Source organism: Phaenicophaeus curvirostris, chromosome 18 (genome assembly GCF_032191515.1).
Source record: "Phaenicophaeus curvirostris isolate KB17595 chromosome 18, BPBGC_Pcur_1.0, whole genome shotgun sequence".
NCBI classification, from domain to species: domain Eukaryota; kingdom Metazoa; phylum Chordata; class Aves; order Cuculiformes; family Cuculidae; genus Phaenicophaeus; species Phaenicophaeus curvirostris.
In genome coordinates this window covers 3597753-3741931 of record NC_091409.1, presented here as the reverse complement: position 1 = coordinate 3741931, position 144179 = coordinate 3597753, and the positions used below count along the sequence as shown (strand labels likewise).

General features: G+C 42.3%; 4 protein-coding genes and 1 long non-coding RNA gene across 7 annotated transcripts; 2 read left to right on the top strand and 3 right to left on the bottom strand.

Moving 5' to 3' along the window:
* The first annotated feature begins 1100 nt into the window (after positions 1-1100).
* LOC138728476 (uncharacterized) lies at positions 1101-3373 on the top strand. Its single transcript, XR_011338712.1, has 3 exons — positions 1101-1157; positions 1335-1501; positions 2730-3373. It is a non-coding gene; the product is annotated as an uncharacterized lncRNA (long non-coding RNA).
* Positions 3374-6594: 3221 nt separating this feature from the next.
* On the bottom strand, positions 6595-21856 carry RBM38 (RNA binding motif protein 38). The gene is made up of 4 exons (XM_069871923.1): positions 21649-21856; positions 20827-20950; positions 20102-20156; positions 6595-8004 (listed from the first exon to the last, which is right to left on the bottom strand). Exons 1-4 carry the CDS (start codon positions 21814-21816, stop codon positions 7704-7706), a joined length of 648 nt encoding a protein of 215 aa, XP_069728024.1. The 5' UTR covers positions 21817-21856; the 3' UTR covers positions 6595-7703.
* Positions 21857-35805: 13949 nt separating this feature from the next.
* RAE1 (ribonucleic acid export 1) lies at positions 35806-45103 on the bottom strand. 2 transcript variants are annotated; one of them, XM_069871918.1, is made up of 12 exons: positions 45045-45103; positions 44465-44561; positions 44223-44327; positions 43038-43130; positions 42052-42138; positions 41757-41843; positions 41440-41511; positions 40799-40906; positions 40355-40461; positions 40195-40270; positions 39451-39645; positions 35806-37915 (listed from the first exon to the last, which is right to left on the bottom strand). In XM_069871918.1, exons 2-12 carry the CDS (start codon positions 44552-44554, stop codon positions 37829-37831), a joined length of 1107 nt encoding a protein of 368 aa, XP_069728019.1. In that variant the 5' UTR covers positions 44555-44561; positions 45045-45103; the 3' UTR covers positions 35806-37828. The 2 variants fall into 2 exon arrangements, with proteins under 2 accessions (XP_069728019.1, XP_069728018.1); XM_069871917.1 differs by lacking the exon at positions 45045-45103 and having other exon boundaries at positions 35806-36909; positions 37830-37915.
* Positions 45104-46943: 1840 nt separating this feature from the next.
* Positions 46944-59993, bottom strand: SPO11 (SPO11 initiator of meiotic double strand breaks). 2 transcript variants are annotated; one of them, XM_069871798.1, is made up of 13 exons: positions 59878-59993; positions 57197-57310; positions 54280-54368; positions 53570-53636; positions 53249-53357; positions 52547-52633; positions 50599-50635; positions 50267-50376; positions 49258-49357; positions 48719-48756; positions 48139-48215; positions 47840-47951; positions 46944-47198 (listed from the first exon to the last, which is right to left on the bottom strand). In XM_069871798.1, the coding sequence occupies exons 1-13, from the start codon at positions 59973-59975 to the stop codon at positions 47079-47081; spliced, it is 1158 nt and encodes a 385-aa protein (XP_069727899.1). In that variant the 5' UTR covers positions 59976-59993; the 3' UTR covers positions 46944-47078. The 2 variants fall into 2 exon arrangements, with proteins under 2 accessions (XP_069727899.1, XP_069727901.1); XM_069871800.1 differs by lacking the exons at positions 53570-53636; positions 54280-54368.
* Positions 59994-85055: 25062 nt separating this feature from the next.
* Positions 85056-129119, top strand: BMP7 (bone morphogenetic protein 7). Its single transcript, XM_069871635.1, has 7 exons — positions 85056-85515; positions 109441-109633; positions 119990-120138; positions 123394-123591; positions 124246-124322; positions 124921-125031; positions 126266-129119. Exons 1-7 carry the CDS (start codon positions 85083-85085, stop codon positions 126413-126415), a joined length of 1311 nt encoding a protein of 436 aa, XP_069727736.1. The 5' UTR covers positions 85056-85082; the 3' UTR covers positions 126416-129119.
* Positions 129120-144179: the final 15060 nt, after the last annotated feature.

The following is a 144179-nucleotide window of genomic DNA, read 5'->3' as shown; positions in this document are numbered from 1 at the left end:
AAGGGTAGAAGAAAACAGGGCTCTATCAGAGCCAAATTCCATCCTAGGTCTCAATCAGGGGAGTGCCAGGTTTTGCTGTACACTGAATTTCCCGACATCGCCCTGCCATGGGCTGGCCAAGGACAGACCTTGGCTTGGACCTTCACTGCCTCCAATTTCTAAACTTTGGATCATCCTAAACAGGGTGATTTATCAGATGAAAGATGTTGCCTGCTCTAACCACCCTTCCCCGTGGTTATGCCTCCGCGAGCATTGGGTGCAGAGGCAAGGTGAGCTGGCCACGGTGCGTGCCCTGTGGTTGCCAGCACCAGCAGCTCCCTCTGGTTCCTGGGGACAGGCAAGGGGGTACTGGGTTTGAGGGACACTGCAGATAAAAACTCCTCATTACTGAGGTGAGAGCAACTCTGGAAACACTCAAACGGGCAACGCCAACCCCCCGCGGCTGCTAGGCTGGAGTTCTGGTGAGTTATCACCCTCGGCCTCTTGGCTGCTGGGGCTGGAGATTACAGAGCTGCTCCTTATCAGCCGCCAGCCCCGCACCCAGCCCCGCACCCGCGGGGCTCCTCTTTCGGTCTTACTCACCGGAGAAATGAGTAAGCCTGTTGTAACCGTCATGCTGTGATGCTCTCGGGCAGTGGGCTTAGGCTGCTCTTGGTTGGGTTGGCCTTTTTTTTCTTTTTTAAAGTGTCTCAGCACAGAAACCCGTAGCAACCAGGACACATTGCAGACACCCGTGGGAGCCAGGGCAGTGCAAACGACACGTTGTGGAGCTCAGTGCCTTGTACGTGTAGAGTGTGTCTAATGGGGATGGGAAGAGGAAAGGCTGCATGTGTCTGTGCTTGCGTTTGCAAGCAAGGGAGAGGGAAATCCAGGGTCCTCCCTGTGCTGACACTATGGCAATGCCTTACCGGCACAAAGAACCCCATAGCTGCCCCCAAACCTGTGCACAAAGCTCTTGGTTCAGTCTCTGAACCCAGACCCAACTCCTGTGTGTGCCCAGCCATCCGTTCATCCTTCTGTCTGAGCAGGTCTCGGCCCCTGCAGCCTCCTCTCAGGACATTCTGCACAACCATTTCTGGCAGTTTAGATGGCAGCTACAAGAAAATATTCATGCACTCTTCAGCTTTACGGGGCGCATGACCCAGACAATGCCAATGGTATAAATATTTGTATTCATTTTCTTACTTTTTCTGCAGTCTCTGTCTCAGCTGGCAGCTGCTCTGGGGCTCAGGCTGTTCCCCTGCCCGCAGGGAAAGGGGACAGGGCAGGCAGCTGGCAGTATGTGGCAGAATTTACCCAACTCGATGGGATATTTTTTTTTTTTTCCATTCAAGCCTTTGCGGAGCTGCTGCCAGGACTGGAGCTTTCATCCAGCCTGCAGATGCCCTAAATATTTGTGTTCTGGACTGAGACTGAAGAAGTTCTCATGGCCAGCTGATTGAAGAGAGCCTACAGGACTGTAGAAAGAAAGACACCTACAAGTAAAGTGCCTGAGCAGCAGGTAAGAGGATGGGGAACACTGCTGGGTGCTGCCCAGCCCAGGGCTCCCTACAGCGGGAGCCCAGGATGACCCCAGGCCATACATGCACATCTCCCAGCCATGGTTTTTGCTCCATCACCTATGGTCTTAGCACCTATAAACCAGTCCTATCTCCATTAAATCAGTTATATTATATTGCTACTATGTTAAGCTCTTATTTTAAATTAACTTCTAACCTAAACTTCATCTGGCATTTTCAGCAGTCAGGATTTATGAAACAAAACTTAAATATCAGTAGAAATAAGGCACTTATTCTTTCACACACAGAGATAGAAAATGTGTTTGTTCATGCATACATATTTCCAATCAGATTTATATTTTCTATAAACATGTGAATATTTCTATACATATAAAATTAATTAAAAACAGGAAATCAAATTAGCTTACCTTGCTAAACTGGCATGAAGTAAAAACCAGCACACACTGTTGAAACAGGATTGATTGTGGGATTTGGAGGGTTTTCCTTCTCCCAGTGACTCATTCTGCTATGTTTAGGTCTAAAACCTACTAATTTTAAAGCCTGCTCACAGAAAACTAATGCTATGATTGATTGATTGATTGATTGATTGATTGATTGACTGATTGATTAATTGATTGATTGTTTTCACTTTCATTTTGTAAAGCTCCAGCTTTGCTTAATGTGCTAGCATGTAAGCAGCTTGTCTAAACACAACCAGCTGATGCTACTGGAGAAAGCAAATGGCTCTCAGTATCTGCATACACACACTGACCCCCCAAAGTGTTTATGTAGAGGTCGAGATTAAATGGGAACCACTCAAGCATGTTTAGTCTGATTCTAAAAGATCTTGTGAGTGTTGAACATGTAATAAGATGCTTAGTGCTATTTTCAAAACAAGTCATGTTCCCGGCTGAGGGCTGGTTCATCAGTGACCTGCCGTGCCTTTAGCGCCCAGGTTCACCCTAAAACACTGTAGCACTTTCAGAACAACAGTCTCTGACTTTTCCATCTGTGATGGCTCCATCTCCAGCCCCTCCATCAGCACCACCTGCCTCCCAAGCACAGGCACACAGCTAATAAATCTGAGCCTTTAATTGCCCTCCCACACAGCATGGCTTTATCTGATCCATTGCCCCCCTCCCTGTGCCTTACCACACCTCTGTGTTTCCAAGTTTGTGCTGCTGGTGTCATGTAAAAGGATAAAACTGACTTATTTGGCTTCGGTTTTAGGTACGGATCTCCCCGATCGCATGTTGCACGACCCCACACAGTGGGTATGACATGGTGAGCCAGCTCTGGCTGGGGCTGGGGGCAGTGGGTGGGCAGATTTACAAGCCCTCTGCTAATATCTCATCTAAGTGTCCACTTCTATGATTATTTATGTAGCTAAAACTACACAAAAATTAGGACCGGGGGGAACCAAAACATAAATCCCATTGCTAAAGACATCAATAAAGGTGGAGAGGGCTGCTGCCCGTGGGTGCCGTGCTGGAACCACTGGAGATGGATTAGCCCCCATCACCATTTACAGCTAGTTGCCATTCAGGTCAGACATTGAACCGGTGTCTTCGGTACCCAAGGGAGATATAGTTATAACCATCTCCCTTCTATGAGTTTGGGAAGTTTTCCACAGCTCTCTGGGAGAGAGGCCCGTGGCGCTGGCGCAGCGGTATCAGCAGCCACAGGTCTATCAGGCTGAGCAGAAGCTTTTCCAGGAACTATCTAGTGAAACACATGACGATGCCCCGGCTGAAGGGTGATACGTGATGGGTCGGGCTCCCGGCGAGTCAGTTGACTTTGTTATTCAAACTATTTTAGTGATGTTTTTTAATCCCAGGCTTAAGTTTTTCTTTTTTTGCTTCCCCCCCCCAGCCTTTCTTTTTTTCTCTCTGAACAAGAGAATCTCTACACTGGCAGGATTCAGAGAGGCACAAAGGAGGGAAAAACAAGTTTCAGCCAGAAGAGGGGGGAGAGAGAAAAAAAAAAAAAAAAAAGGATGCTGTTAGCACTCTCTGTATGTGAGGGGGGTAAAAGCATTTTGCTGTGAAGTTTATTTTAAAGGGTAAGTGCCAACTGCAGCGCAGTTACTATGCAAATAAATCCTGCACTTGGCCTTTCCCTCTCAACCGCAAAGTTTAGGTGCTGGGGCTCGTTAGCTGCAGGAGCAGGGCTGCAGGGGTTGCCAGGGCCCTGGTGCCCCCCATAACCCCCAGTGTCCCCCGTGCTTTCCACCCTCCCTTCCCAGGGATGGCCACCGGCTGGGGAAGCCACTGCAAAGCCTCGACGGGAACCCGTGGAACTCCCCAGGTGTCCTGGCCAGAGCAGATGCAGGCTCAGTGCCCCCGCGCCTCTTATCGTGAGTGGGTTTGGACACCCACTGGCAGCAGAGCCCTTGGCTGTGTCTCCATGCCAAAGGACACCCCAGGGTGAGGTGGTGCCTGGGAAAGGCAGAAATCTCACCCGAGCAAACCTTTTCCTGCAGCAAGCAGGTCAGGAGGGTTTGGCACCAGACATGGTGCTCTGCAGGCAGCCTGGGATGCGGGACTGTCTCTTGGCTCAGTGCTGCGGAGGGAGAAGGTAAGCGATGCCAGGCTGTGGGGGGAGCAGGTAGGTGATGCCAGGCTGCAGCTGGGCTCATCCAGGCAATGCCCACAGCCCCGGCACTGGTGTTTCTGGTGATGCTTCCCTACAGCAGCAGAGGGGCTGCACGTACTCCACTCCACACAAGCCAAAGCTCACCCTGACAGCCGTGGTGTGACAGTTTCCTATGAAAAAAGATTTGAATGCTTGATGCAAATGGCTGGGCATGCGGGCACAGCTGCTGGGAGGTGGCCTAGACCTAGTCAGCGGCCAGCACGGCCGCAGAGATGTGCCCAGGACAAGGTCCAGACCCCACGGCCGCTCCCACCCTCAGAACCTGTACCACACAGACGGTGCTGACTGGGCTGCCTCGCAAAACCATCCAGCCCTCGCTGCTCCTCCCTGCAGCTGCACCAAAGCTCTCACAGCGGCACCACAGCTCTCCCATCTGTGCCCCCCCCGAGGCTTCCATCTGCCCAGTGCAGAGCTGAGCTGCCCGGGCCAAGCTGCCTTCATTCCAGTGCAACTTAAGGCACACAGTGCGGGTGAAAGGGGATGCTCCATCAAGCAATGCAAGGTAAATAAATCAATAAATAAATATGCTCTCTAACCCAGCCACCTGTCGGGCTCTTCCTACTTTTCCCACCTAGCACCAGGCCAAGAAAGCACTTGGGCTCCTTTTTGGGTGGCTGCAGGCTTCCCTCGCCACCTGCCACCACCGCCCCACTGCCACTCGGGAAGCTGGATGGTCGATTTCAATATTATCCTGCCTGAACATAATCTCACAGTTCGGTTTTCGCAAGCAGGAATGAGACAGGTTGGGCTGTTGTTTTGTTGTGGTTATTTCTCAAAACGAGCCTACAGCAAAAGTGAGTGCAGTCCAGGAATGGCATCTGATAGCGGTGGGCTGGGCACTGGGCGAAGGAGGCGTGATGCTTAGTGCTGCCTGCACCCTCGCTTCCCGGCAGATCTGGCCACCTTTCAGGAAATTGCAGTTAGATGAAAGGAAAATCACTCCTTTCACTTTAAAATGCACCACACACGCATATATATTTTTTAAATGACAAATGAAGCTTTGGAGGCCTTGCTCTTCCTATTGACCTGAGGAGACACAGGTCCTCAGTGAAGACAAAAGCCAATGTCCAGCAGTGCTGGAGCCAGGCAGGAGCACTGCCTGATGATGGGCACAACACAGCTCCTGGCACCATCATCCACCTCCAAAATCCTCCCCTCCCTCCTCCTCCTCAGACAGACTCATGACAGGGAAAAAAGATTGCTGAATAATCTTCAGTCCCGATAGTACTTCAAGGGCAGGTTTCTCAAGCCAGGCTGTGCTCCTCGCCAGTGCCGTGCTGGATGTGGCGCTTGGCTCTTAGTTCTCTGGCAGCCCCACAGCTGTATTCAGAAACTAATTACTTAAAAAGGAAATAAATGTCACCCACATGGTTGCAAGCAAAACCCTGGGCAGGATGAAGAGCCCCACCAGAATCTGCGTTCTCACGCAATAGGAGCAAGGGAGCAATGAGCTGTTTCCATTCATTGAGATGGGCTGTTTACTCTGATGCCTACTGATGACATTACACATGCCCGCTGTGTGCCTTTAAGTTCACCAGGGCAGCTGATCAGACACAGTGCTGAACTGCCTCTGCTTCCATCCCACAGCACACTCTTCCCCCAGGATGGCTTTAGGCATCATCACCTTCTGAACAGCAAGAGGCTCTGGTGCCAAAGACACAGGGACCTCCTGGCACCAGTTCTGCTGCAACATTCACAGAGATAAAACTACATAACTAGCACGTTCAAATAGAATAATTTCATTTCCTTTTAAAAGCTGATATTTACAGTTTGCAATAGCTAAAATCCAAGAACCACGTTTCTAAAGCAAGTCAATGAGGGAAAGTTTAATGTGGCTGAGTAATATAAATGAGGCTCAGGGGGGTGAGCACCCTGCCCATGCCCTGCTGGATCAGAGATCCCTTAACTGGAACAGGGCTTTAGCAAACAACTTGCTTTTGGATGGGTTCAATTTTGTTAAAAAAACCCAAACAAACAAAAAAAACCCACAAAAACTTATTCTAACCAAATAACAGAAGGAAAGTGATACCCTGAGGATTCTGGGGCAAGATCTGATCTCAGCTGTCCTGGTTTCCCCTGGAGCTGCACCAGGACGGCAGCACTTTACTCTCTCTGCTCCACACAGAGCAAGGGAGCAAGCACCTGGTGCTGGGCACGAGTGTTGGGGACCACACAGCTCTGGCACGACGCTCCAGGAGCTCAGAAAACCCCAAGGTCCCAGGAGCAACGTGTGATGTGGGACACGCAGCAATGGTGTGTGGGACACACCGCAAGGGACAGCTGTGCCCACGCAAACGGAGGCTCTTGCCAGGCTCTGCTGCATCACAAGGCATGCTCCTCATCCACCCCGGCATGTTCGCAGGCGAAGGCCCAGCATAGCCAGATCAGGTCAATTTAAAGGTACTCCAACCAAGCAAACATGGTACCATACAGTATCAAATAATTTTAAAAGTTAAAATAGTTTATTGCTGTTCTTTGTAGAAATGCACTTAACTTACATCATCAGTTCTCCTCCTTTATTTGGCTGTTGGATTATAGGCATAAAAAGGTTACGTTTACTCATTTGTTCAATGACACAACACCTTTTTCTCTTTTGCTCCACTCACGATATTCTCCTAAGCTTCAGTGGCCAACAGCCCCAAATCTCTTTTACATAAATACTGTAAATGTCTCCATAGGTTGCAGCATTGTAACAAAAAAATCTACCAGAGTAGACAAAATGTTCTGTATTCTTGGTTGTTTTTTTGCATTTAAAAATATACCTAAATTTGAGATAATCTTAACAGAGTAACAATTACAATAAGAAAATAGTACAGTGCGTTGACTAAAGGAATATTCTGCTCTCCTTCAAGCCAATATTCCCTTTTGCATGTTGAAGTGATTCTGCAATTACTTAAGAACTTTTACCTACATACAATAATTTAGTAAAATGAGAATTAAACAAGGCAGATACTTACTACTATTCTTCTGTCTGCAATTCACAGCTCATGCGAATAAAATCGCAATAAATATTAAAAAATAGTTTTTCTTTTTTCTTTTGTTTTTTTTTTTCTTCTGTAAGGCATCTCTGAGTATTACAAAGTTTTTGTACAACCAAAAAATAAGATTGCTTCTTTCCACGTTCTCCAAGTACCTCTGTACCTCAATAGTAATTAAGAGGATTGCAGGCTTGATGAGGAGGGGAGGGCTGATGGGGTAGTGCCGGAGAGACGACCACGGGTGATGGAAGCAGACCGTGATTGTGTGCAAGAATCTGTAGTTTTTCTGTGAAATATTTCCGTCACTTTTAGAGCATCTTCAAGACAGTATCTGTTCAGATTGAGAAAAACAACTTACCAGAAGTTTATTTTCACGAGCACAGTCAGACTGCAAAGGTTTGGGTTCGCCCTTAACACTATAAATAGCTTCAGTATCGATATGCACCTACGTAAAGGGAATAACGAGTGGGGTAGGGGTTTTTTTTGTTTTCTTTTTGTTGCTTTTCTTGTCCTAGTTGTATCCTTCCACTGTGAAAGATTGTCCTAGGTGTCGAGGGCATGGGCAGGGTCCTCACTGCATGCGGTCGGGCTGCAGCTGTTGGGGCTGGTACTGCACGAAGGCGGTGGCGGGCGCTGCGGGGTTGCTGGCGGTGATGGGAGGCTGGACCGCGCCCGTGTAGCCGTATCCCACAAAGCCGGCAGCGGGGGAGGCAGCGTAGGGGTACTGATCGTAGGCAGCTGTGGTGTACTGGGAATAGGCTTGGCTGGCAGCCGTGTAGTCGATGTAGGGAGAGGTGATGGACTGCACAGGGGTAGGGATCACCACGCTGGGCTGGATGATAGCTTGGGGGTAAACATAGTGAGGCGCGAGTCTGTGGAGGCAAAGGGAGAGAGTCAGCGAGGGGCTGGGCTCCCTCCAGCCTGCAGATCCTCCCTCCTTCCCCCCCAAACTCATGTGCATCAGCCACAGAAACAGTGCTGCCCAGCAGTGCTGCCGCTCAGGGTGGAGGCATGAAAACCAAACCCCCCCTAGACCCCAAGGGTAGCAGTAGTGCAAGGTGAAGCGTTGACTGCAAGAACGGACACACACTCCGGTCTCCATGCCTTGTATGGCCCACTGCCCAAAATAACCTCCATGGACAACAGCAACATACCCCTTGCCTGACTGCATCTCCATTTCTCCCTACCCACCGCTTGCCCTGCCTGCCCCTGCAGCCCCACCAGCTCTCATATCCTCCAGGTCCACCTGCCCCTGCTCCCCAAACCCTGGTGAAGTCCTCCTGAGGACCCCCAGCCCCCAGAATATTGGGTCGCTCCACTGCTCATCCTTTCAGGTAGCATCCCACCAGGGATGACCACTGTCTCCAGGCAGAGCCGAGGGCCTTCCAGCTGTTATCAGTTACTACACATTTAAACCAGTGTTTCCATAACACTTAATGTTTAGGGCAATGCTACAGGGTGTTTGTTGTAAAACATAAGATATTGGTTTTTTTCCCTTCAGCAACCATGCTAGCAGCGCCCAGCCCTGCAGCAATGCTCGCCTGCCCATGAGCTTTTACATCCAGGCTCTGCAGCAGCCAGTCCCAGCATTTCTTCTGCCCTCTCAATGCAAAAAAAAGTGCTGCTTTTCACCAAACAGCTTGCCCCTGCCCCGAGGTAGCCGTGCTGCTGAAAGGAATTTAACAATGCTACAGTCAATTAAAGCCCGCAGACCAAATGATCGTGGAGATGATTAATGCAGGATTGGCCACTAATTTGCTAGAAGCTGCTAATGAGTAGGAAAGCAAAAAAAAAAAAAAAAGGCATCAAAATTAAAGACCTATATTTTCCAGATGGCCCACAAAAAGTCAGGCCTCAAACAAAAGCAAAAAAGCCACACAAATCTGAAGGTCTAAGTCCATCCATCCTTGGGCCAGACAAAAATGAGCGCTTGCACGTGCAATTGCAGGGTGCCAACAGTATCTGCCTGCACAGCCCTCGGCAGGAGAGCTCCACTGTGTGCAGGCTTCTCAGATGTGGGGCTTATTTAAAAAACTGGGGTGGTGCAGACCCAGCACCAGCAAACAGGATGTGACCACTGTAAGATCAGAGCCACATGCACCAAAAACTGCACCCTGTGGGAAAGGTCCCTCTGTCCAGTCACTTGTTGAACCATGTAAGGTGACAGCATGAATCAAAGGCCAACCTCTAGAGAGCTCCTTCTGCCCTGCCCCCAAACCAAACTAACTCTGGCAGACAAAAAAAAAAAACCAAGGTAAAACCCTTCAAAGAACTTATGGAGATTCAAATATTTTGGGGCATTTTGTGTGGATGTGTGTGACAGCACATTTTCAAACACAACTACTTCTCCAAGCCTCCCACAGGCTTTTCACAAGAAGCAGGCTTGTACATGCCTAAACGCTCTCTAAAGCTGAGCTCAGCTGCTCAGGAAGGAGATATCTTGCTCGCTCATCCATCTGATCTCCAGGGTCGGAAATTCCAGTAGATTCACCAGGCTGCCCAGCAGTGGGACTTGGTGTTCTAGCGCTTCCCGGGGACTTGCAGCCAGCGATTGGAGGCTTCTGCTGGATGGGGTGCTAGCTGCTCTCATTCCACTGAGTGACCATCCTAGATCTCAGCTACCACATGCAATGTACTGGGGTCCCCCCCTTGGGTCAGCCATCCCCCCTATGCAGTAGTTAATGAGGCTGTTCCCATTTGCTCTACAACCAGCACTGGATGGTTTAACATGCTCTTCAGGCAGGAGAAAGGCTTCTTGCAAACAAGTGCTTATCCAAACTGAGTTTTCTCTCCTTTTCCCACTCACACACGCACTCATTTTTCTTGAGGCAATTTGCATGATGAGAGAATGTTTGTTCTCCTCCATGAGAAGAGGCTCTGCACAGCAACACTGCCTCCACAGTCAAGGTCCTTAGATATAACGAGGCCCCCCCCAGAGGAGCGCTACCAAGGAGGAGGAAGATGGATGGTGGAAAGCAGCAGCTCTGCCTTTGGCTGATTCAGTGCAGGACCATCTCCAGAGGCCACAGCCAGACCCAGTACAGTGCAGAGGGAGACACCTCACAACCCTTTGGTCCGTAAATGCACCATACCCAATATCACCCTGTGACTAACAAGAATGAGATGGCAGAAATTCACTTTTGGGTTAGTTCCAATTTAAACTGAGGCTGGCAGGGCAGAATCAGAGCTAGAGCTTATGGGTCAGTTCAGACCAAGAGCTTTTACTGTCATACACTCACATCAGCCAGCAGCAGCAGCCACCTCTTCCAAGGAGCTGGGCCCAGTCCCAACCCAGAAGTTCCTCACGTTTGGCCATTGGAGAGTTGTTGTTTCAAATAACGAAGAAGTGCAATAATGTTCTCTTGGCCAGCCTGGGTCTGGAGAAAGGCTCCGTAGAGGCACCCCCAGGCATCGCCCATGCAATCCTTGGGAGCAAATAGGCAGAACCCAGACAGTTCTTGCTCTACCCAGTCATAAATCAGCCCATTTCCCAGATTGCTGATGGATGCTCTGGCTTCCTGTTGCTTCTCCCTACATGTGTTCCACTACCTGCTTGATAAAGTTAAACACACACACACACCCCAAACACGGCAAAAAACCCAAATGCACAATCCTCATGCTCAGGACTCGCTGAAAAACACCCACCAGCAGGAGCAGAGGAGAGGCCTGCGCTTTTTCCGCATACAGGCTTCCAGCCTGCACCTGCAAAAGGACCAGCAGGATGGTTCAATAGCCTCCAAGCAATCCAGTACGAGCATCATCCTGTTTGAGCAGCTCTGCAGGTGACCCTCGATGTCCCTTGCTGCCACCCAACTGCTCTTCGGAGCCAGCACAGCCCACGCAGAGGACATGGCCATGTGGTTAGCCACTGGGGAGAGAGCATGCTCCCAACTCCTTCCCCAGAAACTCCACGTGTTGGTTTTCCTTTCATGTACACAGGTCCTCCATCGCAGCTCCCACGGTGTGCTCCAGGGAGACGACAAATCCATGACATCCTGCACTACCTTTTTCCTTAGCAAGGAAAAATTCTAGCTCTTCAATGCTACTTCGAATAAAAAGCACCATTAGCTAAGAAGACAATAAGTATTCCGGTACTCCACTTTAAGGAAATACATGCCAGTCCAATACATACACAAGCACACATCACACACCATAGTTCACTGCACTGGAAAAATCACATTCAGCAACTCCAGGAGCTCCTTCTATGTAAAAGGAAAGGTTCTTTCAGTCTGTGGGGTTTTAATAATTTAGGCAGAAATTTCAATCCAGGTATTATTCAGCTCAGACTTCTGAATTAGGTGGACAAATGGCAACTCATCGATCAAAACAAAACACACAATCCAAGGTAAGGTCACTTTGATGACTTGCAGCTACAAACAAAACCAAACCAGTGCACCACGATGAAGTTCTCTGCTGGCTCCATTTAGCACCCACAGATTTTAAAATACACAAACACACAATTTAAAAACACAAACATACACTTTTCTTTTCCCCCGGGGAAAAAAAAAAAAAAAAAAAGATCTTTTGGAATTCTTTTGCTAAAAATCATCCAACTCTAATCTGAATTTCCACAGAATGAGTCACATCTGTGTTTTAAGATGCCTTTCCCTTCCTTCCCCCAACGATGGGCCCTGCCAGCCAGAAGAGAACTTCATCTAGAATACAAAATGTGATTATAAAACATCAACCAAGTGATCAGCCACCGCCACCACACATCAAAGTCATCATGTGAACAGCAGATGTACAAGATGCTTATGGCGTAATGATTAATTGCGGGCAAAGGCCACAAAACGTAACAAGCATGGTCAAACCTAAGTCTAGAGCCAGTGATGCCTCAGGAAGGACTCAGGAGGTTCGTCGTGGTACAGGAGGGCAGCTGGGACCACCACACTAGCCCACGTTCCTAACCCCGTGGCACAACACCACGCTGCCCCAGCAGCCAAAATTGAAAGACACAGAACAAAAGAGATGGTTACAGAGCCATTGGCAGAGGAGACGCAGACTGGGCTTCTGCTTTTGCCGTGCAAAATGCAAAGGACAGAACAAGAGCAGCACATTTCTGGTGCGGTCCTGGGTGGAGATGTTTGAATGCAACAGGTGAGGCTTGCGGCTGCCAGCGCCCTTGGGTCCTGGGAGGTGCTGCCTACTCAAAGAGTAGATTTCTTACAACCTGCCATGGCTCAGTTCTCCTCCCCGCAGCAGCAGGGCTGCCAGGGGCGAGCTGCAGGGCAGGGGTGGCTGGCGAGCAGCTGCAGCTCCAAAGGCAGCTGGGAAGGAGACCAGCCAGACGGCCACATGTCCCACTCTCCTTCCCAACAGCAAGGGAGGGGAATGAGCTAACGAGGCCCACTCCCTCATCAGCAGTGCTCTCTGGCAGAGGTCATCCCAGAACTATTCTATATATTTGATTATTTTCGGTCCGATTCACACCTATATAATGTGTTTTATCTCCACCTTCTCACCTCCAGAGCTTTCTACACATAAGCCAGGAGCAGCTTCTGCAAGCTGCACAGGTCAAGGAGAACAGTGTGTCAGGAGCTCTCAACCTCCTTGAGCTCTGCCAAACTCACTGAGAGCTGGTTTTTCTGCTTCTGGAGAGATGGGAGACAACTGTAACCCTCTGTCTCTGTCAAGTGAGGGACAGCATCACACAGACTCTTGGGAAGCAAGGAGAGGCACGGGGCTGTTGGCATCTTCACAGAGATCAGCACACAAATGCCATCACTGCAACCAGCCTTTTATTCCTTGAATAATAAAAGAAACAGAGTCCTTTGTGTCTGCCAGTGAAGGCACAAGTTCTGGCATTTGACCCCAGGAATTTGGCTTCCATTTCCACTAGAGTTGACACGTTAGCTGCTACAAGGACACCCACGCTGCCACAAGACGTGACAGCAGGCGGATTCTAGGATCATTCCTAAGGGACATTCCCAAGCTAGCAAGCACTTGCCTTGTGGAGTCACTTTAGGCCAACCTGTGGGGAATGGATGCAGACTAGGTGACACGTGTCATACGGGCCCCCAGGCTGCAGAAACAGGAGAAATTCAGTCCCTGCCCTTAAATCCAGATACAACGATGAGGGGCTACAGCCTGGAGCATCGCCGAGGCAGCCCTTGCCTGCCAAAAAGGCCTCTTGCTCCACAAGGAGATCGGGGGTTATCCACAAACTCTTTGGTGCAGATCAGGACATTCATCGTGCCCCGACCATTCCACCACCCATCAGTTTTCACCAACACGGGCTGGGCCTCTAACACTGACTCGACAAACTTCCAAATCCTGACATGTTCCTTCTAAAGCTGGTTTAAATACGCAGTGAAACATCAGTGGCTTCTGCCTGATCAGCCAGCTTGAAGTAAGAAAGGATGAACTCTGCAGCTCCAGTGCTAGTCCAGTACTTATCTTTGCTGACGCAAACACAAAATGGCAAACAAACCAATCCAATTTCGGCTTATCTTGCAACTAATTTGCCTGTCAGTCTTCTACTCATCCTCCTCTGGGGAGATCTTCACAGAAGCCTGTGCAAACAGGTGCACAATTGGGTTTCCTGCGTCCTGCTGGGATCAGACATGACCCCACCGGTGGCAATCACCAAGGAATAACTTGCTATAACAGATAGCTCTGGGCTGGAACCAGGACAAGAGGAAAAGTAAGTATCTTGCATGATTCAGTGATAACCTCTGCTGGTTGCTGAGCCCACCAAAACCACTGCTCAAGAAACACAAATGCCAATGTAAGGGCACAAGAGCAATCCATGATTTCAATTTATTTTCGTTTTGGCAGGACAGATAAAATGTAAGGAACGAGAGGCAGTGGCAGACAACCTCTCACAGCCCAGCAGTGTCCTGATTTTACAGTGTTAGCACACCTCGACTTCACAATGCAACAAACTCAGGGCCTGAAGCAGAGGAAGGTGGATCCTATAAAGCACAAGTAAAAACAAATGCCATCTACACCTTCCCTGATAGCTGGTGTAGAGGTATGAGGGGAAAAAATCCAGAAGAAATTTAAAAAAAGAAAATTGTAAACAACAGACAAGAGTACATCTTCTCACAAAGACCTAATCCTTTCTCTCAGGTTAACCAAGAGTCCGAGATTAACATTCTGAGCTCCAACATGAGTTAGCTGGGCTTAACAATTTACACCTTTATCTTCAGCATCTTGTTTCCCCCACACCCAAAGGAAAAGTGAAAAAAAAAAATCCCAAACAAAGGTACATTAGGCCAAACCAAAAATAGTTTTGGAGAAGCAGGCTGAAAAACACTCAGGTAGCAGGAGATAACATCTGCCTGAAACCAGAGACTTCTGGCACCAAGGAAAAAGCCACATGGAAGTTTATCCACAACTAGTCAGCTAACCAGAGAAGGGAAAACCCCTCCCCTTTCGAGTTACCAGCACAGCCAAAACAGACAGAAGAAAGAGAAAATGCCTCACATCAGTGCACAATGGGAGCCTGATTCCTTCAGCACCACTGTAAGGAGCCCAGGAGGGTATCAGATTCATCCTGTCCACACAGGAGGAAAAAGAGAAGCTCTTGCATATTAAGTCAGGAACTCACAGGAATTTTGCCTTTAACTAAGCCTTCCAATTTTCTTCTGCAATACGAATAATGAACCAAAGGCTGCAGGAACATCTCCAGAGTCTTCTCAAGTACCTGACAAGTTTTTGCATAATATATATTAAACTGACTACTATCAACTGGTTCCATTTTTTCAACATGCTTACTTTGTTTACACGTGATCCCTTCCACTGACTTTTAATTAAAATCATCCACACATTTGATTTACCAAAACCCCTTTCTTTGCTAGATGAAGTATTTTGAAGTGGAATGCTATAGCTATGGAAGAAGCAGTGATCTATTTTTGATAAAAGAAAACCTACACTGATAAAACAAGTAACTTCTCAGCCAGTAAAAAAATTCCATTTCAAGAGTTCCAGTGATGCCTGCTGCCAGTTGTGCCTTTGTTGTTCTAAAGCATCTAAGACATCCCTCTCCACACCCTCCCACAAGCCAGAATCCCAACAGGAGCTGCGAGCCTGCCCCAGCACAGCTCTCCCAGCCTCCACTACTCTGCCCAGAGCAGAACCAGCAGTAGCTCAGCTATGACACAGGAGAGCTGAAACGCTTAGAGTTGGCAACAGGGAAATTGCAGGGGACAGCATGATCCTGTTTGCAGGATTTAGAGACCAAGAAATAGGAGACTGGGTTTTAACTTCGAGGTCCAGGACTTTTCATCTTTTGTGATCATAGAGTATATTTAGCTCTGGTATGTAGCTTGCTCCCATCTGTGGGGAACAAGTTCTTCATGGAAATCATATTTAGAAGTGACCTAGTGTCCTTGCTACCAAATTATCAGCACAACAACTGTCTAGGTCTCTTGCTGGTGTTCTCAGCTCAGAGGCAGGCCAGTCAGAGCTGCATTTATCATTCCAGTTACTGGGCAAGTGCTTAATACTACAGAGTTGGGGACCGGTAAGCCAACAGCTACGCAAAGGAAAGACGAGATCAAGTAGAAGCTGGACTGCTCTGAAAATTCAGAAGCGTGCACGAATCTGCCACCCTGGGACTAAGCAGCACCCACCGGATCAGAATAGGAGAATTCTACATCTGCCGCTCCCCAGCTCTGGCAACCAGGGGAAAGGACTTGGGTTTCTGCTGCTAAAGTGGCTGCTCTCAGGCTGCTGAGGATGACGAGCAAACCCAGTGAAGGCAATGGAATTATGCAGAGGACAACACAATTCGAGTCATGTGCTGTACCGAAAAAGCTCAGCCATGCTCTCCATCCCACCCAGGCCTGTGTCCTGCCTGCACTGGAATGGCACACGGCATCCTTTGCCCAGAGCCTGTCCCCTGCAAAAGGCCCAGTACCCTCTTTAGCTCCGCACACCACTTACACCATCAACTGCAAGGTCAATATATCCGATCACACTCTCCTTTTGCCTTGTCCTACAGGCCTAAGCCAGATACAAAACACAAGCGAGTTGTGCCCAAAACTAAAACAAACCATGTACCAACCCCTTTAGTCCAATATCACCATTTGCCACCTTGAAGTAGACGCTCAAGAAAAGTCACAAAACCATCTGATCTGCTTAAAAAAATACATCTGCTTTTAGAAATGAAAAAAGGGACCTCTTTCTGACTGCCAGGCATTTGGTCCAAGTAGCAGTGACACGCCCAAGAACCAGCAGCTGAAGCCATTTGAAAAATGGATTTTAATGTTTTTCGGGAAATCCTCACCTCCCCAAAGCTTTCACGTCATTGGCACACGATGAACAACAGGTGCCGGGTGCACCAGCTCCACAGGAGCTGCAGAGCGGGCTGAGGACCTGTGACGAGGCAGCTTTCTGATAAGTGCAGGGATAGGAAGTGGGAGCACAGGATGCCAGCTGACAGAGGCTGAGCAGAGCCAGGCCAGCGCGCACCGTTTCATAAGCGTAACCACAGAAAAGATGAAAGTTTATTTCCTTTCATTTTTAACCCAACAGAGAAGTTTTAAGGATAAACAGCTGCAAGAGAGGGTGGGCTGACACAAAGAGGGACTTTCTTCACTTCCTAACTGCAGCAGCATCAGTGCATGACATTTCAAACTTAAAGAGCTTTAACTCCTCCCGACGCTGCCCAAGACCAAACGTGGGCCAGAGTCAGGGGGCCACCAAAATAAGCAGCTACACAAGGACGGGAAGCAGGATCTCTGAAGCAGCAACATTCAATGTGCCCATACAGAAAGAGCTGGATCCAGATACAAGAGACAGTTATATGTTTCCAAGAGCTCAGTCACTTAGTCACTCGTAGATCTCCCACACAGATAGCTCCTTTGCTGAGGCACAGCCTCAGGAATGCATCTGCCATATGCTGCTCCCATCCAGATCAGCAAGCACGACTGCAAAGAGGAGAACCAGGGAATTCCCATTTCCAGCACAGGTTCAAGCCTGTCTCAAGTACTGGAGTCCCAGAGGAGAGGACCAAGACGGGGGCCCCAAGCAGCTCTCCCAAGTCACTAGTTACTCCTAGTGAAGCGGTCTGCACAGTTGCTCCTAGCAGCTTCCAAGAAGTCCCATGTGGTTCTCAAAATCTCTTAAAAGGAACACTTCTGCAGTAAAAGACAGCTCCATTTGGAGAGAGAGGGTGTCCCCCTTCTCCGATCACGTAAGGGCAGCTGCACGGACAGGCACTGCCAGCTGCCTCCAAGCAAAGAGCAGTCTGTAAGCTTCAGGCTAAGCCCCCAGACCTCATGCTGCTTCCCTAAACTCAGAAGCCAGATCTCCGAATCACCCAACACAGATGCATCCTTTGCCCTGTGTTACTGTTAAGATCTCTGCTTATAACAATCCAGAGACTCCGTGCTCTCTGCTGCAGAAGTACCTGCCCTGCCAGGACAGCAGAAGGAAGGAGAGGTTCTTCATGGTTTCTCTTTCTGTTCCGCATACCCCAGGCAATATTTACAGCTGCATTTGGCTGCCTGGGGTGTGATGGGTGAAAGCCTTCAGTTTATAAATAAATCACTGATGTTTGGGTAATTTTCATAGTTTCCATTCATTTCAGGTTTCATGAAAACCTGCATTTTGTGGCTTCCTAGCTGGAACACGACTGAATGGCTTTCTCTTATTTAACTGCCTACCAGTTAATGGGTTGTTCATTCATTTCTTCCTTGCCAAATCCAGCTTGCACACCTAGTACCCAGTGTCCAATAACAATCATTAGGAAACCGCATGCTAATCCCTGGGCACAAATGCTTTGCAGAGACAGGAACTGCAGGAAGGAGAACTGGGCAACATCTTACGTTGTGGGCAAAGCACACAAGCCACTGAGCTTCACTGGGGGAAAGTCGGGATCCACTCCACATGGTCCAGAGCAAGTGGACAACAGCAATTTGATGAAGCTTCCAAAACCAGACCCTTCATCAATCCTCAAATCCCAGAGGGCCACAGAAATTGTGAGTTCAAGGGAGCGCAAGACTCGAGTCTGGTAGGCTCTTAATTTTGTTGGTCTGCTGATGGGACAAAGAGGGGAACAGCAGCCAAGCTCCACTGCTTGACTGAGAACCTGATGCTTTGCTCAGAAGCCACAGAGCACCTCCAGCTGTGATGCTCAGGTAAACATCTCCACATTTTGCCAAACCCACATTTTCAGTGATTCTGCTCTAGCAAGGATTGAACGCAGCAGAATTCTTATTTACTGATGCTTGCAAATACTGATACATAATCCCCTCTCTCCATCCCTCCAGTCTCCTGGTTCCTGTCCCTTGGTAACTGATAAATAATTTATAGTGCTCCCTCCTATATGTGCTAACTGCAGCTCTGCTGGTTTAATGATGAAACCAAAGCCCAAGAACCGGAACAGTAACTGCCGAGGTCACAAGGAACACACAGTCAGTTGATCTCCCACTTCTCTGTATGCGAAACCGAAAGCAAATTGTTCAAAAGAAAAACTACGTTTTCCAGAGCTACAGGCCTGTGGCTTCTGGGTAGGAACAGGGCACACGGGAACAGCAGATTATCTGCAGGAGGAACAGGCGTGCGCCAGCCCTCCTGCCAACACGAGGAGTTTAACATGCTTCACCATTTCGTTCTTTTCTGTTAGCAGGCACGGAAAAAACTCTTAGCAGGCTGGTCTTGTAGTCAACTTCTCTTGTACACTCCTGTGCAGTTTGGAAAGCCTCTACAGTTCACATCTCAAAAGCACCACTGCTGCCTGCTTCGGGGGCTAAGAAAGCTATTGTAGCTTCCATGCAAGGAAAGCTGTTAAAAAGCAGCATCTTGCCTATGTAGGCTACTGTGGCTCTTCACCAGAAAAAAGAAAAGACTCTTCATTTCGTGACAGCTGTTCTTCGAGTCTTTCCAAGAGAGTTGTAACCACTTATAAAAACTGGCATGTTTGAACTGTACACAGCACCCGTATGCTGGGTGTGCACTATTGTGGCAACACAGTCTCTTACATCCATAAATTCATTGGAATGAGATTACCCAGGCAACTGCAGCCAGGAGGGCAGAGAAGCAAAAGTTTCTGGTTTGTTATTAGCAGAGTTTTTTCTTTAAAAAAAAAAAAATCCCTAAAAAACATGGGTAAGAGCAGGAAAGAGATGAAGTATTTCTGTTGACAAAGGCCAAAATCCTATCTATTTATATTAGAGTGACACACAAAACAACACAGCAGTGCTCAAAAGCTTTAAAAAATGCACCTACTTTCTTAATGCTCTTAGAAAATAATAATAAAAAACCCCTATCAATATTCACGTTCTGAAACGGTGTAAAAAAAGAACTGCATCAATCATTAAACAGTTAAATGAAGGCAGTATGACAGTCACTATTGTTCTCATGAAGCACACTTGTCTTTTGCAGAGCAGCTGCCAGATCCTATTAGATGTATAAAAAGGGGACTTTTCTAACCGAGTAGGGATGGTATAAGCTATTGAAAACAGCAGACAAAAGCCCACTTTTGCAGACTATTCAAGCCTTGTATAACATCTGTCTAAAATCAATTTTTGACCTAATGTTACTTTCATTAAGTAACAGACTTTGTTTCCAACGCAATTTGTTTTCTAGGATAAAACTGTATCTTAAGCGTTATTACATGGGAAACAGCACAGAGGAGGCAGAAGATCTTATTTGAGAAACATGAGAACAGAATTTGGTTAATTGTTTTGACACCTTAAGTACTATAATGGAGAAACTATTTTCCATTTATTTGAAATCTTATGAATCCTTGAAATTGGCAAAGCAACAAGCAATCCATTGGGTTTATTATGACTACGATTTACTGAGGATAAAGGAGGATCTATGGGAATTACATTAAAGCTGACAAATGCACAAAACTTCCAAGATCTTCACCAGAAACAAAGTACCCTGAACATTAGCAACAGCTGTTGAAACTGTCCACTCTTGACGGCTGACTTTTTTTTCACACATTTTAAATAATGAGGAAGTAGATTCACAAATTTCATTTCAAATAGACCGTTGAGAAACATTTCTACTTACCCAAAGGGTCTCTGAATAAAAGCTGGATGTAGCTGCTGCACACCTATAGTAAAACCTATAAAAGCATTCAGAAAAAAGATGTATTAATCAACAGCATCCAGTGTAACATTCAAGTCATAACGTACATGGATAATTACACCCTAGATCACACATACATGCATTTAATCTGCCACGTGCGTGAGCAAATTCAGATGCCCATCTAGAAGCAAGTTAATTTTAATACATATATTTGATATGCACAAGGACCAGATGAGAATTCAGATTAAAGAACAGTGTGAAAGCACTCTGAGAGACAATGGGGTGTAATGCCTTTTTTTTTCAACTGGATACTGTGGTTGTTAAACCAAAGAGCAGAAATGATGAAATGGATTTTACTGCTGATATCGATGTAACAAGGAGGATACCAGGACCAGCCACGGAAGAAAACCGCTTTGACTCAGTTATATAGCTTAGGTGCATAACAAGTACGAGTAAGAAGATATATCCCACCTCTAGTGGGAGGTGTCCCTGCCCATGGCAGGGGGGTTGGAAGGGGCTTTAAGGTCCCTTCCCACCTAAACCATTCTCTGATACGGAGAAGAGGTGACAAGCATCCTCAGCCAACAATCACAACGACGAGGGACAAACACGCAGCATCAGATCAGATGAATCCAGCCTGCATAACTTGTTTCCTCGTCTTACAAGTTATTCTAATAGGGAGATACGGGATCTCCCAAACGCCTCACCAGTTTGAATACTCCTCGGTTTTGCTCCCAAATACGCCAGGTTCACGTTTGCTTTCCTGCCATCGATGATGGGGTTGGGGTCTTTGCAGGCTCTCTCAGCCGCGGCTCTGTCTGCCATGGTCACCTGGAATGAAGCAGAGCCTTGTTTGGAGCAACAGCGCTTTGTAAACACTCCAGCAACAGGCACTAAAAGCGGAGTTTATTTATTGTTCTATTTTGAACCCGGAGCTGAACTCCTCTCCGCGCAGGGCTCCCAGGGACTCGATAAAGACGGGGGCTCCCCCCTCGCCGAGTTACTCCCTTGGGCTCACGCCAGAGCTTTTCCCTCTTTCCACCTCCTCTCCCGTGCTCTTCCCAGGAGTCGGAGGACTTTTGATCCCCCGCATCAGCCTTTTTCCTGCACCGGGAACAGGCTCCAGAGCTCCGGGACCGGGGGCACCGCAGGCAGCCCCCTTCCCCGGGCCGGGGGGGTGCGGGTATGGGGGGGTGCGGGGGTAAGAAAGGATGCGGAGAAGGGGGTGGAGGGGGAAAAGGGATGCGGGGAAGAGGGGGGATGCAGGAAAGGGGGGAGGGATGCGCCGAAGACGGGAGGAGGGAGGGGGGGAAAGAGGGGATGTGGGAAAGAGGAAGGGGAGCAAGGGGCGTAGGGAGGGGGGGATGCAGGGAAGAGGGAGGGGGCGGAAAAAGATGCGAAGGGGGGGTGGGGGGAAGAGGAGGAGGGGATGGGGGCAAAAGAGAGGATGTGGGAAAGAAGAGGGGGGACAAGGGGTGCGGGGAAGGGGGGGGGGTGCGGGGAAGGGGGGGACGCGGAGCGGCGCTTACAAAGCCGTATCCCCGGGATTTGCCGGTCTGCCGGTCGGTGATGACCACCGCCTCCTCGATGTCCCCGAAGACCTCGAAGTACTTCCTGAGGGAGGAGTCGGTGGTGTGGTAGGGCAGCCCCCCGACGAAGATCTTGGTGAAGGTGGTGTCCTTCTGCACGGTGTGCATGGTGCCGGCCCCCACCCCCCCAAACCCCAACCCCAACCCCAACCCCGGGCCCCCGCGGCGGCCCAAGCGGCGGCTCCCGGCGCCCCTACAGCCGGCTCATGGCCGGGCTTTGTCCGGCCCTCCCGCCGGTGCCGAGTAGCGGCCGCCCCGCCGCCGCCGCCGCCTTTGTAGCGCCCGCCCCGCCCCCCCCGGCCCGGCCCCGCCCCCCCGGCCCGCCCCCCCGGCCCCGGGGGCACCGTGCGCCCTGCGGGACCCCGGGGAAACGGGGAACCCCGCGGGCATCTCGACCCCGCTGAGCCCCGCGGACCCCCAGCAAACGGGGACCCCCCCGGGCACCGGGACCCCGATGTGCCATGCGGGCCGCCGGGGAAACGGGGAACCCCGCGGGCATCCCGCCCCCGCTGAGCCCCGCGGGACCCCGGCAAACGGGGTACCCTGCAGGCATCGGGACCCCGGGGAAACGGGGAACCCTGCGGGCATCCCGACCCGCTGTGCCATGCGGACCCCCGGCGGATTGGGGTCCCCTGCGGGCATCCTGAGCCCCGCGGGCCCCCGGCAAACGGGGTCCCCTACGGGCACCAGGGCCCCGATGTGCCCTGCGGGACCCCGGGGAAACAGGGAGCCCCGCGGACCTCGAGCAAACGGGGTCCCCTACGGGCACCGGGACCCCCGGGGAATCGGGGTCCCCCACGAGCATCCCGACCCCCTGTGCCATACAGACCCCCAGGGAATTGGGGTCCCCCGCGAGCATCCCGACCCGCTGTGCCAAGCAGACCCCCGGCGGATTGGGGTCCCCTGCAGGCATCCTGAGCCCCGCGGACCCCCGGCAAACGGGGTCCCCTACGGGCACCGGGACCGAGCTGCGCCATGCGGACCCCCAGGGAAATGGGGTCCCCTGCGGGCACCGGGACCCCCGGGGATACGGGATCCCCCGCGAGCATCCCGACCCCCTGTGCCATGCAGACCCCAGGGAGTTGGGGTCCCCCGCGAGCATCCTGACCCCGCTGAGCCCCGCAGACCCCCAGAAAACGGGGTCCCCTACGGGCATCGGGACCCCGATGTGCCCTGCGGACCCCCAGCAGCAAACAGAGTACCCTACGGGCACCGGGGAAACGGGGGTCCCCCTCGAGCATCCCGACCCCGGGGAGGGGTCCCCAGCCCCCTCTCCAGGCGGTTCCCGGGGAGCAGCTGCGGGTCCCACCGGGGGGGGGGGGGGGGGGGGGCTCGGGGGCTGCTCCCGCCGGGCCCGCCAAAGAAAACCGCCTCGAAAGGGAGTTTTCCTCACTCCTCCTCCCCTCTTTTCAATTACACAATAATCGCAACGGCGAGGGTTTGATCCCTGGCGGGCTGGGACACGGGGGGGGTGAAGCCAGGGGACAGTCCGCCAGCCCTCGTGGCACCTTAGGAGGGCGAGCGAGGGGGGGTCTTGGACCGAGGCGAGGAGGAGGAAGAGCCAGGGGTGTAAACAGCGAAGAGAGGTCCAGAAGTATCTGCCTTGAGCAGGTATCTAAGCTTCCTACGTGCCACTGGACACACGGAGCCTGCCTCTGCGTTATTCCCATTTCCAGTGATGGTTGTTCCCATTTCCAGTGATGGTCAGCGACTGGTTCCTCTGCGCCGTCCCCCTTTTGCGCTGTGTTCCCTCTCAGCACGGGCAGCTCCTGGAAGGGAGGATGTGGGGTGCCCCTGCCTTTCATCTGACCTGCAGTTTTCTGCTCCAGCCCGGGAAAGCCGTGATTTAAAGTTGGGAGTATAGTTACTGCAGTGCACCGTCATATTCAATTCACACGACTCTCTGTCTGTAACGGCATGAAAACAAGAGCTGAAAAGCTGCACAGTGCCTCAAAATCCACATTCCAATGGTGAAGTCCTTGCAATGCTTTTATTCCTCCCAACCAACACGGGTTAGAGCGCGAGGTGTGGGAGTTTCCATCCTCCAGAACCTCAAGAACCATCCCTGTGCTTTAGGTTTATCTTGCCTCTACAGGGTCATCATTTGGCAGAGAGAGATTTTTTTGCCACATAATCAATGCAGAGATAACATGTTAGCAAAAAAAGAAAAGCCATTGAAGTTCTAAATCACCATCTCCTTTGGCTTCTGTACAGCAGGTTCAGACTCTACAGGCATCTTTCAAGAGGAAGGAATGTGTTAATGCCTGCACTCCATAGTTATTCATTAATATTTTTGTTGCATTGCTTCCATAGTTCTAAGCACCTTATGCTACATAGAAGAAAAGAAAAAAAAACAAGGAAAGTCATTAAGCAATCCAGACTTCAAGACTAGGATGTGTTTCCATTGATTACTATGGAAGAAAGATGGAGCTGGGCCAGCAGCACCCAACGTCACTGCAACATTAAGAGCCTTCTGCAAAAGGGACACTCATGGGGGAGCCCTTTGTGTTTTCAGCAGTGACGTGTGGATGTGCAGCCACGAGCTGCCCCTGCTCCATCCCAACAGCAAGCCCAGAAAACACCTTTGGGGTCGGAATAGAGCCAGGGCCTCTCCAGCACTGAGTCATAGCCGCCTGTCTGCATGACTTCCACCACAAACTGCACATCAGCTGCTTCCTGGGCTGCCTGAGCTAATGACAACCCAGTTGGCATTCAGTCACTGTCCTTTTACAGAGCTTCATTCTGCTCCAAATGATGGCAAAGATTCAAATCATCCAAACAGACTCCGGCTCCTCTGCAAGGCTCATAGAATTTGCAAAATCGACCAGAAGCATCTCAGTTCTCGATGTTTACAATGGTCGGGGGCAGAAAAACCATCATATACTATTTTCCTCTTCAAATGCTAGCCCCACGCCTCTCAAAGGAGGAATCCCAATTCCTCTTCTTTCCTAGAGGCCAGAGCAGGAGTTCTTTTACAGTACACAAAAGAAATTAGGGCTAAACCTGTCTCTAGTGAGCAGTGCAAACCCCAGAGCACCGCTGGCGTGGCTGGGGGAGTGTGCATTTGTTTTGCCACACCCTGGAAAACCGGACGGGAAATGAAATCTCCTGTCTCATGGTACAGCTATTATAAGCACAGGGTCTAATGAGCTGTTACCACAAACACAGCGGGAAAGAGAAGAGAAAGCAAGTAAGGGCAATTTTATGAGTGACTTTTTTTTTTTTTTAAATAACTTTTTTCCCTTGTTCTTGGGGTAAGCAGTCATCCTTCCCAAGACACCAACAGATTAAATCCAGCCACCAGATCAAAACTGCAAGACCTTGGCTGAGCTAGTTTGCCAACACCTTCCTGTGCTTTTTTTATGATGATAAGAGTACCTGAGAAGAGTATGTTTCAAGTTTGTCTGGTCAAAGAGAGCTCCTGCAGAGACAAGCGTATCTTGAAGTATGAAGCTGCCTTGAGGAACGCTGGACAACGCTTAGCGCGAACCTGAGAGCAGAGTGCAAGCAAAGAGGGGAACGCAGGTCTGATACATGCTACTGTAGTTATTGTAGTTATTGTAATATTTAGTTATCTGTATTTATTAAGACATAGCGCTACAGTAGCCCATCAATGAGGAGGCTTGGAGAAAAGTCACCTTTAGCAGCAGTGTGCAACCATCCACATTCTTAACATATAGGATTTGTATTGCAAACCAAAAGCATCCTTTCTCATAGAGATCGGGGAGATTATTTTACGGTAATTCAACATAGTTAACTTACTTTTTTTTTTTACTTACATGTTAATATATCCCTCAAGGCTTCTGCAAAACCGATACACAAAGGCTCCTTCTCATGGACTTCAGCAGCATTATCCAAGATGTGAAATGGAGCAACTGTAGGTCACCAAAGCAAGCTTGCTGGATTGTACTGAAAATCTTAGAGAAGGTGGCACTGCAAGACCAGCCAGGTACAGAACCACATAGAAGCAGTCCCTGTCTAAGGGAAGAAAAATAGGTTATGGTAGAGGAAGTTGTAACTCTGGGGGCACAAGAACAGGACAGAGGAAAGAGGGAAGAGTAGCACATTTACTGCAGGGGAAAAGCTAGCCCTGTTCCTTGTCCTCTGCAAAGTCTCCAGCTCTTTTCTGTTCTTATCCCTCCTTTGGCAGGAAGGGGTAGAATGGATGTTGGTGAAGCTCTGTGGTGCTCTCCATGTATACTTACTTGAGCTTTTCCCTCGGTGCCTTTGGGAAAATCATATTGAGACATCCCAGGTCTGGCCTGAAAGTCACTGAAGAACCTCATTTCTAACGGAGCTTTATTTTTAAAATGGAGCAGGGCTACTGTGGAGCTCTGACCTTTTTCAGTTTCAGCTGCTGCTTAGCCAAGACTTCATTGCTGGAGGGCAGTGCCCTTGGGTTTTGTCATGGATACCCGCTTACTGGTTATTGCAACAACAGTAGATGAAACATCCCTATTAGAAGCTCTGCAGTTAAATATGTTATCTGGAAAGCAAGGGACTTACTGTGGGAACTGTTTGGTTTGTTAGTTTTACTAATGCTGAGCCTGGATGCCGGCCACCAGCTAGGCTGTGAACAGCAGTGCAGCAGGGAGATCTTGAGGGAAGCTACGTTCAGTGGCATTTGGTTTAGGTTATAGCAGAAAATTCTGCATCTGGTCCACTTGTCTCAGATTTTCTGCTTTGGTGCCCTAAACACCCTATGACCCCACTGATTAACTCAGAGCTGCTACTGCAGTAAGAATTAAAAAATAAAAATTCTTCCTCTTCAGGCCACTTGTAAGAAAATAATTGAATAGAGGATATTCCTAATTAAGACTCCTTTTTGAATAGGCTTTTGCTGCAGCTGAAGTCTTCCAATAAGGACTATTTCCTCTCCTGAAATATTTCCGACCTGGGGATGATGAGTGAGCTCTATTCCCTTTGCTGGCTGCGCTGGTTACATAGAAGCAAGACCATCACCTCTGGCGGGGACTGAATGATCTGTATTAATGATGCAAGTAATCTGCAGTAAATGAACATAATACCACACCACACAAATACGGACATTGGTAACTCTGAGACTGAGAGAAGAAACAAATGGGACACCTGACTGGACCACAAACACCTTTCAGAGAGAGAGTGGTGAGAGGAAGAGTCATTACAAGACTAGTTCTACTTCTCCAAATGTTCCTGCCCTCCCATGTGATAACCCTTTGCAAAATGCAAGTTGTGTGTCTGTGCAAATTAAGGGCAAACTGAATCATGATAATGCTAACAAGAGTCCCTGAAAATAAAACAGTCTAGGGAGAGAAACTGCAGAGCTCCTAACTGCTTGGAGGAAGGCAGAGCAGCAAGGCAATCCATGGATCTAAGTCTGGATTAAAATACAGGCATAAGAGGAGTAATGGCAAATGAAACTGAGAGGCTGTGCTGTCACATCACTCATACATGTGCAACTAGCAGCAGGGAGAACTTCTATATTCAGGAATGTTGTGCTTTGTTCTTTATATACGGTACATATCCAGAGCTTGCTCTTTCTTTCCCCTCTTCCTCTGGTCTCGCGCTTCCCTAGGAATCGAAATCCACTGGATTGTAAACAGCTTTCAATTACTACTGCTGGGTGGTGCCACTGCCAGAGCTTTCTTTGCTGTCTACCAAGAGACGTGCTGGGGCAGTAAGACTCCCTGCAGCTCACACCACCACCGTTTCGTGTGGCTTTCTCAGAAGCTACGCTCAGCAGCAGAGGAGCTTGGCAATTTTTCTTCCGTGTGCCTCACAGCACGTCGCAAGGGAAGAACGAACCACCCAGAAATACTTTGAACCAGGAAGGACTGAGTCTGGTTCCTCTGCTCTTGGGGAATTTCTCTTCCATCATCTATAATGTGTTTATCACAGGTAGCCTCCTGGGAGCTGTGTGTGTAAATGGCCCGGTCAATCAGAATATACCCACTCTCAGACCGTGCCAGAGCTGGAATGAGCACGCACTGAGGATGCGGTAGATGTGGCCGGGCCTGCCAGCGGGGGATTGTTACGGCCTGACAGCGGGGAGCGGGGCTGGCTTTCTGAGCAATGAAAATACGGCCCTTGATTAGGATGGTGACTTGTTTTCTGGCATTGTTGGCATCTGTACCACATAGTTTTGTCATTATCAGTCCTGTGATGTCTTGGCCCAGAGCAGGGGTAACCCTTTCCCTTCCTGTGACCTTGGGGCATTCTGCTCTCGGGCCCGTTAGTGAATAAACTGGTGAGGAGCGCTGGGATGTTCATACTGCAACTAAACTATGCGACAAATCTATGAAACCCTTTACTAGCTGATTTCCGTTTCTTCTTTACTTTGTAGGAGAAGACAGGAAAAAGGATGATGAAGGTTAGAAACAGAAAAGGAACAGGAGGAAAGCAACCAACTCATGTCTGTTTCAAGACCATAAGTTTCTATCCAGATTTTCCACCACAACTCCTCCGTTGGTATTAAGCAGCGGTGAACAGAAGCTGTAAGATAGAGAGGTCCATTCTCCTGCTATTGACAGCATTAGCTGATGTCAGAACAATAAATATGTGGGTCAAAACACTGCCCTTTTCCTCAATCCCTTTGGTGATGCCCTAGAGGAAGATTCTGCAGGAACAGGCTCAGGTATCCCCAAAGCTGAAGGGCAGGGCATGGGGAGAAGGGAGAGAAAGATAAAGAGACAAAACTGCCAGTGATCATCTGCCAAACACAACCTCCAATAAAGATGCTGTTCCTCTCCTGAATATCTGCACAGAAGTTGTGGCTTTTTTTAACAGAAATATTGTCCCAGCTCTCTCAAGCTGAGATTCAATTATTGACCAAAAGGGTTTTCCTCCCTGAAAAAGTTTTTTAGAAAAAACATTCCATTTGAGTCAAACTGCAAAGCTTACATCTCAAAATAGTTCAAGAACTGCTCCCACCATCTCGGTTTTATATTGCGCTTTGGGAAAATATTAATTGTAACTTTATACTTTTGTCGGTATTTTAAAAACTATAAACTACATTTTAAACTGAGCAAGAAATTATTTTATGTTCTTTAAAAGAAGAGATTAGAAAATTTCAGGCATTTTGAAACAGCATTAATAATTTATTTTTATTTTTTGTTCCAATTTTTTTTTGCGGAGCTGTTATGTTAAAATTAAATGCTATTTTTTGATTTTAAAAAAGAAAACACCAGAAGGTTCCTAACAGTCTCTGCCTAACCTGCTAGGACCACATCCCATGACCTTTTCATGGGATTGCATGTGACCCTGGTAGCACAAACTGAGCAGGAACTGCCCATCCACAAGGGAATGGTCAGGACACAGAAGAACATTAAACAAGGATGTGCAACACAGTTGTCTGGACAAGAGAGACAATCTTAACAGCTAAGGAAAAGTGAATTCGGAGCTGGAACACGTTGATAGCACTGAGTGAGACCTGAGGTGGGTCCTTTCTATCTAACATCCCCACGGGTGAGTATGTCCAGGTCTCACCCATCGGGGTCACCTCTTTAATCTGGTGATGTCCTCTTGTGCAGGTTGTTTATTTTAGACCTTACTAATACACTTTTCTGTCTTGTCACATCCAACAAGATAAACAATTCATCTACTCTGGTATCACCCTTCCAATTTTTGACACTCTTAGAAGCTGTTTAATGCCTGAGATGAACCTGGCCAAGTGCAGAATACTGTACAGAAAAAAAGCACCAAACCCAGATGATCAGCATGATATATAATTAGCCTCCTTCAAACAGTTAGAAACTCTTGAGCCTTCTAGTTACCATGTCTCCTCTACTCAGTTACAACGCAGCAAAGATTTATTGCAGTAGCTCTGAACAGGGTATCAACACAACTGAACTGTGAGGATATCAAACCCAACATATCAGCAATGGACTGAAAAGCTACACTCATGGAGCCTGGAAAGGTATTTAAAAAGAAAAACACAGTTACCTGGACTGAAAACTGGGCAGAACGGTTCCAGCTTGTACGTGATCCCAGAAGGCCTAGAATGTGCCTTTTACAAAAAACTCAGGTTTTGCCACAGAAAGGCAGGACTGTCACAGAGTGCAGGGGTCAAAGCTCGCTCAGGTGATGCCACCCAGTTCCTTAAAGTAAAACATCCACATCCAATCATCCATCAATAGCTCAACAGGCAACTGTCAGCAACACAGCATCCCCAGCATCTGCTGAACGTGACAACTGAACACAGGCAGGCTGCTTCCTGCTAAACCACAGGGACCAGCTGCTACATCATGCTTTTAGGTAGCAGATAAGTACAATAAGACAATAGTATAAGAAAAAAGTATAAGACAATAAACAGGATATATATTACATGCATTCTCAGAAACACCGACCACGGCTGATAGATAGTTGATCTGTATTTTTGAAGTAAAGTCAAGCTCATGAATGAAGTCTATGGATTGCTACCAAATCAGGAAAACCAGTCCGCTTTTGGATTATGTTTTCCTTTTGCCAGCCTCAGGGACATTTCCATCAACCTACGAGAATTAAAAACAATTCCTCTGTTTCCTTTCCAGAACAGCAGCTTTGACAACACTAGTAGGAGCAAGATAGTCACCAGCAGGTTCTCAGATGACTCTGATAGGAAAGTTACTATTGGGGAACTTTTCCACAGGCCAGGCCATGTTGAGAATAGTTTGGAGAGTTCAATCATCTTCTCTTTCATTGCCTCACTGCTGCTGGCAGGACCACCAAAGAAAGGTGCTTAGATGATGAACAGGATGACCTAAGCCTTTGTGACATAGGTCAGCATTACAGAATGACTCAAAACTGCACCACACAGCCTATGGCTGAACAAAAGCTCAACAGAAGAAGGGTTCAATGAAAAAGGTTTTGCTAAGCTGTTCTCTTTTAATAGACATTAGCCATCTTTCTGTGTTTTTGTGAAAAGCTGTTTCAGTCCAGTGAATGTGTTCCTGAAATGCCACATGCTAATGTTTGAAGGCTGAGAACACTGAGCAGATGTAAAAGCTGTTCTTTACAAATATATAGGTACTGTTCCATAAATTAAACATTAATGCATAAACAACTGATTACTGACTGCAACCCTGCTGCTTTAGACCATGAATGAACATTATGTAGAAAAAGGAGATCTCCAAGGAAGAGTCAGATGTCTGCAGAAAGCAATTACCTGTCAGTAAGCGATATCTGTCCTTTTGAGTCCATATAAATTCCACTCCGTGCTACAGCAGGAGCATGGCAGAGAGCTGCCCTTCTAAAGAAAAATATACTGTATTTTAGCTGTTTTTAGCTATTTGAGAGTAGTTTGAGCTACTGCATTATTTTTGCACTTTTACCAAATATTATAATCAAGGTCTACTCTAAACAAATGTATCTCCCTTTGTAGTAGATCAGCTCCTGTATTGTAGAGTGGCAGAGAGAGATAACTCAATCAGCTGCCAGTGGCTCAGAAAGGGAAATTTGAATGTACACCCTTCTGGGAGATGGCACAACTGTGATTAAATACCTTGGGAGGGTTTGAAGAAAATCCATTACCTGAGTTTTGCTTCATAGTGTTCCCTGGAACTGCACGTTATCCCTGTCTGGTCCAGCAAACCAACAAAAGCAGCGCTACTACCGAGTTGCATTGAAGAAACAGTGATGTCAGACAGCACTCAGTATCAAACTACAAAGCATTTGTTAATACACCATAAAAAGAAGGACTTAACTGACTTGGGTATCGAACAGGCAGGTTCCAGCACTTTTCTCTTACTACAAACTCATCATTGGATCTCAGTGTATAAACATTTCACCTGTATAAAGCAGTTATTGCCTGCAAAAGATGTACTAGGCAGTAAAGGGTAAACTTTCTCTATTCACAGTTAAAAGCATTACCTTAATCTTTTATCTAGGCCTGCTTTTCAGTGGCACTTGATACAGGAGCCATACGAAACACTTCCTTGAATACATAAAGCCAGAGATTGAGTTACACATGATTCAAGATCTATGCTGCTAGTAAGACAAAAGCTCCTATATTACCTGGCACATGCCTGCTAAATTATTGAAGTGTCTCTTCAAACTGAATAAATTCACTGGATAATTAGTCAACAGAAGAAAACGGTCTCTCTTTACAAAGCCAATGTTGACAGGTATTGCATCTTTTATGCACTGTAACAAAAAGCACTTGCAGAACTGATGCAACACAAACATTTGGAATTGCTCTGTCAATGCGAAAGCTTTTCCGAGGCACACGGTCCCCTTTGCGATGTTGCCTCAGTCTCCTATTACCTTACAAGCAAGTCCTAAACAGTGTGAATTCCTTTTACCTAATTTAGCACCATCCCCATTTCAGAAGCAGGAAAATGATACAAATAAATGCAGGTTTTCTTTGCATTTGAGGAACGAGCCTGATCCAACTGACAGAGAGCTGTAAGCCTGACTCCAGCCCCTGCTGCTGCATCAAGCGGAACCTACCCAGAGCAGTGCAGACAGGTCACTGCCACTTTTAATTCATAACGCTTGTAGCTGTGACATCCCTGTGTGCCACTCCAGTGGCTGTATTCTCATGAGCTTGTTTCCTGCCACAGATTCCTGGGAACACAGGCTACTCCATGTGTACACAGAACATACCACACACTGAAAGGACTAGCAACTGCCTGCTGAAACCACCCCAGCCAGCCAGCTGGTGTTACATCATTTATTCTGACCTGGCAAGGGAAGAACAGTAGCAGTTGCCACACTGAAAATGTCTGTCCTGTTACCAAGAGCTGTCAGATGATCTTGGCGCTGCCTGCATATAAACCTAAACTTACCTGGAAATAGGAACAGATGGCTTTCAGCTGTTTGAACATGGGCTGTAGGATGGAAAACACAGTTCTACCAACTCCCACTCACAGCCTGAGGTGTGCAAAGATGAGATTCTGTCAATGCAGATATTACTAGCTTTATTTCTTTCAAACTACGCCTGCCACCCAACACCACAATGTCTTTTAAGGAGCCTTTGCAAATGACGGTGGCACTAAATCATAGTTACAGTTAAACAAGATATCATACATGGTATGTATGATTAGAATGGCACGCGACTCCTACAAGCAGAATCAACATAGCATAATACAGAATTTGTAATACAACTTAGTATTTCTAATCACCTATACCCCCTGCAGGTTGAGTCGTATCTTAATACATGGTTTGCTGTATCAATATGACCAAAATTTAGACGCAAAAATCATATAATACGAGGCACTTATACAGTCCTTGGAGGAAGCAGAGGAGGATGGAGGCATCCCTGACCAGCAGGAGGCCACGGGTCTTACAGTCCAGACAAGGGTGGGTGCAAGCTCCCTTCTTAGGGCTCGGAACTGCTTGGTTTTGTAGACAGTGCTCTGGGTGCTGTTATCCTGCCCTGTTCTGTAGGATCATCAACACCACTGGGCTGGCCGGGCGCCTGGGACCTTCAAGGCCAACAAGGAAGGGAGTAATCAGCCTGGCACCCAAGAATCTCAAGGCCGGGAGGGAGAGGAAGAAGAAATCTGTTTGATTAGTCTGCTGGGTTCACAGGACCTTCAGGGCCTGATAATGAGGGAAAGGGAAGGAATACGTGACCCACTTGTTCACAGAGAATGCCTGCTGGCCATACAAAATGGTGTTAGCTATGCTAACCACATCACCCGCCTCGGGAGCAGGGGCTGGCAGCCACATATGTGCCAGGGACAAAATAGCTACATAGGGTAAATAATCAATTTTAAGGGATTTTTAAATCTTACAGTTCAATACTATTTCTCCCTTTCACCATCTTGCGCACTTCCCAGCTTTGAAAATGAAAATACCAAGTTTCCAACTTTTGCAAAAAAGTACCCATGTTTTTAAGTAGTTGTCACTGAGCTGACCCGTTTGCTTACCTGTCTTCTACAATATCACGAAGAAAACTAGTCTTAAGTTAATACAAATTGTCTTAGAAAACAAAGTTACACTACTAGGCAGTCCAGCTCATATGCTAACTCACTCAACCCTACCCTCATCTAATTCTAAACCCCTTAACTGTCTGCCCATCAAGTGGGCTACCAACACTTTTAGACCACCTAGGTTCTCAAAACTCAGACAGCCATACAGATGTCTCAGAGCAGCTAAAACTGCATCTCATAGTTTGTTCTAAAAAGGCCTTGGTTTAGATTTATGGCTAGGTACCATGTACAGTCCTATAAAATTCAAAAAGTATTTACATCTTGTGCATGACTTCTTCCATTCTCCAAGTATTTTGGGATAGCTCAGTATTACAAACAACTGTGTCTGGTCTCACAGCAGCTGTGCTGTAGCTTTGCAGAGCATTGCTAGCTCCTTAGAGAGCCTCAGCAGAGCTGAGTGAGCAGCAACCCATGCTCCAGGGAAAGCCTTTCTTAGGAAGCCACCAATGCTGCCATCCTCTGGCACAACAGATTTACAGCAACAGCTTTAAACTGCCCATTCAGAGCATTTTGTGCACACTGCAACTGCTGGTGTAGGAAATTTTATTAGGGATTTGGGTTTATTCTGAATTTGTCCCACTCATTATTTTGTATTGCAGCACTAGATGATGATTCTCACACGGCTGGTAAGCTGAACAACCTTGAGGAAATGTTTTACATAGCAGATCTCCATCAAAAACTTCTGAAAGATGATTAGTCTGACCTGACTGTAAACACTGCTTTGCTAGGGAATCTGGAGATTTGAAAATGTAACAGCGTAAACCTTAAAATTTCATTTTACCCTGGTTCCTCTCTACAACAGCAGAAAAGCAAACAAGAAAGAAGAGGCTTCTGTAATTTCAAAGGCCAGATAGTGCAAACCTTTTGAGGCTGGTTTGACACTATTCCTTATGGTGGATAATTGCCCAAATGCCTTGTCTGCAAACAGCACTTAATCATGATTGACTTGAACCAGGCCTAAGCAACAGCTTTGTTGAATTTTTCCACTTACACCTAACCCCATCTCTATCTCAAATCCGTACTTCTCTGGAGAATGACTCAAACTAACCTGTTTTCCTAGCCTAGGAGCTAGGCTGGAATACTCACCAATTCAGCTATTGCATTTCATCTGACAGATGGCAAATTAAGATATTCTGCCTGACTGCTTGCCATTGTGCAAACCTGTCCCATTTTCATTTGTGAAAGGCTTTAGCAGACAAACTTTTTGTCAATGGCTTAGTTTTCTGAAATACACTTCATTAAACCAACACGCAAGACCACAGCCATGTAAGACTAGCAGGAGGAAGTTTAGGATAGCTTATCTGAAAATGTGTAGAAAGTGACCCCATTCTGGGGGGGTGAACTGAGTTACTTTCATTGCAGAAAAATAAATCTTTGGCATAAAACCACAAATATTGACAGCAAACTTTAAAAAAATAATGAAAATCAGTAATTTTATAGATCTAGCATTCTATAGTTAGATTTGGATACCCACGTTAGAATCTTACATTAGACTTCAGTTTTTTTAGACAGGTAACTGCCATAAGAATAGCAAGTTAATACATTTCCACAACATGCACTAACACTTATTTGCATATGAATAAGCTCTCGCTCCATGCTTGATGCTTGAAGGGATACAGCTGTGTGTATTTTACAAGAAAACTTCACAATAATTCCAGGGAGGAATAAATTACCAATGCATTCTCTTAACTTGGGTAATGGAAAACAAATTCGTTCAAAGTCTGACTCTGTCCTCCCAACTGAATACATGTAATATGCACAGCAATGTAATGGAAAATCTGCTCTTCTAAAATTAGTTTGAACAATTAATGTGATGACTAAGTACTTCTGAAACCTCACTGACAGATAAAAAGAAATTGATTCCAACAGGAGACTATGTACTCAAAGTATTAATACAGAACTGTATTACAAAACTAGACTTACCAGTGCTGGCTTCATAATGAAATTATAGTTTGGCCAAACTTAGTATCCACTTAAGTAGATGCAATTCCATTTCATCCAGTAGAAACATAGATTCACTCTAGTTCAGCAGGTATTTTCTCACCACTCATTCACATTGCCAAGTATTTAAACAAACAGATTTTTTTTTAAACAAGAAACAGATGATACATTCCATTCTTCCCCATTTACACCAGTAGAAGTTCTGCACACAGATTACAAATGGTTTGGGGTTTTTTTTTCTATCAATGACCACACACAATTATCCTTGAGCTTGCAGCTGCTTGGTGGCATTTATTTGACTGGGAAGCCTGTAAAAATGTGCGAACAATCAAAGATTACAGAATAACAATCACAACCTTTAAAAAAAAAAAATCAACAAAATCCAAAGAAATGTTTGAGCAAATGGCCAGCTATTGATGTAACTGCTGGGAACTCTTTCCTATCTTAAAGAAAATATATATACCATGAATGTGAAACCTAAACCCATGTCAAACATAGAAGTAGCAGGAAAACACCTTGAGAAATAAAAGCCAGAGAAGTACATCTCTAAACAACAGCAGAGTTGTTTCCATGTTTCAAGGACTTTCCTCAACTATACCAAACAAGAAATACACATCCAACAGCAACTGATGAACACCACAAAGAGAAGAGTTTGAAGTTAAGGGACCAGTAGGCTATGAAGTTTGTAGGTAGTGTGGTTCATTTGTATTAAAGACAAACTGTCCAGTGTTTGGTTGTTCGGATAGCGAGGAACTCGATTTGTTCTCATAAAACAAAAAGGCCTGTCACACTAGTGCTCTCAATTCTTTGATGAGAAACCACAGGAATCATTCATAATGAAATAGCAACTGGAAAAAGCATTAGATTTCCAGCTCGAGCAGCTGGAGGAAAAGTACTTGACTTTCAGAAAATTTATCTGAATTACAGTGAAAGGACAAGTTGCTATTGGAAGTGAAGCACAACACTCTGCCCATGTTATTATAACAGAACTTCTGAATATAAAAAAAGCATTTAGCAAAAATTTTATTTGAAATGTAGCATGAACCCATAACCATAAGCAATACAACATATGATTTTACAGAGAATTTGTACAGCGTGACAAGTATTTCTATACATGCGCTCCCTTGGTTTTATTTAGTCATTATCAAACAAACTATAAACAGATAAACAGAAATAATAAGCATTCACTTCTAAAAAGAAAACTTTGGCATGTATACAACAGGCTAGTTAAAAGTAAACAGTTGTAGATTCAAGTCAGAAAGAGACCCACTTGTTTTGTTTCACAGCACTTTTGAACAGGATGAAACTCACCAGCACTGTTTTCTAGTTAATACAAACATGAGTACGTTTTTTTTCAGTCCAGAAACCCCTGTTAAGGGACAAAAGCAGCTTCAGAGAAATGTAGAAGAACCAATTTCTAACTCTAAATGTGTCAGTTTTAAAGCAGTATAGGCAACGAGTATTTTGCACACATTGGTTTGGTCATGAACAAAATAAATCCTTTAATGGTTTGCCTGTATATCACTTGGCACAAGTGACAATTTCTCCCTTGGGCTGGAATAAGCATGAGTATCGTTGGCTCAGGTCCATTGCTGGAGATTAAGAAAAAACTGGAGCAGAATTTGTGCTGTGCCCACTTTCTGTCTCAAGTCTCTGTCACTGCTGTTGGCCACTTACATACCGAACAAATCCATCCAAAAAATGAGAGAAAACAATTTGCGAGGCATTTCTTCCAGGCATACAGTAGACAATACTTCCATTTTAAAAATCAGAAAGCAATAAAAGAACCCCTGAAGAATAATTAATAGCAAGCCTCCTTTGCGAAGAATTACTTGCAATTCTTCAAGTACTTACAAAAAAATACAGTATTTACACAACTTCTCCAGAACTATTATAATTAACATATTTTAATGTAGTACTAATAAAATAAATCCATAGTTACAAATGGTTGCACTTCTTAGCAGGAATATCTACCCAGATTTAGATTTTGCTGCAATTTCATTATTGCTGTGGAACAGACAGTGGTTAAGTCATGTGAATATTAGCCTCTTTCTTATACACATTGTAATATCCAATTTGAAAAAATGTCCTCCAGCAAGTCAGGATATATTTAATGCAATTTTTAATTAATTTAATTACAGTAATGTAATTTTTACAGTTCCTGCTAAATGTTAGCGATCCAAAGTTGACTGAACCATGGTGCAATAGGGCACAAATGGTAGAAGAGCAGTGGCAGAGGCAGGAATGGCAGAAAAACAGTAGAGTAACACAAGTCAGACTCATACTCACTACTTCTTATTCCTTGGCTTTAACTCTTCTGCTGCGTTTCGCAGAAAAATGTAGTTTTTCTTCTGTGGATTATAAAATTCATGACCCTAAAGAGAAAAATCATCTGTTACTTACTCTCTTCAAAGAAGTATCAACATTACTTTAAAATGTATGAATATTCCATTAGTTTGTTTTATGAACATTTAATCTTAAAAAGCCTTTGAGACTAGATATTGGACAAAACCAGTAGATTAGAAACAGCTTACTGTAACAAGTAATTACAAAAACTGAGCATATAGAGTAAAATTTAAGGGACATTTATCCATTTTTAAGGTATAAAATATGCTTCCTGATAAAAACATATCTCTAATCTCTACTTTCTAGATGCAGCATAACAGCTCCATTTTTTTTTTTTAAATGTCGTTCTAGGCAGAGAAGGTACTAAAACTTTAACAGCCACTCAGTTTTACTTTATATTTTCTATCTTTTAAATGAAATAAGGTTAATTTTTTCAAAGTGAAGCCCAAGCTCTACAGCAACTGCAAAAATACCTCTGTTCTGCAACTGCAGATGCAAATATACTATTTTGTATATTGACATTATTTGAATACACACTCTCAACTCAATACACAGGTATTCAAATCAGGGAGAACAGACATTACTAAAGCTATCGAAGTCCAACACACCTTGAAAATTACAAACTCTACTTGACAGAAATGGAAATTTAGTACTTAGTAGCTACTGGTTACAGATCTGAAAGATAATTTGGTACCTATCTACCATTGCAGTCTATCCAAGCATTTGGAGCAGAAGGATTCATCTGTCTTAGTGTCTAACAAAGTTATCTTACTTCATGCAGCATCCGGAGGATTAGATACAATGCAGCAACTTAAAATCTTGCCCTCTTTTTGGCATGCAATCCAGTTAATCTGTGCAATTTCTGCATTCGTTTCCATCATAAACACAAGGAACATTATCCTCGAATTTAAAAGCACTAATTGTAAAGTAATACTTTCAATGGAACTTGCTATTCCATTAAAATCAGTTACACTTGAACCTCGCTAAACACTTCTTAAACTATTAAGAAGCACTGATTTTCCCTGTTACGATTTATTGTGAAGAGAAATATATAAATTAAGTGCCACCAGCAACCTGCACTGAATGGTACTGGAAATTCAGAATGTGGCAAACTGTGGTTCAAGCTTTTATAACCACAGTCACAGCTTTTTGTTAAAGGTAAAAAGAGAATCTGCACAAGAAGCAGAGATGTGCACTTCAAAGAGATTTATGGAACCTGTTAGGGTGCCGTATTGCCCACGTCATCCCCAACAGCAGAATGGATGTGTTCAACCTGAATTATGTCCAAATCATGTAACTTACACTTTACTCATCCACAACTGCAAAACAGCACAGTTTTGATTGCACTGAATTGATAGCATTATCGAAATGAAGCTAAAAAACCAAAGAATGCACTGTTTCAGTGTTAAAATTCCATCAGGTGACTGACAATTTTAACTTTTCTTGTGTGCATGTGAAATTAGAAAGACTCAGCTACTATTTACAAACAACAGTGAAAGCCTGGTGTGACACGGATAGTCTTAATAGTCAACTGCAAGTATAGATGAGTCTAAATGCTTCCTACCTTTGACCAGTCATAACTGGAAGCATACGCAAATATATTGCCATTATGATTGAAACAACAAGCAGAGATCGGCTGGTCAAGTTGTTCTGAGGTCTTTAGCTTCGTTCGTGCATCTTTATCCCAAAAGCTGAATCTACCATCAGATCCTACCGTTGCAAGAGTGCCATGGACAGGGTGAAATGCTATCCCATTGACCTGCACAAGCACAGAAATACTATGTGAAACACCACACATATGAACAGCTGAGAGGAAACACTCACAACACATTTACTCCTGAGAGAGTAAATACACAGGAAAGATTTTTTTCATCTAGATATAGTTTGGTTTTTTTTTTTTAATCTTTTCAGAGATGCTCTCAGGGACACAGCAGGGGGAACACCAACCAACCAAAAAAACCCACCAAAGCAACAAGGAAAGCATCATCTTTTTTGTAGTACCTAAAAATTCAATGCATAATCCTATTACACAAATACATTAAATACTGCTTCAATATCAGCAAAATTAAGAGGTCTCTTCTCCACCAAGATGTTTTAACGAACGGTTGATCTGGTGTTTGTTTTAAGGGAAGTACAGAAGTTTGTCTTTGGCCTTTACGTATGACTATGACTGGTCTTTAAACATACATTTAAGATCTCTTTAGGCAAGATAAAAAGTCAAGGAGAACAAACAATTCATAACCAATTTTACATTAAGAGTGTATATTGCCCTCTATAAATGGTCAAGCGCTACATGCTGAATACTCACAGCATAGATATCCTGAGGTGCCGATGTGTTTGTTCCATTGGAGCGATGACATTTAAAAGTGAAATTATCTTTTGCACTGGAGAGGGGAAAAAAAGTCTTTTTACTTTTCACATTGTAATCTAAGCAATAAAGAAAGGATGTTCTATTAAGTGATACTTACGGATTTGGGGGGTTGATATAATGAATAGCTACTCTCCCTTCAATACTTCCAAGGGCAAATCCAGTAGGTTTGTTCACTTTGTCTTTAAAAATAGCAACACAGCGATGCTAAATTTGAGAAAGATACAGAGGATTTTAGACAGAGGCCTGAGGGCCAGATTTTCTGAGAGCTGTCTTTTTCCCCACAGGGACAGAAAACATCACATACATCAATGCAAAGATAAAGCAAAACCACAAACAAGGTCAAGACATAGGTCAAATTCTACTGAGAATTTGGGCCACAGTATCTTCATTGCTAAATCTTTATGAAGAGCAGCATAGCCAGAACATATGCCATACCAAGATAAAATACTTTCCTTTTAAAACACTGTTTTTAACAAAAAATGGCAAGCCCAGAAATTTAACAATCTGTATAAATACCCTTGTAATAAATATAATAATTTACCTGGTGTTTAAGGGGAGATTCTATTCTTCTAAATTCAGAAGGTTGATTCTCTAACTGATAAACTATCAAGCCCCTTTCTGCAGTGGCCACAGCAGCCATAGGATGAACCTAAATAAGGTTGTAAAATATGTTGGAAGAGACACTTGTGTTAATAGCATGGCAGAGCCTTCTATTTATTTTACAGAAATCCCTGAAGTTAAAGGAACTTAACTGTTTTAGGAGAAGAAGGACAAGAGAAGAGAAGAAAGAACAAAGTTTATTTGTAGTAATATCTTCAAACAAAATAAATCAGTTGTTCTCTGCCATTGAGAAATTAAACATATAAAAAGTTCTGTTAGCTGACCCTTCCAATGTCAATCACAATTCTGGTATACAAAGCCATCCAGAAATAAGGGCAGGTTGGTTCAAGTGCTGATTTGGTTTGGGGATATTAAAAGGACATTAAGCTTGTCCTGTATGATGCAAATAACTATTTTCCAGAGGCCTGAACAAGATCAATTAATGGTTTACTGCTAAAATCACAGAGATCAAATACTAGCAGTCGGTATTTAGTGCTAACCTACAGAAGCCTCAAAGACTTCCAGGTCACCGATACTCGCAGTCATCTAGCTGACACTAGTTTATGATACACCACGACTTACCACATCCGCACAGTAACATCTTTCAGGGAGCTGCAATGTCATCATAGGTGTTGGTGAACGGGTATCCCAGAACTGATGGAAACAGAAATATGAACAAAGTTATGCTTGGAGCTGAGGACACGCTGTTTAAATTACTTCACTAAAGACAATCGAGTTGGCAACAAGTAGTTTCATTCTTGTCAGAATACTGCAACTCTCTGTGAATTGAGGCTATTTAATTAATCTGTTATTTTAATAAAATATTTTCCCTTCACAAATATTTCCACACACAGACTACCAGTACGCTTTGTGTCCACTTGTTCAGGTAAAAATCATACCTTCAAAGTTTTATCCCAGCTTCCTGTCATCACACAGCTATAATTTGGTGCTTTAATCCAATGGATAGTCTTCACAGGAGCATCATGCTGAAGGAAAAAGGACACACATATATTTACTAAGATAACAATCCACATTTCTGGTTTATGTTACTCAATTTTTTAGTATCTACGCTTTTTAGCCATTTGAGAAGCACTTCAGAAGCACTAAACATTAGCTTAATTTGCTAGTAAATGTAGCTTTTAATAAGAATAGAAAAAAACCCCAAACCTAATAGCTTGAGGCTCGCTTACTTACTTGTGCAATCTGAATAGCTTGATTACTGTTGAGATCCCACATTTTGGCAGTTTTATCACAGGAAGCAGTAAATACTTTACTCCCATCCTAAAAACAACAACAACAACAACAACAACAACAAAAAGCCAAGAACGTAAAATTTGCAAGGCTTATTCTTTTCTACTTATAGCATAACATCAATGTAACAGACATGGGGATTGTAAGACGAAGAAGAATTGCAAAAATGGAAATTTATTTACACCTATATGTTATGGTGGTGCATCCAGGGATGCCATCAAAACACACATTTCTCTGTTCTTGCCTTTTAATGTCTCCTTATACCGATCCATTAGTAACAAAGATAAGGTGTGAATACACAAAAGCTATTTGCTCAAATACACTGAACAAAAATACTTGGTATTTAGTTGTAAAGATTTTTAAAAGAAGAAAAAAAATCCACAGTTAATTTTGCCTCTTATTTTTACCCTGTACTTTGAAACATTATGCAAACACTTAGCACTGATAACAGCCTTTAAACATTCTGCTAGTCAAATCATGAATAGCTAATTTCAGAGATTATGCACTGTTGCTGTAAACATATTTTTATAGAATTCTATGGGCCCAGCAAAATCTTACAGAAAATCACACTACGTATTGCGAAATACAAACAACAGGCAATGGAAACAGCTTAAAGTACAGTATCATCTTGTATTCAAGATTGTCCATTCAATGCCCTCTCTAAATTTTCTTTTAAAACAAAAAATTAAATTGTGCTAGATGTTATCTAGCTTTAAATATATTCTTACTTTTAAACTTAGTTTTCCCCTTCTTAAGCATGTTCTAATAGAATGGACTAACATGGGCATAACCCATATGTGCAGTAACATCAATCACTATTACAGTTATGGGCTTCACCTACACGTGGCACTCGTCTCCCTGGAAGCTACATGCCAATTTATTTAGTGTTTCAGTAAAAACTGTTTAATTATTTTTAAATAGTAACATACATCACTCCAGCAGGCATCTAGTACGGGCCCTGTGTGCATCTGCTGAGCCTTTGGAATAGTCTGTCCATTATCTTGAACTTCCCAGCAGCGAACCTGTAACAAGAGAAGCATATATAGGTGTGACATAGAATCATAGAATCACTAGGTTAGAAAAGACCTCCAGGATCATCGAGTCCAGCCATTGCCACCTGCCAAAAAAACATGTCCCTGAGCACCTCATCTACCCGTCTTTTAAACACCTCCAGGGATGGTGACTCAACCACCTCCCTGAGCAGCCTCTGACACTGCCTGATGACCCTTTCTGTATAAATTTTTTTCCCGATATCCAGTCTGAACCTCCAGTGGTGCAGCTTAAGGCCATTCCCTCTTGTCCCATTAACACTCAGAACTCTTCCTGAAGATATCAGCCTTAGTTTATCTAACAAAAAGTATGATTATAAACACTAAGCTTCTTTCGGAACTACTGAATCCTCATTTTCTCCTAATTACATTCCTTTTACCTGTAGAGCCAAAATTCAACCCCACAACTTCCAACTCCAACTCAAATGGGCCCTACAATCCCACAATACCTCCCAGTGCTCTCCTGGAGAGCCCTTAACCATCAACTAAGAAGGAGCTGCCTGCTGCAGGCTACTGGCCAACAGACCGGACAGAATGGTTCAAAAATGCACTCACATTTGTTCTCCCCTCCCTGTTTGTATCAGCTGGGACCTCACCCTTCAACCCAAACTCCAATAAGCCTGTAGAAACTTAATCTTTTTGAGACTACACTGTCAAACTAGATGCTTTACCATTGTTTTCATGGTTCTTTCACAGGACAAAGCCTAAGTATATCAGTCTAACAGTCTAAGAAACCAAAGCTAAAAACTAAACAAGCAGGGGGGAAAAAAAAAAAAAGTCAAGGTAATAAAAATCTAACAGGGAAAATATTGACTACATATTCCAAGCTGCACCTTAAACACACAGGCAGAGGAATTTATTTATCTGAAGGTCACAACTGAATTTCTCAGATGAAAGAGCTCAGCTAAGTCAAATTTAGTGTCTTGGCACCAGACATAAATTTTGCAGTTCTGCAAAGAGCAAGACTTTCAGGTGCCCTCGTACAAGTCTTTAGGATCACATTTTGCAGTTCAGGTACCAACACTCCCACTTTATTAATCTATGGGACTTACTGTGAGTACTCACATCATTTGCCCACGATCCTGCAATGAGGAAATTACCCGGCAACGTGGGCGGACTGAACGCTAAACAAGATATGCTGTCATCAGGTGGAGATGTTACCTCAATATCCTATAAAGGACAGAAGACAAGACAAAATCAGCCATGTGAAAACCGTGCAGAGAGTCTATTAATTCTAGGGTGAGTTAGCAGGTACGGCTGTGGCACATTCGACAGAGCGATGGTCCCCACAGGGGTAAGGCACCTACCTTCATGGGGTTATGGTTGTCTGCAGTTGTACTGCCAAACATGCTGGTGCCTCCCGTGCCAAACCCTGACGTTGATCCAAACAGACTCATCCTGCCCCTGCCGAGGAAGAAAAAAAGCTTACAGAAACCTGTAAAGCCCGCAAGCATCCCTAGGGTGTCCCCGAGCATCCTTGGGGAGCCCTGAGCATCCCTTGGAAGTCCCGACCATCCCTTAGGAGCCCCCTGCACCCTTAGGGCGCCCTCGAACATCCTTGGGAGCCCCCTGCAGCCTCAGGGCGCCCTCGAATCACAAAAGCGCTAGGTTGGAAAAGGCCTCGAGGATCATCGAGTCCAACCGTTTCTAACAACCGCTAAAACATGTCCCTGAAACCACGTCCCCGCGCACCCTTGGGGAGCCCCCTGCACCCCCGAGTGCCTCGCCCCCCCCCCCCCCGCCTACACCCTGCCCGGGGCGGCGGGGCCGCCGGGCGGAGGAGGCCGCGCCATGGGCCGCTGTCCCCTCTCCCCGCGGGCGGAACGGCCGGCGCGGGGTCCGGGGCACCCGCGGGGCGCGAGGCGGGGGGCACCGGTCACCGCTCACCCGTGCCGGCGCGCTGCGAGGGGAAGGCGGCGGCTCCGCACAGGCCGCGCCGCGCTGCGCAGGCGCCGAGGAGCGGGGGGCGCGTGCGCGGTGGGCGCGCGGGGCGGGGCGGGAGCCTGGTGAGGCTCGTCGAGGCCGTGGGGGCCGGGGGTGCGGTGGGTGAGCGGCTTGCGGGGCAGAGCTGGGCCGTCGGGGCTGCGGGAGAAGCTCCACACGAGCCGGCAACGTGCGCTCCCGGCCCGGAGGCCGGCGGCGTCATGGGCTGCATCCGAAGCAGCGCGGCCAGCGGGGCGAGGGAGGGCGTTCTGCCCCTCTGCTCTTCTCCCGTGAGACCTCACCTGGAGGACTGCGTCTAGTTCTAGAATCCTCAGCATAAGAAGGAGAAGGAGCTGGTGGAACGGGTCCGAAGGGGGCTGCGAGGGTGATCCGAGGGCTGGAGCGCCTCCCGTACGAGGCCAGGCTGAGAGGGTTGGGGCTGAGCAACCTGGAGAAGAGAAGGCTGCGAGGAGACCTTAGAGAGACCTTTGAGTTCCTGAAGGGGCTGCAAGAAAGCTGGGGAGGGGCTGCTCACAAAGGCTTGTGGTGATATGATGAGGAATGAGTGTAAACTGGAGAGGGGCAGATTTAGATGAGGCACTAGGAAGGAATTCTTCACGATGAGGGTGATGAAACACTGGCCCAGTGATTACAGAAGGAGACGTCTATTCAGTACAGATCATCCTGAACACGAGATGTTATCATTTTCAAAGAATGAACAGTGTCTGGGATAACACCATTTTAAAGAAAACACACTATTGGAGGGACATTCTGTCTTAACTTTCAAAGAACACTATTAGTTAGATGAAACTTTAGCTAAAATCAAAATGCTGCAGTTTTATAATAGTAACTGCTTCTTGTATCAGGGGAGGCTTGCTCACTGTCCCAAAAATAACCCTTCCCGAAGGCCAGAAGTAGAGAAGTGCGCCACTGCCGAGCTCCATGCAGGCTTGTTGTTGCCTCTGTGCTGCTCTGACCTTCCCATGGGAACACTGTACCATTAGTGTCCCATTGCCTTCCCACTCGCTGAGGGAACAGCCCTGTATTCCAACTGTGCCTCAGCTGTTCATGCACTTGGGCATGAGAAGTTACCACTAGGTAGTAACACTGCTGCTGCACTGTAAACAAAAAGGAATTTTAATTGCTTCTGAATTTAATTCTGGTGGAACAGTAAAAAAACCCAATTAGGTAAGTCTGCTGAAAATATCGTCCGTAAGATCCCTACTGATGACTGTGTTGGAAGTATTGTCTATGCAGTTAGTTTGTTTTCCTCACATAAAATTTATTTAACACTTTAATTACCATGGTTTTCTGCTCCTTTTTACTTTTAGAGCCAACTAAATAAAGAAAATGAACAAAGGATTATGTTATGATGTGCATCATTAACAGGATTGTTTATTAAATTCTTAATCAGTAACATCCGCTTCCTTCTTGTTCATTGAAGACAAATAATAATGTGGTTGCTGGAACATTTACGGCTGCTTGAGATACGCAGTAATGAAGAATTATCTCTGACATTGCAGTCTCAACAACAAACACAAAATGCCACAATGCTGTACTCAAAAGTAATTTCCAAAAGGAGGCATGTACAATAAATTGTTAAAAAAGTTTCTTACTCTTCTCAAAAATGAAAATGTTGGTACAGCATCACATTGTGCTTTAAGGCAGAAGACAAAGCAATTCCTTGATACATTTTTGAGCTTAACATTTTCCAGCCAGAAAGAATATCTGTCATTATCGTTTTCTATATATACCATTGCATTGGGCATCGTTACAATGCAGAAGCCACAGAATGGTAGTAAAAGAATTCTGTAAAAGCATCTTAATTCCTCTGGTGGTTTGAAAGAAGAGGGAGAGAGAATGATAATCTAGAAACAGTGGTAAAGAAACCTAACTATGAGCTGAAGCATACTCCTCTGTGTCTTGTTTGTTTGGTTTTTTTCGAAGAGCACTCAACAAATCACTATCAAGAAAAACATTTCATTTGCAAAAAGGCACTCATAGCCATCCACCAAACTGCAGTTTGTTTGGTAAATAGACTCTGGAAAGGTAGTCTGATGAAAGAGAAGTCAAAACTTGAATTTCAGCCTTCAGTTTAGATGCTGCCATAATTTCCAGCTTAAAAAAAAAAAAAAGAACAAAGGAATGTGTGATGCTGTAACAGCCTGATCCAGGTTAGGTAATGATTTAAATAAGAATTACACTTGTTGGATGTGCATGTGGGACTGTAAAGTCAGTATTACTGGAAATGATGCTGCAAAATCCCTGTCACAGAGCTGAGATTCATTTTATTGTAGGTTATGTGTACCTCACAGCACCACAATTTATAACAGGAAGGGGAAGGTACACAACACTTTTTCTTCACATAATATATTCCTGAATTGAGACATATGGTTTAAAAGCTACAGTCAATATTAGAGTTAAGTAACTGCTCTAAGTGTTCCCCTCCTTGTAAAGATGTAATAGATTCTGCAATAATCCAGAAAACAGTAAAATCCCACGTATAGCATATGATCATCAGGTGACTAATGGCAGGAAAGCTTAAAATGCTGCCTGTTCTGGCCTGTAAGCCATTGAGGTGCACTGATTCAGAGAGGCACCGGGCATGGGCTTTGTCAACCTTGCCTTCTTCTAGGGCTGCAAAACCTCACTGGTTCTGCTATACTAAGAGTTTGTCATCATAAAGAGGAATAGGACTGAAGGTTATAGGATTTGTCCTGTGAGGAGTAAGAAATGGGAAACAACAGATTTTTACGTACTTCTTTTTTCCATGTCGGCTGACAAGCAATGTAAGGTCTCTTCTGTATACTTGCTAACTTATTTTGATCTTGCTTTGTAAAGGGAATCAGGGCATCTTTGCTTATATTTAACCTGAAAAGGAAATAAAGTTGTTAAAATTCCTCAAATATTTAAAAAATATTTATTCTAACTTATTTCTTTATGTTCAACCAAAATAAAGTATGACAAGAATGGTGGATTTAAGCATCAGCTGTCTTTCTGTGCACTTTTGTCTGTGAAACAGAACAATACTTCTGTTTCTTTTGGGGAAATAACTAACCTCTCAAGATCAGATGGAAGGAGACCAAGCCACTTTATAGATGGAACGGTGAGATGATGGGCCTCAAAAGACATTGACTAAAATAAGAAAGGTTAGCTGTTACATTCAGTGACTTTTAGTTTAAATTATTTGAGATACATGCCCTGGCAGGTCGTGGTCAGATTTTACTATGAAGATAATTAGGTATTTTCACTATCAGAATGCTACAGGAGAAAAATCATGCAAATGAAGCTAACCATATCCCCTTCCTCCCAAGGTCCCTCTAGACTTCATTTCTCTTCTAAGGCAGAAACAAAGCAAAATGAAGAACGCTTTTCTATTTGGACTGAAAACTGCCTGTGCAGCAAGGAAAAACTGAAAAAATACTTAAATTAAACACCTGTCATTGTTCTCCAGTTTCTTTTTGTTGCAGGAAGAAGACATTCCTGCAGATACACAAGACCTAAAAAACTCTGTCTTTCTGTTGAAACAAAATGATAAAAGGGCTAACCATTCTAACAAGGGCTGTAACATGTCATACATTCCAGCTTCCAAGCTTTGCTACAGAACAATAAATTTGAAGTGGAAAATTTATACGCACCAGAGATCCATATTTGTAGATGCACATTATTTCTACACCTAGGTTGTAGAATACCAAATGTCAAATGTCTGTTTATCTGCACACTGGGCACATTCAAGAAGACTACATTTATAGTTAGATTTTATAGCATAACAGTTATGGCTGTGAGGCTCTTTGGTTGGGGTTTTAGGTACAAAGTAAGATTCTTATTAATACCTCAAAGCACAACAGAGCATCATAGAGAGTATATTATATCCATATATATGACAGGGGTGCAGGGGTGTTGGAACTAGATGATCTTTAAGGTCCCTTTCAACCCTAACTATTCTGTGATTCTATGATATATAGGTATGTATCTCTACGGTATATTCAATGGGGGTGTAAAGCCAGAACAAATGTTTTGGTTAAACTGCTGTACTCCTAGATATATTCTGCATAACTGAGAAACCTTCTGATTGTGTTGGATCACTATGCTCCAAGTATCTTCCCATAGAAGTGAGAAAAGGCATTCTAAATAAATTTTGCTTTCCTTTCATGTCATTGAACCTTTAGAGATTTACCGTGTGGATCTGCATCCACAAGGGTGAAAATAGGAATTTGAAAAGTATCCCACAGTTTTCTGACCAAAAGTCGTGTATTAAGATCTGGTACGCCTTTTCCCTAAGGAAATAAAATAAAAGCAGACTGGTTTTTAAATTGATTAAAACAACATCTGGCTACATAGGCATTTACGTTTGTCATTTAAAAGCAACCAACCAAACAAAAAGCTGGCAGAAATATTTCTCCAGTAGTTGTTTTGCAGAGAAAGTTGTATGCTCTTTTTTTTCGGCTCTCTGAGGGGGAAGGAGAAATGGGCTGGGGAGCGACCCAGCAGATGTCCTGGATCACAGGCACTGTAGATGTATCTTACATTCTTCTAGTAAAGAGTTAATTTGTAAAGTCTGGGAACTGATGTATAGATGTACCTTGCTGCTATCTGTATAAGGTGATGTAAAACGGCTACTTTTTTCTTCTCAAAAATATCTATGGCACTAATGAAACAGTGTAAGTTCTTACTGTGACTGTAAGTGGATGGTGTGCTGCACAGCATAAATGCTTCTCTCTCTTAGCTATGAGGATATGTTTTTTCCTCATTGTGGGCCAGATTTGTCCCAGGACAAGTAAGTACACATATTCCATTTACACATTTCTATTAATCTCCAGGCTCTATACCACTTTCAGTCCAAACCAAAACCAATCCGTTCTGTTTCATTTGGGTTTGCTAAGCCTAGGATCCTGATGGACAAAAGGTTACTCAATGGTTAAGCCTTTTGGAGACTGAGTGGGACAGCTACTAAGCAGCAGCACCTGAAGTTGATAAGCTACTAAGCTCTAAGGAGAAGTTTGGAGGAAATAAGTCTTTAGAATGTGTATTTTGTATTTCTACCAGGATAATTAAATGAAAAAAAATATATCATTAGACATGTTTCATATTAATTTTACTATGGCCGTTTGAGTAAGTTTGAGCACAACTACAATGCATTTAAATACTTACATCTGGCTAGATGATAGGAAATGTAAGACACATACCGTAATCATTATGCATGGGGACAATTTATTGCAGAAGTCATCATCCAGGAGTCTTTGAAAAGTTGCATCTTTTTCTACAATTAACATAAATTTGGCATGTGAGATTAAATCTTTTCTGTTAAGGCTAGCTGAATGTAAAATGATCCATCACTCTGATCAATTAAAACTAAATGCTCTAAAAGACCTGTTTTGGAGCCAAAAGCAGTGTTCACTACTCAATTTCAGAGCCAACAAGCAAAGAGAAAATTACCAGAACTTTGTTTAACTTGGAATACTCTTTGTTTTCACTTTACTTTTTTAGTCTAAAATGAGAGCTCTTGCTCAAAGGATACTTTTAATTCCTTGAACATTAGATGGCACAGTGACTGCCTAGAACAACAAAAATTAGATTAATCATTTTAAATAGAGAAACCGATATATTTTAAAATAACAACATTAGGTAATGAAGGACACAATTACATCTTGAAACAACCATTTTCTATATAGAAGATCAATCTTGACGTTTTCACCTCTTTATGAGCATATTCAACCATTCACGTCCTGCTCTATTTTATGGTTGTGTAGGAGTCTTCCTGTTATAACAAGACACTTTTCAAAAAGTGTTTGCGCTGCAGTCATAGAGGACTGTTCATCATATGGGCATTACAGAAACTACAATATCCTGACTAATTTTTTATCTGTCTTAGCCAGAAAAAAAAAAGTTTACTTGATCTGAAGATTACCTATTTAATACAGGCTTAAAACATTTAATTATTCTCTTTGGAAGACCATTAAATCCTTTCTTTTATTAACCTGCAACCTGATTTTATAGCTATTTTTGAGCAACAGTTTTTAGACAGTGTTTACATCTAACGTTAGGATTGGCTCAATCTGGCAAGCATATGGATGAGAAAACAGGAACTGGAGGAAAAACTTGGCAATGAGTACGTATATATTGAAGTGTGTGGTCTGGTTTTACTTCTGACTGCTAAATAACTTCCTATGCCAGGGTGGATCAACCCAGCAAATAAATATGTGAAGAGATGCAGAAGAGCATTAATAACAGGGGTCCTTACGCTCTGCTTAAACCCAAAGTATAATCACAGAATCACTAGGTTGGAAAAGACCTCCAGGATCATTGAGTCCAACCATTCCTATCAACCTCTAAACAATGTCCCTGAGCACCTCATCCACCCGTCTTTTAAACACCTCCAGGGCAGGTGACTCAACCACCTCCCTGGGCAGCCTATTCCAGTGCCCAATGACCCTTTCTGTGAGAAATTTTTTTCTGATGTCTAGCCTGAACCTCCCCTGGCAGAGCTTGAGGCCATTCCCCATAATAGGGAGTGCAGGTTGTCTTTCCATTTTGAAATTACTAACTTAGGCTTAAAATGAACACATTTTCCAGAAAATCATGACAACTGTTAGCAAGTCAAAGTTCTGTTCCTGTGTTCATTTTCTGCAAGGCTGTAGCAAATCTTTTAGGCTAGGTTAGGCAAATCTCATCTCGTCAAATCACCTTTGGCTCTTCACTCTTATGAAACCACAGTTGTAAAGTTCTCTTCAGCTCAGTGCCACCTTTGACAAAATCAGTTGACAATACAAGCCCTTCTAATGTCTGTAATTCCTGTATAAGTGATAATTCAGAGACAAAATAGCCCCATATTACATACCTTTGGTTGTATGATACTGGGTACATGAAGACAATATCAACTCTTATGGAGTACCTTCATTAAACTTCAGTAAATGAGAACATAATTTGGCTTCAGAAAGAGATTTCTGGTTATAAAGGCTCAGTTCAGTCTCTCATCTGTGCTGTTGCTACTAGACGAGTCTGCCTAGAGCCGTAGAAGCAGCTCACTGAGGACCGTATGTTAACTTGTACTGTAAGATTTGTTCTCTTACTCTGCCAGAAATCAATCCATTGCGACAGAAACACAGTGTGTTCAGAGTGCTCAGGACTTTTTGATTCAGAGCACTTATTTGACAGAACATTGTAATATAAAGCCTGAGACACACAATAGAAACGCTGCCTTTTGCAAGGCTCCTGTGCTAGAAGGCAGTGCTATAAACCATATCCAGGGAGAGTGGTTCCTGGTAAGTATATAGCTGAGCTTTAGAACTGCATGGGAATTGAGTGATACTTTTTATCTCTCTTTTTTTTTTTCACCTAGGTTGCAATGTCTGAATTTGCTACAAGCACAGGTCTGTGTAATAAATATATACAGTAACCTGAGCTACAATAAGTGCAGGACATCATGCAAAGGTAGATGCTATGAGTTACTGTTCTATAATACATACTGTTGCACTGCAAGTACAATTCACTTTTGTACCATCTTCTTCAGTGTAAGTTAAATTGCCAGCTACAAAACCTTTAGTTGTAGACAGCTGAAAAAAAAGTGAGTTGCATACAGTAAATTGGATGTTACATGCTGTTATGTTGCTATATTGCACAAGCAAACCAAGCAACTTCTGAAAAGAATTTTGATCACTAATGATCCATTATTGACTGCCATCAACCTTTTAAACACTAAGCAATGTTGTTGTCACTGTGGATATAAAAGTATACTTAAAATAAAATATGTCAACTGCATTTATCGATCAAAGAAATTATTGAAAGGCCTAAGATAGAAGTAAATAATTTGAAAGGTTGTTACATCTCTGACTTACTTTAAGTTTTCATTTGTGTGTGAACTGCTAAAGAGATGTCTTGCACTCTGAAGTTTAAGCACTGCCTTCACTAAGTAATTGCAAAAGGCCCTATGATTTTACCTGGCAATTTGTCCCAAAGTCTTCAGAGAAAGCAAATTCTATGAATTTTCTCTGAAGAAAGAAACCTTTCAAGGGCTACGATAAACTATAATTAGGTTTCATTTACCCAAGTGACAATTTTTTATTTTAACTACCTATTTCCTACTGATAACTTTTCTTTGTATTTAAGCTTGCAGTTCAATCTATGGCATTCGGAAGTAGTGATAAAAACATTTATAACAGGCCACTTACTATGTGTAGACTTCTCCGAGGTATCTTAAGCATGCAAGAAATGTCATTGATTATATTGTCCACAACACCTTGGCTACCAAACAGTAGTGTATCTGAATAATATATATCTCTACAAGACAAAATATTGTATTTGTAATTATAGTACTGAAGTAGCCGTAGGCTCATCAGAATTTTATAGAGAGCATGGATAATCAGATCAACCTAAAGCATTTTACCTACAGGAATCCATTATCCTATAGGTTTGCATTCTACAGGCTATTTTTCACAAAAGCGTTCTTAAAATACAACTCTAATTGAAATTGCATAAATGTAGCATATTACCTTTTAGTTGCATAAGTATTGCTCTGCACCATCTTATAGATCATAGATAACAGTTTGAGTATCAGAGCTGGAAAAATGCATTTTAAAAAAAAAAGTTATGTATTTTCAGAAATGCATATACAATGATTTGTCTTTATATTGACCTGTATTGGTGTCTTATAAAATAAAACTTTGAAATGTATATTTTAATATACTGTGAAAATACAGAGCACCTGTACTAATCAACAGATTCAATAATTTCTAGCATAATTAGAGAAAATATGATTGAGTTAAGTGAGGGAATGTTAGCTTTGCTGTTCAGGCCAAGAAATTAAACCGCTGAGTTGAAAAGAGAAATTAGAATATTGTCCATATTCCAAGATTCCTTTACTAGCTTGCTTTTTGAAGAAGGGTGATGTTTTTACAATAAGACCTTTTGAATATGCCTTCAGCTGATATTCATTCAGGAAGTGTAGAAACTGTAAGAATGCTGTATTAATTTCACTGTCACTCACTGTAATTTAATAGAGAAAAGCTGAAGGACTGGTCATAATATCAGGTTATATTAGCCACAGTGCACAGTACTTTTTTATGGTCTGGGTTTTTGGGTTTGGTTTTTTCTGGGGGGGGGATGGGGGGGGATTATTGTTCGGTTTGGGGTTTTTTTTAAGCAAAGTTTTTAACTAAAATACAAGAGAAAGTAAGAATTCTGTTGTTGTAGTTTAACTTACCAAATCTGTGTGCTGATCTAGGGCAGTCACTTCTTATTTGTTTTGTAGTAGTATGTGGTACCATCTGTAGACCTATAGAATCTTTAAACCTGATACAGTGCAAACAAATGCAATAAAACTGTAAACTTATTAAGTGTGTGTAAATTGTTCTCTGCAAGGGAATTCAGACTCAGATCCTTTTCCTATAATCAAACACGCTAGTGCTATTTTCAGACTTAGTACAGAAACTATCAACTTGGGTGGAGTTGAAGCAGCTGAAGCAGAAAGGCAGGCAGGTCATCATCTGCCAAAATGTCCTGTTCAAAACATTGGTGAACTGCCCCATCTGATCATTGGTTTCAAAACATGAGTTTCTAAAGACTTCAAGACTTGAATTTAAGCCTAAAATATGTGTTTCTGGGAAAAAGTAGAGACAAGAAAAATACTGTATACATATTTATAATGGTAAATATATCAACATAAATTATTATTTAGCATAAAAACAAAGGAACAACTGACATAGGAAAAAATGTGAATCATTATTGGAAGACAAATCAAGTCTGACATAGTGACTTTCTGACACAGAATCCATGTAAAAATGTTGTTATTTCATATTACAATAACGTTATCTGATCTATGCCCTTGAATTACTTTTAGAATAACTCAATTACATTCCATTATTAACTTTGGAAACAAAAATATGGTCCATCCTATTCTCTAAACAATTGTTCAGTTTAAATGAGCTCCACCATTTCATGTCTGACGGTGCACATTTCTCCAAAAGTATCAGTTATTTTCTGAATGACATTTCATTATTTGTGTTAACATTATTTTCATGCCTTATGATATGGCAATTATTTCTTTAAAGCATTATTTTTTTTATTTCAGAGTTGTGTATGTAGTTTTTGAAATTATTGATGGCAAAATGGATATAATTTTATCTAAAACTACAATATGTTTCTGAATTGCTTTGTGAAAGGTTTTGCTTCATGCATCCTTTGGGTGGCAGAACACACCACTGTGTGATGACAAACACCAGTGTAGCCTCTGCCTGACAGCTCTAAGGTAACTCCCTTGCCTTTGTGCTACAACATTTGAAAGAAATTTGTGTGTTTCACTTGTATGCTCCCTACTTTGTAACTGCATGGGAGAAAAACAGTAATCAAAATTTTGCTGGATTGCTCTCCCAGGTTAAATGGGGAATGCTCCTTTCAGAGAACAGCGTGTTGAAGGACCTGATCAACGCGGCTCCCACAGACATTTCACAAAAGCAACTGCAAACTGGCATAAGATCAGACATCCAGCAATTCTTCCCAGGATCGTGTTTACTGAAGAAGTTTTCTATAAAATCTTCTTCCCACTAATGGGATTTTATTTTATTTTTTTTAAGGCCTGGCATTCTCACTGACATCATTCTCAGGTGAATAAGACCTCACTGGGCATCTACAAATATTTACAAGGAATATTTCAAACATGAAGCCATTCTCTTGTTCTACTAGTTCCTGCCAGCAGATTGCAGCTGTGTAGATTAGGTATGAAAAAGCTGCTTAAAAAAGAAAAACAAAAATCCCCACTGACTGTATTTTCTTCCATTCATACTATATTTTGGCATTCTGATTTGATTTTTTTTATTCATCTATTTATTTTTATTTTAAAATAATTTAAATAATAGTTCAGCTTTTTAAAATGTGATTGATGAATCTCATTTTTAACATACTGGGATGTTAACTTGTTCTAATTTGAACGTTTTTCCCCTCTATGTGTTCTGATAGCAATTAAAATCTCGTATTTGTTTTTCTAGCCTAGAATGCCATTTCCCCAAAGACTGCCAAAAAATTGCAAAACTTCGTTGTAGTATTTTGATTTTACAGACATACGAGTGAAACATTTTTGTCAAAATATCAAGACACAAACCATTAAATTCCCTGGAACATACAAGCCTTTCAGCTAACTGATTACCTTCAGGCCTCTCAGGTTTTTTGATTGACAGGAATTTATTGCTCTCATTAAATGAGTATTCCACCAGAGTGTTACGGGTGGAAGGTTGCTATGCTTTCTCAACCTCAAATGTTTGTAAAGTGTCCACTTAGAAGCACCTCTGAAATATTATCAATCTAAATATCCTTTAACCCACTGAAGGCCAAAGCTATTATAGAACAAGAAATAGTTTTATGTCCTCCTTTATCCTTTTGCTTCTATATAATAGAAAGCAAGTAATCTCCCAGTTTCAAGTATTTTCAGTTTAAATGAGCTCCTTGGAAAAAATACTGTCGCACAAGAAACTTCTAAAATTACAAAGTGTGTTATAAGGAAGGACAGGTGGCCTTTCCTCCAATCCTGTGGCATAAGGTAGCATAAGATCTGAAATTTTGATAACATTAGAAACTTGTTTTGCTTTATTTGGCTGGCAATGAACTTAGAACACAGCAAGGAGGCAAGAAATACAACAGAAAGAAGTTAGATGCATCTTCTCTAAAGAACAGGAAGATAAGTTTAACACTGTCATTTAAAGAAATAAGTTACCATGGGGAAAAACAGGGAAAAGAAAAGCAGAAGCACATCAGAGGATGAATTTGCCAGTAATTTCTTCCAGCCTAGAACAGTTTTTTTCACTCTAACACAACTTATTATTTCTGGTTTCTACTGCTTCCAGGAAATGATTGTTTACAGAACCTCTCTTTCCTTTCTAATCACTATTACAGTAGTTTTACATTTCTCTTTATGCTGTGGTCTGTTATTACTTAATAAATGATGCCTGTTGATGCAGAGTGGTTAATAAGTCTTACTTTTTATTTGTCCATTATTTTTTTAAGAAGTTGAAGAAAAATTATTTATTGATTCTAGTGCTTATTTAACCATGCAACATTAACTTTCCTGGGAGTTACACAATGAAATCTATATTAATATAAGGTAGGAGTTTGTAATGTATAATACTTACTCTATATTCTTCCAATCTAATCTGTCAGCCACTGTGAGAACAGGTGCTTTTTTTTGGGCCAAGCTTTTAAGTACATCTTGAATAACGTTTTCTATTGCTTCAAGAACTTCAGAACTGAAACAAAAGAAATTAATTATACAGTTCATACGATGAAATCTAGTTCTACTTTGAGTTTTGTTCATCTCTCCTCATCCCCACAAAAATCATGGAATCCAAAATTGCTTCAAGGACACACTTCTTTCAAAAATGTGAAAGAACTGTTTTGTTTTTTAAAATTAATTTTATTCAGTTTCCCCAAATTCTTTGACTTTCGATTCCAAATGCATGACTGAGGACACAATTAAAAGTAGATTTCGATTCAGTCCTGAAACCATCAAATTTTTCACCAGCTGAACTTTTAGACCTATGGGCTGGTTTGTGACTAATGATTAATATTTTACTATAAATGATGTAATACTGGCTTTGGCTATGATTTGAGCTAAGTTGCTTTTAAATGCAGTAAATTTAAAAAATGTTCAAGAATACAAATACTTCCTGTTGTACCACTGCATGTCAACCTTTTGATCTGCTGCCCTGAACAAACTGTTAAGCAGTTTAATTATCTGAAGGCTTAGTCTCAACAGATGCACTGTGAAAAGAATGAAATCTGTACCTTTCACCTAAAAAGACAAAGTAACCATGCAGCAGATCCCTTACAGCAAAATTGTAGGCTGCTTTGAGTGTTATGACAGATGCTTTTTATTTTCATAAGCAATCTGACTCCAACATTTCAGCCGTCCTTAAAATAAAAAATGCACTGCATATCATCATAAGTTTACATAGTAATTAAAAGAATAGACAAAACTTATTTGAGCTGAAAGTTTGATCAGCAAAGTCCAATTCTGTCCTTAAGTAATATACTAAGAAATAGGCGATACCAGTGCACCCCTCACAAAACCAATGATCTCATTGTTACAAAATCAGCAAGAATTATTTTTAAATCCCAGCTATGATTCTCCTTAAACAATAATGAAATGTCACTAAAGCTCTTTTCTATCAGCTGAATATTTTTCTTCCATTTTGTAGCTCAGCTTCCACTTACTTCTTGTTTGGTTGAAATTAGATTATAATTTTTGAAAGCAATTTCTGGAAAGTATTAACCTGTTATTTTAAAATTTTATTTGTAATAATATTTGTATTAAAAAAGCCCTACTAGTATTACTAATATTTTTGTCCAATAATATTAAACCATTCAACAAACACAATGAAAGATTTTTTTTTGCTGGTTTTCAGATGAATAATCTTGGATACAGAGACACTAATGGCTTTCCAAAGGTGAAAGAGTGAAGCATTTCCATTGCTGGTAATATACAAGAAGGCCTGGCCATGCTGCTAATACGTAAATTAATTTTCTACTGTACGATAGTTTCATAATCAAGTCCAACTTTCAGACTTGAAGTCTCTTCCTCCTCATTAAATTCCTACTTCTCACTGCCATATCCAAAACAGAAATTCTGTTAAGCACAGAGGAAATGGTTGGCTGGTGAGCTAAATGTGTAACACAGCAAATAATAAGAGTGAAATAGGTAAGCCCAGCTGACTATAGTGCATGCCTCCAGCATAACCAAAATTAAAGTGTTGAAGACAATAAAAATATGTATGGACAACTGGATGAAAGAACAGATAGGTAAACAGGAAATCTAAACTATGCCACTGCTTTGATGCTTATAATTATTTTGCTAATTACTTTGCTTTATCCACTGTAACTGTCTTAATATTCCAGATATACTTCAAAGTTCGCTGCAGAATTTGAAGATCCAGGTTTCTGTTCCAAGCCCAGTTTCCTCAAGATGGAAGATAGGAGAAGAGGATAGCGATTTTCTCTTTGTACCCCCTGCTGATATTCTGTCTCCTTTTGCAGAGATGAACTGAATTTTAATAACCAAACATATAATACCAGCCAAGTATGCTTACTTAAAATTCACTCTGGTTTAGTTAACAGCGAAATCTGAGCAGAGAAGGGGTAGGCACTGTATATCTCACAGGGTTTGCCTGATCATTTCTAACATGTTGCATGAGTAGATTCTTGTTTCTGTTTCGCACAGGAAATTAGTTTTCAAACTTTATAGCATAAAAGATCAATATTATAACACCTTTAGGAAGCAAACATAAATACACAAGAGGAAGTGTTGCAAGTAAAAATCTGCAGTGTAATAAACCAAGACACTGCAAACCCTAGACAATACTTTGCTGAAGACATATGGTTCCCATACACCACCGCAAAGACTATAAACTCTCCAAGATTATTATTAATATTATTATTACTGCTACTACTACTACTACTACTACTACTATTATCATGGTCCTTTTCTTTTTAAAATACTTCTAAGATGTTCTTAAACTGTTCTAGCCTCTGAGACCAATATTCTTTCTGGAATTCTGTTTAAAAATAATGGTGAGGTTTTGTTACTGAAATTCAGTACGGGGGGTTTTTTTTGGTCACCATTTTAAGTATTTCTGTCTGTACCTACAGATTTTTTTTTTGAGAGGTCTGAGGGAGGGGAGATGCTGTTTGTGGTGTAAAAGCCCTTTCTTCACCATGTTTTTGTCGGGGAGTGTGTTTTTCCGTTTTGCATACACACAACCTACTTGAAGTATTACCACAAAAAAAGAGTATCAGTGGTATTTTTCACATCTTTTACCTAGGGACGTGGCTCTCATGACCAGACAGACTTGTTTCCCTGAAGGTAGCCTTGCTCCTAGCTGGCACTTCAGTGGAACACGCACCGTGGTCTTCCATGAAGGCTGGTGCCGACCAATCCAATGTCTCTGGAAAGGATGAAGCCATGTTAAAGAGAGGCAAAACAGATCAGGAAAGGAATTAGAAAAGGCTCTTCTTCATGCTGGACTTAAAACTTATGATCTGAGGTCAAACTCTAGGGCCAGAGAAAATTCTTTTTCTACCGAAGATTTCTGTAGAAACCAAAGTCAAAATTTTCCTGCCTTTGCTGACGGATTGACCAAGGGCTCTTCACACCTTTTCAAATGGGAACGAGCTGGCCCGGCCCTTCCCGACTGGCTGAGAGCTTTTCCCGCCCCTCCTGACAGGCCAAGGGCTCTTCCCGCCCTTTCTAACAGACCCTTCCATTCCGGACTGACCGAGGGCTTTTCCCGCCTTTTCTAAGGAGCAGGAGATGGCCCCGCCCTCTCTGACTGACCAACAGCTTTTCCCGCCCTTTCTGACTGACCAACGGCTTTTCCCGCCCTTTCTGACTGACCAACGGCTTTTCCCGCCCTCTCTGACTGACCAACGGCTTTTCCCGCCCTCTCTGACTGACCAATGGCTTTTCCTGCCCTTTTCTGACTCTCCAATGGCGTTTCCCATTCTTGCTAACAGGCCCTGCCCACCCTAACCTTGTTTCACCTTCCCTGCCTGTAAAACATCCTCTGCTGGGAGCTGAACCTCCAAACTGCCTCTGGACCTGCTGTGCAGCTGAGAGATCTCTGCTGAGCAGATATTTAAGCACAAACTTCACAGCACTCGGATCTCAGGGTCACTAGAATAAATCCATCCAACATGACCAAATGGCTCGTCAATATTTTCCTCATTCCTCAGGAATAACCAGCAATTGCTTTCTTTCCTCGATGTCAAATTTCTTTCCCTGACTGTTCTCAGCATGTGGAAGAAAGCCAAAAAAGCCGATAGCTCTAGTGCAACTCCAAGTGTTGGGGGGAAAAAAAAAATCAATCTCCTTCCCCAAAGTGGAATTCGGCTTCTATTGAGATTAAATTTTGATAGGAATGGTTGGACTCGATGATCCGGTGGGTCTCTTCCAACCTGGTTATTCTATGATTCTAAATATTCAATGCTGTTTTTATAATTTGCCTTCAGTATTCAGAAGTTTCAGAACAGACTTAGGATAGGTTTTCAAATGTTTTGCAAAACACTCTTAAAAGCTTGTGTTCTACACAAACAGTAAACCCCCAATTCTAAGAGTCATGAATCACCAGCTTCCAAGAGAGCCAAGATTTAAGGAAAAAAATGCTAGATTTTGTAAGACTTACGGCTGAACAAAAACGTTTATGATTCATGTGGAATCTTCGGCCAGAGCACATCACTTAAAAATGGACAATCCGCATCCAGAAACAGACAGCAAGTTTGAAAAGAAATCCCATATGCAATTTTAATGTTGGTGCATTTTATACCTGTTGTCTTTAGGTCCTCACGTATTCCTACAAAAATTCCAGCCTCCTCTTTCACTTCAGTGGGTTTTGAGTGCAGAGATCAGGGCTCCTTCACTAAAAGCTCAATTGTGAAAGAAAGCAAATCCTAGGAATTTAAACTGCTCTTACTTTTCCAGTCATGATCTGCCAAAGTGTATTTTCAACTCCTAGCTACATAGTGGTCATTCCGAGAGTTTTAGCAGTAACTTAGGAGATAAATATCTTAAGGGCTTGTCCTTTCTAGAGAAAATGTTTTAAAGCCCAGTGTTGATACCATCATCTTTTATGCGCAGCATAACATTGGAAGCGGTGTTCTATTTAGCTCGCTGCCAACAGCATTTCAAAGGTTGTGATGCTTAGACTTGTTGTTAGCAAATTAAATGATGTAGTGTTTAAAATGTTGGAGGCAGCTGGTTTCTCCTGCTGTTCCATTAGCTACTAACCCTGAACTTTTCTTCTTCGATTCTTGTAAGAGGAAGCAGTCCAAATCCAGCTTGGGTAGGTAATTAAAAAATTCGTGTATTGATTTATTCAAGGAAAACCTCAGGCTATGATGATATAAACACAAGGTGCTTCAATTAACAGAGGGAAGAAAAGAACGGGGAATTAATAAATTGAAATTTTCAGATCTTTCATCTTAAGTCTTCGGCCTTTAGGCAACTTGAGATCACTCTGGAAATATTTATGTAAAATCTCTGTAGCTCTTTCCAACAATTCAACATCAAGATCAACAGATTTTTGTTTGATATAGAACTGACAAAATTATATCATGCCCCTAGCAACAGATTGCAAACAAAACTATACACATCATCTTGCAACGAGCTAATTTAATGACTTGTCTCTTCTTCACATCAGCAAACAGCAATGATAAAAAAACACAATAAAAATACTCAATGCTTACACCTGAGTTAACAAAGCAAAGATTGAAAACTAAGAAACAATAACAAAAATTTCCATGCTTCAACCTTAATATTGCAAACATGTAAATATATATAGGTATATATAACCACATAAATCAGAGTCCAGTATATGACTAGTAAATTAACTGCAATCAATAGACAAACTAGCAAGCTCCTGTTGTCCTAAAGCCATCTTTATTTATTTATTTCCCCTTTTTAAAATCTGCTTGCAAAAAGAAAAGAAAAAAGGAAAAAATATTTACTGACTCCATTTTTTTGTATATATTGGAAGAAAAATCATTAGAATACAAATAATGAGCCATTATTAAACGTTAAGATGGGAAGAAAAATGTGAAAGAAGCAGTGTAACCAGCATAGTTCTGTGTTTGTCTTGCTTCTGCAAAGATTGTGCGGTAGAGGGCACCACAGATGCTAGAGAAAAAAAAAAAGATTGCTACTTCGAAGCTGTTAAATTCGACACTATGATTTCATAATTCCTTGGTTGTGATCTGGACAATCTTTGGAAAGACAAATATTTTGTGAGCCAACAGATTTTAGTCAGGACAAAACAGAAGACACATCTGTCACCTGCCAGTTACATGAAGAGATACTGATTTTTTAATGTTTTTTTTTAAATGAGCAAAACCCAGAGAAATATGAGATTAAAAGTAATTCGCTGCTAACAGATAACAACTTCCAGCTAACATGGTTAGTTAAAAAGCTCACAAAACTAATGCATGTTTTCAGTTTACCTAGTTCTGGAGTTAGAAACACCTGTAAAATATTTATTCTGTGGTAAACCAAATCACCCTAAGAGGAAGTGGGATTTTGTTACCATCTCTTCTTTTTGTGCTTTATCTTTCAGCCAGAAATAAATTCTAACAGGCCTTTCTTAAAAGTAACAGCAACTTTCACCTAACCTCTGTCACAGTGATTTTCAGACCCAACATTTTCTAGGTCTTTTAGGGGCAGTAACGTATTTTGGGTGGCAGAGCAAGACAAGTACTTGAGACAAAGAAACAAAATAAAGTAAAGTCTTCATGTATCATAGAATCATAGAATAGTTTGGGATGGAAGACACCTTTAAAGGCCATCCAGTCCAACCCCTCTGCAAAATCCCATGACAGCTGAATAACATAAGAGATCAGGCAAATACATGGCACCACTCTCTGCACGTAATGACCATCTATTTCTAAGAGACACAAACAACTATCATTCATCTTTTACCCCACTTTTCATTGCTAGGAATGGGAATCAAATTAAAATTTTGGCTGAAGTGCTCATAAAGCAGCTAAATAAATAATAATGCTAGGGTGAATTACAGCCAATTCCACTGATGCTCTCTGGCGAATCCCAGAAATCAGTTGCTTTTATTGCCCATACAGTAAGATTCTTACCAAATTCATTTGTCAACAGCAGTACATTCTCAGGTAGGTACATGTCATACCATAGAAGCAGTAATAATATCTCATGAATTAATTTGTAAATAGCTATATACTTGTAAAAATCCAAATCTGGTTTTAACTGGGCAATGAATAAACATGTTATTAGGAAAAATTCTGATTGAAAGAATGTGTTAAAGGGAAAATATGTTGTAACAAACAAATGGAAGACACTTGTGCTAAAACATAACTGGAAAGCAAGAATGTCTTCTATTCCATGTTCACGTGACAGCTTGAACACAGCTGTCTTGGAAACAGCTGCACCATTTCTACTGGCTTTCTTGTTTACTTTGTTTTCCTTTTGTGGGCAAAATACTAGGAAGCATGAAAACTCAGGTGTGATTTTCTTCTTTAAACCCAAAAATGCCAGCTGCTGTACATTAAAAATACTTCAGCCAAAATCTGTTCTTTCATTTATATGAATGCTACACCATGCTGTCATGTCCCCAGATTTATGCCAACAGGTAAAACATGGGATAGACTTTAGACTTTTGTTATTAGCTATTTAGTAATGCCTGGGGAAAATTAAGTAAGAGGATGACATAGGAGTCTATTCTGACATTGAGACTGTGGGCCATATAAATAATAAAAAGGGTGGGGCAGTTGATTAGCAGACTTCTATTTCATTTTTGGAAGCCTAGATTAAAATCAACTTTATGTCATCCTTTAAAATGCATTCAGTGATTTTAATTAAGCTACCAATGTTAATTGGCCCACACCACAAAAATGCAAAAATGCCAGGGGCACCATGATGTAATATTGGATAAATCACAACCTTTGCTTTTGAGGGTCCTAAAGCTCAGTAAAAAGTATATCAAATAAAAAAATAGCATAGATGTCATATCTTGGTTTGATCAGGGTTTTTTTACTGGAGGAGGAGAAAAAAAAACCAAACACTGCTGTGTGTCACATCTTCTGTGTTTGGGCATGGAGGAAAGGATGATGTTTTGCTCTGTTTTGTCTTGTTTCACTGCTGTTGGTGAGGAAAGCTACCAAACATCTTGAGTCTGGCTTGAGGGATCTTCTTTCAGGCAACTTTCTTTCCGTTGGTTTGGGACTGGGCTTGGATACTTGGCTTGGGTTTGAGTACTGGACCAAAGGAATCACAAGGAAGTCCCACAGCTAAAAATGTATACAGATCGCAGCTACAAGGAGGTGTTAATTAAATGTTTGGTTAAAACTATGGACTCCTGTGCACATAAGTACAAATGTTTATAGTATAAAGCTCTCTCTGGCAGATCTCATGTATTGATCCCAAAGGGAGCTCTGTGCTGAATTTGGGGCTTAGAGAATTGAATAAGACAAATTTATAATATTTGCTAAAGAGAAAATCTGGCACAGACAGGAGTTTGGAGCTGTGAAGTAAGGGCTTTTCTATGCTGGAAAATTTACTGGAATTGCTATTGCAGAACAAGCTATTCTGCAACAACTACTGTCTGATCCATGACTTTTCCAGACTAGAATAGCCACACAGGGAGCTATTATGGATAGCTTATTCAGAAATACCTGTGGTGGCCACTTTCCCCAGACAGGTAAATGCAGTGTGTCCATGCATATCTGTATAAAGAAAAAAGCTTGGGTGGTTTTTTTTCGTGGAAGAATACTTTTTGTCTGATATATAACATGTGGCAAAATGGTAAAGAAAGGGAACTTTCAATCAGATCATGATGCAATTGATTAAGACCCTTTATTTAATTTACTAATATAAGATGTATGATTATCATCTACTATGATTACTTACATGCCAAGAACATCTCTCCATCTGCAAGGCTATGTCCATTACAGGATGTTGTATCAGCTTAACTGAATCATAAAAAAAAAAAAAATTCTAATTAAGTCAGCGCAAAAATATAAATGAAATTACTTGCTGTAGCCTATGACTGACAGATCTCACATGTCAGTCATCAGTTTTCTGATAACATCATACACATTTTTAGAAAGAAATATAAAACAGTTCCATGCCTCTGCAAAAGCCAAGCTTTTTTGGTGTTAGCACATTAATTTTAATAAACCATAAATAAACAATAAATAGCCACTTGCTGTCAGCAGCACCGTTTCAAGGTTAAGAATTCCTTCATGCCTTAGGCACAGGTGGATGACAGGTGGATCTAGCATTTGTTACCAGAGAGAGAGTTCCTTTTGGAAAATCTGATGAAGTGTTAATTTATTATTTCAATATTTTTCTGCATGTTCTCTGCTCTGTAATGTTAAAGGGTCTCTCATGTATTGTGCTGGAATGCTTCCACGTTTGGATCCATTCACAAGGAGTTTTGAGGTCCAGGAACACAAGATTGGACCCTAACATGTCAAGGAGCAGAAATAAAAAATGACTCCTGTAGAAATGCCACTGCTGAAGACACCATCATCCATTAATTAGTTCTAAGAAAACAATATTTAATGCTTTCTCTATAAAATTAAGCTGAAGCTATAATTCTGTGATACTTCATCAGAAGGAAAAGTAACGTGCCCATCAACCAATCCTGATTCTTATTTGGTTTGGAGAGCTGGATGAGATCATATCCTCAGCAAAATTATAGAATGCTAAGAAGCAAATCAGGAGAGCCAATTCCTAACTCGCATTTTAACGACAGGGTGCCTCAAATTCGTGATGTAATGTAAGCAAAAAAGAGGTGTTGCTGAACAGCTGCTATTACAACATATTGGCTCTTCTCAAAGATTCAAGCAAGAGAGAATTGTTCTTTCAAGTTTTTAAAGTAAATTAATTTTCTAGATATTTCAGCCATATTATGATGGCAAATACATCAAAATCTTCATTTTTACTTAAAATAGCTTTAAAAAAATTCCATTAAAATTACTTAATTCCTGTAAAACATGCTTATTCTAGAGGGACTACATTTGCTGGAATGTAGGTTTACTTCCAGCAAATTGGATTCACCAAACAAATTATATCATGACATGTAAGGAAAGTAGTAAGAAAAACAAAATGTTGCCTCTCTGGTACTTTCAAATTATTTTTGAAAGTCTATAGTTTTTCAAGGATTCTTGATTATAAAGTTTTACTGCCTAAAATAAATATTCAGATACATACATTCATATATATTGTATATTCTGGCAGAGAAAGACAAAACTTTTTGTAAAGCCATATTTGCTAACAAAAAGCCCTAAAAAGCCACCATAGGAAAATAAAGACTCAGATTCACATAGACATATTATAATAGCAATAAATTGATAGTTTGAATAATTCATAGGAGGAAAACAATTACAACACATCAGTTGTCTTGAGGAATCCAAATCTTTACAGCTCTGTGTTTGTATTGGGATTACTGACACACGACTGAAACATAGGCACTTCTAGCCTGGCATTTGGAAGTAATTCTAACAGTTCTAAGAAGTGCTGGGCTGACGGTACGTTTCTGGGAATCACAGCTCTGCCCGTGGGAGCTGATGGGAATCAGACTGTCCACTCATACTGACAGAATGAATGGCCACAAGAACAATTTTGTAAACTCTCCTTGGGGAGAAAGAAGCTGTGGCAAAAGGACTCCTAGGGAGTCCTGGGAAAAAAGAAATGAGGTTTCATTCTGGTGCAGCAATCCATTACAAGATTATTACCTAAACCCTTTCACGTCATTGTTACACTGGAAGGAACCAAAAGAGTGTCTAGTAGGAAGAAAATGATAAATAGGAGTTAGGAAGCCGAACTAGAAATCTCTCAGGCTGGAACTGGAAAAAGCAAGACAAAGAAAGGCCAAAGTAGGAGAATTCAGTTAAGTAAATAGGTGGAATACTGGAAGAAAACATTTATCTTTTTTCTCTATTGGAATGTATTTTGAAAAACTTGGGCATAGCCTTCAAACTCACAAGACTGGAGATCGGAAAGATGACTGATTGCAGGGTTTTCCTAACACTCTGTGCATCTCTCAGGAGTTTGTTTTTCATTCACATTGTATTCAGTCTCCTTGTGCAGAAAGAAAACCAACACAACACAAACCAAAGAGGTCACTGTACTCATATCAGATGGATTTAGTCACAGATAATGTAGAACATAAAAAAATTATTTATATTATGCAAAAGCCAATATTTATAGAGATTCAAACTGATTTCCAGTCCTAGTAGGAAACAACCTCATTTCATAAATTAAATAATGCGTGTTTTATAAGATAAATTCTTGCAGAATAGATAGTCATCATTCTCATTCATACCAATTTTCTACTGTTATGGGGAAACAACAACAGTCTTGATTTTTTTTATGCATGTTCTTGGCCTTCATTCAGTTTTCTGATAGAGAGTTGAACTAAAAGTAAATTTTTACTTTGAAATTATTTTTCAGTGTTTTATATGACACACTTGTAATAAATACATTAAACCGACTGAAGTCAGTCATGCTAAAACACTATAATAAGAATACTTTCTGCTGAGCGTCTGAGAAATTATAATCGATAATTGTTTTCAAGTTTTCATGATTATAAAAATCCCCAAATGGACTTAATATATGTAAAACATTTCTGTGCAGGACAAATGCATATTTTCACCATAAATTTAAAGAGAAAAAAATGTAAGTTTTGCCAACTGACTTCCTAGGCAAGAACCTTGCCTACAAATGCAGTGAGGCAGATGGGTGCTAACAGTATGTAAAGTTCATCTTTGTATTCCATTCATTCTCACATCATTATTGGCAAGATTAGTAGTAGCATATTTGCATTGATTTATGCTGGCTATTTATACTAGTTGTTTATACTAGCTAGTCCCCGGGGCACAGATGCAGAAGTAATTCATCCTCGGAAAAACCTGTCATACTCTGCTTTTTTCTGGCCATGCCACTATCTGTGTTGTAATAGAGCAATGGAATTTCAGTCACTGGAGCATCCTGCACAAAAGTCAGCTTCTCTAAAACCAAGTGTAGTGGAAAAACACAGCGTTGCTAATAGCTGAGGAAAGTGACATAAAGATGACAACGAGGAAAAGGCTGAAGTTCAAATTTTCAGTACCTAGTGAGACTGATTTTGTTTCCTTTTCATTTTTCAGTTTCCACAGATCAGCACTTAATATTTTCAATACAAACTCTCTCTTTGAGAAACACAAAATATTTACAGCATGGGTGACATAACTATCTCCACAGTGTTAAAAACTGAGATATGAACTTGCCTACACGCTAACCACAGCTTTCTGACCATTTGATTTCTGTCTTACAGAAAGTTTGCCATGGTAAAGATAACGGCTGGAGGTATATAAATATTGATTTATGCTCTATCAGATCAACCAGTGTTTGAAATGCTTTTAAAAAAAAAAAAGTCACCCATGAGAGTTCATCCCCTTTATAGTAAGTTCACCAGCTTGAATCTGATTTAATAATGTCTCTCTCCTTCAACATATTGCTAAAAGGACTCATATATGCCATATACATTTTCTTGATGAGAAGAGCTTTTATATGAACTTTTTAGAACAGCTGGGAACAAAATATAAGAAATATCTACTGTGCTTCCCAGGACTGTTTTAAGAGATGGAGAAGTAGGAGGAAAGCAAACACCACAACACTTTGTAGTCCTGTTTGACAACTAAAGGCTAAATTGCCTCCTGCCTTTTATTATTAATGAAAGGCATATGACATATTATACTTGTTAATCCAAGGTCCACCTACCCAAATCTTCTCCTTCATGAGAAGAGTATAAGAAAAGCATCTAGAGATGCTTACTCAGCATAGCCTCCCAGGCCCCTTCTGTTTATGACTCAAGAACGTCTGGAACCACAACTACTCTCAAAGAGGTGTCTCCTTGAACCTGCTATCTGCTAGTTAGTTATGATGCCCCTTACTGAGTTGAACAAGACAGTGAGTGATCAGCCTATGTCTACATTTCCCATGTCAGTCAGTTGAGATATTTTATTTTACTTTATTTTATTCTTAACATATCTATAGTCTGCTCCCTCTGACTCTTATTGTCATAGATTAGGGAAGGGAAGAAGAAAAAAAAAAAGAGAGAGAGAAAAAGCGCAGAGGAAAACCACAGACAAAACCACTCAGAAGCTTGAGCCAAGGAGAAGGGGATGTAGCAAGAGCAGGAAAATAGGCCAGGAACAAACACACAGGAAGAAGAGTGGAAATCCCTAAATGACAGGAACAGGTGACAATCCCAGGCAAGACCCTCTGTCTTGTTTTTGATGATACAAATATTGAGATTCAGAAGGAATTTTGGTCATGTGTACTTGGCTGGAAGCTACACACTCCCACTATTCCTTCCTTCCCCCAGGCATGTCAGTTCTGCAATCAAATAAAAAAATCAGTTTTTAAATTCCTTAACATTTGAGCATACATAGGCAGATTTTGCCTCCCTTATACTCCCTGCCGTCCCACTGATATTTCAGCCCATGGGAATCTGAGATCATAGTTTGGCTCCAAGGAAATTCAATGTACAGAAGTACATTAAGGAGATATACCATCTTTTCTCACCACTTGAGGGAACTTTTTTGCCCTAGCTTGAAAAAGAACTTGGGTGTGATTAAGATAAAATAGATTATGGAGAATTTGATATACGAGTAAATGCCTCCAGATATTGAATCAATGGGGAAGCAGTGGAACAGGTTTGAGCACCCTACAGGTTGATGACCTGTTCTGATAAAACCTGGCTGGACTATAGAAGTCATTCAATATCCATCCTTGTTGCTGTTTCTCATGGTCAGCTAGCTACATGGAGCACAGATTCCTGATTTTATTCGACTTCAACTTGCCACCCTCATACAGGTTATTGTGTTAGGATATAAGAAAGTAATCTGAAAGGAATGTTGAAACTTTACCTATTTATATCTATATACATCTCTCCAGATTGGGATGGAGAGGAGGAAACTGTAGGAAATATTGGCTAGCAGTCCTACTGTATGCATAGACATGAAATCTTGGCTGCCCACTGTATGAGCTAAAACGTTGGATAGTAACAGTGCTCCAGAAAAGATTGAACCCTGGGGCTTACTGCTAGGCAATGATGGATTTAATTAGCAGGGTGTGTCTGGAGGGAATGAAGGAGATTCTTCTCAGGACATGCCCACACTTGAAACTGTGTGGGTTTTGTGCATCTCTGTTAAACGATCTGAAAACACTATTGTATGATCAATGCACACATACCTCCTCACAACGCACATAAGATATTCTTATTTTCCATCACTGCAGTTCTTCACGCAATAACAATAAACTCTTTATAAGCCTAGTTTAATTTCTCATCTGGTTCAAACACCTTTAGTGTTGCCTGCGGTTTCCCCACGTGTTCAGAAGTGAACCATTTCACACCTTTTCGGTTACAAATAGACTAAAACCCAGCACATTGGTGTGCAACTGAAACAAAAGTACCCAGTGAAAATGCTAATGCTAAGGTTTTGAGTCTGATCAGCAGACTACATTAAATAGCACATTTCCATTTATGCAACAGAAGATTTTGTTAGACAATAAAGCCATGCAATCTTAGAGGAAAGAATTAATCTTCCATAATTGGAGTTTTGTTTCAGGAAATGAATTTATACTAAGAGATTCAGTCTCTTAATTGAAAAGATTTAGCGTGTTTGCATTCTATTAGCAGTTTTATTTGTTCTTTAATTCGCAGGAGTCCATACTAGGAAATAATTTAACAAAATGCCAAGAGGAAAGGGATGTGCATACCAGGTTTGTGCGCAGACAAGAAACAGAGTCTCTTGAGCTATGCTATTAATTTTGACTGGTAAACACTTCAGAAAATCTCTGAACATTTACATATTAGTTGTTCTGTCTGTAATATGGAAATCGAGCACTTGGTTATCTCACATAACTGCTGTTAGTGCTGGTCTCCATAGAATGTGTAGTTGGTAAAGTGCACGACTAGTATTACGAATGTAACAAAATCAAAGAAAGCAGGATAAGATTTCATGGGTGGGAAACACGGCCTGAACAAGAGCCTTTTTCAAATGTCTTTCTCTCCTGACAAAAGATGAGGAAATTACTAGTAAATGCATTAAATTTTATTACAGGCGAAAAAAAAAAAAACCTGCCATCTTGATATTGTGCTAAGAGGAAAAAACCAGCACTAAGCAGTACAACATTCAAAAATTTTTGTATTTTGACAGTGATCCTGTATCAGGCTTGTGTCCCACTGTGGGAATTTCGTTTGCAAAAGAGCTGCGGGGATTGTTCTGCAAAGAGCATCTAAGCCTATGGACCCCCCTGCTTTCCCAGGAACTCTTGCTGCTTAGCTTACTCTTTCTGGCTGTGATGTTTGAAAAGAGTTCACAGAGGAGCAACAGGATCAGACTTCCCCTTCTCAACTTTTGTTGCAGAGAAAGAAAAGGGTTTGATCTGGTCCTTTAAAAACACTCCAGACTGAATTAGACCACAAAGAAACCTGTATTACACACAAAGTGTAGACTCACAGAAACGGTCACCTTCCTCACTTCTGGAATTAAAATCTTTAAAGCTGCTAGTTACAACCAGACATAGCCAAATATCTTTAAGGCCTAATACGAATGATACCTAAACTCTCATTCGTTAGGACTTAAACAAGTATTCCATAGGTCTGATTATAGCTTCCATTGAAAACTGATGCAAGGAACCTCCATCCATGGTCACGCAGGCATATACGCACATGCACATATTTCATCCAACCCACTGCTACCAGTTCCAGGTCACACTGATTAACACTCTTCACATAAACACATTTTTTTCTCGTTTCAAACGTTAATGCCTGCTTAGTGCAAGGTGAAAGTCTATCCAACGATAGAATCCCTTAAGAGTGTTAATTAAACAGGACAATAATAATCCGCTGGTGATTTATAGCGAGGTGGATTACTAGACCATAGCGGTTGGTCTGATAGGCATTTATTGCCTACTTAACCATTTAAGTATAACAAAAAAAATCATTGTGGTACAAAAGGTGATGAATGTTTCTGCTAAAACAGTCCATTAAGATGATTCATTAACATTACAAAGAGGTCTGCAGCCTGTGTGCCACTTGGAGCCTTTAAAAGTCTGGGAAAGTGAGAGGCATTACCATAGGAAATGCTTTATGCTAAATGTGCGCTGATAGAATCTAAAGTCCACTTTCTAAAGATAACATCACTTTTTACATTTTGCACTACAAGATCTAAGGATGCTTTGTACTCCTCAGTTCTTCAGCTAGAGAATGTATCTTCCTAAGAGCAGAGTGCAGGAGGAGAGGAGTAATAAAAGTCACAATGCTCTGGCATACATTTGAGTCTCTCATGCTTCTCTTTGAACTGATGTTACTGGAATGCTGAATCGCTGGTTACACCACTGCAGAATGACACGGGAATCATGAGTTATAGTCACAACAGCTACAACTTTATTAAATGCACACCAAATAAAGCTAGTATAATGATCTTTTCAGGTCAAATAACAGCAGATTCCTGCTTCATAACAGCAAGGCAGTACACCAGCTACAACTGATAAACTCAATTGTAGAAGCGTTAAATCACAGTGTAAATGTATCCAAAACACCAAAATTAAGACCTCAATATTTTCCTAACAAATTATTCCCTGAAAAGTGGAACTAATTAAGCTTGATTCTTTATGGATTTATGTTACATCTCTTACACCTCTGCTGGAATAACTCCAGCTGCCCTCCTGTCCTCCACCACAACACACTGCCATGCCTCCAGCCCTCCCCTTCATCCTTCCAGACTCTCACCCGTCACCCCCACTCCAGAATATGCAGTATTTCTTAGACCCTGGGAAGTACCCTTCCCCTAGCCATCGCTTCATGGTTTTTGATTTGGCAGCTGAATACAGCAGTGCCTTCGCCAACAAATATCACAGCGATGTGCAAATCTGTTGACTGGCTTGCTGCTGTCAAACACTATGAATAATCGCCAGATCCTTCTTTCTTCCTCAATGAGAGCATTGATAAAAGATTCCTTCCTCTGCTTAGGTGCTGTTCTTACAAAACAGTATCTCCAAAGTTTCTGAGTAACCTGTCAGCGTATTGGAAACTGGGTCAGACAAATAAGATTGCACAGGTAGTTTCCCTAGGGAACCAGACCAAGACGCAGGACAGGATCTCTGCTGATCAGAAGTCAGTAGAATCTTGTTTATGTATTTAATCTAAAGTGGAGCATCACGCAGTGCTTCCTAAATTACAGGAAGTCTGTACAGCACCTGTTCAGACTGTCTCTGTTACCTCAAGATGAGCTAGACCAGGTTCTAGGAGCAGAAGAAGAAACTTGCACCAGAGCTAATAAATTCTGCTTCTAAGTTGGTAATTTTTTTTTTTTTTATTATTCTCTGTAGGTGAATTAGCACACCTATACCAAATCCTGGCCTAGAGATGTCTTAGATTGCTATGCTGGGACAGCAAAGCCTTCATTTCCACTTCTAGGCACTTCAATTGTTCAGAAATAAATCTCAGAAATGAAACATTACTGAAACCAAATCTGAATAAGGGAATAGAGCCGAGAGGCACACGTGACATCAAACATAGCTACCCCTAATATTGCTCAGTATCATTTAACAAGCCATAATTAAAGTCCGAAGCAAAATATATTTCCATTTAATTCTAGGAAAACAAAGCATTGACTGCACACATAATCTGTAACAATGCTGAACGAGATCGACTTCACCCACAGTAACGGGATAACTGTTTTCAAGTAGGGCCATTAAGCCAGTAATCAGCTTTCCAATAACCAGCTGCAGAAATGATAAACATCTTTAAGATTAACTACGCTGATTAATGAATTGAGAACGCTGAGGCATGGAGATACCGAGCTGTTGAAATGCATGCTCTCCACCTCTAGATTTCCCTGGGACACTTGCAAGTCTCAGTTATTAGTCAATAATGCCCAAGGGCGCACAGCGCTAGGGAAGTGCGTTTGTGGTAGGATCAGGGCTGGGTGTAAGACAGACAGTGGGGAGGAAGGAGTATAAAATAGTGGGAGGTTGGCAGGAGCACAAGCTAAACCAGAAAGAGAGGCTGAACATGTGTGTCCAGTGGAGCTTGATGAGATTCAGAGCGGGACTGGGAACAAAGATGAAAGGACTGGATTGAAAGATCCGTGTTTGCAAAGCAGAGAAGAGCTGAAATTTCAGTCCAATAAATTATCCGGTTTTTTCCCCTTATGTACTGAATTTAACTTAATTTCAGTATTAGTTGAAAGACAGTCATTAGCAGCTTTTTATATTTTAGTGTACCTATTTCTTATGAAGTTCCCACAAATTTACATGCACAGCTTTTATCATCCCAGGCATTAAACCTACAAATATACTGAAGGCAAGTGCCTCATTGCCTCATGTATGTACAATACAGAGGTAGCTCTCAGTTCAGAAAAGCTGGTTGGAAATTCTTGGGCAAAGTGCTTTTTGCCATCAGAAAATGCCAACGTGCCAAAAATATTTTTTTTAAAGTAATATATTGATTTCCATGAAAATATTCTTAGGCAGGTTCAGGTATTTCCGTGAGAAAAATCTGTTCTGAATGAGAATGGAGTAGAAATGTGGATGTTACTCTAGTCACTCCCACATTCAGAAAAATACCCACATATATGATATCACCCTACAAATGCAATGGAATAATTGCCTGTCTATTCTCTGTATGGCTACTTTACTTTGTTTAAAAAAATAAAAATGAAATTCCATAGGCCAAAGAAATACTGAGTAGTGAATCAACCTAGTGACCAGGTCTCACCTAGGAGGTACAGGACTCCAAGCAAACTCTTTCCCAAACCACTTCAGAGCCCAAATTTGAGTCTGACAAAAATAACATTGAAAACATTATGTCAAATGTCTGCTCCAAATCCCATAAAGCACTACTTGGACATGGCCCAAGTAAATACCCTAGCCACTGGATGTTGGCTATTCTGGGATGTCTCATTCTTTCTATTCAAGTTTTGTTTTTTAAATCATTCTGTGACAAATCTAAAACAAATGTCAAAACCATTGACTTCTTTTTTATATATATACACTAGATTTTTTTTTTTTCTCTCTGGAAAACTCTAATTCTCAGCACACCACTCTTAACTCTTTGATTCATTTTTTCTCTTATAACTTGATCCAAGTTGCTGGCCTTTGGAAGGGTGACAGACATTTAGCTCTTGCATAGGAAAATACAAATTGATTTGTGCATTCTGTATTGTCCCATATCACTGTTTTTTAAAGTGTGCTTCACAAGCATTTGGGGCCCATGAGCTGCTTTTACTGGGATCCAGAAAGGTAAATAAGACAGACTGCTTTGATGTGATATAAAGAATTGCCTGCCACTAAATTCTGGAAAACAGAAAAATCTAAAGACTGCTGCTTTATACCAATATACGCGTGTCCTACTGTTGCTAGTGTAGGTCAAAAGCTTGCAATAAGATTTTATTCTCATTGGGATAAACAATTAGTAACATTAATAAATTCTAAGATAATCACAAGATTGTTTGAAAGTAGTAAGAACACTTTGTCTTAGGAAATCAATGTACAACCAGATTCATCAATTTCAAGAGAAAGCAATTTTACATCAGTTCAAGTTAACGTAGAGTTCATGTTGTTACTTTTTGCTCACCTTTATCCCAATGTGATCATATGAAAACTAGAATAAAAAAGATCTGACATGCTTGTTCTTGATGATTAACAGTTAACACACCTCTAATATGATCCTTAAACATGAGAACTGATTGTCAAAACATTAACTAAGATCTAGTTTATATGGCATTTAACATGGTTAGAAATTAATCTGTTCATTTATGTTGGACTGGATATCTTCAAAGTCTTTTCCAACCAAATAATTCTATGATTCTAAATTTTAATTCTCATAAACTTCTATAGATATATTCAGAAACCAAGGATGTTTTTTCAGTCTACCCACCTGAACTTCTCAACCAGAAAGTTCCTGAGGCAGTAAATTTTAGCCAGATACAGTTAGTCTTTTTTCAGAAATTTTCAGTAAAAACAATCCTCAAATGTGGATTTTTGAGGAAAGTTGTGACAAAATGAATACCGTACCTTTGTGGTATCACATTACACAGTTACCATATTTAATCTTGAAAACCAGACATACCGTGCTCTGTACAATGCTTACACGCATGCAAAGAAGGAAAACAAAACTGCATTAATAGAAAACACTGGAGCATGTTTATGGACCTCAGCTGCGCTGCCCTGAAAACAGTTGTTTTCACAAAAGGCCAGATCAAATCTTAGCTGCTCTTCCTCAGAACTGTCCTTTAAGAGAAGCAATTTCTCTGTCCCTAGAACAACACAGCTTGCACTGAAGAGATGAGTTAGTCTCTGCATTTTATTAGCTCCCTTGATGTCCAAACTGCTCTTCCATACATACCAAATATAGTAAACAGTAAATGCTCAGCCTATTTCTAAGCCTCGAGGCAAGAACAAAAACTTGCAAATCCTCTCAATTCATTTTGCACCCCCATGCCTTCCATTAGACTTGCTAACAGTATCTTTCACAAAGATTCCTTTGTTTCTACTGGAAACCTTTTAAAGATTTCTTTGACATTTCTCCTTCTCCCGGTATCCTGTCACAGGGCATTAGACCTTCATCCTGCACTTACCCAAATCCTTCCTTTTCCCAAGACACACTGAAACTTCCATCCCACCCTCCTACGAAGGAAGAGTGGGCTCTCTCCATAATTAAAAAAAACAAATGCCCAAAGCTGCTAAATGCTGAGCGCTTCCCACAAGTGACCCCCTGCATATCATGGAGACTTGACAGTATTCTGAATCTTGCAGGAATTACTTGATTTAGCCTTTACTCAGAATATGTGGTTCCTGTCTTCTCTTTTCATCATCTCTTCCTATCCATTTACAAATGAAGCAGTAGCCCACGCTGTAAGTTAGAAATACCCCTCATAGATACTAGAACGCAAAATCCAGCTTCTTTCAGAAGACGTTGGCCTTTCTATTTGCAAACAGTCAGTGTAATTCCCAAATCATCCAAATTATGGACTCTTCTTGCCTGGCCTATCATTGCTTCTTGGTTACGTACAATGAAGATGCTCTCTATATAGGTTTTTGTTTAAGAGGAGCGTCTTCTGTGCTATTCTTCTGATGTACTCAGGACACCAAAATAAGGACAGAAATAATCAGGAAGCAATTCTTAATCTCCATAGCCCTCAACTGCATGAAGACACGCTGTCTTTGCTACAACCTGTACAGAGTGCCCCACAGAGCATCCTACAATTACTCATCTGGAAGAACAAGAGTTTGGTCCTTATTGGTTTCAGTCTGTCACCCTATCTCCAATTTCTCTAGAAACTAAGCAACTGAAACCTTTCCCCTGCTCAGAGTTTTCCCTTGCTCATGATAAATACATTTTATGCAAAAGGTTGACTCTTACCCTCAAAACAAATGTGAGGATCTTACTGGAATGTAAAAATCTTAACTCCTTTGGACTTTACATTTCTATTTTCATATGAGTTTAACAGATAACAACTAATCTCATAAAGAAAAAAAGAATTAAGCTTTTATATGGAACTCATAAGAGTTTACTTTATAGCCCCTTAATTTAAGTAAACAAACAAATAAACAAAGTGCTTCCTTCTGCTGTTTTCCCGACAATCCAAATATTTAGAACTCTTTATAGGATGCTAATTGTGGAAATTCATGCTTTTAAATTATTCTTTTTGGGTGCCACGAACAACAAAAACAGATTCTCTCTTGTGGTCAGACCACCAAAGCGGAGCAAAGTGCAGTAACTCTGAGAGTTTCTGCCCCATGTTCTGCTCTGCTTGTCCTTTTGAAAGGGGTCTCAATGAAGAGCCTTGTTGAGACCTCCGCTGGTGCCACTGTTTATAGAGGGGGTCATTAGGAACAGTTTAGTCAGAACAAAAGGGGTTTTGTTTCTATTGTCCCGCTTGCAGTTTGACAATGTCTTAACTGAAAAATTATCTTAATAGTCTAACAGTATATAGTTGCCTATGGGGCTCAGACAACTGCAGAAAAGGCTTTGGATGAATGCTGAAAAGATGCACTTCACAAAGCAAACTCAGTGCCCGCTAAGCACTGTTTAGGAAGCAAAAATTTTCCGACTGAAAACTTAGAAGTCCCCGTCTCAGGAAGATAAACTCTTACAGAGTTGCACTTGAAACTAAAGTCTCTTCCACCAGAAGAGCAGCAGCAATACCAGCCAGTCCATATACACGGAGAGAGCCCAGGTGAGCTCCTCGGCTGCTGTAAGCAAGCCTACCTCCATCTACTCCCATGTTATACCAGTTGACACCAACAAAGGAAACAGTCCCCTCATATTATTTTAAAATCCTCCAGAATAAACTTCAGATTAATGATTTTCGGCTGCTAAAGCTCTGGTAGATTGCTTCACGCAGCCACTTGTAATGTGGCAAACCTCCTCCCTCGCTCAGACCAGGAGCTGGAATGTTCCTCAAACCATGGAGAAGTGGGGCCAAACCGTGCTGCTCAGCGCAACTTCGGAAGGGATTTTTGTGGCTAGGTCTTCAGAGAATCAAATGAATCTTCAACTTCCATCTTGTTTCAGAGCAGCTCAGAAACGCTGCTATAAATCATTACAGATATAAAGGAGGTTATTTTCTAGGCAGAACCAGAGGCAGAAAATGCACATTGTATGCCTGCAGCCCCACGCAGCTCGAAATTGGCAGCTCAGAACTTCCACTCCGAGCAGCTTTAGTATGTATTCAAAATAAACAGTTAAAATAATTGTTCCTATGGAAATGAAATATAAATATAAGTAGAAGCTGAGGCCATATTAAGATAATGTTGGACCACATTCTGTTTCCTGCTTATTTAAATGCACAAGATAAGCCTCAACAGGAGAGAAGCTGTGTGGTGCAGCTGTTGTATATAATCCTGCTTCCTACAGACCTGTAAAAACCCCCGGTCTCTGAAGATCTCTCCGCTCTAGCAACAGAAGTTTTATGATTCAGGGGCATGGTACATATGGTTTAGCATACACACCCCAATTTTCCATGCAACCTCCCCTGTTAGGATTACTAATACTTGTGGCATGAGTAGTTTGTACAGCAGCTGTGCAAGGGTTATGCAAGCATTTATGTACACATTGGAATAAAGGCACAAAATAATGGTTCTTTTGAGGTACTACTCTGCACCTGCCTAGAGAGAAAAAGTAAAGCCATCCATGTTTGTCTCATCGCATTTTAAAGGTCAGAATAAGTTATTGTTGTTCCCTTTGAAAACAATTAATAGGTTTTATACTCTTTTTGTACATAGCTGAGCATAAAACCACCAAATATCTACCATTAGGGAATACAAACAGCAGAAAACTAAAAATTACTCTTAGAAGACACAGATAGATGTTAACAAGAAGAATGCTGAATGTCTGATGATGGACTGCAGAAGCAAAGATCACCATTTATTACAAGAAAAGATGATAACTAAGCACACACTTTCAGAGGCACATTTCCAAGGGGCGGCAATGGCTTAAGGCTGCTCCTAACAGTGACATATCGGCGTGTTCTCAGCAGGATATTTCCACAAACATTAGCCTAAGATTTCAGATGTTCAGATTACAGTGTTACCAATGAAGGAAATGTCTGGGTTTATGCCCAAAGCATTAACCAAACAAAGCGTGCACGGAATAATTTAATAGCACAAAATTAAATTCAGTTTTCTTTGGGCTGCTTCAGCAATATATGGACCTAAAACTGGTCCTACATTAATCGATATTCATCTTTCTGTAGCACAGACACATGTATTACACAAAGACATGTATTACACAAAGTTTAAAGACATCACTGAAGTACTCTGGTGTCGTATCAATATACAAATATATATATATGTACATAATATAACGCAGGTGTATATCCAAGCTGTATATAGGTGTATAAAATATACAATACTAGCAATGAATTCATGTAATTGAAACATTTGTAATGTTCTCTGGAGTAAATAACACCAAGTTTTACAGAGTTAAATCCTTTGAAGTGCTGAACTGTGAGGGTCTGAACTTCATCCTCCTTACTCGGCTGATGAACATTAGATTCAGCACTACAGTCCCATTTCATAAATCCAAAAAACATTTTCTAACGTCATTATCACTAGCATCTCCAGAAGTAAAAATACCCTTTCATGCCTCAAAACACAGATCTCACTTCCAGCTCTCCTTTGATTGGTAGCAACAAGAATCAATACTTAATTTTTACAACACAATCAGTATGATCCAACCCTGCACAGTACAACCCAAATCTGTTCAAATTCCTGGATTAGAGCTAATATAATGGCTTACCCATAATGCGATTACTTACACGTTGGTCAATATGTTCTCAGTAATAATGCTGAAGAGATGAATAGAAACTTTTGATAAGAATGATCCACTACAGCGCAATTAAATATGCAAGCTAATTATGCATTCTTATACAAAAAATAATGCTATTATTTTTGTTATATAAGCGTTTTGCATACACAGGGCCCAGAGGAACTGTTCAAAATTCCCCAAACACATGCTATTTTAGTGGGAATATTTGGAAGAAGAAAAAAGTTTGCTATAATTTAGGGCTTGCACTTCGTTCAAGGCAAATGAGAGAAGATGCAAAACAGAATGGAAAAGAAACATGGTTAAAGTTAAAAAGAGGACATCAAAGTAGGAAGGCAAGGAGCTTCAAACTGATTCAGCAGAAAAGAGGAAAAATGCTTTGTGTCTGATTTTTCAAAAGGCACGAAATGAGTTTGTGAGCAGAACCCACATTTCTACTGCCCCTTTGGTAAAACTGAATGCAGATGGCCAAATCCTGCGACTAGCGTGTGCCTAGGAGGGGTACGCAGTGATGACAGCAGCATAGACAAATTCATCAAGCACAAACCTGCACATTTTCATCCATTTAATGTTTTAAAATCAGGCCCTTTATCTGCTAAACACATGCCTTCAACTACGCTGACTTCGAGGCAAACAAAAGCAATGGCAGTAGTTGGTACAAAAATCAGACAACAGTGAACGCACAAAGCTCAAAGAGATCAAAAAGCTACTCAATGGGTAACGTGGTTTGCGCAGAACCTTGGAAACATTGGGAGTTTGTTTTTACAGAAATTATCTGAAGCAGCAAGTGCCAACAAACAGGGATTACTTCATCATAAGCATTTAGTTTTCCTTCTCAAGGAGAGGAGAACAGACAAGAGAAACAAAGAGTAAGAGGAAAAACTGGTTTCTTAATTGATCCAGGAAGGAGGAGGAAAAAGACAATGACATGAGGGTGCCAATATTTCAGCAACCTGTGTGGAACTGATCCTGCAGGAAACAGGATGGGGTTTATGCAGCAGGCAAGAAAGGAGGGAAAAGAAAGATGGTCATGAGAAAGGCAATCCAGTTTGTACCTTCTCTGTTTGAAATTCAAGCTCAGATCTGAGGACTGAACCATTGCACTTTGAGCTGCATCATCCTTTATTGTACACAGCAGAATAAATGCTGCTCTTTGTTGTGTCCCAAAGCAAGCTAAAGGCAAGAGCTGAGAACCTCAGATTAAAAAAAATGAATTCTTTAACAGACTCCTTTTCTCATCAAAAATTCCTAGAGTGTTTTTGTTAGGCTGTTTGAAGAATACATGCAAGCAAGCTACTATGCATTTATTTAATACTGTACCTAGTGCTACAAGATCATAGAAAATACTGCTACAAAGATCTGTAACTATTCCTATAAAAGCGTAGGATACTGTTGCAGCATTGCCCCCTCTTTAAAGAACGTATCCTGCATTAAATCAGACCATACCTAAACTTGGCCAAGCCCAAACCACCTAAAAAGACAAAACAAGGAAATTGATTCAAACATCTTTTTTTTTTTTTCCGAGAAGTCTGTCAAATCAAGAAGTTTCAAGGTTTACTTTTCTCCCTCAGCTGTTTTTTCAATGACACGTAGAGTTTCAATAGTTACCTGAGGTGTCAGGATCCAAACCTCCCCAACTATATTTTGCTTTTCTTTCTCTCAAAGACTGATATAATTCCAAAGCACAACACCAACCTGCACTTTAGTCAGTTTTTAAATGTGAGCTACAAGCAATTCTGGTGCAAGCAATCCAGGCAGCAGGGACACCTGCTCCTCACTCCACTGTTCCATCCTTAAAGATCTTTTAATCTCATTGTCTGTGAGGAAGGCAAGTCTCCTTGCACTGAAAACTGAGGAAAAGCAAACTACCTACAAGGAACAAAAAAGAAAGTGAAGTCAAGTTATCTGCAGCTGAAAGGGAGAGGGAGGGATCCTGAATCATCTCCCTGCCCTTCCACCACCGGTTTAAGCCAACCTAAAGCAGCCCAGCCCAGACACCCTCTCCTTGCCCCCAGCTGTGCATTCCTGTGGCCTCCCTACTTCCAATATGTAGTCAGTCAGAACGAGGAGCTGATCCAGCAGAAAATTAATTCAGCAAAACCAAAATACATAAATGGTTAAGAAAAGATCACTTCTAAAAACAGAATCAGCTTCCTGATAGCAGAGACATTAGAGAGGGGTGGGGTTGAGGGTCCAGGCTGGGGTGGAATGAGAAAAAAACATCTTTCTCAGGAGGAGCCTGGCTTTAGATCAGCTTAACTTGATCTAGAAACCACACCCTAGGCAAGAGAGAAATTTAGGCAAATAGCTGCCTAGTTAAAAGCAGGTTAGTGCTGCTCCTCGGGAAGTACAAAAGATGCTGGAGAGTTTGATCTTAACAAAATGCTTAGGTATCTGTGTTTTCATTAGTGGGGAGCAATGGGAAGGCAGCTACAGGAGTGACCCCCATTAGCATCAGAGAGTTTAGCAAGTGCTCTCATGTTACTTGAGGAAATCCTCTCAGATCTTGAGCCATTCCTAAACATGTGTTAGGACTGAACTAGGAGTTTAATGCTGGTTCCACCACTATTTCAATAGCTCTGTGAGTCATTTCAATGCCATGCCTCTGTTTCCCTGTTATTAAGAAGAGCACATGCCTACATACAAACACACTAAATCGCTCAAAGTGTTTTCCATGCAACTTTTTTGATTAGTTACCTGCCATTCACATAAGGATGTTAAACATAAAGAACTTAATGAAATGCCAGATATTAATTTCCAGTACAGATGCAGGATCTACTGCTGGATACTACTGGATATTGCTCATCTGAAAACATCAGAATCACGCTGACCTCCTTTATTCCCTGCCCCTCTTCTTCCATCTTTGCCTAAGAAATCAATCTTAATGTCAGAATAAACTTAGTGTATACATATACGGTTTCTGAAATTACCCTGGGCTCGATTCAGTGACCTAGATAAACCCTTCCATCCTGCCTTTCCCTTGCTTTCTAAGTAAGATTTCCGAAGTAGTAGTCTACATTTATTATCTGAGATGATGATGATTATTATTATCATTTACCGTGGCAGCAGACATCTACCTGGACTAATTAGGGCTCTAGATGTTACATCCCATTGAATTAAAAAAGGAAAAAAAGTCACTGCTTTAGGAAGTTGACAAGCCATCTCAAGACACTATTCCAAAAAGGTGTGTACTGGAGAGCAGAAGGAGGAGGTGTGAAGGATGATGTATTGGCATAAACCACCTGTGTGCACAGGTTGATGGTTCCGATCCAAGTAAAAGTTGCTGGGTTTATGACTTAGATGATTACTCCCCCCTTGGATTTGGAACTAGCTGATCTTTAAAGTCTCTTCCAATCCAAACCGCTCTATGATTCGATGATCTGGTGGGTCTCTTCCAACCTGGTGATTCTATGATTCTATGATCTAGTGGGACGTGTCTCAGCCCATGGCAGGGGGGGTGGAAGTGGATGATCTTTAAGGTCCCTTCCAACCCTAACCACTCTATCATTCTATGATTTCTGATGCTTCTCCGCTCACTCTCCCCGCTGCCGGCTGGAAGCGACCCGGGGCTCTGTGCGTGCAGACCCAGATGCCTACGTGCGCGAATATACAATCACCCCATTTTAAATAATTTAGCGCTGTCGGTTTTGTCCCGGACAATCTCTCCCCGTCCGTACTTTAACGAGGAGGGTGGAAGGGAAGGAACAAGCCTGTTTGTGCAGACAGACGATCTATAAACTCGCGGGGAGCCTGGGCCCCTTCCTTGTGCCCAAACCGCCCTCCCTCCCGGGGTGTCTTCTCCTTAATTACGTTCGCCTTAATTGAAGCGCTCGGGACCGGCTCGCCCTCTCCCCCGACATCCCGCACAGCAACCTGAGCAGCCCTTCTCCTCCTCTAGGCAGTCCCAGGGAGTTTTTTTTTCTTCCTCCGGGTTTGGAGGCGAGAGCGCTTGGGTTTCCCCTCGCCGCCCCTCCCACCGGAGCCTCCGTCCCTCCCTCCCTCCGTCCGTCCGTCCGTCCGTCCCTCCCCGCCGCTCTCACTCGCTCCGTGCCGCGGCGCGGGGTCGGGCGGCATCCCCGGCATGAGCGGGCAGCGGCGCCCGGGCGGCGGGGACGACGAGCGCTGAGCGCGGAGGGGCGAGCCCCGCGCCCCCCTCTCCCCGGGCCGCCCCCGAGCCGCGATGCGGGCGGCGGGGAGCGGGCCCCCCGCCTCCTGGCTGCTGGTGCTGGGCGCCGCCGCCCCCGCGCTCTGGCTGCGCTGCGTCCTCGCCGACTTCACGGTGGACAACGAGGTGCACTCCAGCTTCATCCACCGGCGGCTGCGCGGCCCCGAGCGCCGGGAGATGCAGCGGGAGATCCTCTCCATCCTCGGCCTGCCGCACCGCCCGCGCCCGCACCTCCACGGCAAGCACAACTCGGCCCCCATGTTCATGCTGGACCTCTACAACGCCATGGCCGGCGAGGAGGGGGCGGCGGGGGCGGCCGCCGAGGACGGCGAGGGCTTCTCCTACCCCTACAAGCCCCTCTTCAGCACCCAGGGGCCGCCCCTCGCCAGCCTGCAGGACAGCAACTTCCTCACCGAGGCTGACATGGTCATGAGCTTCGTCAACTTGGGTGAGTGAGACGGGACGAGCGGGGGGCACAGCCGGGCTGGGGGGAGGCTGGGGAGCATCCCCGGGCGCCGACGGGAGGGCTGGGGAGCATCCCCGGGCGCCGACGGGAGGGCTGGGGAGCATCCCCGGGCGCCGACGGGAGGCTGGAGCGCATCCCCGGGCACCGACGGGAGGCTCTGGAGCATCCCCGGGCACCGAAGGGAGGGCTGGAACGCGTCCCCGGGCCCCGACGGGAGGGCTGGCGGCGCAGGTGGCCGCGGTAGGAGCTGTCTCGGTGGTGGGACGGGTGGGTGGCAGCGCGCTCGGGATGAGGAAGGGCAGGTAGCGACCCTTGGGAAGGTGCTTTGCAGGGAGATAATTAAACAGAGCGGAGAGGGCTCGGACTTCCCTCCCGTCCCAGCGCTCGGACGGCCACAAGCCGCGCTCCGCGCCCACACGCTGAAGTCCTTTGTCGTCTCGCTCCCTTTGATTTCGTTATTTGCCGCTCCTCAGCAATTGGATTCGCAGGTAGGAGTTAAAGAGGGCGATTAGCGAGTCTGTTCCGCATCCCGAGCCGCCGAGGAGGACGAGAAGCCCCGGCAGGAGCAGGGATAGGGGCAGGGGCAGGGATAGGATCCCTAGGGGCTGGGATAGGGATAGGGGCAGGAGCAGGATCAGGGGCACGGCTCCCGGTGCCGGGCTGAGGGATGCGGAGCTCTTAGCATCTTCGCGCTGCCTGCAGCGTCTGAGCTGCTCACACATGTTCCCCTAATGGCTCGAGAGGGATTCCACAGTAAATCCTTATTTACTCCTGCAGCTTTTTCTGTTGACCCCGGTTTATGCGGCTCGCTCGCCTCTTTTCACCAGCACATGTGGATGGGTTTATGCAAATGATACAAAAGTTGGCATGCTCTGCATGCGGCTCCCTAGGCCTCTAATTGGATGCCACGGCCCAATCTGATTTCTATTTGCTCGCTGTAGATTGCACACCCGTGGGGACTGACTTGGCCGGATTTGAGTAAGACGTTGTCGGGATGAGCATTCTATTTTAAATATATAATTATAGATCCAGGTTCGCTCTGTCCATTTTTAGACCTCATCGTGTGCCGCTCCGAAACCACCACACGCACAGATTGGGTGCCTGCGACTTCTGAATAGTATTTCCTAAACAACATCAACTCAAACTTGGTCCCAAACAAAGGGATGTGCAGAGCATGAGAGGAGCCCACCTCTGGCACCTAACTCCCTAGGGTCTACAGACAGCCCCATCGCCAATAAATCCATTAACACCTTTATGGATGTCACCGTTCTGGACACTTCCACTGTCTGGAACTTCAGAGGCAACAAAGATTAAGTCACCACCTAAATCACCGCCTCTCTAATCCCAGCACTTTAACTAACTGAAAAAGATCAGTAGCTGTAAAGGCTCTGTGACACACGTTAATAATTATTAGACACGGTAGCCATCCTGGCGCAATTCTTGCATGACAGGGAGACAGGGGACGCCGTGGGAGATCTCTAGTTTGCATGAGCTGCACCTCCTTATTAACTACCATAAGCTTCACGGTGGGAAGCTCTGAATTACATCTGGCCTGGGGGCTGCACTCTTGGAGAGCGCTGGTGCTTTCCATTTGGAATTACTGTGTTTGCCTAATCGCTGCTAGATACTTAAGCTGATCAGCAATGATACATCTAAAATCAAATATTTGAGCAGCCGTAATTACCAATGGTGGTCAAATATTTGCCTTTAGAGATAAGAGTGATCTTGCTAACATTGTTCTCTGTGGTTCTTGGGTCCTACACTATGTACAACCAGAGCGTAGAGAGAGTCCCGAACAGAAGACAAAGGATGTTGAAATAACGATAGTGAAATTCACACTTCTGTTTCCATTTCGATAGAGAGGAGAGAACCTTTATGAAACGTGTCAGTACCTTATAGAAGGGAGTTTAGCGCTGGGGAAGCAGCTCTGCTTCTCTGGTTTAGTTATTTACCGCAGTCAGTGGAACTGCAGCGCTCCCAGCCTGAGTTTCCTATGGAAGGAAAAGTCACCTTTGCAGCCCATGGAAGTTTTACATGAAAGGAACTAATATTCAGGTCCCCAGTTATTTTGAATACAAAGGAGTAGAATTGATCCATAAACTTTAAAATAAAAATATATTTTGGATATGTCTGTTTCTGTGTGAAAATGTTTTCTAGAGCAGGTTCTACCTGTATAAACTCCACGTATTCGATAATTGACATCCCGATGCAATTTGATGACTATAGCGGAAATATTCGTTCATTTTGACCTGCTGGCTTTTGCAGTCAGTTTAGAAATCCAAAAGTGTTCTTTATTCAAAATAGTTAATTATAATTTTATTTAATTGCTGTCAGCATGGTTACTGAGTAGCAAGAAAGCAAGCAAAATCCAATAGTTCCAAGAAGGACAGGTGGAATTATTACCAGTGAGGCACATTTCAGAGGTCTATCTGTACTGTTTTGTTCCCTAGTTAACAGCACATGCCAGGACAAGTTTAAAAAGGACATAGATCTATAATAGCTTTCTTCATCACTGTGCACACCTTTCATCCCATTATATTCATTGGCCTTTCATCTTTATAGGACAAAGACAGGCTTGTTTATGGATGTTTTAATGAATTAGACCAGCCCCTCACTCCCGTATATAGTCAAATACACCACCTGCTTTGATAGGTAGAGTTTTCTATGACATTCAGGGAAAATTAGAAGATCTATTGTAGAACTGATATTTTTATTGGAGACTTTCTACAATGATCCCTTTTAAAGCAGAGCTGAATTGCTAAATGCATCCTGTAGTAAACTGTGTCCTAGTTTTGTAAGAGATACTCAGTGAGCATTGCATTTCACAGGTAGGTTTTTATTACTACAGTGGAGCCGTCACAATGAGGAAGTGTCACAGCATAATAAACTTTCATCTTAGAATGGAGGAAGTAAAAGTGAGTACAGAAATAATACTTTTAATTTTCAATAAATAAAACATTATTCTGGGCTAAGCTACAAAGCGACTTTTTTTTTTTATTCATATTCTTCACCTATCTAGTTGTACAACTTCAGAGGAAAAAGTACTAAAAAAAAAGAATAAAGATTTACATCACAGGGTTTACTAGGCTATGTAGTAAAAGAACACTCCCCCACACGTTGATTTCTATGGAGATCTGTGCATATTCATTCCAAAGAATTTATACTGTGTATTGGTAGGGAGGAACGAGAATACAGGTGCTCCCTGTCAGGGTTATGTTGCAGGGAGCTTTGTAATAAGCATGTAATTTTACTGTAAAACCTTGACAATTAGTTAGATTTAGATTTATAACCAGTTAATTCAAAGGCTACATTTTGTCTTAGCTTACACCTGTGCTAAGATTTAGGATGGGGAATGGATCTGTGTCAAGAATGAAGTTACATGTAATTAAAAGATAATTTAGCCACAGTGGTCTGACTAAGTTAGTTAATTACTGGCTAATTTTATAAAATTTATTACTCCAATTTCAGTATTTGGAATTTCACTTCAGATCCTGTCTGAGTACATTTTACAAAATGATCCATTTTAGAAACTGAAAAAAAATGCAAAGCATTTTTTGCACAAGTTTAATTTCAAATTTATAAACAGCAGCTAAGGAGTAAACATCCTCTAGATTACTTAGACCCTCTTCTAAAAATAATTGAGATGTCATGTGGGTAATCTTGCCTGGGTAAACAGACTTGCTTAGAATGTTTTTTAAAAGAGTCGGCACAAGTGATAACGCAATTTGTTAATTTGTCTCGCGGTTGATTATAAAATGAACAACATTATTTAATCCTGGCAAAAAATAAGGGGGGGGGATTAGTCATTCTTGGAAGGAGCACATGAAAGTGGCTTTTGTTAATGTAAATCAAGAAGCTGAAGAGCCCCCAAGTTTCCTTTTATTTCGTACCATCTGGCTATCCTTTTTGTTGACAAGTGTTTGGCATCGAGAGCCATCTCTTTGCCCTTTAATAACAGGCTTTAACACTGTAGGGTATTAGAAAAAGATTCTATAACAGTTAAAAAATTTCCTTTAGGGAATACTTTATAAAGTGAGCACGGGCTGCAGGCATTTGCAGCTGTAACCTGGCTTGTGTTAAAATTTGGAAGGGGCTGCCTTGCATTCCAGCTCACTACAGGCCTTCATTGGTGTACAGCCAAAGGTTAATATAGATGTCACACAGTTTTTCTTTGGAGAGCCTCAGATATAAGAGTACGCGTACAGCTGTGTTTTTAGTAACCCTTTCATAATCACTCCTTTTAAACTTCATTTTCCTGCTTATATAAATCAAAGATTTTCAAGGATATTTGACCTGGATTTGAACTTATTTGATCTTCACATATTTCCCACTTGAAACAAAGCAGATTAAACGTTAGCCCTGGATGCCTGGTCATGATCACATGCTTTGTCCATACATTAGGCCAAGCCTTCAGCTTTTTTTTTTTTCCCCCTTCTCCCCCACCTAGCACTGGTATAAGCTCTCAAGTGTGAACAGGTACATCCTGGGATTGTTTTGGACAGTATGGATACATGCAACGCTTGGTGGTCTAAGCTTAGCTGTGGTAGAAAGCTTGCAGCGAACTAAAGGGATGAAGCATGCTGAGCTGCAGCAAGTAACCAGGAGGTATTCTAGAGATCAATTAAGTAATTTTCTAATTCTCAGGTGCACAAAGGCAGAACAGAACAGGAACTATTTACCTCTGCTGTAGGGGTGCGGTGATAGCAGAGAAGGGAGCAGCTGAGGACAGGTGGCCTCACGCAAGGAAAGAAGGACACAGAAACTGTCCCCATCAGATCATGCACCTCTGTGACAGTTTTATCCCAGAGACGGGGTCTCTCCTCCGTTCCCACACAGGCTTTCCTGGGGAGGCAAAGCTTCCTCCGGGAACCGGAGTTTAAAAGCCAAAACACAACAGCTTGTAAAGTGCTTTGAAGGAGACAAGGCTTGATGGCCAGATCTTGTGATGCTGGTAACAGGAGTTGGGCACAAGTGAAGCGTACAGGACCTGCTCCCACCCAAGCTTGGCTTTGCCATCGGTTGTGTGTGTGTGTGTGCGTGCAAACCCCCGTTGCTCCTTTTGCAAAGGGGGCTTAATGGTTTCTGGGCAGGCAGCATGAAACCAGCCTTTATGTTTGCATCTGTAAATAACCTTGAAACACGTTTTCGGGTAGGGGGCAGGGATGTGTGAGAGAAGGTTACACAAGGGGTTGGAAACATTAATTAAAAAAAAGATTATAACTATTAAAGCCTACTGAGGGCTGTTGACAGGCTCCTTTTAAATAGGACACTGCAATGTTTTAGTTTAATACATTCTGGCAGTGTCACCGGGGTTAAGGCTAATACTGGGATGTGTGGATCCTGTCATGTTATTGTCAGGAGGAATGCAGGGATTAGGTTTAAAAGTGGCGGTGGGTGAGTGGTGCAGCTGTGTACACTTATTATAAAAGATTTAAGTCCCACTGGTAAAATCAATATATTAAATTGCAAGAGCCTCTGTTTTTAATTAGTTTAAATCAAATATATTGTTAGTGCCATTATGGATTCTAACCTTGGACCAAGTGAGGAAATGCTAATATTTATATGGAAACTGTTAATTTGTGGTTAAAATGATAACACAATTAGTTTTACACATCTTAATTGCTCTAACTTGATGAATACCAGTGAGAAGTTGCAATGACGAATGAAGTCATCTGAGCAAGAACACAAGTAAGCAAATTCTGATAGCAGGCCAGTTAGAGACACTACCTGTTGATACACAGCATTAAGAGATCGCAGTATTTTAAGCCCTTTACCCCCTCTCTGGGGCCTGCATCAAAATACTCTGATGAATTAACTATAGATATATATTTTATATACATCTAAAAATAAAATATGCCATAGTACGTATGTTTCTTCTCTGAAGGGAAGGAACTTTAAAGAAATGAGTGAGCTGTTTAAATTACTTTCAGCATGAAGATTTTCATTCTACAACTGTTTGAAGTAAGTGGCACTGCTCACAAGGACTAATCACGTGGATAAAGTTCTGCACAGGCATCTTTTTGGAAAATGGAAACCCAAGAGAAAATTCTTGGCTAGGTCATCATTGGTGTAAATTGACAAATTTCTACTGAAGATGGCCCCATGGTCGCATTTATACAACTCTGTGTCCAAAGTAATTCCCATAAACTCCTTCTTGATTTACACCAGCACAAGTGAGAACGGAATGGGGCCAAAGAAATGCCCCCGTGTTGAAATAACGAGCGTGCAGTAGTTTCTGCTACAGCTTCAAACCATTTTCTCTCCTAAGCTTGAAATTGTTTTTGAGGGAGTTTTCCTTTGCTGCAACTAATCAAAAGATGAACTAACTCCTGTTAGTCACTGCTTATCATTATCAGCCCAATCCACGTTGTTGAACTACAGCTGAATTCCCATCTTTGCAACAAAAAGAATTTAACAAATAATGGTTGACGAAAACGTGAAACTGATATTTCTTAATACAAGACATATTTCATACGGAGAAATTTCAGTGCTGAAAGATTCCTGGTATCAAAATATCTGAATCATAGTACAAATAAACTGTGTTGTAAAGGCTGCAGGGCCAAATTCCGTGCCGGAGTAACTCCACTGAAGTCACTGGAGTTGTGCCAGGAGATAAACTGCCATGTAGATTTTTTTGATGTGCACGTGAAAACCAGAAGTGTTTCAGCTTTGTCGGTAAATAGTTTTGCTGTGAAAAAGAGTGCAAAATTTGAACCTATTCTAATTCAAATATCTTTTTGGAAAATCCTTGTGTTGTTGATGAAAACTAGAAAGTTTGCTGAGACCCCCCTCTGTTAAGGTATAAATTCTACAATTCCATTATTTATACATATATTTACCTGACTGACGGCAGGTAATATAAGAGCTATCTAGGGTGCAAGCTCCTTTGCAAGCCCCACAATACTGTGCCTTGCGCATGCACATTCTTTTAAACATTTGTGTCATCTGCATCTTGAAGTCAGTGAAAATCCTTTGGTGATCCACATTGAGTGGATTGAATTAATGGCAACTTTGAGACTACAAGTTTTAGTGTAATTGCTTTATTGTTTTGGAACCAAGATGCTTACAATCCAGTTCCTGTGCAAACATGTTTAACGTGTGTTAATGTGTTTCAAAACCAGACCCTCTCCACAAAATTCTGCTTTTCATTAATTGACATCAGTAGCCTGGTACAGTATTTCAAAGCACTGGCCAAATATAAACTGTGTTTCTAATTTCCTTACTTTCCTGTGTTTGGAATGCCAATGTTAATTTGTTCCCATGGAAGAGTGAGAGCTGCCAACCACAGTTTTACACAAATGGCTTTACAGTGCAGGGCTGCAAACATTAAATGATACTTAGGAATTTTCATAACATTTTGTATTTTTGTGTCTGTGTGAGAAATACAGAGAAGTCTGTGGGATATTGAGCAGCGTGATCACTGATGATCAAGGCAAATGTTTGAAGAAATTTATCCTTTGAGTAGCTCTTATTTAATGTTTCTTCTCATTTAAGTTTTTTTAATAACCTATGAGGTATTACATAGCATATTCCTTCTGAATGGAAAAACGTATTTTGCAGTGAATTTTGTTGCTAACTATACGAGCTGTCCTACGATTCCTCCCACCACCTCCCACAGGTTTAGTTATTTATTAATAGATGGGCAGAAAAACTTTTGCTTACGTTGCTATTCTGATCATTATGGGCTAGATTATAAGAATGTGATATTACTCAGCGTGAGAAAATGTAAAAGTAAAAAAAGCTGCCACAACTAAGGAACAGGGTGATTAACTGATTGTGATTAAAATTACCAACAGATAATTTTTCTTTAAAAGAATAGAAGTAGCTAGATAAAATCATCTGCTTTATTAAAGGAATTAAAGCATAAATCATAGTTTCTTTAGTGCTCTGTACTCTCTTTGTACATGAAACAAATGTGAATTTCCCTTTAAATAAATTTGTTTTAAACTGATGAAGGTGAAAACAAGGTCTGTTTATGTATTTCTCCTTTTATTCCTGGAGGATATTCAAAATACAAATTGTTCATGTTTCAGTAGATTCCTTTTAATGAGTGCTATGGTTTATCTCTCCATTTTCCCCTTTTATTGGAGCAGGTGCAATGCCTGCCATCTGTGCCAGCCCTGCTATACCAACAAACAAAGTGGTGTTTTGGTTCACTGGATTTAAAAGTCTCCTGAGAGTAAAGAAATGAAAGAGAAAGAATTTAGAAAGTGCCTAGTGAAGGAAAGGCACTTGGAGTAATGTGCTTTGTCACTCAAGTCTTCCAGTAAATTACCTTAAACTATTTCTAAACTGTTTGAAAAATATTATCCATAGAGTATTAAGTTTCTCTTGCATCTCGGAGGTCCCACGCTATTTTTCATCCTCTTTATCTTACTGCAGTAGCTTCCAAGTTAGACTCTTTTGTTGTCAGGTTGGATTAAATTTTACAGGAGTAAAAGTTCTTTTTTTCCCTGCCTTAAAGTAGAAGAGTTGTAAATTTTCAGTTTTTCACTGTTTCTGATTCCGCCTCATTTAAAAGATACTGCAAATAGCCATCCAAGTTTAAACAAGATTATGTTGTAATTAGACAGACAAACTCATAATTATTTAAGGGCTAAACCAACAGCAACAACCCTTTCAGGTTCATTTTGACAGTGTTTATCCAGCGTATCTGGAAAGGCTTACAATTAAAGTGCCTGAAGGGTGGGGATGAGATTTTTCAGCATGCAGTCAGTGCTATCGGGTCCACCTGGCCTGGGAAACTATGCAGGCTTTGTAGTAGAGAAAATCCTTTCGCTTAGATCTTCGTGGCAAGCTCTTAAAAGCTACCTTCCTTTAAAAAAAAAAAAGAAAAAAAAGAAGAAGAAGGGGATGGGGGAAAAGGAAGGCACCACTTCCCTTTAAATAATAATTAAAACAAGTGAGTGCCTTTGCAGGCTCTTCATGATGAGGGAGCACCATCACGCTGATAAGGCCAACAGTATCACAGCGTGTCTCGTTTTTTAACGTCTGCTTGTTTTGCACAACTGCCTTTCAAATGAGCAAGAAGTTTCCTCTCCTTAGGCTGCAGCTTCTCGAGGCGCGATGCTGGTCTGGATTACACCTCCACGCAAACCCCCTGATGTCACCAGGCAGCATCCTCAGCCGGAGCAGCCTGGCACTCGGCCACCCCAGCGGTGAAGTCACCACAGCTGCCACCGTCTGAGGAGCTGGCACAGGGTCTGCACTGGCTTTTGGGGGCTGTAAATTGGGTCGAGCCTTGACTCTGTTACTGGAGCCACTGGGCCAAATCTTGCCTTCGGTCACCTCGTTTCTTTGGCACCAGTGCGGCTGCCTTGGTCCTCTCGATTTTACCAGTTCTTCCCACAGCACAGTGGCAGTAAAACTTTTTTTTTAACAGACTAGAAGAACTCTGGGAGAACTCCTAAAATATGCTCATAAAATAATACAGCATCGATAGTGGGGAGTTATAATCCCGATGCAGAGACAAGTTTCTTACTAAGCAAGGATTAGGAGCAGGGCTGGTATTATTCCACTGCTGGTGTACCTGAAATGCCCATTGACTTTAACGAGTCCTTTGGCACCCTGAGGGAAAGCAAGTCCAGGTTTATCAGTTAAATGGAAGATTAAAAATTACTGTAATTTAGAAATCTTGAATTCTGGTGCTTACAATTTAGTAGTGTTCAAATACTGTTGTGTCAATATTTTAACATACATCAGCCAACTATCTGCAATGCTGCAAATTATAAACTTCACCACTAACAGGAATCAGTTCCTAATTGCATCTGTTCTACACGCATGCTCGGTGCCAGCAAGCTGCTCCTCCCCTGGTTCTCAAGATTAAAATTTATTGCTTCTATCACTAAAAATATTCTGAACATTTTAATCTTGCTACTTCTATTTTTTTATTACTGTGCAGTAATTATAATCCCACAGGGACTTTTTAGATGTTAATAAAGAGTACTGCACATCACTTTTCCTGAAGCTTGTGTGGCACTATAAACATCATGCTGAGTTTAAGATGCCCTTTCTGACCATATCCTTAAAGAATGCAGCATTTGTTAAGAGAGAGGAGATTTTTTTTTTCTTTTTAACAAAAAAAATGGAAAGAAAAAGAAAGAAGTAATTTTAGCCTCACAGTCTGCTAGCTACATAAAGCAGTAAGTGGGCAGTTGAGACTGGGAAAAAACAGAACTGCTGGAGATTTGTTGTTTCCTTTTGGAGGAAACAATAAACGTGCCCACTTGTATTTTAACAACGTTACTACTGGGCCCACTAATTACACAAATATACTTGTAATAAGCTGCAGAAGAGAAGAGCTGAAAAAAGAATCGGCCACCACAGCTCTTTCCTTCAACTCAAAAAGAAGCTTTTCAGTAACCACTCTTTTAAATCTTGGCCCAAATCAGAAGATGAAGATATTTCAGCACTATGTGGTGAATCATTTGTCTCCCGAGACAGGTGAAAAGGAGCAGCTAATCGAACATGTGGTGTAAAACTTCTCTCATTGGTGTGAACAGAGCTTTGACCTCTGAATACAACAGTTCCTGCAACTCAGTGGCATGCATTATAATCAAATTACAGGAATATTAGACTCCATATCCCCAGAAATCTCTTGACCGTTATGCTCCATTAAAACCTGACACAGGGAATACAGAAATACATGAAAGAATCTGGAATGATGCAGGAACACGGTCAAGCAAACCCCAAATGTTGTTTTAGAAAACAGTAATTGTCACTTTGCTCCTTAGTCCACGACTGTGAGATGAAAACTGTTTCACTGAAAATATTACGGGATGGGGGAAAAAAAATAATCTAAGTCAGCGTGTTTAATTCACTGAAAGTCTTTCCTCCTCATAGTGGCAGTTATAGTCCAGCAAGAGGGTAGTGAATGGTAGGCAAAAGACCAAGCTAGAGAAGAATGGTCTGTGCTCCTGCTCCTTTAGAGACACTTTCATGAACACACCGTACTCTCATTTCTGTGCTACTTTAGTGGTTGCACACAACAGGACACGAGCTGCGTTCCCTTCATTCATACCAAACCGCTGCGAGGACACAAGTGTGTATTACAACAGCTGATCTCTTCCCCCAGAACTGCAATTGCAAAATTGTGTTTGAAGACACAAAAAACCCAAAACAAAACAGAAAAATGCTGTTGTTAGGGGCTGACTCAGGAGGCCTGTATGGCCCAACCCTAGCGAGAGGCTCAGTGTCAGGAATCCAGCCCTGCGATCTCTGAGCTGCAGTGTGGTATGCAGGGTAGGTGCTGCTGATGTCACCAATGGGCTTATCTTGTACTGGAAAAAAAAAATTCCTCTTGTATAATAGGGATCGTGGGTGGGAATTGAAATGAAAATAAATTTTCTGATGCTGTTATGCCTGGAGCATTGGCCACCAACATTTAAAATGTAAAGGGGATGCATGTACACACATGCATACACTCTCTACATGCATATATATGTATATGCCTTCCTAAGGACATTTCTGAAATAGTAGTTTAAACTTGTCATTACCAGCGGAAATATATATGGATGTCATCAACTTACAGGTATTTAACATTCATAGTTTTCAGGCCCGTATACCAAATTATTAAAAGAATAGGCAGTCCCTTCTCAGTTTCTCAATAAAAATAAACGTCTTGTACAGCAACCTTTCCTAGAAAGCAAAAAGATCTTACGCATAAACTACGATTCCCACCACAGGCAAAAAGACAGCGAGCAGATGTGCAGTGGCTGGCAGTGAGGGTCGTTGCTGGGCAATGACCTCCTCTCAGCTCCCATGTCTCCAGCCCAGGACGCTGTGCTCCATGCCCCACCTGATCTTGGCAGCACAGAGGAAACGTGATGGTCTCAAAGAAAAATGCGAAATAGGTCACAAAGTCCCACTTTTGTGAGAAAGAGCACTCTGGAGTATCTTTTTAAGCAGTAACTGAGGACTCCAATCATTATTTTCTAAAGAGCTTCCTCCCATCCCTCCAAACACTGTATTTCTATCTAATAATCTTGTCTTATAAATTGTGTTAGTACCGCTGGACCTCCCACGTACAGAACACCTGAAAACATGTGATAGATGTAACAGTAAGGGTACAAGAGGAGAGCTCTGCTTCTTGCAGGGCTTTCCCCTCCAGGGCAGATGGACCTTTCCCCTGCATAATTGGTTTCCCCCTAATCTCCCAGTGTTTGTCTGATGGAGAGCGGTGCAGATGTTTGTTATTGCATAGACAAGCTCAAAAGGTCCAGCCCATTTCGGTCTTAGAGCACAGCTTGGAGTGTATACATTCCAAGTTGAAGTTTTGCTGATTACAATCAAAGGCTGAGATCGTTATCTGATGGCCGCGCATCTGATATTGACTAGTTATTTTGTAATATCCCACAAACTACTTTCTCAGTAAAACCATAATCTGGGGTTTCAGCTTAGAAATCCAGCAAGTCATATGGTTTCAAACCTGGAAAACTGGTTCTTAAATTATTTCCTTTTATCGCAGCGAACCACAAAAAAGGCTCGATTCCCCGTTCCTTCGACTCCCACTGTGTTCCTCCCAGAGAGGTTGTGCAGGTGTAGACTGGCACTCTGGAACATTTAGGGGGATGCTGGTATTGTTGCTGCAATACAATACTAAATAAAGCTTAATTAGATTTATGTTATTTATTTGGGCAGCTGTTCTTTATATGGAAGGAAGTCTGATGCAAATGAAATGAATAAGCCTTAAGAAGCCAATGTGCAGTCTCTTCTTCTCTCCTGTCCCTAAGCACAGCCAGTGCAGAAACAGGCACATTCCTTTGACAAAAATTAGGCATTTGAAGATTCCATCAACTGAACTTTCTCTTTCAAGTGTTGCCAGTAGATGCACAATATATACATGTGCTTTTAAGAGACTTTTATTTTGAACTCAAGATGTGAATCTATGGTATTAAGGAAAGCAGAACAATCCTTTATTTAGCTGCACCTGCACCTTAATGCCTAATGAGTTTAGTCTGATGGAATCCAGACCTCAGGAAGGATTATAAATTCTCATTTGATTTCATTTACTTCTAAAATACCTTAAACCAGCTGTACCAGTCGAGAATCCAGTCCTTCTTTCTATATCAGTTTTGCAAATGTTGTTGAATCTTTTGCTGTATTAAGTAACTTTATACTCTCTAATATATCTATGTATATATACACACCCCAATAGTAATTAGAAACAGAAGGCAACTTGAAAAAAAAATCATGTAGTGGAAGGTAATTAGCAACATATAAGCTCAAAGCATCAGTTTGTGGGTACAACTTTGTAAATTTCTTCATGCTCTGAAAACAAGATTTGGAAACAAATGAAGCTGAGTTGGTAGGCAATATCCTCTTGCACTGGTGTGGTGTCAGGCAGAGGAATCTGGCCTTCCATACAGGGGATGAACATCCTCTTCAGGACATTAGTGGTATGTTTAGCCACTTCTGTCTGTTTTGTATAAACATGTCAGAGACACTTGGGCAGTGGCCTTCCTAAGATTACTGACTCAGGCTGTTTATTATTAACAGTAACTAATTTATCAAATAGATTTGAAGCCTTCTTCGTTTGCTCCAGTGTAGTTACTGGAATGCAAGCGCGTAACTTGATGCTGTCAAATCTCTGCGCGATCAAATCATTGCATTGAAGAGTTATTATATTATGATTTGCTTTTGTTTTGCACGCCCTCTGCTCATGCCTTCTTGCAGATGAAGGTGCCTGTGCTGCAGGCTCCCAGCTTCCTTCCCTGGTACAGACACTGGGATATGAACAGACACCCCCAGAGGAGCAGGGAAGCTTGCAGTGCTGCTACCCTCACCCTCCCTGGACGAGTACCCTTCCAAACTACCAGTCACTAGTGGGCTGTCTTCCTTTACCCGATATGGATCTTTTTATTCCAAAATTTACATTTCATCCCAGATAGCCCATTTTTAGGTTTCCTTGTATCAGTCTTTAGTGCTGCCTCTTATCTTACCTGGCTGAATACACATTATTTCTGACCAGATCTGTTCAGCTACTTGTCTCTCCGTCCTTGGGCCCGGGGATTTATTTCCCTTTGCTCTGTACGCAGAGCTGTGTGTATAGGCTGTGCGTACAAGCAGATGGGCAGCAGACTGCTGGTTTTTGCATCAGTGATTTTTTGAAAGGCCTCCAGCCTCGGAGCAGGTTGCAGGAAGCACCTTGGGCCCCATTTGTCTGCTGGTTGGACTGGGGGATTATTTTTCTCAATAAACCGTACAGTCACTAAGTTTTCTCCCTCTTTGTGCTCTGCAGCCTCCTCCCCCTTGAGACATCCATCACCCTGCTTTCTTCTACTCCAGACCAGTACTACTCCTTTCTGTGCTGTGGCTGCCACCTCAGTCTCCACCATCCTGACCCTCATCTGTGATTCTTCCCCCTCCTCCCCAGGCTGCCACTATCTCCTTGACCTTTGGATGCACTGGCAAACTGTGTGACTTGGAGTTCACACCTAATGCGGGTGCAGCTTCCCTGTGAGGTTAGCCTCACCAGATACAGCTCTGATTTCACAGCACGATTAGAGCAGCATTCCTGTCCCCCAAATTACAAAAAGAAAGAAGAGCGTAATGTAGCAGTCATCTATGTTTAGAGGGAAAAGAAAAACTTATTCCTGCATGTCCACACATATTTCTGTGTCCTCTCACAGCTGCATCCAGAGGATTTAGCTGATGCATTAGGCAGCAGCTTGCCTCTGCTCTTAGGCTGCGTTATCCTGTGCTGTGCGTTTTGGTGCAGAGGAAAGAAAGAAGCGGTAGTGATGAGCCTGTTATTTTGCTCACTGCTCACTTTGACTACAGGGATGTCCAGAGGATGCTTTGCAGCAGGCAGAGCCTGCCCCGAACAGCCTGCGGTCCCTGGCTCAGAGCTGCTCTCCAGGTGTATCCCACCTTTCAGATACACGGAGAGAAGCGACAGCCCTAATCACTCAGTGGTACAAGAGATTTCCTTATGCTGGATTTCTGGAAGATGAAGGTAGAATTAGGGGGAGTCTGTCTAAAGGAACAGCTTCATGAACTCCCATTTGTTACTTTCCCTTGACACCCCCCCATTTCTCCATTCCCTCACACACCCCAAATCCCGCAGTGATCCTAAGTGCGTTACAGCAGCTGCAGATTGATTGCAGCACTGTGTGCTGCTGTGTTTCGCATGTTAGGTTGTGAATAAGCTACTCTGAAGAAATACATCTCTTCTCTGCTTATTTGACATTGCTTTCCCCAGATACACATACAGACGCTGCAAACTCAGCATCAGGATTCACACCACAGTCGGTCTGTTTACTATTAGGAGAGTTTTGTGTTCACAGAGCAGTCCCATGTGTAAATTTTTCACAATACCTTTCATCTGGTCTGGCTCTGATTTCAGCAGAGAAACCACAGCATAAATGGGTACCCATCAGGGCACACTCAGAAAAGAAAACAGATTACCTGTGTATAACCTGCCTAGATATTTCATGGATGTTCTTTAAGAAGAAAGAGTTTTACCATCCAGCATTGCCTTAAAGTGCCTGCAAAGAAAACCCAGCAGGGGAATGTCTCTAAACGCAAAAAGCAGCTCTCTGTCTTTTCCCTCCCAATGATTGTGTTTCCCCTTTGCCATCTACCATCCCAAGGAATTTTAACTTAAACATCTCCTGGGTGACACGTGGGGCGAGAGGATGTGGTGACTCAGAGCATCCTCCCCCCGCACCGACTGTTCCTTGGTGGCTCAGCTCCCGGGGAAGCAGGTGGCTCTGTCTCTCTCTCCAAACCCTGCCTGAGGGGGGTACGACACTAACCCTAACACTGGAAGAACATCAGAAAGGGCACAAGCGTTTTGTTAGAGAAGTACTAATTTCTGCCCTGAGCAGCCCTTGCTCGCTGGAGTTCAACTTAGTCAGGAAGAACTTGCTGCTACTTCGGAGATAATTAAACCCATCTTCCCTCAACCCGCTGTTTGTACACGCACAATGATACCATTGTTCAGAGTCATGCAACACATATGCTGACATTAAAGTGTTTAATCTTGTAGTACAGTATTCCATTATTTTTTTGGACATCTGTACGTGATGGAAAGGGTACGTATTAAGGGATTTGTTGACAAAGAAATGGCTAATGCTGATACATGTGTGGACTGAAAGGATCTTTCCAAGTTGTGTTCAGCAGTAGGGAGAGCGCTCCTTCCCAGGCCCAGTGCCTGGCACAGATGTGATATGCTCTGTTGCTATTACCACTTCTCAATTTATAACAAGGAGTCAGTGTTCAGAAGAATTTTGGAAGCTCCCTGCTGGCTTTGTGGCTAGGTGGTCTTGCTGGCAACGCCACCTTCATGCTGAAAGCTGAAAAACTGAAGTTACGGCTGAAGGAAGAATATTAACTCTAGAGGGCTTTTTTTCCTTCCCTTTTTGAAGCAAAAATGCTTGCAGAATCACAGAATCACAGAACAACCAGGTTGGAAGAGACCCACCGGATCACCGAGTCCAACCATTCCTATCAAAATACCCTGGATCACTTTGCAGAGCGAGCACTAAAGAATTTTGACGCCACCCCATTTCTAACCTGTGGGGTTGGGGATCAGGATTTATGGAGGCTAGTTTTTATCTCATCTGAAATTGGCTCTTTAGTCCTGCTTTCCACCTGTGGATGGGGCAGGACTTTGCCTTGCCACAGATGGGAATTTGCCATGTGGGAAATAGCTTATGGCCTTCAGCTCCCTTTACCCAGCTGGGAAATGGGTACGTGAGCACCGAGCATCTGGATGCAGGTTCCGTTCTGCTTAACGCTGCCTGCACTCTGAGCAAACCCCTCTGCAAAGGGCAGACGGGGATGAGACCACTAGGATGGGGCTTCAGCAGATGGGCCCAAACCTCACCTCCCCACCAAATGCCTCGGGTTCCTGTGCCTGTAGCAGAAGGACAGACTGTTTTTTAGAAGTGGCAGGATGGCAGGAGTCCCTGGTGATGAGATGCGTTAACAACTTACAGTAAAAACACAGATTATTTTTCTAGTAAGCTTATCTTGCAGACCAAAATCAAGGGTGCATTTGTTTTTCCTTAAGTTTCTCCAAAGAACTGCAGTAGCTTTGAGATGAGTTGGAGAGCTGCAACTTTGAAATATAAAAAAAGCCTTTCAAGTACTGGTTTTATCACTCTAAAAAAAAAAAAAATTCCAACACGCAACTCAGGACATTACCTCTACTCCATTTACAGGACTCCCAATTTATATTCTTAACTATTTCTTCAAATATTTCTTTACTACTTTAGCTGCTTAATGCCAGCATGTAAATCTTGTAGCTGAGAGGATGAAGCAAATGAAAAGCAATCACAGAAGTTCGCATTCCCAAATTCTTGCCATTATAAATTTACTGCCACTGCCCCTGTAACTCTTGCTGTCAAGCACAATGAGGAGGGAAACTTGTGCCTTAGCAGACCGTGGCTTGGCATGGCATTATGGCAATCTTTATTATACTCCCTCTTTTCCTAAGAAAAACATAAGGACTGACCTTGCACTTCTTGCTCAATTGGGAATCCTGCTGAGCCCAGTAGGCTCTTTCAGCTGCAGAGACCGCTGGATCCTTCCCCTAATTGGTTTCCTCCTTCATGGACCTCACAAACATAAGGAGAAAAGGCCTATATTTCATAAGTGACATGGTTTTATCCACCAATTTAGAGACAAAGAAGTGCAATTTATAGATGGAACATTTAATGCCTGTTAATTAGAATCCCATCAAGAGGTCTCAAATTTGGCATGCTGAAAATTTACAGCACAATTTCACAACTGCTGCAAGCCCAGAGTCAGAGGGGTGGCCCAGCCCTCCCTCCTGCCGGGCTGGGAGGTCCCTGGTCCTCCCGTCACTGCTGCTCTTGGGGCATCACAGTGAGTCAGATGAGGATGAGAACTGTCTGAACACTCGTCTGCGACGGGGAAAGTTATTTGCCAGTTAAATCCATTTCCCAAAGGAGAGAGAAAGGTGAAGGGGTAGACAGGAGTGGACCTTCCTTTTGAAAGCCGTAACGCTAGAAATGCTCGTGGGCCCCAGGTGGAGCTGGTGGTCCCAGGGCAGCTGGTTTCTAGGAAACTTGTGCTCTACACAGAAACGATGCAAGAGAATTCCTAAAGTTTTGGCTTAGATCTCAAGGGTTGGTAACAGAGGGAATTAAAGGTAAATTTTCTTGGAAAATTCAAGCAAGATTTTGCACTGCTGGAGGGGAACAGTGTAACTCAAAGTGCAATTTGCCCTTTCATGAGAACACTATGGCTAAAATCCACAGGCTCACTGGACAAGCCAGCCAGCCCTCAGCCACCTCTGAAGAAACAGTGCTTATTTTCTTTAGCTCTGCAGCCATCAGAGGGAAAGAAGCTAAAGACTTCCCTACCCACTAAACTCACCTGCATGACTTCTTCTGTCCCTGGGGCCAGGCAGGCACAGGTACACTCTGAAAAAACCCAAACCTTGTAGACCTTGATGCTAAAGCGTAGAAGAATCTTTTTTGGCATCCAAATCTCTGAGGGGTTTCACAGGCAACTGCTGATGGCTCTACAGCCAAGTATTCTGCCTGTTTGAGAGGTTGAGGCGAGGGGGTGTTGTCTTTTGGAATCTGTTTTCCTTTGACTTATCTTTCAGTCTCAGGAATTCAGGACCTTTAATCTATTTGAGATTAAAGTCCCTTACAAATCCCTTCTGGCCTTTTTTGGGAGTAAAGAAGTTACAGACACCCTACTGCACATTCCTTTTGGTGCTTTTTTTTCATTGTAATTGAGCAACAAGTAGTGCTCCAGTTGTTGTGAGCACTACAATAAATGAGACAACTACTCTTAAAGTAACTTATAAAAAAATTACCATATTATCAAGTGAAAATATTAACGGGAGAACTTCAGTTTTTACTTCTTTAAATATACAAACTATATTCCAAGTGCATCACCCAAACATGCCAGGGAGGAGGAGGTATGGAATTACTGAAGCTTTCCCAGTCTGGCAGCCTGAGCACAGAATCTATTCATCTGGTGTTTACTTTGCTTGTGAAAAAGAGACTTTTTACGTCTTCAGAAAACAAGAGTGTAAAAATACTTAGGTGGGTGGATTGGCAAAAGTAAGTTCTCCCATGATAACCATTGAAATTAGTGGAAATATTTCTGTTTACTTCCCTAGGGGTTGGATTAGCTCTGTAATGCTTCTGTAATAATTATTTTTTAGCACAGTCATTCTTGGAAAATTACTGCTGTGGTTCTTTGCTTGACACATGGAGTTGGTGATTGACATTGTGCTACTGCACTCAGTACTGAGGCTAAAACTGTGATTCCTTTGGTATGTGTAGAGGCAAATAATAACGACTGTGAGCTATGCCTCAACATACTCTTTGTTGTCAAGTGGCACGCCTTGCCCACCATCAATCTGAAGAATAAAACCAGTGGTCCAACTAGTGTTTACAAAATTAGCTCAGGTTGGCTTTTAACTCACCAGTAGTGATTTACAAAGCAGCTGAAAATACTTTAGGCTCTCATTTTCAGTCTTACACATTTTATTGTGAAAACAGCCAAATACGGGACCAGTTCAAGTTTCCTAACTTTCTGCCGATGTGTCGTTTACTTTAGAAGTTTGGGTACCCTGGGATGTTAAATCAGGATCACAAGCCTTTCTGTCCAGCATTACTTTTTTGGTGCTGGTTTCAGCTGTATTGGTATGAGTTTCAGATGTGAACAACTACCCTTTTTAATCTCTACATCTTAACGTTTTCAAGTGTTGTGTCTGAAAGAGTACACCTTGGGACATGTCAAAGCAAGTAGCAGGGATTTGTTGACATTTTATCTCCAGCTTTCCCATATTTTTGGATCTGATACCTGGCTACTTCACACCTGAGCACATGCATCCGTCGTGTTTTCTTTTAACCACCCCCACTGTTGCACAACTATGCTGTCCTGCCTCCTCTTGCATCACCACAATGCCACATCAGAGTTGGTTTGGAAAGACAAAAGACTTCAAAGAGATCAGAACCTTCTCTGTATCAGATAGATGAGTGCAGTCTGTGCAGCATTCAGATGGTAGACAGATAGTCAAGGCCAGACTTTCAAAAATGCTGAGCTTACTTGCATATTTGCAACAGGGGCGTGGCAAATTCACTGATAACCACTAACCAAAGATACGTGCTTGCTTTGGTTGGATCACCTTAATTGTCCTGCACACTTTTTGGCATCTTGCTTATTTTCTCATGAATCTATTGTCTGCCTCTGTGCTACAGCTCTCAAGTCCCATCATCTTGACCTTTCTTTTCCCAAAGCACTATGCCAAAAGGAGTGTCTGATGGTCCCCACCTACCGTAGCTATGATTATCTCCTACACTTACCGTGCCCAAGACTTATTTTGCACCAGCGGATTTTGAACCCTATGTTAAATTAGGTCCTAATTTGTCTACAGTGGCTGTGCCTCCAAAATGTGATACCCCTGCTAGAAAAGAGGAGAGACATGCATTTACACACACATCACCTCTGCCTGACTTTTGATTGTGTCTCTAGGAGAGGAAATCCACTGTTTTCCCATAGCTAAGGCATGCAGTCTGTTTCATAGCAGAATTATTTTTCAAGGGTGTTCTTCGTTTTCATACTTTACAACCTTTGATTGCACATCCAGAGCTTTGGCTTCCTCTCCAAGCAGCTGCCTTGCCAAGGCAGTTGAATTCTGACAATTTCTGAGCTGGAATTTCCAATATTTGAAATTAGGAACTGGGCTAAAACCATTGACCAAAAAGCCTTTGGGTAGCAGTGATTTGCAAGAACTATGAACCTGGGACAAACATAAGTTCAAAGTTCTTCTGGCAGAAGGACTATTAAGTATACACAGCAAATACTGATACTGCTTGATGACTTCTAAGAGAGCATTTTACACATAACGGCTGACAAACAGCCGAGATTAAGTTCTCATTATGGTATGTTTTGTCAATAAGGATCACAGATTTTATAGAGAAACTATATTCAAAGAGCTGTAGCAATTTGCTTGACCGTTTTGGTTAACACTAAAAATACCACTTTCCTGCCTTCTTTATTTTAAAAAAAACAAACAACAAAACACAACTCCCCTGCCATTTATACTCCTCAGGTAATTAATTGGAAATGACCCAGTTACAGCATTGTCAAAGGGCTGACTAATTCCCATCGAACTAGGGAAATTCAGTCATCTGGAGCGCTCCCCTGCTTACCTCGGGCTGCTGTGCTTAAGGTTTTACTGGGCTCTGCAAAAAGTGCGTGGTCATATATACTGTACCATGTGTCCACAAATACCAACGTGCAGCAGCATGAATTAAGGGTAGGATTTCAGCCTCCATAATGAAGAGTCTTGCTTTTATGAGTTCAAGTCAGACCCTTAACTTTATTTTAACATAGATTTTAGTGTTTAATTATGTAATAAGATTTACTGCAGTCATCTAACAGATGTTGATTCAGGGTCAGTGTTTCTCATAAATTAGTTCTGAAAGGATTTGTTACTTCTGGGTCAGCAGATAGGTCCAGAGTGCAAAGGAAAAGGAGAAAAACAATAAACAGTGAGTTGAAGGGTTTCTTGGGATTCTTTCTTCAGTTACATATCCACATATTTTCATGATCTTAATGACTATAGCCACAGGAATGTTTGCTTTAACACTAAAGATGGCTCAGCCCAAAACCCTATATCCAAACATCTGCAAACCATGGGAAAGTTCAAACTTAGGCACTCTTTATTTTATGACCATGGATGTTAATTTTTCATACTAATATGACACATTTTTTCTAGGTCTCTGCAGTGGGAATTGCTGTGAACTCTAGCAGCACCCAAAAATGTTTTGTCTTCAAGTGTTTGTTGTCAGATGTATGTATGAAGTGCAGTTAAAGACCAGTGTTGGCCGACGTAGTTGTCATCACATATGTACGCTCAAGAGGTGCACCCACTTTCAGCATTTCCCATGTCTTTGGAAGCAAATCATATTGGTACATCCAACTGCTAGACCTCTCTACAATACACCTTGCTGGTGATGTTATCCATAATGTAATTAAAACCACATAACATTATATTCGTTCTTCTATATTTGTGGTTAAAATAGCTATTCCATATTAAAATATTTCTTCTCCTCTCTGTAATTTAGGCGTAGACAAATTCCTTTGAGACTGAAATCATGCTCTTTGTATCTTATTTTGCTGAGAATTGTTTGCAGGAAAGGGGTTGAGGCACATTTATTAGTGTTACTAGCTATTATAGGGCAGTTATAGCTTGCCAAATCCTTTATAAACACTGGTGAATATTCATAGTACACCTCAAATTTAGAGTATGAGAGACTAAGTGATCTTCTTGAGGCTGTACAAGATGTTATAGCTAGAGGTAGTATTATAACTTTGTTCATTCAGCGCATGCTAAGACTTCTCAACCTATAAAATCGTTTGCTGAACTTAATTGCCTTTGTCTTGGAACGAGTATGGGTTTAATACATAAAAAACTCCTAAGATGAATCCCAGCTATTTGTGCCAGCTCTGAAGTATTTCCCAGAACAGCAATCACACAGTGGCAAACTGCGAGTCCTGGACTCCTTGCAGAAGTGATGTGTGAGAGGAGGAAGAGCCTGTGGCCAGCTGCTGAATCTCAGCCAGCCAAGCAGCGCTGAACCTGCTCCGTGTAAGCACTGGAACACAGACTGGTTTCTGGAGGCTCCCCACACTCCATCCCTGCCACCGGGGACATCCTCGCAAGTGCTGATAGACACTCGTACCATGCAGCACTGTAAAGCTAAATAGCACTTTCCAGATTCAGGCTTGAAACTCCTGTTTTTCAGGAGTAATTCCGTTTAAGTCAATGGATTTGCACAATGGATTTACTGCTTCCAGAAGAGAATCAGGCCTGGAGAAAGACACACATTCTTTGCCAAGAATATCTCAGAGCCAACTGCTTAAATTGTGCAGTCAAGCTGCGGGGAGGTCAGGTGGACAGATGACAGGAACAGGACATACGGGAAGTCCCTGGTTCAAGCCTCAGCTCTTAAAATGATGTGCTGGGTGACCTCTGGCAAGTCAGTTCATCCCCTTATACTTCTGTCTCCCCATTTTCCTTTGTCCAACTTGTCTATTTAATTTGTAGTTTGTTCCAAGAAGGGTGCTTCACTTCATGTGCTGGGATAGGGCACTGACACCTCTCCTCTCCCTTGCTGCAGGGCAGTCTCAAAATCTTTGTTTCCTCAACATCCCTGACCCTCAGCTTCAATATCTGCAAGAGACCATCACCTGTACATCGTAATGACAGGCAGATCTGCTAGTACACCATCCTGATATTGTCTTGGGAGGACTATGGTCCTCCTCGGAACCACTTTCATGGTCACAGTTGGGAAGTGGAAGAAGGCCCTCACCTTGAACGCTTGCCTCACAGCCTTGATTGCTAAAGATGCTTTAAAATGAAAGCTTTGACCCATGAAAGCGAGGATCTGAGTCTGTGATGAGTTTAGCTGGCACTGAATGTGGGTCACTGGCATGAAAAGTGTCAAGGACTGGAATTTCTCTATGTATGGGTATGCATATGCATGTGTGTGCGTGATTTTCAGAAGCAGAGTCAGGCCAAGAACCAGCACTTCTGAAAAGCCCCATCTGTTTCTTTCAGCTCCTTCCCACAGCAGCTTGGTCATTATCAGTGGCAATTGTCCAGAGTCACTTGTCAAGCATGAAGCTGCCAAAAACGATTAAAACACAACAGTCACCAACACCCTGTACCAGCCAGCTGTAAAACTGTTTCAAAGAGAGTCTGATAAACACATATATGCTTATAATAGCCCTGATAGAGTCATGTGTTAATATTTCCTCTCTGCTTTAATGAACCGAACAACAGCATGAGATGCTGCAATTGGATATTCCTGCCCTTTTCTGTTGTGGCAACTCACAAGCTTTTTTGATGGCGAGGGGAAAGGGAACAAAGCAGGTGGTTAATGGGCTGTTTTTCTGTTTCAGTGGAGCATGACAGAGAGTTTCACCATCAGCGCTGCCACTACCGAGAGTTCAGGTTTGATCTCTCCAGAATCCCAGAGGGGGAAGCGGTGACGGCTGCTGAGTTCAGAATATATAAGGACTACATCCCTGAACGCTTTGATAATGAAACATTCCAGATTAGTGTCTACCAGGTACTTCAGGAACACCCAGGAAGGTGAGTGACCCACAGGAAAACCCCAATGAAAGCACAAGCACAATACGTCCCCTCAAGGAGTTATGTCCAATGCCTTTAGAAATACTAGTGCCATCAGCAAATGTGTTTAAGATCTGGGCTTAGGCATGAAGGTCATACAGTAAAATCTTAGACAATGCTAATGCAGTGGGCATGTAACTTCCATGTCTGGTCAGCCACCGAGGGCATGGGACAAAAGTGCCGCCCCATAAGCCTCTGCATACCCCAAGGAGCATCCACTGCACTATTGCTCCTGTCCCTGGGAGCACTCAGGAGCTGAGGAGCAAACAAGCCTGGCCATGTGCTAGTGTAGGGAAAGATCGTAAACTCAGAGTATTTCAAGATTTCTGGAAGACTTGCCCTCTTCCTCCTGCCATTTGTGGATCCTGAGGTGGCAAAACCACATCCAAATGCTTCCTTTCTAATTGTAGCTTAATTACTAGCTTTTATTATCAAAGGCACTCAAGATCTCTAATTAACAAAGACAGATGACACCATGCTTTTTATATTGACTGATTGTTTTGTGTGTGCAAAACTACAAGATGAGCTATTAAGTCCATTCCAGGCAATTATTAATGTATGCCAAGCTCCCTGACAGATCCTCCAGGGAACTTGAATAAGAACATATGTTCGATTTTCTCATCTGTTTTTAGTTCCAATTAATCAGCAATCCTAAATCATTTTGTTTCATTTGCACATATTTCTTTTTCATACAAATCCTAGCAAAAGCAAGATTACATTAATTTAGATGAAAAGTATTTACAGTCACGTGCTCGTTAGAAGTTATTCTCTAGGACTACTAAACATGGGGTAACAATACCATGACCCCAATTTAGGTTTATGAAAAGAGAAAATACTGGGGATTTAAAAAGGGGAAAGTCCAAAAGGGTAAGAAAAAATAGTATAATCAGGACTCTGGCTTTATATTTTTATATGAGCTAATAAAAATGCAGGGAAAGATTTTTTGCATTTTTTAATCCATTAAAATATGACAGGAAACCTTATCAATGCTTTTAAATGGTGAGAATTTCTACTAGCTTTGCTGTATGGTAAAATTATTTAACCACTTGTGTGTTTTCTTCCACAACTGAAATTCCAATTTTATGTGTCAAAGCTCATAGTTCTCATAACATTTCTAATGACACGATTATTTGCAGGGTTTGGGGACTATACTAATACTAATGTATTTTATCAAACAATGATAATTCAAACTATACTTCTTAACTAGGCTTTCCTAAAGGAAACAAGGCATAAATGTTCATAGGACACGTTAGACATCCTGATTCCTACAAGCATTTGTTTAATCCATCTTAGGCCCTTCCAGAGATAGAAACCTCCCTTGTATTTGAGTTGGTTGTATAGGTACAAGCCTGCAAGGAGATGTTTTCACAAGGCCCTAATCAGTGAGCCAGGTCATTAGGGAATTGCCAGAAACCTGCTCTTGGAGTAAATGTCCTTCTTTATCAGATGCCAGGGAAGTTCTCTTTCAGATCCTGATTAGTGTAGTGGTTGCCCACTAGGAAACCTACTGACAGAGTAAAGATTACATTTATTGCCTTAATTTTAAGACGGTACATCCACAAGTTTGTTAACACTATATTTAGAGTATGCAGCAAGGTACCCTCTGGGGATAGTTACAGGTATACAGCTGCTTGAGGCAGCAAGTGTTTCTGCAAACTGTCTCCTCCACAAATCCTTATTCCTAAAGGAAAAAATTTATGCTAAAGGTAGGCATGTACATGAACCACTGGGTGGAAGAAGTGAAGAATCTTGCTAATTATACAGATGTTCCATTCACAAGATTAGGTGCAATTTTCCTGCATCATATTCACCACAGGAACGCTATTTTTAATGAGTGTTCGTGCATATTCACTCATTGCATACGTTTTGGCACAGGCAAGGGTGATTTTTGAATAGTTTGTTCTGAAAAAATATTCCTGTTGGTTTGGATTGACCAAAGGTAAAAATATTGTCCCTAGCATTTGTAAAAATATTTGCTCCTTTTCTGCATTTTTCCCCTGACATTTTCCAAGCGGCTCTGTCACAGACCAGTCATCCAAGTCAGTGTGTCATTGGGCGAGTGGAGAAAGAAAACAAACTCTCTCCAGTGTTGATCAAAACCCAGCCATGTACTTTGATGCTTCCTTGGCTGTTTGTCTCATCCTGAGCAGGGTGGAAAGTCAGACCCATCAGACGTTGTTAGCAACAAGAGCAAAACAAAGCCAAACCCTCCCCCCAGTGCAAGCAAGAAAACCTTTGCTAGCGTTGGGCTTTATAGACTCCTCTCCTGAGAGCACGGCAGGTACAAAGACCAACAAAACAACAAATGATTTTTCCCTCTCCCCATGCTCTTATGATGATACAAGAGCAGTGGGGTCTCCCAGGAGACTGGTAGAATTGCCTTTCAGGATCTGAATCACCAGGTGTTCTCCCAACCCGTGTCTGCCGACTACGTGCATCCCCTGTTTAAGTGCACCAAGGCGCAGAAGATCAGTGCCAGGCTCCCCAGAGGCAACTGCAGCATCATCTTTTCTTCATAACACAGGGATCAGGACATCTTCCAGGGCCACAAAAACAGCATAAGATGCAGCTGGAAAGCCCAGTCTGGGGCTAACTGAACATTTTTTCCTTTGAGAGACACCATTGGATACACTCAAGGCTTTATTTTCAGTAAAATCTCAGATGAGCCTCCAGTTTGGAGGATGTGATGGTGTGCCCTCAGTTCAAATAAACCATAAGTACTAGCAGTTCCAACAATTAGTGACTTGCTTTACGTGTTCAAACAGGTTGGCATGTATCAAACCAGCAACATCTCATCTGCAATTTATCATCACTAAGAAATACAGACTTAGGTCTTCACGGACAAACAGCTGCACCCACAGCAGATTTTTCTGAAATTCTGCCTCTCAATAGGGTCAATATTTGAACACAGGGTGGAAGCTCTTCTCCATCTGCCTACTCAGTCATGGGCAGATACACACTTAACAACCATGGCAGTAAAAATGAGAGCCCAGCCCTGTCCTTTGTAGTAGAAAGCTTGCCATTCTGGACTTTTATATCTGTCAGACTGAAGATATTATTACAGGTGTTTACAGGAATCCAGACTAAATGATCAAATATTCTTTATGGCCTTTCCAAATCTATGAATTCATTGCGAGGCAAGCTCTTTGAACTGGCAACATCTCCTTTATAAAAAGGCACATACAGCATTCTTTAGGCACAAAGCATCAGTTATTTGCTTTAAGCAAACAAGTACATTCATGAACAAAAATGTTCCTAATATGATAAACACTGTGAAAACAGTTGATGTTTTGACTAATATAACATGTCTCAAAGTTTTGTGTGCATAACCTAAAGTCCAGTGACTCATGTCCAACTTCAGTTTGGTCTTTGTGGTTCAGTTACCCAAAAGCCTGGGAAAGAGTTTGATAAAGCAACTGGTTGAGGTGGGCTCTGAGCAGCAGGACATCAAGTCCCTGCTTCCAGTCACAAACCCTGCTACGGGAACTAAAAGTTGCCATCAAGGAGCTGGGTGCTGCTCAAGCCTCTGTCTCCTCTCTCCTGGGTGCTGCAGGAAAGCAAAGTAAATTCCAGTGCACGTCACAGGGCACAAGGCACACTGCAAGGTGTTTAAGGTCATTTATCTTGGGCATCTACACAGGGAACACGTCAAAATAAAGCTTGTATATATGGACCTGAGAAAAGTGAACTTTGATACTTTTACAGTGGAATCATGAAATGATTTGTGGACTGTTTTGCAAAAGAAACGTCCATTACTCTCAGACTCTTCATAATTGTTGGAAGAAATGGCCAAAGCAAGAATTTCAAAGGGACTTAAGTGCTGAAGAGACATGCAGGTATGTAGTGGGATGTAGCTAAGCAGTTTGGATACCTAGCTGCTATTGCAATTGATAGGAACTTGTGTATTTTCAGAAAGTACCCATGGACCATGTCAGTCAGGGCATCATCCTCAATTTATTAACCTGAAGCTGCAGAAAAAATACAGACTGTATAGCTCCTCTCAACATCAGAGCTCGATCCTGCCCATCTGTCTCCACCTTCAGAAGTTAAAATGCCTCATCCCAGAGTTACAGCTCCAATTTCACTGGACCCAGCACTTGCACCGTGGAGTAAATCCCAACCCCTTTGAAGTAGATGGGGAATTTTGTTACTGGAGAGAATAAAGGCAGGTACTTGACCAGCCTTTGGTAATTGAAATGTAGTTGCTACATGTTCACTTTGTGGCCATTATGGATTTCATAGGCTTCAAAGGCAGTGAATGATTTCAATGCTCATGTTACCAGCCCTACAGAAAAATAAGACCTTGCACGATGCATTCCTGGGTTTGACTTGCAGCTGGAATGCTTTAGTTTATGCTTCAAACTATACCACTTCTGCACCCAGATCAAACCTGAGCCCCTCTCCAGATCCCTTTCTCTTGTTCATTTGAGTCTGTTTCCATGTTGTGGGTTGAAACATGTAATTCTAGTAACTAAGAAAAGCTTAGGCCCACCCAACCCGTGAAGCAGATGTGCCTTATTTTTGAAGCTTTTTTGTAAGTACCAGTGTGATCATTCTAGGGATGGTGCAGCAGAGACAGGTATAGTTTTAACATTGTGCCCCAGCACCCTCGCTGTATCTGCAAGTACTAGCAACCTCTGGAAGGGCACTGGCAATAGCTTTTTTGTGACTTATCTGCCAGTCAGTTGATAACTGAACTCATCTCTTAGCAAGCAGCAAGAGAACTTTAGCATGGAAACCCTAGTTACCCCATTCAGACCATTCCTAAAAGCCACTGCATCCTGCAAAACCTCTGACAAATCTTGAACTCACTTAGCAAGGCACAACTCTTCACAGGCACTTGAGTAGCTGCAGGAGGCATTTTGCATACCCCAGTGGGCTCTTGCTCAGCTAAGTGATGCACTAACGAACAGCAATTCAGTGCTGAATAGAAACAGCTGTATATAAAGTGTCAGAGATCTGCATATAACCTCATTTCTCTCAGCACTGCTTTTACAAGAGGCTTTGGATTTAGGAAATGTGTTGCATCTCTGTGTAACAAACTCCCATTGCCACTTTTAATCAGTCTTTGAAACCTAGGATCTTACCCTCTCAAATGCTACATAGAAAAGGAATTTCTTCCAATATTCGACAAGATTTACACAGATCTGTTTCACTACCAGTACTGCCAGTTTCAGACCAGTCCTTGGAAACCATCTCCCAGGAATTGTGTTCCTGCTGTGGCCATCCCTTCACCTGGAGGAGACCCCAGGCTGTGTTTGGCTCCTCGCTGGGAGCACGGGGAGGGTTTTTACTAGTGGGAAGGGAGTGGAAAGGATAAGCAGAGGATCCCAGGCACACAGGGAAGGGAAGGTGTGGGAGGAGGGCTACATCAGGTCTATGAACAGAGGGTGTTGCAAACGTGCCAGGGAGAGGCCCAGGGAGGTCCTGGGGCCCTCTCAAAGTAGGAAAGTCTGAAAAATATTTTCCTAAGCTTGTCTTTCGACAGCTGCAGCTGACTTGAAGCAATGACACCAAGCAAACTGGAATCTGGACACTGTGTGGGTTTTTTTTTTTTAATCCAAACAGATGTCTTCTAACCCCAGATTTCCTCTCACTCTCCCAGGATGCCCTTTGTGCCTTCTCCTCCCTCCACCTGCTCAAACCTGCACGTGAATTGCCCCTATTCCTTCCATGCTGGCTCTGTCCTTAGGCTGCCTGTTAGCAAATTTGTTATATTGCACCGTGCCTGTGACCCAAACAGCCCCTCTGGGATTGGAATACCAGTCAAGAGGATCAAATGGTGCTTTTGGCTTAGTGGCTGTGGCTTACATGCCAAGTCAATAAGACATTGAACATAGCTGTTCCCCAAGAGTTTCTCACTTTAAAATGGAAGGAGGAGGGTTGACCCATATTCGTGAAGCGATTTGAAATCTGTTGCAAGCTGTCACGGTGTGGTTATTGTTTAAAACACTGCTAGATCTGTAATTTAAACTAGCAGGTAGGGATTAGAGTGGTGCAGCTGCTGGGCAGGCTTGGTGTGTGTGCTCTTTGGGCTGAGAGATCACCTGAATGCAGGCAGAGGACTGCAGGACCTGCTGGCAGTGGCCCTGGGCTGGCTCCTGCCAGGACACAGCCGGGTGAGCCAGAGCTCCAAGTGTGCTCCCAACCCAGAGTGCCAGCACATCACCAAAACTGGCTTGTCTTGCAATGTAATGAAAGTTGCCAAGAGTCCCCTTTTTTTTGCTGCTGCCTGTCCTTCCTTCCATTTATTTTTATCCCATTTGGAAGTACTCATTAGTGTTTATTACCGCTTGTCAACCAGCAGCTTGGAATAACAGAGCTGACAAGGGGGATGGGGAAAGGGAGTGAAGAAAACAGATGCGAAAGAAGGTGCTGTTTGGTAAGAGGGCTACCCTAGAGCAGGGTAGACCTTATAGCATTATAGCCCATAAGTGCTATTGCAGAATTGCCAACTCTCATATTTTCACCGAGTCTCTCTTTTTAGTCTATGTTCTTCTGCATGCCCTAGTTCATCAAGTCAGGTGAGATGCTGCGCTTCTGATTCTTGAATACATTTCTAGTGTTTATGGCTACAAACCAAAGTGCTAGAGATTCCCGGTCACACACAACCCTTTGGCACCTCTGTAACTCCAGCTGCTTTCCAGACACTATCTCCCGTTCATCCTCTTCAGGCACTCTCACTTTACAATACTTGTTATTCACCCTTGATTCCAGAAAGCACCACATTTACTAAGGAAATTCATAGACCACACAGCAGTTATGTGACCTGTAGACAAACTGTCCTCATCTTGGGCTCCATTGACAGCCTGATGCTTAAGAAAACTGAACTGAAAGCCTCGAGTTTAATCATTGCTAAAAGCTTTGCTAAAAGCTTTGAGGCTCCCATTGATGTAAGTACTCTGAACACTGAGCCATTTTGATGTGGTCTCAACAATACATACTTGTGGTCTGGATCCAGACTTCATCATTTATGTAACTCTAACCTAGACATTAACATTACCATGTTCCAGCTTAATTTTCTGTAAAAAGAGGATCACATCCCTCTTCCCATGTCTTAGTCTGGTAGGAGGTCCAGTGCAATTTCACACATGCTCTGAAGTTCTCAAATGAAGGGACTGAATGCAGGGCCAAGGAATCAAAGTGCTTTTCTGCCTCCTGGTTGCAGAGTCATCGTTCACATTGCTCAAAGAATGCTTTAAATATGCGTACAGCTGGTTGGTAAGGTACCAGCGGGTGAGCTGTGCACTAGAAACCTTTTCCCTTTGTGCTTAGATCTTTATCTCAAACCTAAAACCCAAACCAGCCACCACGTTAGACTTAACTAGCATTATCTTATATGACAACTCATTAGATGGGAGCTCTCAGATCAATTATTGTTTAAATCTAAGCAAAATAACGTTTATTTGCCATGTTTATTATGTTTTGTCCAACAATGATATCTAAAGGGCTTGCTGTCTGTTAGCTACTGATTTAACCCTGTTTGCCGTAAGTCTTTGGAAAGGAGGGCATTTCACTTGGAAGGAAGTTGCTCTTTTAATAGAACCAGGGGGTTCTTTTCATCAGAACAGGCACTACAATCTCAGGAGCCTCTGCTTGCAACACCAGGCAGGTTGTGCATCCCATCTCTGGCTGCTGCTGGTGGGCCAGAGTGGAAAGTACTGATCCAGGAGTGCTTGAACTTCTCCAGAGAGCATCTGACACGGGGGCCTTTTTGGGGCCAAATGTTCCAAGTGTGTGTGGGAAGGACATTTCCCTTCAGTGAGTCCCTTTGATCTCTCTCACTTCAGGCTTCCCCTCTAGGCCTATTGTTTGCACATTGCTGTAACTACAGGAAAACAAATGCATTATACAATTTCCCAGACTGACTCACCCTGGTACTTGATGCCTCATGTTGTCTGGTTACCCTGATTGCATCATGTCAGCATGGGAAGCTTAAAGGTTGTTTCTTCTGAGTAATATTGCAGTTGAGCAGTAGCTAAAACCAAGAAAAATCATCATTATTGCTATTAGTTTCAACCTGCAAAGTACAAGGGAGAAAAACCAAGCAAGCCAAGTCCCTATTAACTAAACATTGTGTGAATCATGAGTTCCAGTCAAGGGCCATGCTTAAATGATGCAGTATGTGAATATAAAAACCCTTTACTTCTGGAAACTTGGACTCGGCCATTGGAATGGGGACCATACTACTGCCTCGTCTGCAGCTCCCCTGGGATGCATTTCGTTCAGCATGTTGTAAACAGGGAAGGGTGGGAGGTAGCCATGCGTCTGCGTCATGCACAGTGGGAGCAGGGCCACTGCTTCTGGGTGGGGATGAAACCCCAGGAAATTTGTACCCTGGTTAGAGTTCAAGCATCTTACATTTCTGCAACTAATATGTACGTGGAGGGAGGGTGCTATCCATATTGTTTATCTTCAGTTGTCCTAGGTGCATGCAGCAAAGCTGACTGAGCTTCAGAGAGCAGTTTCCAACACTGAGACTTCCCATCACTGCACCATGACCCCTTCCTGAACCACCCGCGGGATCCCCCATGTGTTAGCAACGAAGCGTTGAAGGAAGTTCAGTTCTGATGTAGGGCTTCTTCCTCAACCCAAACCTTTGTTTAAAAGAAAGCAAAACTTCCTTTCCCTTGTCTTCCTCCATAGCAGGGCCATGCTCTGGGAAGGGAGGAATTGTAATTGTCACAATCCCATGCTTGCAAAACATCTCTTACAAGCGTCAAACCTTGCTCTTTCTGAATTGAGCTGACGCAGAAAGCCACTGCTTTCCCTCAGGCTGCCACGTGCAGCACTAATTGCACCCTCAGCAGCATTAGCTGTGTCTACGTATTGAGCTGTGTCATAAGCAAAGCTTAACAGCATCATGTACTGGTGAGGAAATGACAGAATCCTCCTTTTACGCACTCTTGGTGATGTGCTCACGTGCTCCATGAGAACTAATTTCAGAAGTTTAATTTAGTGTAAGCGAGCACAGAGCCAGAGGCAGTGACATCCGTTGGTTATGGAGGAAATCCATCATCTCTTACACACCCTGGCCCACAAAAGTTGAAAGGAAAACTAGGTAGTAAAAACACTGCAATAAAACTCCGTTTCTGTTTTGAGTCAGCTGCGTGGGACAAAAGCTTCTGATTTTTTTGGTATCTCACAGAGAAAAGAACCACTAAAAGCTATGCGACAAAAACTTCTATGCTGACAACACTTCTCGGATCCATTTTTGATCACTTGATATTTCATGCAAACGAGGCATTGTGTAAACTAAGTTAAATATCTAGATTTGCACTGGAAAATCAACAGTGACAAAATTAATAAGACCTTTAGGCTTTGAGGACGTGATTAAAGGTTTTTTTCAAGGATATGTCTTCATTTAAAAGGATATAATTACACTTAAACAAGTTATCATGTTTTAGCTGTAAGTACAAAAGCCACTATTACAGGACTTGTCTAGACACTTCCACTTTGTTTCTTTGTTCTCCTTGTAAAGTTGTTTTTTATACAGGAACTGCACCACTATTTTTTCACTATTTCTGTCCAACCCCTATCTCTTTCTTAACTTCTGATAAAAGAAGATTCCTTCCTTTATAGAACCTTTGTTTTCTCAAATTTCCATTTTATAGAAATGTTTTGTAAATCCAGGAGGATTTCACCCTTTTCAAATGCACATAAGCCTCTCTATTTCTGATATTTCTCACTTTCTGGTATTAGTTCTTAAACTAGAACAACTCAACAGTGACCTTTAAAAAAAAAAAAAAAGCAATGAATTAAAAGAAAATTGTCACCCAAAGCAATTCAGACCTGTGACTGTGCAGAGGGTTATTGCCTCAATCAATTATCTGTAACCTCAGACGAACAAATTTAGAAAACCATTACATATGTTAATATATACACACACCAGTGTTCCAGCTGGCTTGCACCAGTGCTACAATTATGCATAAAAGTCAGGAAATTATGTGTGGAAAGGATAATGAGCAGCATTGTCTGCCCAATTACCAAGTTTGCATATGCAAACAATAATTTTGCAAATCTGTGCCCGGCATGCATTTTTTTCTGCTGTTGCATCAGCAGCTCTAAGGTTAACTGTAGCAGCAAAGTAACTCAAAACCAGCTCAACTCTGCTTCAACCCATCCTCCCTTTTAAAAGAGAAGAAAAGTGTTTCATCTGAAGGTGATTAGACAGGAAAGCACGCCAGCCCAGCTCCGGCATAATCTGCCTATTGCTGAAAGGCCAACCAACTGTGTTGCTTTAAGCATGTATGTGAATACCTATAAAGACTCCAGTGGAAAGCCTGGATAACTGGGAATGATGTTTCTTTTGCTCAGGGATTCAGATCTGTTCCTGCTTGACTCTCGAACAATCTGGGCCGCAGAAGAAGGGTGGCTGGTGTTTGACATTACTGCAACCAGTAATCACTGGGTGGTGAATCCTCAACACAATCTTGGCCTGCAGCTATCCGTGGAAGGCATCGACGGTGAGTGTCAGTCCTGTTTTTTAGCATTAGGGAGAAAGGGAGCTGATTTATGAATATATAACAGATTTCAGAATCCTGGATCCAAGGAGCCACTGTAACTTTACACACACTTACACTAACTCCGTCTGCTCTGCTGGAGCAATCAAGACTGGACCCCTAAAAGCACAGACAGATACATCACAAACAGAGCTTTCAAAGACAAAAATAGGTGGTAAGCATATTCTCATCTGTTATTCATCTCAATAAAAATCAGGAATCTAGTTTCTTTTTATACTCCTGAATAATCTAGGTTAAAATATAAAAAGGAACTTGCTGCTTGCTCAAAATAGATTAACAAAATACTTGAATTGGCCTGTCATCAAAGTCAGAAACGCCAACTTGCAGTATTTAAAAAGTAAATACAGAGATACAGGAGCTGATTGTCTGCTTGTCTTCTGTAACCATGTCTCCTGGCAGAACACCTTTGCACTCACAGTTCTCCACTGTACATAAGATTTTTCCTTTCTGTTTTGTATAGCAAGGACATGTCCTTCCTTGCTCCCAAAGTTTCATTCTGGATTTAGACCAACTGTGTGCATTAACAAGAAAGCTGCTTTTCACCTGAACTTCGTATGAGAATCATGCACTGCAAACACAGCAAGATTTTGATGCAACATTATACGCTTGGGCAATCCCCAAAGCTTTAAGTCAATTACATATATTAAAAAAACCTTTCTTTGTATCTGCCACTACATATAGAGATCTCTAAGCGTGAAGCTAATACAGTTTATGTAAAAGAAATTCTGACATCACAAGCACCATCCAGATGAAATTATACAAAAGAAGTTAATTAACTGATATTTGTATTTCTTTATAATCTTGCCAGATCTGTCTATCAACATGTGTAACTAGGGTGGAATCAAAGGATATTTGTTTACTCTTAGAAAATGGGGATCAGCTCAAGCAGCAAGCAGAAGAAACATTTGAGTGACTCAGTAGCCTTCAGCGAGCTCTCAGCTCAGCATCCGAGATGCCTTACTCAGCAGCTGCCCTCTTAGGTTTACTTAGTTTATTACTGAAGATGCTGGTTTTGACAGTATTTTAAAAGCAGCTACATAAAAGCAGATAAAGCTGTGCCCTCTGGTTCAAGAGCACAGCTTTAGTTCTTTTGGGAGAAGTTTATCATTGTCTAATAGAGACTACATGTGTATCCTTGTATTTAACCTTGCTTTCTGGATGTATAGGAAAATAAGAAAGTGGATTTTCCCCATCTTTATTCAAAGAAATATGCTGTCACACATACATAACATTATATGCCTTTTTTCCCCTGAGGAAACACTGCACCGTAATGGTCTTGAATGTGACATGTTGGTGTTACTTGAGGAATTCATTGGTCACATGCCTACTTATTGCTGTGCTAATGCAAATCCATTAAACATACTGGTGTGAAGCTAGGTCCCCTCCCTGCAAACTGCTGACTTATTCTCTAGAGACATGGTAAGGGTAAAATAATTTACACTGGACAAGCCACAGCTGTAGATGTACTTCCTATTTTAAACAGCTTTGGGAAGCAGAAAGGCTTCTTTGAAAGGGCAGGAAAAGCCATAGGAGCAGGATTGAGTGAGCTCTAACTGCTGCAGCTGAGCTTGATTTCAGGAAATAAGGCTTCTATCTGGCAAAGCCTGAGCACAAGTGGAACTACTTATATATTTAGCATTAGCTACTTGCTGAAGCACTTTGTGGGCTCCGCTTCAAACATTTAATATTAAAACTGTTTGGACAAGTTTCCAGAAAGGAGCTTAAGCAGAAGGTGAAGAAGTTGTTGATGTGTGTCAACCTGTAAATCTCTGTATGTGAGTTTTTCTGTTTTCACCCAAGCTTCCCTGGTGCCCATTCTGAGATTAATTTTCCTTTATCTAGCTTGCAAGACTTGGCCACGCTGGGCAGTCTTTCTGCTCCCAAGCTCCCATTAAAACATTTCTAAAGTCAATCCTCTCCACAAATCCCATGTACTGCAGCTTGGAACTTGCACACTGGGCTACACACTTTTAGGAAAATAGAGTGTACTCCAGCCGAGGCTGGACCGTGTCTTGGCCTTGAGCTTTGACCACAGCCCCTTTTCTTTTTTTTTTTGCTTCTGTCACATTTACCAATCTTTTGGCCATGTGCAAGAGCTAAGATGGAAACAATCCCGTGAAGCCAATAATTTGTAATCTTTGGCATTTACTTTATTCATCTTAAAAAAGCAGTTATAGAATATTACATCAAAATACTTCAGGCTACCAGCTTCTTTTCACACAGCAGTCTGAAACTAGCAAGATGAGCAAATTTTTGTCAGTGGGCTGTAGAGCCCCTCGCCTGCTGTCCCTGGCTGGGCTGCCTTTCAGGAGAGTGGCAGCTGTCCTTCGGCGTATTTGCTTTGTTGCTGACAAGGCCCAGCTCTGACTTTAGCAAAAGGATCACAAAAGCCATTAACATAACTTTGACTTAGCAGCAGCACTCGGTAGCTTGGCACAGAATAATTCTGGATATCACCCCTGCATTTCACAACAGCACCCAGACATCCTGCAGAGGCAACAGGGAACAACATTAAACTTCACACTGCCACCCCCTCCTTGCATCTTTCGTAAATAATTGATGTAATTCTACAGAGAAACCATCTAATTGTCTTTTACCAAAACCCTAATTATTTTTAGAGCTCAGGACGAAGGAAGCATGAACAGCAATCAATAAGCTTCCAACAAAGTTACCGGGTACGGCAGTGCTGAGATACAGCAATAAGCAAAATGTCTCTGAACAGCTGAACTATTTGTTTTACTCATCTACAGCGTATCTGGAACTCTGTCAGCATTTCATACAAGGCATTTTTATTTTAAGTTAATAACCTTCCACTGGGAATTTAGTGTTCCTATGGGCTGAGTTTTATGGTTCCTTTTATAGGATCACTTCAAATTATAGGTTGGTGAACTTAAAGAAACCCCTCTAAAGAATGCAGGAAAAGTTAATGCTAAGCGGATTTAGGGTAAAATAATTATATGTAGGACTATTTTATGTAACTTTTACACTCAGATATAGAATTAATTTAGTTGTGCTGAGCCGCTCTTGTCAGAAGCAGCTTTGCTGATCAAGTCCAGGCCCTTGGTGGACTGACACATACAGACATGCCTAGGAATCACCCCTGCCAGCCAGCTAGCATCTCTTCTCCTTGTTATTTTACTATGACTGCTGAAAACGAAGTTACTGCAGGCCTTCTTATCAGTCCGTTCCATTATTAAGGGCAAAGCATCAATCCCAAACTGGCGGGTCTTATTGGAAGGCATGGCCCACAGAACAAGCAGCCATTCACAGTAGCTTTCTTCAAAGCCACTGAGGTCCACCTCCGCAGTATTCGTTCCACGGGAGGGAAGCAAAGGAGCCAGAATCGATCAAAACCACCGAAGAACCAGGAAGCTTTCCGTGTGTCAAACATTGCAGGTACAGTACAAGTTGCTGGGACTGGGTGTGGGGTAATGCTCTGCTGGACTTGATGCTAGGTGGGAATGGTTTCTCCCATATTCATCCTCTTTGTTTTCTTTTTGGTCTAACAGTAGTGTTTCCTTGCTGGTTTGAAACTATTTGGGATTAGTGATTATCCCAGAAAAGTTAGAAAAATAACGCGTCTTTGCAACAGTGTTAAACTGAGGGATTTCTTAATCCAATTTCTGAAAAAAAGCCATCTAAACAGAAATTCTATTTTTCTTCCACATGAAATTAAAAATTTTTCATTTTGAAATTTAAGGTAGTTACATTAAACCAAAGAGTAAGTGATGAACTTAACATATTTCATTAGATCTGAATCTAAACGCTGTAGATTTTCAAAGTTTGCGAGTTTAAGTTTAGCCCCAAAAAGTTGTGCACAGAAAACCCATTCGTTGCTCAGGATAACCACAGCTATTTTGGGGGTAGCTGTGCTTCCTAATATGGAAGAAATCTCCATCTGGCATTTGAAACATTTCAAAAGAACCCAAAACCCCACACATGCAACATGAAACAGAGGAGCAATGACACCTTAGTCCCTGTTGGGACATTGCTAAGGGCTGTGGGTGCTGGGGCAGCCTAACCTAACAGATCGCCTTTTACCCCGTGCAGAGAACAGCAGCAGCGACCAGCGACAAGCCTGCAAGAAGCACGAGCTCTACGTCAGCTTCAGGGACCTGGGGTGGCAGGTAAGGGCTCTGAGGGGACCGGGGCACGAGCTGGAGTGCCTTTGCACATCACTGATGGAGGTACAATAGTGAGATCAAGACAATAGCTGGATTCTTTATTACTCCTTGGTTGAAAAAGAAAAAAATGTATATTGCCTTTAGCATGGTTAAGAAGTGCTTCTGCAAAGCAATAGCGTACAAATATTTAGCGTGAGACTGGCAAGAAACCAAACACACTTGAGTCCTGAGAAACTGTGGCCCTGAATTTCCTCTGGCCGTGCTGAAGGCGCAGACAGCTCTCCATTTTTATCTGTCAATTTTTAGACCTGGTTAAAATACACTCATTTCTGGAAGCTTGTACCTGCATTTCAGCAATTAATGAAGTGATGGGTAAAAAACTAAACACTAAACTAGCACCTTTGCAAAGTGGAGCATGTCCCTCCAGAAAAAGCAGCCACTTTAGATAACATTAGAAAGGCCAGCGTGCCAGAGTATTATTTTTAAGGCTACTGTAATTGTATGTAGATGTATGAATTGTTAGAGCTATGTACTGTTCTACTTTCTCTTACATCACACGATATTTATGTCTTTCTCCACTAATATCTTCAATTTAATAAAGGACTGGATCATCGCTCCAGAGGGCTATGCTGCATATTACTGTGAAGGAGAATGTGCTTTCCCGTTGAATTCATACATGAATGCTACAAATCATGCCATTGTACAGACACTGGTAGGTGCACTGTAGCTCCTAGTATACAGTTATTTCTGGTAGGTGCCACTCGGAAATAAGTTTATACAGAAAAAAAATCTCTAAACTAATAAGAGAAGGGAAGTCTGCATTAGCTCATGATGATGCCTGCAGCATCTGGCTAAACATGTCTAGCCAAGTGGCCTGAATTAATAGTTGGCTAGGAATTACCCTGTCTTTGCTGCAAGCACTGACACGCTCTCTCTAGTTTAGAAGGGCCATATGATAAGACATTTAGTGGTGGTATAGTCCCACTGCATGGGAAGGAAAAGCCAAGATATGAGACCCATTATCAGCATCTCTTGGAAAAGATCTGTAAGGATCCACTGTATACTGTGGCCAAAGTGAATTTGGGGAAAGGATTGAGGAAGGGGTCCGCGAATCCCAAAGTTACACAGCCCAGCTGCTCTGTGGGTGTATTTATTTTATGAAATTGTGCAAAGACATCCAGATGGGAGCCTCAAGCTGATGTGTCCTCGTGACACAGCGCCTGCGTCAGGAGGACCATGGGCTGGGCGACACGCTTGGTCCCAAGCACCTTGGCTCTGTGGCAGCCCCAAATGAGCTGCTAGGAGGCCCTCTCCTACCCGCTCGAGCCCAGCGCACATTTGCAGGTATGAGAAGGCAGACTCCACCTTTTCATCTACATCCCATGTCCTGTGCACTTTTAAAGAGCAATGTTGCAAAAAGCATTAGGGAAACTAGAAGCATCTATGTTGCTAGGAGAAGAAATATCTGCATGTTTTTCTCCTGGTGGATTGTTTTTTATTTGCTTTTCCCCCCCTCCCCTTGGAGGTCTCGCAGAAGGGAGCAGGGGGGAACCCGCAGCCTTGGCCCCGGCTGGGTCTTGGTGCTGCTAGCTGCAGGGATGGGGGCCCCCGCCCTGGGCTGATGGGATTTCTCACAAAACCTCGCCCGCACATCCTGCAGAGTTTATCGTAACTGGTACGCTTCTGTGGGACGCTAACTGCTCTGACAAATGGGAATTTTCTAATGAAAACCTGCTTCACTGAAAGATTTCCAACTAGATCTAACTTGTGTGCATGCGTCAGCCTCCATATATGCAGGGAACATCTCAAGATGTTTGTACACAAAGCCAGGTGTTCAAAACATGTCTTGAGTGTAAGGGACAGACACAAGGTTGCCTGGGAAAGAAAAATATGGGGGAGGAGAGGGGAAAAGTAAATCTTAACATGCCTCTACTTTCATTCCCCAGGTTCACTTTATAAACCCAGAGACTGTGCCGAAACCCTGCTGTGCTCCGACACAACTCAATGCCATCTCAGTGCTCTATTTTGATGACAGCTCCAATGTTATCTTAAAAAAATACAGGAACATGGTGGTACGAGCATGTGGCTGTCATTAGAATTGTAGGAAAGGAAAGAAAAAAAAAAAAGAAGTTATTTGTAAGGAGTTGTTTTGTATGGCTACGTGGGGGAGGGGAAGACCTTAGCACTCCAGCAATGGGTTTCAAAAAATCCCAAACAGTTTTTAGGACTGGGCTTCTGAAAGTTCAAACAATGGAGCAGTTTCTGGATCTAAGTGGCATTTGAACACATTTTGTTTTAGTTTATTACAGACAATGAGCTTGTAAACTGAAACAAGCCAGAGAAACCATTTAAAACCAAATCTGCCTACAAAATTGGCTCCTGCAATACATACTTTTGCAAATGAGTATTTCTGAACATTGCAAACTCACCAGCATTGATTGTGAGTTAAGAAAATAATCTAGCCGAGGTGAGATTGTGCTGTGACTAATAAGCATGTGTAGTCCCTGTAACACAGTTTGCAATAAAATAAGTGAACGAAATATACCTGGAGTGAACAGGTATTTTGTTAGAGAATTATTACCTCCATCCCTCTGCTTCAATTTCATAAGTAAAAGCAAAGACCAAGTACATGCAGCTTTCAGTTTTAACGTACACTAGGAAAAGCTGCATCTGGATTGACACAAGTTCAAAGGACAAGATTGGGCTAAGAAAAAGAAAAAACAATTTTCTAATTGGCAAGCAAAAGAACTGAAGAAAATAATTCCAAAGAGCAAGAGTTTTTCTATGTACTTTTTCTGTCAACAGAGAAGGAAATTTCCTCTAAGAGCTAGAAAGAATTTGAATTTCCTCTGAACTTGAAAAAGGAAAGCAGCAAAATGTTAAGAAACAGGGATTAAACCTAATGTTTAGCTGAGTGTATCATAAGCAGTTATGGAGTTGTGAAAGACAGCTAAAGATCCTGCTCCTGTTTGGAAAACGTCCATTAACTTCAGTGACAGAACAAGTTCCAACTTCTTTGTGAAAATACGGAGGCTCAAGTGCGGAAGGTGCCATAAACTGGGACATGCACCCAGCACCACACAGACCCAGATAGAAACAAGCTAGGAAACCTTACTTCCCAGGGTTAGCAATTATGATAAATCCCCTGCTCTATTATTGGCTTCACCTTTTAAAAAAAATGTAAAAAGTAAAGAAAAGAAATCCCTTTCAAGAGCCACACCAACAAGCTAGAACCAGAAGCAAGAAAGTGTCCCCTCAAGGCTTTTCTTTTTCTTTCTTTTAAAGTCACAGGTTACACAAACATCATGCTTATGTAATTAAAACCCAATTAAAGCTGTTGTGCATAAGAATACAAAGTAGCAGTAACTAATCACAAACTGATTCAAACCTTTGGCATATGTTGTGATTACAAAAGCAGGAGTGACATAAATTTCACCAGAGAGATAAAAAAGAAAATTCTGTCCAACAGAACACCAGGCCCTCAGCACGCACAGCTTTAAATCTCCAAACTTCAAAAACCTAAACCTCCCAACACATGGGTCCAGAACATAATAAATCCCTGGAGATGGTTCTCCCTGCCCAACGAGTGGACAGGATGATGCAGCCACAGCAGGAACTTGGCTCCATGTCTTGATTTAGAGGAGAGTTGGAAAAAGAAGATAAGTGACAGCAACCACCTGCTTCTAAAAATCAGGCACTGCTCTTCTTCCTTTAAGTCCCAGATCAAATCCTGACCAGATGCCTTGCTTTAAAAGAACAAGCAAAGGAAGAGAAAAATTTTAACTATGAAATAAGTTGGAAACTTGTTTCTGATGCTCCAATTCTAATCACATTTAAGTTGACTGGTGTTTTTCCAGCAGTTTTCCAGTAGCAGGATTAGGCTCATGGGAGAGTGGAATTCTCTCCATGACATTGGTGCGTTTGGAGTAGGGCCTCAGTGAGCAGCTGCCTACATTGCCAGATGTGCCCAACCCAGGCCACTCAAACATCTGCAGGACCAGCCTGAGCTATACGGCACACACGCTCCGCAAGCGCAACTCCAGCAAACTTCCTAACTGCCCCAAGGTGAGAGCGACCAAATAGTTATACAGCCAAGTGGCAGGACAACAGCTGAAACCAAAAGACTGTCTGTCCCTGGAGCTGGCAGACAAGACCATCTGTGATAAAACAACAAAATCAAAACTGCTCTCAGTGCATCCGAGTGAGGTGCTGAAATCACAGACCAGAAGCGTCTTTTGACATTGTATACATACACGGACCAGTGCTTCTGTAAACCTCCTAAAGAAAGTTAAGGTGCTGCCTAGAAAGTTAAAAGCTAATCATGCCTGAACTTCCACTATTTAGTAGTCAAGGATTAGTTTTTCTTGTGGGTGTTTCAGTGTTGGTGGTCACTGCGTTGGTGTATTGCATTTTTAACTTGGACCACAGTATCTTGCTGTATAGGATTCATATATTAAATATTATGTGGGGATTGTTTTTGTTTTGGGTTTTTTTTTTAAACATAATAACAGGACTTCTGTTGCTAGGCTCAACATCAACTTTACCGTTTGTACATTTTTATGTAAATAGTTGTCACAACCGGAAGAAGAATTATTTATTTCCATCTCTGAATTCCTTTTCAATCACATCCAGGAAAAATTAATCTCAGTCCCTTAACACATTTATTTCCTTATTTAAGAAGATATTTATTAACAGTTGGCAAAAATGCATACACATTTCTGGTTCTTTTCATAGCACAGTTGTCAGAAGCCTTTTGTACAAACTAGTAAAATAAATAATTGCAACTCTACAAAAGATATCCCAAGAACATTGTGTATCTGTGTGGTTATTCTCTCTGTATTCAAAGACTCTTTTTAGCTGGGCAGTGTTTCATCCTGAGCCTCCATTTCCATGTGGATATCTATGTACGGGCAAAAATCAGCACATGTAGCTATTTGGTATGGCTCCTTCAGTCCAAATACAACAGAGAAGGAAGAATGCAAAAAACTATGAATATGTTTTGCAGACTGCACTGCAAAGATCCATGATTGAATTATAGTGCAGCTGTCAGCAGCTGTTTCAAAGAAGCAGGGGGTAAATTAGTTCTGTTTACTGCTAACATAGTTCAGAGATTTAGTCATCCCAATAAAATTATAGAGGCACAAGAAAGGAAAAAAGCAACTCCAAAGGAACATCAGCCAAGAAACTGACATTTTCTAATTTAGATTGTTTTAGCATATTTCAGAGATGCTGCTGGCATGAGGTTTCCTACTGTGGATACCACATCACATTGCAATGGAGGCAGCTGAAAAAAATAATATTATAAATCCCTGTATTAACTAAACTTTATATCTTCAGGGCATAACAGCAATTTTTGGGTTGTTGTTTACTTTGAACTGTGAGCAGAGTTGTACCAGTTTACGTAGATGTATTTGCCGATCCAGAGGCTTAAATCATCAGCATTTTAGAGGTAGCTACCATCTTCTATAAGCTATTGCAAATTCATAAGGAAATTTTCTTCGTGCATGGATCTGAAGTCCAGCAAAGCATCAGACCTTTATTGACCTAAACTAGGAGGGCCTTCTAGTATTTCTCTGCATGGTCCCAATTCTCTACATTTAGGTATAGTGCAAGCCAGAGGCAGCTCCAGCAAGGAGAGAATAAAACAACAAAAATCCCACCAGAAAAGTTATCCTGCTTTACAGTGCCACTCTAGCAGCCAACAAAAGCTTCACCACTAACTTCAACACATCCTGTCTTATATCATGAAGTATTGGTTGGTTTCCAGTTCTACCACAAACACACACAACTTGCTGGATATTCATCGTAGCAGCTTTCCCAGCCTGGGAGCCAAAACTGTTCCTGAGATGGCTACAGCCTCCTCCCGCTCTGCAGCGCTACTGTGGCTTTGTCTCCTCATCTACTGTTCTGGAAGAGGAATTCTTGACATGAATATGTACACTGCCATAAACTGGCAGGGCTGTAAAACTAGTGAACCAGCTTCAAAACTGCTAGATTTATCTGAGTAATGACATTTTAAAGCACATTTTATAGATCAGTTATTTTAACATCCTTTCAGGCCAAACTTTGAGGATGTTATGTTTGCTTAATTGAGCTGTTTTAGATCTGTTCCAGTACTGACAATAGGATTCTTCCTTCCCTACAAAGGAAGCAGCCTCCATTGCTGCCAATGTTCATATAATAAAAGATAATGACTTAAGTAAGCCTTAAAGTTATTTTAAAATTTCTCATTTTTATGGCAGTCTTAGCTGTAAAGCCTAAATCCAGAGAAAGAGAGAGCAGAGCTCACACAAGCACAGCTCAGATGCATTGCCAAGGACCATGGGATTTCCTATGCTACTCTGTTCAATCCTTTCAGCTCTGGCTGCAATGAGAACAGACTCTTCCTGGATAAGTCCAAAAAGACATCTTCTGAGTTCAGAATTTGCATCCTCTATGCATCCAAATACCCCGCTTGCTGACTTCCATGGCTGCCACCAACACATTATTCTCTACCCTCATCTGTTCCTTTGGAAAGAAATTCTGCCCAATTAAGCTAAAAGGAGCCTGTTTGAAGTTTTTATTTATCATGTAATGATTGACAAAACCTTGAGGCAAAAACTAGGAGCACTTTATCCTACAGTCATTCATTACCCAAGTACAAAGGTAACACAAATGGGTTATTATGGTCACTTTGAGTTACTCAGTTTTAAATAAAAATATCCATTCCCTTTTTCTGCTTAATGCACAAGAATTTGTATTCCTAAACCAACAGCTAAGAAAGAACATAAGTTTTGAATAAAATATGTTTAATGCACCTATTTGTGTCCTAGCTTGCATGCTAGTTTCTGAGGGTCCGTTTGCTGATCAGGCAGTAGGAGCAGACTTTTTTAATTGTAAGTTTGAGAGTTATTTTTGATATCATGAGTTTCATCATGTTGGGACAAATCTACTGTTTTCTCTAATTAATAGAAACCTGATGTTTGCATTAACGCCATAAATGAAGACAGCAGAATCTTTACTCAGCTTGAGCTTGGTTTTATATTTGAAAGAAGAACAGGACAAGTCACAGTCAGATTAATCAGCTTAACTTTTTTTCCAACGTGGAAAAGTACAGGGGAAAAATAGGGGAGAAAAATGGACTACAGGCTCAGTCCCCCAAGCCCTTAGAAAGGTAACTTTGTGCTTGACTAACTTTTGAGGGCATAGTTAAGTATTTAACTATTTGCAGGATAAGGTTCTACATGGGGCTGCTTGAATTAACCACACCCTCAGAGAACTGGCTTGCTTGTCTGCAATAAAACCCAATCCCAGGCCAGTCAGCAGTAATTTAGGGAATGGAGCATTTGTGTCTGGAATTAGGTGGGGGCAAGTGGCTGTATTCACTGCAAAGTCCATGAGCTTGCTATAATTAAAAACATGCACTTGCCCTTTCCGAATGGGAAGCTGAAGTGACTCCAGAGTTAGCAGCTCTTTGCTGCTGATACCTTTGGGCTAATGGTCTTATTTTAAGCAGCTCTTAAGAAAAAGGAGGGGGATGCCAGGACCTCAGCAGATCTATTGTGCTTTAGCATGTCAACACCTGCAGTTCATGCCCAGCACTTCAGGTTTATGCTAACTTCCCAAAGCAGCACATACAGGTTTAAGATGTCACTGTGGTTGTGGGTTATAAAAAGCCCCATAGAGGCATTGAGAGCCTTTCAGCCTTGCTCCTCACCTTCCCCTCCACTCCATGATCTCTCTAAGATCTAGAGTTGGCAGTGTCCAGACACTAATGGTGACACCACCAAAGTAACCTTTGGCTTTGCTAATGAAGGCAAACCGCTCCCGGCTGCTGGATTTATTCCCATGTTATTTGTCACTACTGTGTCAGGTGCTTCCTATAAAATACGTGGAAGCAGAGACATTCAGTGTCTGGATTCTGTTACGAAGGGTCAGAGCTCAAAGATATCATTTCTCAGGTCCCAACAATTTAAGCCATTTTGTTCAGTGTTTATAACAAGCTGTAGACAAGAGCAGAGAGGTCGATGGCTCTACATCTGTCTGCCTTGGGCAGAAGTACAAGTCAGCTGCCTTACAAAAAGGCTATTTGGGCAATTGCTTAATGAGAACAAATTCCTCATTTTAGCTTCTGTCTTTGACTATATACTAAAGACACAAGAAAGGAGCATAAACCAACATTCACAGCTGATCCAAAACTGACACATGAAGAGTTTTGCTTCTACTTTCTTAGTTCATTTCTACTGCCACTACTGACTAATATTTGGCTCCTAAAGCTAGGTTGGTGCAAAAATAATTGCCATTTTTAACCATCAAATTTAAAGTAGTATATCTCAGCTTAGAATAAAATTTAATCATCAAAATAAGAGCCATTAGAATCTGTGCATCCTATTAGAATCTATGCACAAAAACTGTAGTTATTTTTGCACCAGGCTAACAGGATCTAGCACTCAAATCCACTGAATTCAGTTGTTCTTCCTTAAGAGGAATGACCTGGCTGGTCTGCAGTTTTGGGACTTGGATAACTGCTCCAAGGATGTATTTCATGGAACCTCACTGCTAAATCTCATGGTGGACAGCAAGCAGAGGTGGGGTCAGGCATTTGTGAGAGGAAAGTATGCAGCTACTCCTTGCAACTGTGCAACCACATGTTGAAATCCATCTTGCAGGGTTCCCCTGGAAACCCAGCCAGTGGTTTTGGTGAGAAGAAACATCACACTCAGAGGCTAGGCCACCATTGACTCAGAGCAACTTTAATCAAGAGATCTTTTTCCTAACAGGAAGGTAGGTTTTGGGGTTTTTTTTCTTTTCTTTTTTTTTTTTAAATTAGAGAAATGCCTGTGTTCCAAGTTCAGCCTGATTGTTTTGGTTTCACATGACTACTGAGAAATCAACTGTAAAGGCTGGTGCAGTTTATACACACATACCATGCACAGAACATGAACTATAAATACTGGCAGTGAGTCTGGTTTAAGAAGCTGCAGTTAACATTGTGTCAGAACAGCCTATAGAACCCCCATTTCCAGAGATTTATATTGCAGGGGGTGGGGAGGGAATAAATCCAATTTTGCTGGAACATTGCCTACAACTTCTCAGCCATAAAGCCTTTATTTATGGCTGTTACACAGCATGAAGGATTCAATTTGTCCTTTGTTATGAATTTTAGTGGATCATGTAACTGTTTATTTCTCGATTTTTTAAAAAACTTAGTATTTTTGGTTTGCAGGAAAGAGAAAAAGCAGCTCTTCATAGCCCATACCAGTAGGGATGGGCTCAGACCACACTTGATAGAGACAGTACAACGTGGTCCAAGAGTCCTACAGTTCCTTCCACAAGATCCAGAGAAGAAGATGAGGCGAGGTAGTAAAGGACTTCGATGAAGCTGGTGTGCTTGAGGATGAAGTCTAGGCTCTAGGTTGAGGTATCCCCAGCCCAGCCTCCACCACCTCAGTCACTGAGTCCTGATCTTGCAGCCCTCTCATTCTTTAGTTGGGAATGGCAGCCAGAGGCATGGCAAACGTTTCTACTTCTGTTCCCTGCCTCTGAAGGGAGAGTTGGAGTAAACAACTTGCCAAAGGCCTCACACATTCACTTGCAGCTGAGTTTTCTGGGTCAAGGACTGAGTAGGCTTTCACACTATACTAAGTTAATAAAATATTTAATTAACATCTGCCCCTCTCACCCTCCTCTACAGAATTTTCTGGGGAAAAAATAAGTTATGCAATCAGTGCACAAAAATATTGAGCTACAGCTCTTCCCTCTTCTGTCAAATCAAGTAGAGAACTTCTCTACAGCAGCGACTGATAAACACTGTGCCCTATACTTTAGGTCTTCATTGGTGGTGCTTACCTTAATTGCTGCTTCCCATTTGCTTTGGTCTCTTCTCAAAGCAAGCAGCACATGTAATTGCACAGCGAGGGAGATGTCTGCCTCTGATCTGTCTGACCAGTTTCTCCCAGCAGTAATTTAGGAGTGTCCCTGTCAGTAGTAGACTTAACCAGCAAATGAGAACAGCTTTAGGATTCATCCATCTTCCCAAAGCAGAAGGATTTTCCCCTGTTTAGCAGGATGTTTGGCCACCAAAACTGTTTACTGTGCTGTGAATTGTTGGCCAAAGCGAAGCTCAGCTGCTGCCTGAAGTTGTACTCATTGAGGAACCCACATCCTCAAGAGCGGACACGAGCAACATAGTGCTTGGTCAGGCATCAACAGCATGACCCTCTGGGGATAGCCCACCTCCTGCACCCAGGGCTTCACGCGTCAGTGCCAATGCCACACATTTCTCACTGTGCCCTGTCCTCTTTCACCTCTATCCAGTCTGTTTAGCTCAAGGGAAGAGTCCAGCATATTCACGATCACTCAACCTAAGGAGGTGACATCGCTGAAGCATACCCAGACCCCCAAAGCTGCCTGGCAATACAGCCAGTACCCACAGCAGCTTGCCAAGCTCCCCACTCTGCCCCATCTATTTTCTTCCCCCATTTACATGGCTGGACCAACTTGAAGAACAAAATCAGAAAGTTTGTTGTGACAGGACTGGGATTTCTTAGTGGATTTTGTTTTAACACATCTAGAATACTAGATATCCAACAAGCTATATATAGGCATGGCTATATTACAGGAGGAAAAAAAAAAAAAAAGAAAAAGCCCTATACTTCTGAAAGCCAGAAAGCCACAAGGCCATGAAGATAGATTATCTGAATTACTGTCATTACTGAAATTGCTAGCTAAAGAAGAAACTTCCAAGCATCATGCATTTATTTAACAGTTTGACTATAGGAACCACTGTAATTACAAAGTATTTTAAATCATGCCAGTACAAACAAGATCTGGAAATGGAAAATAAGGTGCTAGTCATTGCATGTGGAAATTAATGGTTGGCATGGAAGTGCATGGAACTGGTTACTCATGCTGAGCAGTGAGCACAGTGAAGTCATGTTCACCACTGACTACCTTTGACTACATGCAAAGGTTATTTCCACAGTTTCACCCACATTTCTGGCAGCCTCCAAATCCAAGCCCTGCTCCTCACTGGGAGGGCTGGCATCGCTGTTAGGGGAATCTCAGCTCACAACTTCTCTGAGTGCCAAAGAACAGTGTGATGCACAAAGGCCAAGGGGCAACACAAGCCATATCAGCACATGAGCCCTGCTCCAAGCATTAAGTAGGCGCTCTTCACTCTGTTCGACAGCTTGCCCAGACATTTAGTGGGTTCCTCGTAAGGACCAATGCTTGGACTTACTGTGACCCACTCTCAGAGATCATTCTTACAGAATATTTTTCATCCCCTCCAAAGCCTTGAGGGGAATGCAGAGCTCTTTTCCTTCTGAAACTACATACATCCGACAGGGTTTTGTGATCCCTACAGGAAGCCCAAAGTTAACCCTGCCAAAACCACTCATCTTGAATGAACACTGTCATTCTCTCTCACAAAGAGAGAGATGAAGACCAAAGCAACATTTAAGTTAAGCCAATGTTTAAGTTAAGCATTTTTGGTGAGGCTATTTGGAATAACAAGCTTGAAGAACTTCCTACTAAAAACTTCAAGTGAAGAGTTTGTAAACAAGTCATTTCCATTAAAAAGGAAAAAGAATAAAATACTTTACAGCAGCTTTAACATTCAGCATACATGGCCCAAGCTTAACAGGCGAGTTTCTCCCCAGCCTCCACAAGAGGATAGAGTTGTGGGTATACAGCAGAGAGACACAAAGCAGAAGTTCACCTATTTACATCATACCTATTGCGTTACAGCCCTAATATATAAGCAGACAGCTTCCTTCTCTGACCCCACTGCACCAGTTGCAGGTGCGCACACCAACAAGACTCTCCTGACTTTATGGACTCTGCTGCTTCATTGCACAATGTCCTGAGGACTAATCTCCAACCACCATCAGCCTAGAGAGTGGCTGTCCTTATCTATTGCAGAGCAGCTGTTGCAGACTTCTGTCTACAAGATCAAAGGGAAGATTGTTCCTATAAGCCAGCATTACTCAGAAAGCTGGAATCAGCTTTCTCTGGGATAAAACTCACCACGTCCCACCCAGGGCTGGGGTGCAGACCATCAATATAACTCCAGCCAGAACTGCAGGCAGAGTTCTGCTGTCCTGAGGACACGGGCAAATCAGATATCAAAGACAGAGCACTCCTTGTTCCAAGCAATGCTTTTGGTCCCTAAAAAAGCAACATCCGCTCTTCCTTGAAGGACAAGCTTGTGCTAAAGCAGCAAAATTCAAAAATTCAAGATTATTTTGACCGCAAGATGGGAAGACCTCACAGGAACCTTCCCCCTACTCTATGTTGTACTCGACCCTTGCAGCGAGTACAGAAAGGATAGCAGCAGAACAAGGCAAAAACCGGACCCAGCAGACACATTTACCTCTTGTACACAACCCATCCCCACCCCAGTCACCACCAAGAAGGTGAAGACAGAGCAAATCAAGCATTTGAATAATAATTAAAATAACTTTACTCTAAAAACATAGCACATAAACTTCTTTCACAGGACTCACACAGTATTTTAAGCTGTAGTCTGTTCAATAATCAATCCCAATGCATCTATTTCCAGAGCCAACCAGGCTGGCTGAAAGGCAACCCATAAAGGTGGAAGAGGTTGTTCATCTGCTGTGTCCCATGCACAGTGGCATCTCTGCCTAAAACAAGGGCCCTCCAGACCCTCTTCCTGGGCACTCCAGCTATACCTCCACCACACTGCCATATTTCTCAGTCATTCCAAACTGCTGTATCATTTTATTTAGGACTACAAAAGACAAAACTTACCTTTCCAGTGCAAGAGGTCACCTTTCTTATTTCCCCCACACAGAGTCTTCTGATGAGAAACAAGCTGCAGCATCAAGGTAGTACCAACACTTTATCCTTCCATGGAAGGAAGGGCTTACACCTTCCTGAAATCATCAGAACAAGACATTCCACCTCCTCAGAACAAACACTACCTTCCCTAACCAGGCCTCTAGCAACGAGCTCTCAGCTCAACTTCTCAGTGACTAGTTCAAAGTCAAACTCAGTCCTTTCTAGGAACTTCTGATTTTCACCTCATATGTTGATAATTTACCCATCAGGTTTGCTCAGTCACAATGCACCATTTCTTCTCCTCCAGGTGGTACAACTTACCTGCCCTTCTCACAGGCTCCAACCCCAAAAAGCTCACTAATGAAGCAATCATCCGTTTACTAAGTATGTGCAGGTGTTCACCTAATTGTATTATATCCTTACACAACATTTCATAACCTCCTGCCAGCCAGAAGAAGCCACCTGCATGCCTGGCCCCACTGTGGAAGGACTTTTTGCTCTCCATCACTGTGGGGACTAGGAAGCACCTGCCTCTGTCCTACCTTCCTCTCCTTGGGGACTCTTGCAGCCAGACTTGTCCTGTCACCTCCAGCAAGGAGAGGCAGGAGGGCCAGGCACATGCCTCAGAGTAGGGGCTTGGACTGCTTGTATGTGGCCAGCTGGGCAGCTGCAGTGTTCCCTAGTTTAGACCTGGGGTGTTCCCTGGAAAGCCCGGTGTAAAAAACCATAGATTTTTCAAATCCCACGGCTGGTCTGTAACAAGGATTTCTCCCAAAATAGTCTTCTCCTAGGCCTGTTGAGAAGGCTGAGGGTCTCACATCTGCAGAGGCGTTGAGAGCCCTCTGCATGTGTGGGGCTGTGTGTATGGTATCAGATGCCCAAGGCTGCACACAAGGAGGTTTGGCAGAGGCACAGAAGCCTTTTCCCCCTCATATGTTGTCTGAAAAAGCAATGGTAGGCTGTGCTATCTTTCCTCCGGTCCTATATCAGCCTCCCAAGCACTTCCGCATCTTCCTCTAGAACCACAGCTTGTATGATTAGCATCACTTTCATGTGGTCTTTGTTATTTTTGCATCTGGGTTCCACATTTAGGAATTCAGCACTTTGCGATGCAGTGGGGATAGAGTCACAGTGGGCTGAATTGCTTAACTGGTTGTTTACCAATTTCCCTGTTTTCTGCATAAAGATTTTCCTCCAATTTAAATTCATAGGCAGTGCTTCCCACGCTCTTATCAGGATGTGTTTTAATAGTGAAATAGAATTTGTGAGTCTAGGGATTGTGTTAAACCACACAATATCTTCACACACCCCTTACTATATCTTAAATGATTAACACATCAGAGTATTTCAGAGCCTGCCACATAAAAAGTTCCTATACTGAACTTTGATAATTGCTACACTCACTTCTCCACTTCAAACCAGACATAACTCAGTACAATATGGAAGGAGTTGGATCTGCAGTCTTGATCTCTATCTCTCATCATCAACTGCATAACTCTGGACAGGAGGCATCATCCATCAGTACCTCAGTTTCCTTGACTGTAAACTTTCTATTTTGCAGATGTGGCAGGATTTTTAGAGGAACGGATACAATGAGATGGGCTGTAAAGCATGAAAAGCCCTGGCACTGCATGTGTGGGGGCACAGACTATGTCAAGGAGCACCCAGAAAGCAGACAGGTATGAGGGCAAGCACCAAGTGGCTGTAGGTCCTGCCTAAGTCGTCCCAGACAAGTAACTGGACTGCCTGGGATGGGCCACTTCCAAAGCAATAATAGCTGGGAAAACACATAGCAAATAAAAGACTGGAAATCATTTGGCCACTATCCACCCGTCCTCACATAAGCAATGAAATCGCTTTCTCTCTGCTACTTTGTTGAAAGGAAAATCTACCCTCTCCAGATATTCCTGATGTTTGACCTCTCCCAGCCTGGTGCCCAGGCAGATCTGCCAGCTGAGGATTTTATCGACCCATTAGGGAGAAGAATGGAGTGAGCTGATCTCATAGTTACAGAGAAATAATTAAGAGGTTTTGTTGAGTAAGATTCAGAAAACAAAAAAAAAGTGGAAATGGTTGAGTGTCTTAATTGAAACATACTTAATATTTTCAGTTTCATCAATAGTTTTCTTTTTCTCCACTGAAAAGCACCACTGAAACAAAAAAATAATGTATGAAAAAGGTGCTGTATAAATAAATTACAGATGTCAGACAGGGGGATTAATTATTTTAGGTTTAAACTTTTGTCAAAATTTGAAAGAAAGTTGGGTGAAGAATGTTTAAAAACACATTCATTTTAATCAGAATCTTATGCCAAAATGTCATTGCCATTTTTCAGTCTGTTCTCCATAAAAAGCAAATTTCAAATTCCTTGGACCTACAGTTTCCAGAAACCAGGTTTAAGTTCCTGCAGTTCCACGGCAAGGTGGCTGCTTGCAGGAGGGAGCACCTAGAGGTTGCAGGAGCCAGGTCTGCTGATGGGAAAGGCTAACACAGCGGCTATTTTAAACTCGTCTGAGTTTCGAACAAAAGCGTGTATTCAACTGACTTTGGGATGCAAGAAGATTTTGGCTCCTCCTTAATTGCTTAAGGGATTAATTCATTCATAGAAAATAGTGGGTCTGCATGGGTCAGCAGCTTAGGAAATAGGGGTATCCGTGTTGGCTGCGGGCAGCGAGGCGGGTTACAAGCGCAGCTCTAATGGGTTGAACTGGAGTGCCTGAAACACTTCAGGCTGAAGTGCCTAAAAGGGCCAAGCACTTGGCAAAATTAAGAACAAAGAGGGCTAAAACGATTGTTGAGTGGTACTGGGGAGATCTGAGGATCCAGTGGGACCTCTCTGGCACTCCTTTTTGTGTTTGCACGACAGCGATCTGGGACAGCCCTAAATCATCCGCATGGTTTGCTACTGCCTCGTACATGCTCCTGAGTTCACGTTTCTCAAAGAAAGCTGATGTTACTTTGAAAGCTTGTCTTGTTTTCTCTAATTCAATCCGGAAAACATTCATATTAATACCAACAGATACCGCCCACACGCAAATCAGAAAAATTAAAGGGCATTGCAAAAGTGATTGTTTCCAGTGGTCAGATTAGCTGCAGACGGAAGCAATTCAAGATGCATTAAAACTAAAAGCCTGTAATTGTCCAGAGGCATTGTCTCGCAGTGCAACACTTCTCTTTGGCTATTCAGAGAGTTTTCTTGGAATTTTTTCAATTGTTTTCCTGCTTGAAATATATGCTACGTTTCAGATCTTTCCTTTCCATGTCACAAGAGAATGAGCTAAAAGTTCATCAACAGCCTATGGCAACATTTCAGTGGAGAAAGCTGAAGTCATTTCTTAATGCCATTTCTTATTAGCTATCATTATTGTGTAAATGTTGTGAATACAAGAGTGCAGGAGGTCTGCTGTTAATCATTATGAATCTTGGTTTCTCCCTGCTTAGCAGTTAAGCCTTCAGAATCATTTCATTTCTGTAAAATATACAGAAAACGGGCTTCTCACTGACCCTTGGCTCTTTAGCAAATAATACCATGAACTTAGTTCTCAACCAGCTTTCTTTAGTTAGTTAGTTAGTTAGTTAGTTAGATCTTCTATTTAAAGATAAGTTCCATCCCACCCTTCTGCAATCTGGTTATGATTATTGGTTACTGCCACCCGCAGACTGATAAACTTATAACAGCTGCATTGCAGGAAATCACCTCCAATTCAACCCTGATGTTGTATGGATGTCTTTAGTTAGCTTAAATAGGCTTTTAACATGCATTTTTTTGTGTGCAAAACACCTATCATTAATTTTGACTCGAGAGATCAAACAGTTAACAATGTGTTGATCCTAGCTTACTTTCAAGTGATGTATTGTATCATTTCTGAGAGTTATGAGGGGTTGATATTTTCTTTTACTAATGCATCAAAGTCGATAAGTGAATGGGGCAAACCCGCGTCCTGGGAAAGGAAGCTATTAACAGCTCTGCTCGGAAGGTTCTGAGGGCCATATTGCTTCATAGCCCTTGAGTTTATTGAATGTTAACTCTTTTTTTTTTCCTTAACCAAAGGAAATGAGTTTCTATAATCCTCCGCTTTGAGCTGCATCCTCAGTGGGGTAATGAAAAATGACCTACGCCATTTGATAGCACTCTACTTTGCACACAATAGATCTTCACAAAAGCAAGCACAATGCGACTCTGGCTTTTTCTTTTTCTTCTTGTTGAAATGCACAATGAATTTATTTATTGCTGATCTGAAAGGCACTAGGAACAGAACGGGCGCAGCCAGGGAATTGCCCGAGTTTAACTTGGCATAGTAAGAAATCAGTCTCAGAGAAAATGACCAGTGTTCAAACCTGGGAGAGCAGAACATTTTTATAAGGAGGATCTTGAAACGGTGGGTTCACGCACATGCAGAGAGGAAGGCAAATTGGTTCCAAGAACAAGGCATCTGCTTCCTTGAAACCTTTTTTTTTGGCAGAATTTGTATGCGAGTTGGGCATGTTGAGTGATTTATGGGGCCATTAAACATACACTAAATCAATCTCTATTACAAAAAAAAAAGCACCATGTACTTGAAAAAGGCCCTCGGGCTAGATTTCTGAACCCAAGGTCTGATGTTGCAAGGCAAAATGGTCACTGGTAATTTGGAGATGTAACATGAACTCAGTCAGTCAATTTGGATATGATAGTTTTTAATGTTCCATGAATCTAGCAAAATGTGTATCCAATTAACTACTACTAACGGACCTTATTTATAAAATAATACTTTTGTGGTCAGGTTGCACATTTTCCATTCATTTCTGTAAACAGTTCAGGTTGCAGACTGTGTGTGTATGATTAATAAAGACAAACATCCGGTGTGTGCTGGCTGCTATTGGCACCGCAGTGCGGGGCTGAGCAGCAGGACCGCAAAAAAGCAGTTTCATCTCCATTATCACCGTATTAGGCTGGGAATGGAGGTAGGAGAAGGGTTTTCTGCTGGAACCAGGCACTGAGAACTAAAGTTAGAGGTTGTCCTTTAATGAGGGATCTCTCTAAGGGGAAGACAGAAGTACTGGAAATACTGAGTTGTCAAAAATCTCCACTTATTTACTTAGTGCTGTTTTGGAGCCGAAGAAATTAGTAGGTGGTACAAACGTGTCCTTCAGTCCATAGGAAAAAACATCCTCCTCTGAAAACATATTTGAGTTATTTAAAGGCTATGTGCAAAATCTATGCATCCCAACAGTCCCTTCTCCAATGTAATTTCATTTTAAGCCCATGCAGTAGGCAGGCGTTCACAAATACGGGCGAAAAGAGGTTTTATGAACTCCACTATGAATTGCCTATGCAAATGGAAACAGGCCAAAAGTGTTTTGTGAATAGAGCATTAAGATATTTTCTTCTTGACATGGTTAGGGATGGAAAATCTGTAGCAAAACCCCACAGCTTGTCAGAGAAAATTCTCATATGTATATGTATGTGCACACACACATCAGTGCATGAGAGTGATATGTAAAGTTTCTGACACATTCCAAGATGAGATTGCAGAAACTGAGGAATGCTTTGTGAATCCAAGAGAGTTTCTCATAAAACTTTGACTTTTTCTTTCCAGCTTTTTTTCTGGTATTTTTTTGATTATAATTTTTTCTGTTTTCAAAACAAAAATATTCTGAGTTTCAAATATGGAATAATATTTTTTCTTATAAAAATAAACAAGAAGCAAAACAAAGTACTTGGTAAAAAAAGAAAAATAAAAGGCAAAGGAGTGAGATTATAACAAAAGCTGATGTAGATAAAAGAGAGGACATGTGAGTGAGGTTGTCTTTGACTTGCATGAGAGCCCCATCCCTCCACAAGAAACCCTTGAGCTCCGCCACAGCCCATCATCTCCTGGAGCGTAAGGATCATCTGTGGGAGGTGTCTGGAGCAAAGAATTAATTTTGTATAGAATAGAGGCAATGGGATTTAAGTTTTGGATTCCACTCTCATGGCTATAGGATTCAAAAGTAGTGACAGCTGAAGAAACAATTGGTATAACAAGTCTAAGCCAGATAATTACTCTGGAAACACAGTCTGCTTAGAAGGAAAACAGGTCAACACTGACTTTCTTCTGAGTACAGGCAGATAATATGGACTGTTTTCAAGTATTTTGGCAATCAAGTGCATGCCCATGAGAGACAAATTTCCAGAAAATACTTTCTGGGAGCAGTAGATCTTCTGCAGTGGTTTATCTCTAAAGACCAATAAAACTGCAACAGCATCAAGATTTGATAAAAAGAGACACCAAAGACACATTAAGGGATTACAGGGATGTGCAAGAGGGTGCTCCTAAAACTGTAGCTGAAAAATTTGCAGCAGCAAAGAATGGTGGAAACAAAAGTGGGGCAAACCACAAGAGAAAACTTGAGCTTGAAAGCTGTCATGAGGAAATCTAGAGGAAAAAACCCAAACGTTTAGACACTTCCCAGAGCTCAATTGGAAATCAGATTAGATTGGATCTTCTAAAAAATGCAAATTATTTTCTCAGGATGCCAGCCTTCACCTCCCATTATTTCAGCTCCATCCCTTCTCTACTCTCTAGCCAGTCTCCCTGGGACCCGAGGGGCCATTGCTGGAGCTGGAGCAAGGACAGTTGTTGTGTGGAGTGCCAGGATTTGCTCTGCCTTCTTCAGCAGTCACACACAGACAATGGGAAGGACAGTGCTGTGCCCCCTTGGCTTGCTACCAATAGGACTTACTGCACAAGATAATACTCAATAATAGAGCAGAGCCTGCACGCATTACCCCAGCAGCCTTTGCTATTTAAAGGGAATTGAAAATAATTGAAAAGAAGACACTTGTCTGGAAAGTGTTCCTTGTCAGCTTTGCTTCCTATGTGAATGAGGCTCCAGGGAATAGGTCATGCACATATGCCTCTGTCTTCCTAAGCCCTCCTAACTTTTCAGCCTATTGGTTGTTTTTAAACATATTCAGTAGTAGGGATTTTCAAATGCTGTATAAGAGGTGTTTGTTTTAGGGTGTTCCTTGCTTGCTGACCACCAGCATTCCCTGTAGGAGAGCACCCTTAAGGACATTGCACACCAGGCAGGGATCACTCAGAACACATA

Coding starts and splice junctions, on each gene's coding strand:
- RBM38 (XM_069871923.1), bottom strand. CDS start 21,816: ATGCACACCGTGCAGAAGGACACCACCTTCACCAAGATCTTCGTCGGG. Junction 20,951..21,648: donor AATCCCGGGGATACGGCTTT/GTAAGCGCCGCT, acceptor GCTTCATTCCAG/GTGACCATGGCAGACAGAGC. Junction 8,005..20,101: donor TTTATTCAGAGACCCTTTGG/GTAAGTAGAAAT, acceptor TTGCCTCCACAG/ACTCGCGCCTCACTATGTTT.
- RAE1 (XM_069871918.1), bottom strand. CDS start 44,554: ATGAGTCTGTTTGGATCAACGTCAGGGTTTGGCACGGGAGGCACCAGC. Junction 44,328..44,464: donor ACAACCATAACCCCATGAAG/GTAGGTGCCTTA, acceptor TGTCCTTTATAG/GATATTGAGGTAACATCTCC. Junction 43,131..44,222: donor CAGGATCGTGGGCAAATGAT/GTGAGTACTCAC, acceptor CTCTTGTTACAG/GTTCGCTGCTGGGAAGTTCA.
- SPO11 (XM_069871798.1), bottom strand. CDS start 59,975: ATGGAAGACCACGGTGCGTGTTCCACTGAAGTGCCAGCTAGGAGCAAG. Junction 53,637..54,279: donor TAGATCAGCACACAGATTTG/GTAAGTTAAACT, acceptor GCATTTTTCCAG/CTCTGATACTCAAACTGTTA. Junction 48,216..48,718: donor TCTACAAATATGGATCTCTG/GTGCGTATAAAT, acceptor TTCTTATTTTAG/TCAATGTCTTTTGAGGCCCA.
- BMP7 (XM_069871635.1), top strand. CDS start 85,083: ATGCGGGCGGCGGGGAGCGGGCCCCCCGCCTCCTGGCTGCTGGTGCTG. Junction 85,516..109,440: donor CATGAGCTTCGTCAACTTGG/GTGAGTGAGACG, acceptor TTTCTGTTTCAG/TGGAGCATGACAGAGAGTTT. Junction 124,323..124,920: donor TCAGGGACCTGGGGTGGCAG/GTAAGGGCTCTG, acceptor AATTTAATAAAG/GACTGGATCATCGCTCCAGA.